Source organism: Scyliorhinus torazame, chromosome 2 (genome assembly GCF_047496885.1).
Source record: "Scyliorhinus torazame isolate Kashiwa2021f chromosome 2, sScyTor2.1, whole genome shotgun sequence".
NCBI lineage: Eukaryota > Metazoa > Chordata > Chondrichthyes > Carcharhiniformes > Scyliorhinidae > Scyliorhinus > Scyliorhinus torazame.
Window position 1 is genome coordinate 263,463,039 of NC_092708.1, and position 144,179 is coordinate 263,607,217.

The 144,179-nt window shown below is 48.2% G+C and overlaps 1 protein-coding gene across 3 annotated transcripts; it reads right to left on the bottom strand.

The window, feature by feature from the left end:
• Positions 1–40,715: 40,715 nt before the first annotated feature.
• Positions 40,716–88,225, bottom strand: LOC140407868 (EEF1A lysine methyltransferase 3-like). 3 transcript variants are annotated; one of them, XM_072495089.1, is made up of 4 exons: positions 88,035–88,225; positions 61,262–61,556; positions 58,118–58,229; positions 40,716–41,689 (listed from the first exon to the last, which is right to left on the bottom strand). In XM_072495089.1, exons 1-4 carry the CDS (start codon positions 88,037–88,039, stop codon positions 41,277–41,279), a joined length of 825 nt encoding a protein of 274 aa, XP_072351190.1. In that variant the 5' UTR covers positions 88,040–88,225; the 3' UTR covers positions 40,716–41,276. The 3 variants fall into 3 exon arrangements, with proteins under 3 accessions (XP_072351190.1, XP_072351191.1, XP_072351189.1); XM_072495090.1 differs by having other exon boundaries at positions 88,130–88,199; XM_072495088.1 differs by having other exon boundaries at positions 88,108–88,193.
• Between the last annotated feature and the right edge of the window lie 55,954 nt (positions 88,226–144,179).

Consider the following 144,179-nt stretch of genomic DNA (forward strand, 5'->3'; position numbering starts at 1 on the left):
GGGGTGAACAATGTCGGGGGTGCGGGGTGAGCATTGTCAGGGGGTGTGGCGAGTGAGCCCTGCCAGGGGTGGGGGGTGAGCTCTGTCAGGGGTGCGGGGGTGAGCACTGTCAGGGGTGCGGGGGTGAGCACTGTCAAGGATGCGGGGCTGAGCACTGTCAGGGGTGCGATTGTGAGCACTGTCAGGGGTGCGGAGGTGAGCACTGTCAGGGGTGTGTGGAGTGAGCCCTGCCAGGGGTGTGGGGGTGAGCATTGTCAGGGGTATGGGGGTGAGCACTGTCAGGGGGTATGGGGGTGAGCACTGTCAAGGATGCGGGGGTGAGCACTGTCAGGGGTGCGGAGGTGAGCACTGTCAGGGGTGTGTGGAGTGAGCCCTGCCAGGGGTGTGGGGGTGAGAATTGTCAGGGGTATGAGGGTGAGCACTGTCAGGGGGTATGGGGGTGAGCACTGTCAGGGGTGCGGGGGTCAGCATTGTCAGGGGTCTGGGGGTGCACACTGCCAGGGGGTGTGCGGGTGGGCACTGTCAGGAGTCTGGGGGTGAGCACTGTCAGGGGTCTCGGGTAGAACACTGTCAGGGGTGTGGGGGTGTGCACTGTCAGGGGTGTGGGGGTGATCACTGTCAGGGGTCTCGGGTTGAACACTGTCAGGGGTGTGGGGGTGTGCACTGTCAGGGGTGTGGGGGTGCGGGGGTCTGGGGGTGAACACTGTCAGGGGTGCAGGGGTCTGGGGGTGAGCACTGTCAGGGGTGTGGGGGTGAGCACTGTCAGGGGTGTGGGGGTCTGGGGGTGAGCACTGTCAGCGGTCTGGGGGTGAGCACTGTCGGGGGTGTGGGGGTGAGCACTGTCAGGGGTGTGGGGGACTGGGGGTGAGCACTGCCAGGGGTGTGGGGGTGAGCAATGTCAGGGGTGTGGGGGTCTGGGGGTGAGCACTGGCAGGGGTGCAGGTGTCTGGGGGTGAGCACTCTCAGGGGTGTGGGGGTGAGCACTGTCTGGGGTGTGGGGGTGAGCACTGTCAGGGGCGTGGGGGTGAGCACTGTCAGGGGTCTGGGGGTGAGCACTGTCAGGGGTGCGGGGTGATCACTGTTAGGGGTGAGCACAGTCAGAGGGGTGGAGGTGATCACTGTCAGGGGTGCGGGGTGAGCACTGTCAGGAGTCTGGGGGTGAGCACTGTCAGGGGTGTGGGGGTGAGCACTGTCAGGGTTGTGGGGGTGAGCACTGTCAGGGGTGTGGGGGTGAGCACTGTCGGGTGTCTGGGGGTGTGGGGATGAGCACTGTCAGGGGTCTGGGGGTGAGCACTGTCAGGGTTGTGGCGGTGAGCACTGTCGGGGGTCTGGAGGTGTGGGGCTGAGCACTGTCAGGGGTGTGGGGGTGAGCTCTGTCAGGGGTGTGGGGGTGAGCACTGTCGGGGGTCTGGGGGTGAGCACTGTCAGGGGTGCGGGTGTGAGCACTGTCAGGGGGGTGGGGGTGAGCACTGTCAAGGGTGTGGGGGTGAGCACTGTCAGGGGTGTGGGGGTGAGCACTGTCAGGGGTGTGGGAGTGAGCCCTGCCAGTGGTGAGGGGTGAGCTCTGTCAGGGGTGTGGGGGTGAGTATTGTCAGGGGTGCGGGTATGAGCACTGCCAGTGGCCTGGGGGTGAACAGTGTCAGGGGTGCGGGGGTGAGTATTGTCAGGGGTGTGGGGGTGAGCACTGTCAGGTGTGTGGGGGTGAGCACTGTCAGGGGTGTGGGGGTGAGCACTGTCAGGGGTCTGGGGGTGAGCACTGTCAGGGGTGTGGTGGTGAGCACTGTCTGGGGTGTGGGAGTGAGCCCTGCCAGGGGTGAGGGGTGAGCTCTGTCAGGGGTGTGGGGAGTGAGCCCTGCCAGGGGTGAGGGGTGAGCTCTGTCAGGGGTGTGGGGAGTGAGCCCTGCCAGGGGTGAGGGGTGAGCTCTGTCAGGGGTGCGGGGTGAGCACTGTCAGGGGTGTGGGGGTGAGCATTGTCAGGTGTGGGGGTGAGCACTGTCAGGGGTGTGGGGGTGAGCACTGTCAGGGGTGTGGGGTTGAGCACTGTCAGGGGTGTGGGGGTGAGCACTGTAAGGGGTGTGGGGGTGAGCACTGTAAGGGGTGTGGGGGTGAGCATTGTCAGGGGTGTGGGGAGTGAGCCCTGCCAGGGGTGAGGGGTGAGCTCTGTCAGGGGTGCGGGGGTGAGCACTGTCAGGGGTGTGGGGGTGAGCACTGTCAGGGGTGTGGGGAGTGAGCCCTGCCAGGGGTGTGGGGGTGAGCACTGTTAGGGGGTTCTGGGGGTGAGCACTGTCAGGGGTATGGGGGTGAGCACTGTCACAGGGTATGGGGTTGAGCACTGTCAGGGGTCTGGGGGTGAGCACTGTCGGGGATGCAGGGGTCTGGGGATGAGCTCTCTCAGGGGTGCGGGTGTCTGGGGGTGAGCACTGTCAGGGGTGTGGGGTGAGCACTGCCATGCGTCTGGGAGTGATAACTGTCAGGGGTGTGGGGGTGAGCACTGTCAGGGGTGTGGGGGTGAGCACTGTCAGGGGTCGGGGGTGAGCACTGTCAGGGGTGCGGGGTGATCACTGTCAGGGGTGCGGGGTGAGCACTGTCAGGGTTGTGGGGGTGAACAATGTCGGGGGTGCGGGGTGAGCATTGTCAGGGGGTGTGGCGAGTGAGCCCTGCCAGGGGTGGGGGGTGAGCTCTGTCAGGGGTGCGGGGGTGAGCACTGTCAGGGGTGCGGGGGTGAGTACTGTCAAGGATGCGGGGGTGAGCACTGTCAGGGGTGCGATTGTGAGCACTGTCAGGGGTGCGGAGGTGAGCACTGTCAGGGGTGTGTGGAGTGAGCCCTGCCAGGGGTGTGGGGGTGAGCATTGTCAGGGGTATGGGGGTGAGCACTGTCAGGGGGTATGGGGGTGAGCACTGTCAAGGATGCGGGGGTGAGCACTGTCAGGGGTGCGAAGGTGAGCACTGTCAGGGGTGTGTGGAGTGAGCCCTGCCAGGGGTGTGGGGGTGAGCATTGTCAGGGGTATGAGGGTGAGCACTGTCAGGGGGTATGGGGGTGAGCACTGTCAGGGGTGCGGGGGTCAGCATTGTCAGGGGTCTGGGGGTGCACACTGCCAGGGGGTGTGCGGGTGGGCACTGTCAGGAGTCTGGGGGTGAGCACTGTCAGGGGTCTCGGGTAGAACACTGTCAGGGGTGTGGGGGTGTGCACTGTCAGGGGTGTGGGGGTGATCACTGTCAGGGGTCTCGGGTTGAACACTGTCAGGGGTGTGGGGGTGTGCACTGTCAGGGGTGTGGGGGTGCGGGGGTCTGGGGGTGAACACTGTCAGGGGTGCAGGGGTCCGGGGGTGAGCACTGTCAGGGGTGTGGGGGTGAGCACTGTCAGGGGTGTGGGGGTCTGGGGGTGAGCACTGTCAGCGGTCTGGGGGTGAGCACTGTCGGGGGTGTGGGGGTGAGCACTGTCAGGGGTGTGGGGGACTGGGGGTGAGCACTGCCAGGGGTGTGGGGGTGAGCAATGTCAGGGGTGTGGGGGTCTGGGGGTGAGCACTGGCAGGGGTGCAGGTGACTGGGGGTGAGCACTCTCAGGGGTGTGGGGGTGAGCACTGTCTGGGGTGTGGGGGGTGAGCACTGTCAGGGGTGTGGGGGTGAGCACTGTCAGGGGTCTGGGGGTGAGCACTGTCAGGGTTGCGGGGTGATCACTGTTAGGGGTGAGCACAGTCAGAGGGGTGGAGGTGATCACTGTCAGGGGTGCGGGGTGAGCACTGTCAGGAGTCTGGGGGTGAGCACTGTCAGGAGTGTGGGGGTGAGCACTGTCAGGGTTGTGGGGGTGAGCACTGTCAGGGGTGTGGGGGGTGAGCACTGTCGGGTGTCTGGGGGTGTGGGGATGAGCACTGTCAGGGGTCTGGGGGTGAGCACTGTCAGGGTTGTGGCGGTGAGCACTGTCGGGGGTCTGGAGGTGTGGGGCTGAGCACTGTCAGGGGTGTGGGGGTGAGCTCTGTCAGGGGTGTGGGGGTGAGCACTGTCGGGGGTCTGGGGGTGAGCACTGTCAGGGGTGCGGGTGTGAGCACTGTCAGGGGGGTGGGGTTGAGCACTGTCAAGGGTGTGGGGGTGAGCACTGTCAGGGGTGTGGGGGTGAGCACTGTCAGGGGTGTGGGAGTGAGCCCTGCCAGTGGTGAGGGGTGAGCTCTGTCAGGGGTGTGGGGGTGAGTATTGTCAGGGGTGCGGGTATGAGCACTGCCAGTGGCCTGGGGGTGAACAGTGTCAGGGGTGCGGGGGTGAGTATTGTCAGGGGTGTGGGGGTGAGCACTGTCAGGTGTGTGGGGGTGAGCACTGTCAGGGGTGTGGGGGTGAGCACTGTCAGGGGTCTGGGGGTGAGCACTGTCAGGGGTGTGGTGGTGAGCACTGTCTGGGGTGTGGGAGTGAGCCCTGCCAGGGGTGAGGGGTGAGCTCTGTCAGGGGTGTGGGGAGTGAGCCCTGCCAGGGTTGAGGGGTGAGCTCTGTCAGGGGTGTGGGGAGTGAGCCCTGCCAGGGGTGAGGGGTGAGCTCTGTCAGGGGTGCGGGGTTGAGCACTGTCAGGGGTGTGGGGGTGAGCACTGTCAGGGGTGTGGGGGTGAGCACTGTCAGGGGGTTATGGGGGTGAGCACTGTCAGGGGGTTATGGGGGTGAGCATTGTCAGGGGTATGGGGTTGAGCACTGTCAGGGGTGTGGGCGTGAGCACTGTCAGGGGGTTATGGGGGTGAGCACTGTCAGGGGGTGTGGGGGTGGGCACTGTCATGAGTCTGGGGGTGAGCACTGTCAGGGGTCTCGGGTTGAACACTGTCAGGGGTGTGGGGGTGAGCACTGTCAGGGGTGCAAGGTCTGGGGGTGAGCACTGTCAATGTGTGGGGGTGAGCACTGTCAGGGGTGTGGGGGTGCGGGGGTCCGAGGGTGAACACCGTCAGGGGTTTGGGGGTCTGGGGTGAGCACTGTCAGGGGTCTGGGTGTGAGCACTGTCGGGGGTATGGGGGTTAGCACTGTCAGGGGTGCAGGGGTCTGGGGGTGAACATTGTCAGGGGTGCAGGGGTCTGGGGGTGAGCACTGTCAGGGGTCTGGTGGTGAGCACTGTCAGGGGCCTGGTGGTGAGCACTGTCGGGGGTTTGGGGGTCTTGGGGTGAGCACTGCCAGGGCTGCAGGGGTCTGGGGTGAGCACTGTCAGGGTGTGGGCGTGAGCACTGTCAGGGGTGCGAGGGTCTGGGGTTGAGCACTGCCAGGGGTGTGGGGGTCTGGGGGTGAGCACTGCCAGGGGTGTGGGGAGTGAGCCCTGCCAGGGGTGAGGGGTGAGCTCTGTCAGGGGTGTGGGGGTGAGTATTGTCAGGGGTGCGGGTGTGAGCACTGTCAGTGGTCTGGGGGTGAACAATGTCAGGGGTGCGGGGGTGAGTATTGTCAGGGGTGTGGGGGTGAGCACTCTCAGGGGTGTGGGGGTGAGCACTGTCAGGGGTGTGGGAGTGAGCACTGTTAGGGCTGAGGGGTGTGCTCTGTCAGGGGTGTGGGGAGTGAACCCTGCCAGGGGTGAAGGGTGAGCTCTGTCAGGGGTGCTGGGGTGAGCACTGTCAGGGGTGCGGGGTTGAGCACTGTCAGGGGTGTGGGGGTGAGCACTCTCAGGGGTGTGGGGGTGAGCACTGTCAGGGGTGTGGGAGTGAGCACTGTTAGGGCTGAGGGGTGTGCTCTGTCAGGGGTGTGGGGAGTGAGCCCTGCCAGGGGTGAAGGGTGAGCTCTGTCAGGGGTGTGGGGGTGAGCACTGTCAGGGGTGCGGGGTTGAGCACTGTCAGGGGTGTGGGGGTGAGCATTGTCAGGGGTGCAGGGGTGAGCACTGTCAGGGGTGTGGGGGTGAGCACTGTCAGGGGTGTGGGGGTGAGCACTGTCAGGGGTGCGGGGGTGAGCATTGTCAGGGGTGTGGGGAGTGAGCCCTGCCAGGGGTGAGGGGTGAGCTCTGTCAGGGGTGCGGGGGTGAGCACTGTCAGGGGTGTGGGGAGTGAGCCCTGCCAGGGGTGTGGGGGTGAGCACTGTCAGGGGGTTATGGGGGTGAGCACTGTCAGGGGGTGTGGGGGTGGGCACTGTCAAGAGTCTGGGGGTGAGCACTGTCAGGGGTCTCGGGTTGAACACTGTCAGGGGTGTGGGGGTGAGCACTGTCAGGGGTGTGGGGGTGAGCACTGTCAGGGATGCGGGGGTGAGCACTGTCAGGGATGCGGGTGTGTGGGTGTGAACACTGTCAGGGGTGTGGGGAGTGAGCCCTGCCAGGGGTGTGGGGGTGAGCACTGTCAGGGGGTGTGGGGGTGGGCACTGTCAAGAGTCTGGGGGTGAGCACTGTCAGGGGTCTCGGGTTGAACACTGTCAGGGGTGTGGGGGTGAGCACTGTCAGGGGTGTGGGGAGTGAGCCCTGCCAGGGGTGTGGGGGTGAGCACTGTCAGGGGGTGTGGGGGTGGGCACTGTCAAGAGTCTGGGGGTGAGCACTGTCAGGGGTCTCGGGTTGAACACTGTCAGGGGTGTGGGGGTGAGCACTGTCAGGGGTGTGGGGAGTGAGCCCTGCCAGGGGTGCGGGGGTGAGCACTGTCAGGGATGCGGGTGTGTGGGTGTGAACACTGTCAGGGGTGTGGGAAGTGAGCCCTGCCAGGGGTGTGGGGGTGAGCACTGTCAGGGGGTTATGGGGGTGAGCACTGTCAGGGGTATGGGGGTGCACACTGTCAGGGGGTATGGGGGTGAGCACTGTCAGGGGTGCGGGGGTGGGCACTGTCAGGGGTCTAGGGGTGGGCACTGTCAGGGGTCTAGGGGTGCACACTGTCAGGGGGTGTGAGCACTGTCAGGAGTCTAGGGGTGAGCACTGTCAGGAGTCTAGGGGTGAGCACTGTCAGGGTTCTGGGTGTTAGCACTGTCAGGGGTCTGGGGATGAGCACTGTTAGGGGTGTGGGGGTGCGGGGGTGAGCACTGACAGGGGTCTGGGGGTTAGCACTGTCAGGGGTCTGGGGATGAGCACTGTCAGAGGTGTGGGGGTGCGGGGGTGTGGGGGTGAGCACTGACAGGGGTCTGGGGGTGAGCACTGTCAGGGGTCTGGGGATGAGCACTGTCAGGGGTGTGGGGCTGCGGGGGTGTGGGGGTGGGCACTGACAGGGGTCTGGGGGTGAGCACTGTAAGGGGTCTCGGGTTGAACACTGTCAGGGGTGGGGGGGTGAGAACTGTCTGGGGTGTGGGGGTGCGGGGGCTTGGGGGTGAACACTGTCAGGGGTGCAGTGGCCTGGGGTGAGCACTGTCAGGGGTCTGGGGGTGAGCAATGTCGGGGGTGTGGGGTTAGCACTGTCAGGGGTGTGGGGGTCTGGGGGTGGGCACCGTCAGGGGTCTGAGGGTGATCACTGTCAGGGGTCTGGGGGTCTGGGGGTGAGCACTGTCAGGGGTCTGGAGGTGATCACTGTCAGGGGTGTGGGGGTGCGCACTGTCAGGGGTGTGGGGGTGAGCACTGTCAGGGGTGTGGGGGTGCGCACTGTCAGGGGTCTGGGGGTGAGCACTGTCAGGGGTGCGGGGTGATCACTGTCAGGGGTCTGGGGTGAGCACAGTCAGGGGTGTGGGGGTGATCACTGTCAGGGGTGCGGGGTGAGCACTGTCCGGGGTCTGGGGGTGAGCACTGTAGGGGTCTGGGGGTGAGCACTGTCAGGGGTGCAGGGGTGAGCACTGTCAGGGATGCGGGGGTGAGCATTATCAGGGGTGTGGGGTGATCACTGTCAGGGGTCTGGGGGTGAGCACTGTCAGGGGTGCGGGGTGATCACTGTCAGGGGTGTGGGTGTGAGCACTGTCGGGGGTGTGGGGGTGAGCACTGTCAGGGGTGTGGGTGTGGGCACTGTCGGGGGTGTGGGGGTGAGCACTGTCAGGGGTGCGGGGGTGTGGTGGTGAGCACTGTCAGGGGTGTGGGGGTGGGCACTGTCAGAGGTGTGGGGGGTGAGCACTGTCAATGGTCTGGGAGTGAGCACTGTCGGGGGTGTGGGGGTGAGCACTGTCGGTAGTGTGGGGGAGAGCACTGCCAGGGGTGTGGGGGTGAGTATTGTCAGGGGTGTGGGGGTGAGCACTGTCAGGGGTGTGGGGGTGTGTATTGTCAGGGGTGTGGGGGTGAGCACTGTCAGGGGTGCGGGGGTGAGCACTGTCAGGGGTGCGGGGGTGAGCACTGTCAGGGGTGCGGGGGTGAGCACTGTCAGGGGTGCGGGTGTGAGCACTGTCAGGGGTGTGGGGAGTGAGCCCTGCCAGGGGTATGGGGGTGAGCACTGTCAGGGGGTTATGGGGGTGAGCATTGTCAGGGGTATGGGGTTGAGCACTGTCAGGGGTGTGGGCGTAAGCACTGTCAGGGGATTATGGGGGTGAGCACTGTCAGGGGGTGTGGGGGTGGGCACTGTCATGAGTCTGGGGGTGAGCACTGTCAGGGGTCTCGGGTTGAACACTGTCAGGGGTGTGGGGGTGAGCACTGTCAGGGGTGTGGGGGTGCGGGGGTCTGAGAGTGAACACTGTCAGGGGTGCAAGGTCTGGGGGTGAGCACTGTCAGGGATGGGGGGGTGAGCATTATCAGGGGTGTGGGGTGAGCACTGTCAGGGGTGCAGAGGTGAGCACTGTCGGGGGTGCAGGGGTGAGCTCTGTCAGGGGTGCAGGGGTGAGCACTGTCAGGGGTGCAGGGGTGAGCACTGTAGGGGGTGCAGGGGTGAGCATTGTCGGGGTGTGGGGTGAGCACTGTCAGGGGTGCAGGGGTGAGCACTGTCAGGGGTGCAGGGGTGAGCACTGTCGGGGGTGCAGGGGTGAGCATTGTCAGGGGTGAGCACTGTCAGGGGTGTTGGGGAGAGGTGGAGTCCTGGGCTTTGTTTCGGGTGTGGGTCTGAGCTTTGTTGAGCGTGTGGGTCTGAGTACTGTCAGATTGCTGGTTCGGGTGAGCAGTATCGGAATGTGAGCAGCTGTTTTTTTCCGCTTTTCTGAATCACTGTTTACTAATGTCCTACACTAGTAACAGTGGGCTACACATGAGGTCAATATCTAAGTAGGTAAATGGAATAAAGCCCAAGTCTCCGATGCTAAGGTCAGTGTTTGAAACATCAGCCCAGGAGTTCTGATCTCTGTGGTGTTGTCTCTCAATTGCATGGAAAGTACCGTGCACTGGCACCCATCCAATACTCCAATATAAATCGCGGACTTTGATTGTTCTAGTTGCTTCACCAGAATGTTTACCCAGTGTTGCTAACTTGCGTGTGTAGTCTCTTAATTTGGCTCTGTTTAATTATGTTTGCTCAAGAGTCGCTAGGTATCTTTCGACACCGCCACAAGGTTCAGAACCGAATACTGATCAAAGACTCGATACACCAGTTAGTAAGTTCAAAAGCAATGTTCATTTGTTTACACACAGTCAAATCTACTCATGCATAAACTCTACAAACTAAACTATCACTATTACTAAAGCCTATACTTAGCTTCGGGTGCCCACTCAGTCAGAGGAACAATGGCCGTTGCTCGGTTCTGAGGCTGCTGGGTTGACCTGTTTACAGGATAGCAACTAGGAGCGTCTATCTCGTAGCGTGCGTTGGCTTGGAACTTACTTGGTCTGATGCAGCAACTCGGCAGGTCTCTCTTCGCTGAGAGCTAAGGCCAAAGAAGAAAGATTCTCTCTTTGGTGAATGCTTATGTACTCAAAAGGGCTTCGCGCGCTTTTGGGCGGGCCTTGAACTTGGCCTCAATTAATTGGGCCTTTCCCAATCATTCGTATCGATCTTCCTCCAATAGAGGGGTGGTTCCCTGATTGCTGGGCATGTCCTAGGTGGCCGTTGGTCTGCTTCATTTGAGTCTCCTCTGGCGCCGTGGTGTCTGCCTTAACATTGTGTATCTAAATGTTTCCCTTTTGTCCCCGGAGATGGCTTATTAGTATGTAGATGGCTTAGCAGTTTCTGTCCTGTCTGAGAGCTAAAGCTCTAATCAACAGACAGACCTTGCACCTGCTTGTTTCTCAGTATGGTCCAATTTTCCATCCTTTGCAAGTGTCCATTTTGTAATCGTGACGTGGCCATCCCAGATGGCTACACCAGGAAGATAGTTGGTGAACAGGTTTTTAGGGTGGGGCACGCAATTTGAGCGACGGAGCGGCTGCGTTTTGGTGAGCCCCCTATTTTATCTTCGTGCACATTTCAGAATTGTCATTTTTTGGAGATATATGTGTTGCATTGTGTCGCTGAATGATCCTGATTGGAGTTTTGCATTGAGGAGCCGAGTTGAATCGTAACGCATCCTCACTTGACTGTGGCGGTTGCAGTAGGCTGGTGTGGGGCCCTGCTTGCAGTGATGTTGGTGTTGGTGAGCGGGCCTTTGTCTTGGTGGTGCTGTGTGCATCGGGATGATGGCTGCTGTTGAGAATGCTCTTCTAGATGAGGATCCCCGCTCCATGGTGCAGGTCTCTAAAGCTCACTCAGAGAAATTGCGAGGCATCCTTGGGAGAACGGTGGAGTGCAGGAGAATATCATTCTATTCGTAGAGCATTTTCTCTGGTAAGGCCCCGCCTTCGCTTCTTTGAGGTCCTGCTGCATGGTGTGTCGCCCACCCTGATGGCTTTGGCAAGTAGGGGTGGGACATGGAGTGCCTGTGAGCCCGGTCCCTGTCGAGAAGTGGAAGGTGAGTTACCGTTTGAGCTTGAAAATTGGCTGCCCTGCTTTAGTAATCTTGATCTAGATGTTGGCTGTATCAGGTTTGACGGAGAAGTGTATCCCCCACCCCCCCCCCCCCCCCCCCACCCCCACCCCACGGCCAGGGCCTAGGCTGTGGATCGCTTGGACGTCGGAACAGTGGCATGGTGAAATTTAACTCTAATCGTTGTGGTAATGGGAAGGGAGTGCTTTTGGGACACCCATCTCATTTCTCATGAAGGAGAGTGGAGCCACGATGGGGTGATGGGTGGTTGGTTGGTGTGGAGATGGGTGGCAGGGTTAGTTAAGTCCCTGAGATTAAGGCTAGCCCCCCAGGTTGAGCTAACTGTGTCAGGTCTCTATTTTATTTTTTAGTTATATTGAATTTAAGAACCTTGTCTCCTTCGATAGTCTGGGCAGGTTATGTATCCTGGGAGGTGTCGTGTTATTCACCCTGGGGCAACACGGACTGCGACACGATGCAGTTAAATGATTAAGCATACACCAAACGTAGGCATTGGTTCAATAAGATTTATTGAACTTCAGTAACGAAGCACACAGCTGCCTATGGGTTGACTCCCTACTACTCTAAGTAAACTAGCATTAACTATCTAGACCAGGTAAACCTGATCCATGTGTAGAAGGTGTTGATTGATTTGTACACCCTGACTGTCACTACAGTTGTCACCCGTGGAAAGAGGCAGAGTGCTGATGCTTCGTGTGTTTTATAGTTGGAAGCCCCCCCTCTGGTGTTCTGTCTGGTGATCGGTCGTGTTCTGTTCTGTATGTTGATTGGCTCACCTGGGTGTCTGTCACTGCCTGTTTTTACCTCATGATGTGCATGGGTGCATATTATGACATCCCCCCTTTTAAAAAAAAATTGACGGCTGCTTAGAGCATATACAAAATATTTACAAAAGTAACTATATACCGCAATTGGTGAGTGAATGGATATGTACATGTAAGGTGTCTAGCGAGCAGAAACATAGCAATATATATACAAAGGAATTATTTATAAGTCCAGTCGTTGGGGCTGTCGTCGGATTCTTGTGGACCGCCTGAGAGGTGGAGACGGGGATGATAGTGCCTTGACAGGTTGGCATGCAGCCAGATTGGTGGCCTCGTGGAGCGAGCTGTCCGGATAAGGCAGAACGACATTTGGGAATGGGAGATCCGGTGGTGGGCAGGCAAGTTTGCGTAATGCCCTTCTGTTGCGCCGGCCAATAGATCCATCAGCCATGCGAACCACAAACGACCAGGGAGTAGCCTGTCGAACAACAACAGCTGGAGCTGACCAGCCTCCACCAGGCAACTTGACGCGAACAGCGTCCTTCGGAGAGAGCACGGGCAGATCAGTAGCATGAGCATCATATGTCAGCTTTTGCCGGGTTCTGATCTGCTGCATCTTTTGCAGCACTGGAAGGTGATCCGGGTCAGGTACATGAATGGCCGGAACAGTCGTCCGCAGGTTACGATTCATAAGGAGCTGTGCCGGAGACATACCGTTGGACAGAGGGGTTGCCCTGTACGCCAGAAGAGCAAGATTAAAGTCCGAAGCTGAGTCCGCAGCCTTACAGAGCATCTGCTTCACGATATGGACCCCTTTTTACACCTTCCCATTAGATTGCGGGTAATGCGCGCTCGAGTTGATGTGCTGGAAGTGGTATTGCTTTGCGAAGTTGGACCAGTCTTGACTATAGAAACAGGGACCATTATCGCTCATAACCGTGAGTGGGATTCCATGCCTGGCAAATAATTCTTTGCACGCCTTAATGACAGTCCTGGATGTTAGGTCAGACAGTTTCACTACCTCGGGGTAACTGGAGAAGCAATCAATTATCAGGACGTAGTCACGCCCGTTGGCATGAAAAAGGTCAACTCCGGCCTTAGACCCACGGAGAGGTCACGATCCCGTGCTGCTGGAGCGTTTCTTTGGGCTGAGCAGGCTGGAAGTGCTGGCAGGTTGCGCAATTGACGACCATGTTTGATATATCCTCATTGATGCCTGGCCAATAGACAGCCTGCCGGGCCCTGCGCCTGCACTTCTCAATACCGAGGTGTCCCTCGTGTATCTGCGTGCGCACCGAGCTCTGGAGGCTGCGCGGAATGATGATGCGATCCAATTTCAGGAGGATCTGCTCGACAACAGTTAGGTCATCCTTTACATTATAGTATTGGGGGCATTGCCCTTTCTGCCAGCCATTTGTGAGGTGATGTATGACCCACTGCAGAAGAGGGTCCTTGGCGGTCTCTTCTCGAATGATGAATAGTCGTTCGTCGGATGTCGGGAGGGTGCTGGCACACAGTTGCACCTGTGCCTTAATGTCGTGTATGAAGTCTACCTGCACACATGGCGAGGTGATGGCACGCGACAGGGCATCCGCGATGATTAGCTCCTTTCGAGGTGTATAAACCAGTTCAAAATCATACCTGCGGAGTCGAAGGAGAATGCGCTGGAGCCTGGGTGTCATGTCATTTAAGTCCTTGTGTATAATGTGCACTAGGGGTCTGTGGTCCGTCTCTACTGTAAAGGTCGGGAGACCATAGACATAATCGTGGAATTTCACGATGCCAGTGAGAAGGCCCAGGCATTCTTTCTCTATTTGAGCATATCGTTGCTCAGTGGGGGTCATGGCCCTTGACGCGCAGGCCACTGGAGCCCAGGACGAGGTGTCGTCCTTCTGGAGGAGCACCGCCCCAATGCCGTCCTGGCTGGCGTCTGTGGAGATTTTAGTCTCCCTCGCTGGGTCAAAAAAAGCTAGAAAGGAGCGGTGGTTAGCTTCACATTCAACTCAAGCCACTCTGCTTGATGTGCGGGTTGATGTGTTAAGTAAGTTGGTTCAACGTTGACTACAACTGGATGCAGTGAAACTAGAAACAAGCTTCTGACACAGGAGATGGTCCAACACTGTTTTATTGAACTTGCTGATTGCAGTACATAGTCTGCTGTGAGTTGACACTCTATCAATCTAACTGATAACCTCCTACTGGCTTGACCAGACTAACTCTCTACCTCATGGTGATAGTGCTCACTGGCTTGTGCACTCTTACTATCTCAGTAGCTGTGTCCTATAGAGAGAGGGAGAGTCTTAATGCCCTGTGTGCTTTATAGTGGTGGTGTCCTGTCTGGTGATTGGTTGTTATGTGTCGTATGTGTTCATTGGTTATCCTGTGTGTCAAACACTGCCTGTCTGCATCTCATTATATACATGAGTGGATATTATGACACGGGTAGCCACTGGAAAGTGGTGGACTTCTTCACCAGGTGCCTGAGGGCCGTGGTGTGTGACGCGAGGTTGGGAATGAACTTCCCCCAAAAATTTACCATCCCCAGGAAGCGGAGGACCGCCTTCTTGTCCTCTGGGGTCTTCATTGTGTTGATGGCCTTGACTTTGTCTGAGTCTGGTTGCACACCCTGCTGGGAGATCTGATCACCCAGAAACCTAATTGACGACACGCCAAAGGAGCATTTGGTTTTATTTAATTTCAGGCCGTTGGCATGTATGTGCCTGAAGATGTGTTGCAGACGAGAAATATGTTCCTCCGGGGTCGTGGACCATATGATGACGTCGTCAACATAAACCCACACACCGTCAATGCCCTCTAGCATTTGCTCCATTATTCGATGAAAGATTTCAGAGGCCGAAACAATACCAAACGGCATGCGGTTGTAGCAATATCTTCTGAAGGGTGTATTAAACGTGCAGAGCTTCCTGCTGAACTCGTCCAGTTGTATCTGCCAGAAGCCACGCGATGCATCCAGCTTTGTAAAGAATTTGTCATGTGCCATCTCACTCGTCAGCTCCTTCCGCTTCGGGATCGGGTAGTGTTCCCTCATAATGTTGTGGTTCAGATCCTTGGGATCGATATAAATGCGCAGTTCTCCAGAGGACTTCTTGACACAGACCATGGAGCTGACCCAGTCAGTTGGTTCCGTCACCTTGGATATTATTCCCTGATCTTGGAGCTCCTGCAGCTGCGCCTTTAGACGGTCTTTTAGGGGCGCCGGCACCCGGCGTGGCGCATGGATGACAGACGTCGCATCAGGCCTGAGCAGAATTTTATAGCGGTAGGGCAGCGTACCCATCCCACTGAACACATCCGGATATTGCAATAATAGCTCCTCAATGTCCGCCTGAAGAGTGCTGTTGGCAGAGGACATGGCATGTACACGCTGGACGAGATGGAGCAGCTTGCATGCATGGGCACCAAGCAGAGAAGCCTTGCCGGGCTTGACGATCTCAAACCGCAAAGTGGCCTTGATGGCCTTGTTGGATACATGCAGGTGACAGGACCCTAACGCAGTGATGGCATTCCCATTGTAGTCGAGCAAATGGCAGGCCGGTGGTAGAATTGTTGGCTGCCTTTGGATACGAGCAAGATCTGCTTTGGATAGTAGATTGGCCGAAGCACCGATGTCCAGCTTGAACCGGGTGCTACAATCATTGACTTGTACTATGGCACGCCACTCGTCCGCATAATCCACATTGAGGATGGGTGTGTGTGTTGCTGAATGCGAGGAGGCCTTGTCATGCATGGTGATGATGCCCACTCGATAAGGGGACTCCGGGCAGTCGTCCTCTGGATCCATGACGGGCTCAGGTTCCAAATCCATCAGCCCTTGCTGCACACTTCGAACACGCCTGCGTTGGACCTGGTACCGCTGGCCCCCTGTTGGAGGTGCAGACCTGCACAAAGCCGCATAATGGCCAAGCTTCTTGCAGTTGAGACATTGCCTGCCTCTTGCACGGCATTGCCGCTTTAAATGGGCGGTGCCGCAGTTGGGGCGCATCATCACGTCGACGTTGTGACGCTTGGTGCGTCGTCGCACATGCGCCGTTCAGTCAGCCGCCGCTCGCACCTGCGCAGTGTAGTTTTCGGCCGCTTCATTCTCATGACCGTGGTGCGCATGCATGGGACCCCTGGGAAAGCATGCAAAATGACCGCCTTCATCGATGTGCAGGCGCCGCATTCGGGCGATGGCCTGCACACTCTCAGCCTCGTGGGAGGCAAGTTGGTCCTGCTCTGCTGACTTAAGGCGGGAATAGCGACTTTTCGCCTGTTTGTGGACTTTGCACGTCTCAATGGCCAGCGGCAGGGTCATATTTTTTATTTTTAGAAGCTGCTCCCGGAAGGCGTTGGAGTGGACGCCAAACACGATCTGATCCCTGATGAGGGAGTCAGCAGTGTCACCGTAGTTGCAGGATTGCGTTAGAATGCGAAGATGAGTGAGAAAAGACTGGAAAGGCTCATCCTTACCCTGAAGGCGTTACTGGATGCCATAACGTTCGAAGCTTTTGTTCGTCTCGACCTCACAGTGACTGTCGAATATGGCTGAGACGGTCTGGAACTTGGTCTTGTCTTACCATCGGCAAAAATGAGCGAATTGAAGATTTGGATGGCCTGGTCCCCCGCAGTCGACAGCAGCGCGATGTTTCGGGCATCGGACGCACTTTCGAGGCCCGAGGCCTCAAGGTATAGACTGCATTTCTGCTTGAAGACCCGCCAGTTGGCGTCAAGGTTCCCGGAGATCCGGAGCTGTGGAGGTGCCTGGATCTTTTCCATGCCGCTGGAAGGCAGTTTCTGGTCGTCAGTGAATTTTCGAAGGGAAATTACTTAGAAGCAGTAGCCACTCCTGGTATCATGTCATGTTATTCACCCTGGGGTAACACGGACTGTGACACATTTCAGTTAAATGATCAAGCATACACCGAACGTAGGTGTTGGTTCAATAAGATTTATTGAACTTCAGTAACGAAGCACACAGCTGCCTGTGGGTTGACTCTCTACTACTCTAAGTAAACTAACATTAACTATCTAGACCAGGCTAGCTCTGATCCACATGTAGAAGGTGTTGAATGATTTGTACACCCTGACTGTCACTACAGTTGTCACCAGTGGAAAGAGGCAGAGTACTAATGCCTTGTGTGTTTTATAGTTGGAAGCCCCCCTTTGGTGTTCTGTCTGGTGATTGGTCGTGTTCTGTTCTGTACGTTGATTGGCTCCCCTGGGTGTCTGTCACTGCCTGCTTTTACCTCATGATGTGCATGGGTGCATATTATGACAGGAGGACAGGGATTTTTCTGACTTTTCCTTGCTGTTGAAGATAGCTTGTTTTGGGTGTTATTTTTAGAGCTCTTCAAATAGAAGCAATTGAGTGGTGTCTCACTCCAAGGTGGGTTTGGTCAATCCATGACTGATTTGTTGAAGAGAGAGACTGTTTGCTACGCCTCCACATTGTTGTAGCCCTTCCCTCGGGTGGAGGTAGGTTTGGTGGTAAGTTAGATGCCCTCCTCCAAGTGGCCTTATGTGGTGATTTCTTGAGTGTCCTCCTTGTTGTGGTTGGGTTTTCCATATGGAAGCAATGTTTGTGTTTATGTTTGAGGCAGTGCTGTTGTTTCCATTAATATATTTTATGTGATGGTGTGCAGTGCAGGGCAGTAGCTAATATTCCTTGGTCAGCTCGAGCATTAATCCCATAGGAGTTTCTTTCTTTTCTCTTCATCTGAGTGAACAGTGTGTTGTTATAAATCCTGGCCCGGTCCGGTGGCCTATAGGAAGTTCCCCTTATTGTACCGGGGGTAGGGATTCGGCACGCCCTCCCTGGGTGCCCAAAAGTTGGGTGCCTTGAAAATTCTTCTCTTCAGTGATGGGGTCTCCATGTCTGGGGCTGGCATCATCTTTTTCTTTAGTGTAAATGGGGGTGGTGCACTGCTCTGGATGTTGTTGATGTGGTGTAGAATTGGCTGGGGTCTACGTTTTGGACTTTTCTGGAGGTCCTGGGGGGTCAGAATGTGCTGGGCGAGGCCAGTTTGGGTGCTCTAGTTGTTATCCTGTTGCCCCCTGGTGTTTGGGATGTCCCTTCTTTAAGGTACTTATTAGGGACATCCTGAGAGGTTGGGATTTGCTTCTTTAATGCTCGGGGGTCTGGGGTTGAGCTAAGTCCTATGCCTTGGTCAATATCCTGTTGCCCCCGTTCTCACCGCACGCAACCCCCCCCCCCCCCTCCCAAATGGTTGGGACTCTTTCTTGTTTGAATGAGCAACTTGTTCTCTTCTTCATTAATGGATGATGGGTGTGTGTCGGGGGAATATGGACCAATGGCGGGATCTGATACTTTGTTCTCCTGTGAACCACTGCTGGTAATTCTAGTTCTCCTTCCTTTTTGTTTTTCTTGGGAGGTGTTGACGGCACTGATCATAATCTGAGCATGTTGCTGCTGGTCCTGTCTGTCTAAGTATGTGGAATGATGTTGGTTCTGTACTGGGCCTGAGACTGGGTTTTTGTTGCATGTTTCTTTTTTTTTAATGGGTGGTTAGAAAGAATCCGTGATTGGTTCCTTCAGTGGTGCAGATGGGTCTGATATCGGAGGAGAGGATGTTGCGGTGTGTCATTGGTGCCTCTGGCGCTGTTGCAGAGGACAGAGATTTATATTGGTGCTTGCCCGAACACAGTGCAAAAGATTTATCCTGAACTCTCGTAGCAATTGCAAGCAATCACTGTGTGGGAAGATGTGCACCAAAATACCATGTTTTCATGGTCTTATCGTATTTCTCCCTTGTTCTCTGGTTGAGCCCATGGCGGCATGAAGTTATGTCCAATGATTGTATCGAGCTAGCTATATTGTTGTTCTCCTGTTCCCCCTCTATATCCATGTTTGCTCAGCCTTATTTTTGCTTGCGGTGCTGTATCATTCTTGTGGCTTTGTTGCGTTGTTTGTTAAGATGTAAAATCTTAACAAACGTACGTTTTTAAAAAAAGAACAAGCTTTAGGGATTGAGGAGTTGAGTTACACACCGTGGGATTCCTGGCCTCAGACATAACAGCAGAAGTAGGCCATCTGGCTCCCTGAGCCTGCTCCGCCGTTCAATGAGATCCTGGCTGATCTGACAGTGGCCTTAATTCCTCTTTCCTGCCTGCCCTCCCATAACTCTTGACATCTTTGTCAATGAAAAATCTATCTAACTCAGCCTTGAATAAATTCAATGACCCAGCCTCCACTGATTTCTGGGGAAGAGGATTCCAGAGATTACCGACCCCCTGTGAGAATAATTATCTCCTCATTGCAGGCTTGAAAGAGAGACCCCTTATTTTTAAACTGTGCCCCCTAGTTCGAGATTCCCACACGAAAGGAAATGCTAATTTGTTAATTAATTTAGCCATGCCCTGAGCCTTGCCAGTTTTCTATTTTGTTGACATGAATGCCTGACGGCTGCAGACTGTGATTTTATCTCTCCTGAGCTGATGAACCCTTGACACTTTGTCGATCCTGTGCAGCATTGACCACTTTTCACTGTATGAGGAAATGGGAGTTACTTGCACAGTTAATGACCTCAATTGGCTTCCCACTGCCTCCGGTAAAAAGACACACAAGTCTGAACACATCAAGGAGGCAGCATGACGCTTCTCTTTCAGAAGTTTTCTGTTCCCCACCTCAAAGCCGTTTCTATGGGGCTGGGAAAATTTGGGCCACTGTATCTCTCTCCTTTATAAGTCAGTCCTTAAAACCTACCTCTTTGTCAAAGCTTTTCATCACCTGTCCTAATACCTTTTTACAATGCTTGGTGTCAAATTTTGTTTATTTATGTTCCTGCAAACTGCCTTGGGATATTTTCAGAAAGATTTAGATTCATATATAAATTTAGAAACCTCAGAACATGATAAAACTATTACCGTACACTTGTGAATAAAAGCAAACTACTCTGGTTGCTGGAAATCTGAAACTAAAAACAAAGTGCTGGGAAAGCTCAGCAGCTCTTGCAGCGATTATGCAGTGAGAAATATAGGTTGGAATTCACCGGCCATTCACGCTGGCGGGATCCTCGGGTCCCACTGGGGGTGCTGTGGGTTTCCTGGAAGCGTGGGGTGGATTCAATGGGAAATCCCATTGACAGTGACCAGAAGATCCTGCCGCTGGCGATCGACATGCCAAGAATCCCACACAGGGTTAATGTTTCAAATCAAATGACTTCTTTGGAATTGCGGGAAGGCAGGAATGTCATGGATCACATGCTGTTGATTGGGAGAGGTAGAACAAAAGGGAAGGTCAGGGATAAGTTAGAATGCAGGGGAGATTAAATAAAAATGTCATGGGACAAAAGGTAAAGGGAGTGATAATTGTCATAGTAAGTGGCTGCATGGTGGCTCAGTAGTTAGCACTGATGCCTCATGGCGCCGAGGACCCAGGTTCGATTGCGACCGCGGATCACTGTCCATGTGGAATTTACACATTCTCCTGTGTCTACATGGGTCTCACCCCCACAACTCAAAGATGCAGGTTAGGTGGATTGGCCATGCTAAATTGCCCCTTAATTGGAAAAAAAGAATTGGTACTCTAAACTTATAAAAAATAATAATTGTCGTCATAAAGAAACAGGCATTGGTCCAGGGTGTTAGCCGTTTTAGTTGCTGTGATATGAAGAGTCTAAAGTTCTTGTTCCTTTTCACCAAACACCATTTATTTCACTTCCACAGCCTCTGCACAAAACTCTTAACAACACACCACCTGACAGAGGCCACCTGAAGCCCCTTTACATATCAGTGTCAATTAATGGATACTTAATATAAATGAGACAACTAATTGCAATGTCTCTTAACCCATTACTTAACAGTCTCCCCTTCCTTGGAGAAAAAAAATAATTAGGTGAAAACAAAATTTCTAGAAACTCAAAAATACACACATGATTTCCCCCCCCCCTTTTTTTTTGTTTGGACGAGAAAGAAAAAAAACAGTCACAGAAACAAGCGCCCTTCATTAACATTATCCAAACGTTTCTGTGAACTCGCCCCTCTTTTTGTAAAACAGTCTAACAGTTGATAGCTCCTGTCGACCCATTTAATTTTTGTTATTTTCCCTCTGCCAACACCTGCTTCAAACTTGCGATGTCTATCCGTAACCTCTTTTCATTGACTCTTTTTGTAGAGTGCACATTTTCCCACAGGGATTTATTGTCAATGTGACAGTCAATAGGTATATTACCCAAATCCCCTAATCCCAAAATTTCTGTCAATATCATACTTATATAAAAGGCCATATCCACCGCCTCTACAAGGCTTAACGTCTCAGTAGCCAAAGTGCTTTTTACCACTCTCCTTATTTTCTTTGTTTCCCACACAAGCGGGCAACATTTACCATTGTTCCCCAAAAGGAAAATTATAAAACCTCCTGCGCTTGAAACCCCTTAACATAAACTTGTGTAGGACGCATCACTATAAACTATGATTTTCAAGTGCTTAAGGTCACCTAAAACCGGGAACTTCAAAACACACTCCTGCATTTTTAGTTTGTCCAACGCTTTATTTGCTCTTATTTCATAGAATTTACAGTGCAGAAGGAGACCATTTGGCCCATCGAGTCTGCACCGGCTCTTGGAAAGAGCACCCTACCCAAGCCCACACCTACACCCTATCCCCATAACCCAGTAACCCCACCTAACACTAAGCGCAATTTGGACACTATGGGCAATTTAGCATGGCCAATCCACCTAACCTGCACATCTTTGGACTGTGGGAGGAAACCGGAGCACCCGGAGGAAACCCACGCACACACGGGGAGGATGTGCAGACTCCGCACAGACAGTGACCCAAGCCGGGAATTGAACCTGGGACCCTGGAGCTCTGAAGCATTTGTGCTAACCACTATGCTACCGTGCTGCCCCTAATTATGTCTTCCACTTTGGGATCATTCATTTTTGTACTCAACTCTAAGACATCAAAACTCACGTCCGGTCTAGTCTGTCTACCTAACCAGTTCAGTTGCCCAATTAATCTTCGCAGTTCCTCTTTTTCTATCTTTGAAACCATTGCATCTTTTTGTGAAACCCGGCCACGACTAATTGCTATTGGGGTGATGCTTTCCAAATAAGATTGCTGACGTAAAGTTGCCCCTAACTTAGTCTGTCCGATTTCCAGTCCAATATATTTAAATGCACCGGAGGCCTGACTTCCAACCCTGAATTCTTTCCTCAAACCAGAGATTACAATAGCTTCAAAATCACTAGTCCCACCCCACAAAAAATCATCGACACGCATCATAAAAATGCCAGAAAGATTTCCTTTATAGTGCCAGTAAAACATTGCAGGATCTGCTTTCAACTGGCAACAGCCCAACTTTAACAAAACTGACCTTACCGAAAAATACCAGACTCTAGATGCATCATTTAATCCATATCCACATTTGTTCAACTTTCAGAGTACCCCTTCTGTGTTAGCTGCTTCTTTAGGAGGACAGAGAAAAATGTCTCTCTGGAGCTGATGCCCCTGCAAAAAGGCAGCTTTTATATCTATAGATTTGCATTCCCATGCCTTTGTGGCTAATAGAGCCAAGAAGATCTTTAAAATAATCTTTCCTGCTGTAGGTGAATCTACCTTTAAATCCTGATCTTCTAAGTTTTCTTCAAAGCCCCTTGCCACAAGCCTGGCCTTTGCCTTATAAGTTCCATCCGGAAGAACCTTTTCCGTGCAAATCCATCTGTGGGATAGGGTTAGGGTTAGTCCCCTATCCGGTACTTCCGTGTATACCCCAAATTCACTTCAACTATGCAATTCGTGCTGTTTAGCTTCTTTAATAACTTTTTCATCTAATTTATTTGAAGCCACCAAAATCTCACGTGCATGTGGGCTTCTACTCCTATTAGTATTCGTAGTCTTACTCATGTTCCGAGATCTTGATAAACTATGTCCCCTCTCCCGCCTGGTATCTCATTCTGTACTGCTACTGCTTGATCTTTCCCTTCTGCTGTGGGATGTCCTTTCAATAGTTCTCGACCTTTTCCTGCAGACCTGTTCACTATCCGATGTACTATCTGAACTGGCACTGCGTTTCTGTGCCCTCCATTTTTGAACTTCGTTTTCCCAATCCATTGTCTTGACTCCTTCCCCTGAATGCTGTACATTCAACCAATGTTTATACTTTCCAGTGGCCTTCCCTGCTCTACTAATAACAGTTGCATCCTTCCATTGACTAGACCCTTCAGGCAAGTATGTCACTTTTGTACCAACTTTTGGCAGTTGCCCTTTCAGAAACATGGCCTGTTCTAATTCACCAGAAGTGTTGTGTTCCTCCACAGAAACCCTGTCTATATCAGTTAATTGGTCCTCATAGTTCTGTAAAAAATGCTTACCAGATGACTCTGGCTCCTCATCATGTCTGTCTGCTCTGTCTAAATTTGAAAATTTGTAATCTGTACCCATTATCCTTGGTGAATGTACCCTAACAGTTTGATTACATTGTTGCAAAATAATTGTTTTGCCATCTATGCCTATGATCTTCCCTGGGCCTTTCCATTCATTAGAATTGTCTCTCTTATAGCATGCCTCCTTGCTGAAAAACAGCATCTGATGGCCGTACGTTATGTCTTAAAGCTCTGTGAATTCTTTCAGAGACTTCTGCTTCCAAAAAAGCTTTTCTACTGCTATGTAATGCATTTAAATGTTCAGCAAAACCAGAGCTAATTGCAGTCCCCTCCCAAGCTGGAGGCTGGTCATCCAAAATGGACGGAATTTTAGGATTTCTACCAAACACTAATTGATAAGGACTATAGCCCCCAACCATCTGCAATGAATTCTTTGCATGTACTGCCCATGGTAAAGCTGAATTTAGCCTGCAATTTGGTCGATCTGCCAACATTTTCCAAAGCATGTCATCGATGACAGCATGATTTCTTTCACAGACACCATTACTAAATGGGCTTTCTGCAGCCGTATTCATAACTCTGCTATTCATGTTTTCACACATATCCCTAAACTCATCATTAGCAAATTCTCCCCCATTGTCCGTAAGGCATTTTGCCTGTGGACCCATTCCTGTTCCTATCCATTGTTCCACGATTTGATCCAGAATTACTCTCTTTTCTTTACTTCGTACAATCGTTGATTGACTAAATCTGGTTGCTAAATCTACAAAATGCTAAATAAATATATTATTTGCTTTATCCCAGATCTTAAGGTCCATGGCCACAATGTTGTTAAAATCCCTGGCCAAAGGTAGGGTTACTATTGGTCGTGCTGGTGTCCTTCTGTACTTCCTACAAACTTCACAGCGGTCACTAACCTGTTCTATCAGTCTAGTATAGTTGTCATCCCTTACCCCTGCATCCTTTCATAAATTTTTCAGCCTCCGAGGAGACGGATGTCCAAATTGCCTATGCAGTTTTAATATCACAAGCTTTTTATCAGCTAAAGTCCCATTTTCAACTGCCATTAACACATCCTTAACCACTCTACTTGAAAAATTATTTGTCAGTAATGGAATACAATAGTGTCCCGACTGTGTAAATTGTAAGTCCACCGTCTTTCCAAAAACTGTTGCCTTATCCTGTTCCATATCCAGTTTCATGTGTGCTTTCTTCATCGACGGTCTGTTCAGAAGCAAAGGTATCTCACTTGATACAACATCTGTGCTAATGAAATGATTCACTCCGGCAATATTGCAAGGGATCACCACTCTTTTCAGCGACTTCAGAGTATTATCATCCCCAAACCTGAAACTTGTGGAACTTTCAAATTCCTTAATCTTGTTACGATTTTCAGCATTCAAAGAGTCCAGGTAACATTTTAACCAGTCAATTCCACAGACAGTAGATGTGCAGCCACTGTCCAATACAGCACAGTTGAAGGATTCTGCAACCAATACCCTCATTAGCGGCGTAAAACTGCTTGTCAATAGGACAATGCCTTCTTTCTGGTCACTATCTTTTTCCTCTTCTGACTCTTCCGTGTCATGTGTCGCTTCAAACACTCTATCATAACAAGTTGGACAGTTGAAAGCATAATGGTATTGAGAGTCACATCGAAAACATCGATTTATCATGTCCCGTGCATTTCTGGGGTTCATCTTCCTATTGTAGGTTCTAACTGGGTTTCTGTCTTCATAATTTCCTTGTCTCGGTCTCCGTCTATAGTCTTGAGCCCTGTTCGTAGCCATACGATTTTGCCATCCTGTTACTAGTGTATCTTCCATATTCTGCCTTATTGCAGGCTGACCTATTTGGGTCTTCAGAGCCATCGGAATCAAATGTTTCCCCAGAAACTTTTGTAAAGCTTTTGTCATCTGTTCGAATAAGGTATCCTTATCAGTAAACTGAAATTCTGTCAAAACCAGGAGCCTATCCATGTTGCTCACTCTAGCACAGTCAAGTAATTTAAAGGCCAACACAGACTGTGGAAATTCCAGATTGTGTTTCTGCAGCCTTTTATATAGTCTGCCAAATTCCATTATATAGTCTTCCATGGAGATATCCTCCATTTTCCGGAACTTATCAAAATCCGACCATGCTTCATACGCACTTAACAAGTCATCTTTCTTATAAATCTTATCCATATAATGTAATACAGTCTCCAGACCTTCTTCTGAGTCTAGCTCTTCCAATTCCAGCTCAGAAAGCACTTTGTTTCGGATTTTACTGCCATATGGTAGAGAAAGAGCCAATGCCATACCTTGTTTTCTCTTTCCCAAAGCAGTTACCTTAGTCCACATAACTACTGCACTTCTCCATTGGTCGTACGATTCCCTTTCAGAAAATAAGGGAGGATAGTCATATCCAGCCATCTTTATCCTCGGTTCAGCCATATATCCCTTTTTTTCTTTTCTCACTCACTCCTTGATTTGATCTGGAAAAGTTGTATCTTTCAACCCTTCACATTTACACAGCAACCATCCGCTGCTACCAATTGTTTTAGTTGTGATATGAAGAGTCTAAAGTTCTTGTTACTTTTCACCAAACACCATTTATTTCACTTCCACAGCCTCTGCACAAAACTCTTAACAACACACCACCTGACAGAGGCCACCTGAAGCCCCTTTACATATCAGTGTCAATTAATGGATACTTAACATAAATGAGACATCTAATTGCAATGTCTCTCAACCCATTACTTAACACAGGGTATGTATTTTTTGAAATAAATTTAGAGTACCTAATTCATTTTTTCCAATTAAGGGGCAATTTAGCATGGCCAATCCTCTTACCCTGCACATCTTTGGGTTGTGGGGCGAAACCCACGCAAACATGGGGAGAATGTGCAAACTCCACATGGACAGTGACCCAGAGCCGGGATCGAACCTGGGACCTCGGCGCTGTGAGACAGCAGTGCCAATCACTGCGCCACCGTGCTGCCCTAGGTGCAGGGTAGGTATTAATGGCAGAATAAAGATCAACTCTGAATGAAAGCAAACGCGTGAAGACAAGGTGCGTATTAGCAAAAAACATCGAAAAACATTTGATGATTGGTCACTCATATTAGGTAGGAAATGCAGCAGCCAATTTGCGCACAGCAAGGTTCCGCGAAGAGCAATTGGTAATGACACATGGTGTTGTTGATTGAGGGATAAATCTTCAAAATTGTGTGAAGGGATTTTTTTTACATATATCTGAAAATGTGGATGATCAAAGCCTCATCTGAAAGATGGCAGCCGGGATTCTCAGATCCCGCAGCAAGTCGGAGAATCGGCGGGGGGCGCAAGAAATGTGCCACGCCGCTCCGACGTCGGCCCGCCAATTCTCCGGCGACCCTAAAATCAGCGGCAATCGCGGCGCGAGCTGATCGGGAGCCATTGAAAGCGCCCCCCCCCCCCCCCCCGGCGATTCACCACTCCTCAATGGGCCGAGTGCCCACCGGCGTGGATTACGTATGGATTACCCGGTGGTACCTCGGGCCTTCCTGGTGGGGGGGCGGGGAGATCCAACTCCGGGGGGGGCCTCCGCGGTGGCCAGGCCTGCGATCGGGGCTACCGATTGACGGGCGGGCTAATTCCGGGGGGGGCCTATGTTCCTCCGCGCGGGGCCCCTGTATGGTGACGGCAACCCACGCGCATGTGCAGACTCACGTGGGCCATGGCGCACATGCGCCAACCCACAGCAACCGTGGCGCACCGGCTTTCAAGCACTGGAGCAGCAGACACCACTCCGATGCTGTACTAGCCCCTTAGGAAGGGGTGAAAGCCTGGGCCTGACAGCCCGTTGACGCCGGAGTCGCTCGCACCGGTTTTGACGCTGGCGTCAACGCTTGGCCGGGATGTCGGAGAATCTTTGAAAATGTAGTGCTTCCTTTGTGGTACATAAAAATGTCAGCCTTGATCTATTGTTTAAGTCTCTGGAAAGTAATCCAAATCCACAATCTGCTGGTTCAGAGCTAAGAAAGCTACTGACTGAGTCATGGGGTTCGGAGGTACTAGAATTTACCGATTACACCTCGGCCCTGCCAGAAGTGTTCAATGTCATTACACGACCTCTACAACAGCAACAACAACTTATATTTATGTAGTACTTTTAATGTAACAAAACATCTCCGACATTTCAAGGTGCTTCATAGGAGCATTGTAAAACTAAGTATGACACCACGCCATGCGCAGATATTAGGTCATGTGAACAAAAACTTGGGCAAAGAGGTGGTTTTGTGGACTGTCTTTTAAAAAAAAATTTTTTAGTGTACCCAATTCTTTTTTTTCCAATTAAGGGGCAATTTAGCGTGGTCAATCCACCTGCCCTGCACATCTTTTAGTTGTGGGGGTGAGACCCACGCAAACACAATTAGAACTCCACACAGACAGTGACCCGGGGCCGGGATCAAACCCGGGTCCTCGGCGCCATATTTTAAGGACTGTCTTAAAGGAGAACAGTGAAGGTACAATGGCAGAGAAATGTAGGGGATGGTATTCCAAAGGTTGGAGACGAGGCACCTGAAGGTGCAGCTCCAATGGCGGTGCAATTAAAATTGGGATGCACAAGAAGCCAGAATTTGAGGAGTGCAAATACCTCACAGGGTTGCGGTGCAAGAGGAGATTACAGAGATAAGGAGGGCAAGGCCATGGAGAGATTTGTAAGCAAGGATTCAAATGTCAAAATGAAGTAATTTGACCTGGAGCTTTTGTAGGTCAGCAAGCATAGGGATGATAGGAGAATGGGACTTTCTTGGGTAAATTCATCGGCAGCAAAATTTTGAATTACCTGAGGTTGAAGGAGGATATATTGCAGGAAATTAGCCAGATGTGAATTGGAATCATTGAATCTAGAGGTAAAGAAGCCACAAATGAGGGCCACGGCCTATGCAAGATTGTTTGGTACCCTAGGGCAAACATTTAGCCTTCTCACAATTCAATTGTAAAAAATGAATATTGTGCATGAGGGTGAATGAAAATCCTGCATTTTTAATGTCAGAATTATTTTACATGAAGGAGAATATTATGATATTGACCGTACATTCTCATCATTGTACACTTTTCAAAGTTTATGTACTGGAAGGAATGCACACTGTAATGTGTAATTTGGCTCACATGGTGTGGTACCATGTGTTTGTGTAACAGCTACAAAATTATTTTATGCTCACTTTATACAATCAGGAATATATGACATTTTGGAAAAGACTGCAAAGTAAATGGAAATCTATAAGTATGTCAGCATATGTGGATGTATATCTAGACCTTTCATGCCCAAAGCTGAATCCTGTTTGTTCACTTTGGCAGTTTCATGAATAGTTCATTCAGTTTACTGTGGCATTCTGTTTGTCACTCTAGTTGACCACCTAGTTTGCCTAATGGTTACACTGACCCCGAGGGTTTCAACAGCAGATAAGCTGAGACAGGAGTGAAGTCAGGGAATGTCAGAAAGACGGAAATGGGTGGTCTTGGCGATGACACAAATATGAGTAGTTTCGGAATTTCTAAATTGTTGTGACCCATTCTGTGCTACTCCAGAGTACTTGCTCCTGGTTCACAGGCATTAAATGAAAGGAATGAATATGATGAGAATTTGGAATAATTGCCGAGTTATAGAGTACTGTGGATGCCAGCAGATCCTGGTCTCATCATAGTGATCCAAGCAAGGGAAGATGCCTATGTTTCCCGAGCTGGAGTATGCAGCCTTAATGAAATCTGGCCTGGGTGTGAAATCAGATATTTGGAAGGGGGCCACATTAGTGCTTACCTCTTCAAACAAGGTCAGTTCAGGCAAAAGGAGTTAACAGTTACCAAACTGGTTTTTATCTATTGTCTAACACATGTTCTTTCAAACTTTTTTTACCCGCGGCCCACTTTTGCCAACAGGCCGACCTTCGCGACCCGGCCAATCTTCGTGATACATGCCACGTTCCCTTACCTTTAATGCGAAAGGGCAGTCGCTTGGTCCTCACAATCTAACTTGAATCAGGTTCAAAGAAGGAGCGAGCAATGCACATATCAGGTGCAGACTGCAGCCAGTTCCTTTGTGCTGTCTTCATATTTATGAAAATCGAAAATCCAACATCGCATGTGTCGGTTGTCGTGAAAGGCAATAGCAACAAAATGCTTGTTTTATTCAGCAATTTCAGTTTTGGCCCAGAAGACATGCTAGGCATTGGACACAATGTACCCCCCCCCCCCTCTCCCCCCCCCCCGCCCCCCACCCCACCCCAATGGCGTGTCTTCCAGCAGAGAAGGCTGCTTGCCATTGGACACTGACAGGATCTTCCGGTCCCAACCAGTGTCTCCGGCGCTTTGCATGGTTTGCCCGTCTTGCCCCGGGGGAGGGGGGGGGGGTCGTTTTCAGGCGGGAAGGGCCGGAAAATCCTACCCATGGTTTGGGTAGTGTAGGAGATATTGTTGATTGCAGGACACTGAATGTGCGAATTAATTTGGAATCATTTATCCACCTTTTGCCGCAGAAGGCTGTGGAGGCCAAGTCACTGAGTGTCTTTCAGACAGAGATAGATAGGTTCTTGATTAATAAGGGGATCAGCATTATGGGGAGAAGGCAGGAGAATGGGAATGAGAAACATGTCAGCCATGATCGAATGGCTAAGCAGACTCAATGGGCCAAATGGCCTAATTTTGCTCTTATGTCTTATGGTCTTATGGATACTCCTGGGAGATGATACTTCAGAATGATGACAATTATGGACTTTTGGCATGTTTTTGATGTGGTATCACAGGTCAACTACAGCAGTATAGTCTTTTAATTTGTAGTCAGCTGTAAATTAATAGCTAACTCTGGGGTCTCAACCACAAAAGGAATTTTTCACTCACCACTTCTCTTTCAAAATCTGAAACTTCTCTCATTTGCCAGTACTCCCAGCATATAACACACCAGGACTTTGCATCCTTATTTGAATTGGCACAGAGTTGCAGGATAGGGTGGGAGAGTGGGACTAAGGGTACTGCTTCGGAGGGTCGGTGCAGACTCGATGGGCCAAATGGCCTCCTTCTGCACTGCAGGGTCTCTATGATATCTCACCAGTACTGGAAGGATGATTCAACTTTCAAAATGAAAATCTGAAGTTTCACCTCTTCTCAAATTTATAAGACTTTTTACATCTCTTTTTCAGCTAGATTTATCTGATGGGTTTTTCCACACTTTTAAATGATTTTTCACATTTTTAAATGTTAACATTTAAACGACTATTTCACACACTCATCAGCGTTTTTAAACGTTTACCAGTATATCGCTTTTTATACGCCACATCTGCTTTTTAAACTGTTTCAGTGCATGATGTTTTAAATAATTCTGATTAAATTGACCCTCCTTAAACTTTTATTCCAATTACATTGTAACCTGAATCTGTGACGACAGGTACTGCAGCAGCTTACTGCTGACAAGTTGACTGGGCATGACTTTGCACTAGATGATGTGAACCATCCTTTACTCACGCTAGAGGATGCTGCAGTGTCGTGCTGAGACCCACGCTGTGAAGGATTCCTCCCTTCTGTCTTGTGAAATTCTCATCCTCACCACTCTGTTAGATAATTTCAGAACCATCGATTTGCCACTGACCATAAAATTAGGGGCCCTAATTTATAGGGCATGAAAGGAGCTATAGAATTTCACCTTGTTGTTTTGTTCAGGCAAACCTGAACAAGCACAGACACTTGAAACTGTCATTTGTATAAAATCACAATAATGGTAAAAGATTCCATACAAGCGGTATTCATAGAATCATAGCAAGTCTACAGTGCAGAAGGAGGCCATTCTGCCCATCGTGTCTCCACCGACCTTCTGAACAAGCATCCTGCCAAGGCCAACTCCCCCACCCTATCTCTGTAACCCCATAACCCTACCTAACCTTTTGGACACTACAGGCAATTTTGTGTGACCAATCCACATGCACATCTGTGGACTGTGTGAAGAAACCGGAACATCCGGAGGAAACACATGTAGACATGGGGAGAACATACAAACTCTACACAGACAGTCACCCGAGGCTGGAATTGAACCCGGGTCCCTGGCGCTAAGAGGCGGCAGTGCTAACCACTGTGCCACCCCCAGTAACTAGTGTTCATGATATAGGGCGCAATTCGGGCACACCGGGTGAAGGCAAAATCAAGATTCACGCCGGGCACGAACCATTTTGTGATTCACCTGGAGTGTTCCAGTCTCACCCAAAAATGATGAGAGTAGCATTAACCCTAATTTGCATTCATTTCAATCTCACTTACGAGATTGATGTCAAATGCAGCAGCCTCCCGGGAATTACACGACTCCCCAGCAGGGAGTCATGCAGGCATCGGTTAGTACTCCTTTTCAAAAACATGAAGCTGATGCATTGGCTACTTGGGGGAAGTGAGGAAGTAATTGGCCCTTTACATCTTCAGGCATGCAGCTCAATGGCACTGGAGGGGTGGGACGGGTTGGGTGTGTGTGGTGCTGGAGCGTTCCAGGTCGGGGTCACCTCTGGGCTGGGGGGAGGGGGGAAGCAGGGGTGAGGGATTTTGCATCTGTGAGGCCTTAAATACATGTTTAAAAATTGTGGACACCCATAACAGGGGCAATCGCAGCTGCAGCCTGTCTGTCCTACCAAACTCTTCCAGGACAGGACCCTGCTGCAGTTTCTCTCCTAGAAGTCAATTTCACCCCCTTTGAGCAGCCTCCAGTTTCACAGCTGAGGATAATTTCAAATGATGGATTGGCCTTGTTACTTGTGAGAGCACTTCGCAGCTGCAGGTTGTGTTTGCTGCTTGTAGCTGCAAATGCCTGGAGGCTGCTGTTGTGGTTTCCTTCCTTTTCTGGAGCCGGAAAGAAGGACACTTTAACTACGATAACCTGGGTCCTGGAATACCGGGCTCGGGCATGTATGAGTCCAGCAGGCAATCCGGTCTGAAGCTAGAATACGCTGCGGGGCCTGGTGCGTGACATTGATCCAAATGGACTACCTGATGACGTTGTTAAAGAAATGCTTTTGGAGATTGCTGATGCTTTTCTTGCTGGTGTGGTGAGTGCTGCATGTAACTGGCACATCACCGTGGGTTCAACACGCTGGAGGTCAAGGAGGGTTCAACTGCGCCTTGAGCGCCAGTGGAATATGTGGATGCCAGGATTTGGTTCCGGTGAGATTGCCCTGGGAGGGCCTGCACAAATGCAGCTCCTGGATGGAAAATGGCACTGTTACGTGGAACAAGTAACACATTGATGGATGGATCATTTCTATGAAACAGTTCTGGACACGTTCTCAGGCTTATCCTCTGATTCTGTTAAGGAACCTGTGAGGGTTGATACAGTGTGTTGCTTTTTATGTGAAAGTGAGCTGAGAGAGCTTTGTATTGGTACCAATGTGGAACAGTGATGTTTCCTTGTTGATTAATGACTAGTATGATATGTGGAATGTTACGTGGTTGACTTTCAAATCTTTGTCACTGTTCACCATTTAATGAACAAAATATTCTCAAGTGCCTCCTCGAAGGGCAGCAGGTTGGCGCAGTGAGTAGCACTGCTACCTCACGGCGCTGAGGTCCCAGGTTCGATCCCGGCTCTGGGTCACTGTCCGTGTTCCGTTTGCACATTCTCAGTGGGTTTCGCCCCCACAACCCAAAGATGTGCAGGGTAGGCGGATTGGCCACGCTAAATTGCCTCTTAATTGGAAAACATTAATTGGGTACGCTAAATTTATATTTTTTAAAAGTGCCTCCTCGAAGGCACAAGTGTCATATCTCAGAGGATGATTCTTAAACTACATGTCCAGCAACCTTTGCATGGAACAGCATGCTTGAACGCGAGGAGCATCAGCACCTTGGAGCCAGCTGCCAACAATCAAACACCAAAAGCAGGGCTTCACGAATGAGGATCCTCTTGCGGCCAAAGTGTAAGTGTCTGGATGAGCAAGGACAGCTGAGCACGGCTCCCCTAGTGTTCCCGGCAAAGGTCTGGGGTCTAGGAGCTCCTGATATGATCAAGGTGAGTGTGCAAAGCAAGGTTTCCAACATAACTGGCTTGCTGGATGGCACTCTGAGAGGAGGCAGATAAGTCATGGTAAGATGGGGGAGGCTCTGGGGATTTGAGGATCCCAGGATGGAAGCCCTCACTGATTGTGGGTCTCTCTCCTCCAATTCCTTCCTTTGCTGATGTGGATCCTTGTGGCAGCTAAGGCAGGCAGATACCAGAGATGGCAGCAAGGCCAACATAGGTTGGAGGTGGCACCACATGTGCAGGGGACCACCGCACACCTTGAAGACCCGCTGCCCATCAGGCTGAGGACAGGACCAGAAGGGGAGGCCAGTTTCAGCCCAAGGAGCACAGGCGTTGCTGGTCCTTCCATGAGCAGACAAACAGCATATGCTGCAGATGACTGCGTCTCAACAGGTAGACAGTGCGGGACCTGTGCCATGTCCTTGCAGACATGGCACCCGTGGAGGAGGAGGACACCTGCTCATGGTGGCCGTGAAGGTCACTGCACCCCTAAACTTTGACGCCACTGGGTCATTCCAGGGCTCAAATAGGGACCTGTGTGGCATATTGCAGTCTCCACCCCATTTATGTATCCAGGAGGTGACGGATGCTCTGGGCATCAGACTATACAACCTTCGAGCTGGACCAGGCGCACCAAGACGCCAGGGCTGCAGGATTTACCATCATCGCTGGGATGCCCCAGGTCCAGGCGGTGATCGATGGCATGCACGTCGCCCTGCGAACATGGAGCATCAGGGGGTGCCTTTATTAACAGGAAGGGGTCCACTCGCTGAATGTTCAGATCATGTGTGATCCATGCCTCAGAATCATGCACCTGTGTGCCCTCTAATAATAATCTTTTATTGTCACAAGTTTGAAGTTATTGTGAAAAGCCTCTAGTTGCCACATTACGGCTCCTGTTCGGGTAACCTGGGACGGATATTGAACCCGTGCTGATGGCCTTGTTCTGCATTACAAACCAGCTGTCTAGCCCACTGAGCTAAACCAGCCCATACTACCCTGGGAGCATGCATGACAGCTACATCCTGGGGCTCTCAGAGATCTCCGGTTTCTTCGAGGACCACCCCAGGGTGATGGGTTGGCTCGTGGAGGACAAGGGATACCCACTGAGGACATAGCTGATGACACCGGTGCAGAGGTCTGAGACCATGGTGGGGACCCGATACAATGAGGCCCACATTTCCACCTGTGATGTCATTGAGCAATGCATTGGCCTGCTCAAGATATGATTCTCGTACCTTGACTGTCCTGGCGAAGCCCTGCAGTACACCCCCAGAGATTTCCCTCTGTGTGGTAGTCTGCTAAGCCCTCCAACATCTGGCACAGCAGCAGGTCGACATCCTGGAGGAGGAGCAGGAGGTTGGATGAGGGGCTGCGGCTAAGGTATGACATGCCAAGAACACCAGGGAGGCCCTAGTTGTCCCCAGATTCTTCTAGGATGAGGCTGTGTCCATCTGTTCAACACCCCCCCACACAATTTCCTTTACAACTCCCCCTCCCCTTCCCCCATTTCCCCCTTCACCCCATTTCTCCCTTTCCTCCCCATTTCTCCCCGCCCCTCCCCCACATCACACTGCCCCCCCCCCCCCCCACCACCCCCACCCCCCTAGCCTGAACACCCTGGCCAGAATTGTCCAAAATCCCGGCTAAGTTTTGACGCCGGCATAAACACCGGAGTGTTTGACGCCGGCGTCAATGGACCTCTGATCGGTAACCCCCGATTGCGGGCCTGGTCATCGTGGAGGCCACCCCCCTTTGGAGTCTGATCCGCCCCCCACCAGGACAGCCAACGTGGTCGCGGGTCCGAGCTCCCGCCGGGGTGGTACCATATGTGAACCACGCCGGTGGAACTCGGCGGGAACTTGGCCAGTCGACCACGGAGAATCGGTGCGGGGGCCTCTTTCAACGGCCCCCGACCGGCGCCTTGTGGAACGCGCCCAACTGGCAACGATTCTCCGGTTACCGGAGTAGGAGCGGCATGGCGGGAATTTTCTACGTCAACGCCGATTCTCCAACCCGGCGCCTGTTCCCCTCTCCAATGGTCTGTGTAACATCCCTCCAGGATGATGGGCCTATATTGGCACTGTCAGTGGGTCACTATACTCGGCAGGAGAGTGATGGTCACTCACTGTGAGGAAAGTTGTGGTGCTTCTCCGGATCTGATAAAATCCGACCTCTGTCGTTCTGCTGACAGTGCACTCATACCCATCCTCATGATAGAGTCTGCTTTGGTGGCTTTTGATTTTGGACCAACGTGCTGGGTGGCAGGGGGACTGCAGCCTGGCCCGCTGTGAAGAATAGTGTGACAGAGGCTTCACATATATCAGGTGTGGCTTTTGATCCTGGACCACCGTGCTGGGGGTGGGGGGTGGAGGAGGTGTGGGGGGGGCGGGGGGGCGGGGGGGGCGGGGGCGGGGGGCGGGTAGGGGGGTGGGGGGGGTAGGCTGGCCTATTGTGAAGAATAATGTGACAGAGGCTTCACATGTATCAGGTGTGGCTTTTGATCCTGGACCATCGTGCTGGGGGTGGGTGGTGGGGGGGGTGGGGGGTGGAGGGGGGGGGGGGGGCGGTATATGGGGGGGGGGGGGGCGGTGTAGGCTGGCCTATTGTGAAGAATAATGTGACAGAGGCTTCACATGTATCAGGTGTGAAATGTTTTAATGTTGAACATTTTAATGTGACATATTTCCGTTCCCTCTAGTTTCAGATAGTGACCTCACCAGTGCCCACTCAGTGCTGCTCACTCTTGATCTTCCATGGTCTAGTGCTATGTCCCCCAGGGTGCACGTCAGAGGTGGGGGCAGCCTACTGCTTTCCACGCCCTGTGGCCTTTGATGCCTTTGGCAGATGTCCTCTGGAGGGCCCCGGCAGATTATCCGGTGTAACAGGCATCGCCGTGCCACCCTGCTCTGCTGCTGCCCTTGAGATGCGGCGGTGTCAGGAGGGGGGATTCGGAAGAACTAGAGACTGCCGTGGCCTCACTGGTGGCAGGCCCTGAGTTGGCCTCGAGCACTTCTTCCTCCCAGAGGGTGACCATAGAGCCCTGGGGTCTCCATGAGAGGGAGGGACAGCTGGAGTGAACTTGAAAAGCCTCTTGACGACCATGGTGTTAACAACCTCAGCGATGGCCCTCAGTGACTGGGCTATGCTCTGCAGTGCCTCGGCAATGTCAACCTTCATCTGGGACATGTCCCTCATCAACTGGGACATGTTGTCGAGGCCCTCAGCCATGGCCGTCACAGACTGAGCCGAGCCTTGGACACCACCACTCAAGGTATGGATGTCATGCTCCAGGTTTCCCACTGCGGTCGCCACCCTAGCACTGTTGGCCTCATTGCCACGCATTGCCGGCACCAACTTCTGCACCTGAAGGCTTTGGGACTCCTCCAATTGACCTTGCAGTCACTGAACCCCCTCCTGAATCTCACTGCTCGGGTCTGTCATCTATATCAGCTATGGGAGAACCTTGTCCAGAGACTAGACATCTGGTTGGGACCCATCTGTGTCCTGGGATCCAGCAGACCTCTGACTGCTGCCTCCCTTGGATGTTTCTGCTTCCACCTGATGTGCATCAGCAACTGTGTGGTGCTTGCCAGATAGTGCCCCAAAGCCTGTCTACTAATCTTGCCCATCGAGGCACGTTCTCTGTGCTGGTGGAAGTGTGGGTGACAACTATGATGCATTGCCGTTGTACTCCTCGGAGCTCTCCTCCGAGGTGCTCTCTTGTGCGGCTGGGAGGGGGGGGGGATGATTCTGATGGCCTGATCTTGTCAAATGTGATCCTGCAAGGCAATGGACATGTGGTCAGTGAAAGAGAAAGCTTCACTTTGGCTGACATCAGCAATTCCCTTGAGACAGGTAATCGGGGTGAGCGGCAGTGGATCCTCACCTCTCTGGTGCAGGCCAGCCTTGCTGTCAATCAATGCTCTCTCCTCTGGCAAGCCCATAATCTTCAGGACCAGTTCCTCATCCAGAGTGAGGACTCATATCTCTGGGACTCCACCCTTCCACCCCCTCCCACCCCTTCCCCCCCACACCCCACCCTCTCTTCGTCCTTTCCCTCGTATTATGGACCACTACCTTCTCCTGTGGGGACAAAGAGAGGGCATTGTGAGCCGCATGCTTAATGGTCCGGGGTGGGGGGGGTGGGGGGTCTATAGCAGGTGGCATGTGTGGGAACTGCATCTGGACATAGAGGGGTTCTGCTGGTGGGTACCAGGGGATTCTGAGAAACAAGGTTGAAGATCGGATGTGGGGAGGATGTGAGATGGCAATCAGTCAATTAAGGGGGGGAGGGAGGATGTTTTTTTTTAAATTAAGGAACTAAGTGGCCACTTAAGGACCTGGTAATGTGAATGGTTAAGTTTGCCGCCTGGGGCCCTACCCACTAAGCCTGAAATAGTGCCTGCGTTTGGGTGGTCAGGTTCCCAAGAGGAATCCCGTCCATTCAGTTTACCCTCTTGTTAGATTTTGCACGATTATTCTATGAGAGGGGGAAAAAAATTATAAAGGAAGTTGTCATGATCTGGAATGTTATCCCTGAAAGGGTAATGGAAGCAGATTCAATATTAACTTTCCAAAAGAAATTGGGTGATTACCTGAAAAGGGAATAAAAAACTTTTGGTAAATGGGGACAAAGTAAGGGTGTGGAGCTAATTGGTTGCCTCTTTAAAAGAGTTGGCACAGGCTTGGTGGGCTGAATGGTTATCTGTGTTGTTTGATTCTATGATTCTGGGCAATATTGAATTGGATTGGATTTGTTTATTGTCACGTGTACCGAGGTACAGTGAAAAGTATTTTATCTGCGAGCAGCTCAAACAGATCATTAACTACATGAAAATAAAAGAAAAGAAAAAGAAAATACATAATAGGGCAACATAAGATACACAATGTAACTACATAAACACTGGCATCAGGTGAAGCATACAGGGGTGTAGTATTAATCAGGTCAGTCCATAAGAGGGTCGTTTAGGTGTCTGGTAACAGCGGGGAAGAAGCTGTTTTTGAGTCTGTTCGAGCGTGTTCTCAGACTTTTGTATCTCCTGCCCGATGGAAGAAGTTGGAAGAGTGAGTAAGCCGGGTGGAAGGGGTCTTTGATTATGCCGCCCGCTTTCCCCAGGCAGTGGGAGGTGTAGATGGAGTCAATGGATGGGAGGCAGGTTTGCGTGATGGACTGGGCTGTGTTCACAACTCTCTGAAGTTTCTTGCGGTTTTGGGCAGAGCAGTTGCCATACCAAGCTGTGATGCAGCCAGGTAGGATGTTTTCTATAGTGCATTTGTAAAGTTGGTAAGAGATAATGTGGACATGCCGAATTTCCTTAGTTTCCTGAGGACTTATAGGCACTGTTGTGCTTTCTTGGTGGTTGCATCGACGTTGGTGGACCAGGACAGATTTTTGGTGATGTCTACCCCAGAAATTTGAAGCTGTTAACCGTCTCCACCTCATCCCCGTTGATGCGGACAGGGTTGTGTACAGTACTTTGCTTCCTGAAGTCAATGACCAGCTCTTTAGTTTTGCTGGCATTGAGGGGGAGATTGGTGTCGCTGCACCACTCCACTAGATTCTCTATCTCCCTCCTGTATTCTGACTCGTCGTTATCCGAGATCCAGCCCACTATGGTCGTGTCATCAGCAAACTTATAGATGGAGGTGGAACCAAATTTTGCCATGCAATCGTGTGTGTACAGGGAGTATGGTAGGGAGCTAAGAACGCAGCCTTGCGGGGCCCCGGTTTTGTGGACTATTGTGGAGGAGGTGTTGTTGTTTATTCAATAGGTCCAAAAGAAGAATTACAGAAGGACAAGAGACTATTTTGCATTTCTGCTGAAACTTCCCTGTATTCAGTTTGTTAGGAGGCACTAATAAAGTTTCTGGTATGTACTACAGGCAGCCTTGTGATGTCATATGAACATACAAATTAGGCCACTTGACCCTCCGAGCCTGCTCCGCCATTCAATAAGATCATGACTGACCTGATTGTAACCTCAACATCACGTTCCCATCTATCCTGCTAACTTCTCACCCCTTACTTATCAAGAATTTGTCTACCTTTGCCTTAAAATATTCAAGGACACTGCTTCGACTGCCTTTTGAGGAAGCGAGTTCGAAAGCTCATTGCACTCCGATTTGGCAAGGGGAGCGGAAAATATCACATGTACTGCAAAGTCATGTTTTCCGTCTATGTAGACTCTTGACACGATTGTTCCCTCCTTCATCGGTGACGGAGCACATTTCCCGATGCCCAACATTGGGAACATCATTTCAATACCGTATTATTATCAGGCCCCTACACCTGAATCATCCTCCTCATCCGTGAGAAAATCCATCTATGGTGACGTGACGGCAGAATGGTATGAATTGCGGCTGGTCTCCCAAGGCATGCACCTGGCAAACAGACCTCACAGGGGAGCTCAGGTGAATGCAGAGTTCAGGCGGAGATGGTCATGCCCAGGCAGTATCTGGCAGTGCCAGGGGGCAGTGGCGGGGGAGTTTTGGTGGGGAGTACCAACCAGAAGGGTTCCAGGGTGAACTGCTTTGCTCTAACTTCTCTGGAGCAGCCTGTCACCCTGGGGCGGGTGGGTCAGAGGCCGCCCCACCAGTGATATATCATGGAATTTGATCGTTGAAGGTTTTTTACTAATGTTCTGGACCATACAGCAGAGAAAGCCTCCATTGCTGGCGGCGCAGTTTTTCCTGGCCGCCAATGGCCTTTGCCAATTTACGGGAGAATCTCACACCCCGACATTTAACAACCAAGTGCAGATAATCCATCTGTACACACTTGGAGGCCAGGCTCCAGGCCATCATCTGCCTTCACTGAGTTTTATGAGAGCATGGACGTTATACTAAACATCCGTCAACCATCCCTCGCCACACAGCACTGAACATGTACAGTACTTGGGAGCCTATCTCAACAAAGACACACATCAAGAACGAGGTTTAACACCGCCTCCAGTGTGCCAGTTCAGCCTTTGGTTGCCTGTGGAGAGAATGTTCAATGACTAGAACCTCAGACCTGGTACGAAGATCATGGTCTAGAGAGCAGTAGTGATACCCACCTTTGCAGGGGCTGAACACCTTGAGTTTCATCGCTGAGAGTAAGCTGAAGCCAAGTGTCGACAATGAAAGGAACGCATGGCAACCGAGGCACCCACCCTCCAACCACCATCTGCCCCACTTGTCACAGAGACTATAGGTTGTGCATTGGAATACTTAGTCACCTGAGAATTCATTTCTAATGTGGAAGCAAGTTATCCTTAACTCCGAGGGATTGCCTAAGAAGCATACCCAGTTGGCTGAGATTTGTTGTGCTCAAGACTTGGAGTGGGATTTGAACCCCTGATCTTTTGACTCTGCGGTGAGAGTAATGTGCCCACAATTTCCTGATACATGTGTGAAAAGGTTTTCACAAGTGTCATGATACCCACATCAGCATATCATGGTGCAATCACACATACACTGATGGACAGGCAGTTGGACCAACCAGCACACACATAACATCGCAGCCAATCACCAGTGAGAGCACACGCACTATAAAACAGGGAACACCACAGTTCCCACTCATTCTACCAGGAGATAGCTCAGAGCACAGAGCTCACAGCGTGCCACTCAGACATAGACCATGTGCTGAGTGCCTCACTAAGATAGTGATAGGCCTGGGTCCACAGGTTAGCTGGTGAAGCACGTACCCAAGCCAGCAGTTAGTAGTTGTTGTTGTTAAGACAATAAAACAGCCGTGTTGGATCATTTGTGCATCGGAACACCCAACACGACAACAAGGACTTTTGCCCGTCATTATTTCTATAAACTTGCATAACAACCAGAGAGAAGCTGCCTCGCGATTCATCAAAATGTAGAACTGGTTATATTACAATTGCAATATTTGGAATACTAGCAAATAAACAGAAGACAGTTTGCACAATTGCATTGCTTAACAATTGTTTTATTTCATTCCAAGACACTCAAGTGTGATACATATTTTAATGTAACCATTAGACAAAAATAACATTTCACACCGAAATCACAATGGCACAGCATTAGCTGGATTCAATACAGTTTAAATCGAATACTAATTCAATATTGCGCTATTAATAGGAGCAGCTTAGCATTAAAATGTAGTTTCAGAAATTTGGTAAAAGAAAAGAAAGATTTGTTTTTATAGAGTGCCTTTCACAATCTAAGGGCATCCTTCAGGATCACAGTTGGAGGGAGAGCATTGCCCTTGATTAGCAGCTGTGGTTACAGTACCAACTTCCATGGGGGCAAAGGAGAACATTTTAAAAAAGCAAGTTAAAACAGCAGCATGTTAAATAGTTTTCAAATGAATTTTTGCACGGGTAGTGAACAAAGAAATGTTTTTTTCTGAACAAAGTCCACATTAAGCAAAGGTCCACCGTGCTTATTTTGGCGGAGGAGCAGCTAAGAGCTGGCACTTGCATGATGGGCCAAATGGCTTCCTCCTGTGCTGGGCAGTTCTATGATTCTACATCAGCAGGTCATCTCTTCTCTTTGAACCCAATTTGCTAACCTTGTACACGTTAATATTTTTGTCCTCGACTCTGTGAACAAGTTGGCAATTGAAATGCTGAGGTAAAAGCGTCTCGTGGAAAGTAGTGGACTGGTTCCCTGTTCGTAATTTTGAAGCGAGGTAAATGATGGTTGGTTCGTTGGACAGATGTAGCAGAGTCTCTAACAGCAAGGGGTAGGTGAGAGAAGTATACACAATATCTGAACCCAGGATGAAGTCATAGTCGGCAGGGAATTTTATGTGGTCTTTACCCCAGGAAAGGGCACAGACCTTCGAACGATGTCTGAAGGTAGAGGGGATGTTGGTGGAGACATTATGTTCTATTTGACTCAATACATTCTCTTTGTCTGTCATAGTAACATCGCCACCTGACAAAAAGAGTGAAAAGATATTATCGATGCCCATTTATGTTACAAGTCGATGACAAACCTGATCCTCAATTTTGGCCACACAGTCAAAAAGTATATAGTCTACTACATAGGAGGGTAGTATTGATTTTACTCAGACAAGGTCAGTTATACATAGGATTCTGAAGTGGAGACTTCCGGTTGCGGCTATGCGGAGTTAAGTCACACATTCGGCAGCTCCTGCAAAAAACGGACTTTTGGGCTCTTTTCAGGGCCCCCAACAGCATTTTTTCAAAGTTTCCCGCTGTGGGAAGGAGAGTACAATAGTTCCCCGACAGTATATGGCTTTTATCAGCAGCGGAGCGACTAAAAAAGTGATGGTGGACCCGAAGAAGGTGCGAGGGAAGAAGAACAAAATGGCGGCAGGCGGGGACCAGGCAGCGTGGAGGCAGTGGGCGGAGGAGCAACAGGAGGTTATCCAGCGCTGCTTCAGAGAGATTAAAGCGGACCTGCTTGAGCCGATGAAGGTTTCTATTGATAAGCTGCTGGAGACACAGACGGCCCAGGGGGTGGCGATCCGCGAGGCCCGACAAAAGATCTCTGACAACGAGGACGAGATCTTAGGCCTGGCAGTAAAGGTGGAGCAGCAAGAGGTGCTCCACAAGAAATGGCAGGAGCGGTTCAAAGAGATGGAGAATCGTTTGAGGTTGGAGTTGGCCCATAGAGTGCTGGGAGGAGGCCCAAGGCTAACGAGCCTCCGCGGGCGGTGCTGGTGTGGTTTCATCGGTTCGCAGATTGGGAGTGTGTGCTCACGTGGGCTAAGAAGGAGAGGAGCAGCAGGTGGGAGAACGCGGAGGTTCGAATATACCAGGACTGGAGTGCGGAGGTGGCGAAGAGGAGGGCCGGGTACAATCGAGCGAAGGCGGTGCTGCACAGGAAGGGGGTGAAGTTTGGCATGTTGCAGCCGGCGCGACTGTGGGTCACCTACAAGGACCGGCACCATTATTTTGAGTGTCCGGAGGAGGCGTGGGCCTTTGTTCAGGCCGCGAAGTTGGACACAAATTGAGGGTCCGGATGGGCGTTTGGGGATTGCGGTTGATATGTTACATTTTGAGGGGGGTCCTTTGCTCTTGTTTTTTTCTTTCTGGTTCGGTGAGGGTGGTTAGGGCGGGTTGGGCACGGTTTTGGTTGGGTTGGTCGGGAGGGCTCTTGGAGGGGGGGTAAGCAAATGGAACAGGGGTGGATGGCCGGCAGTGGGATGGGGCCCCGCGGGGGAGGGGGAGGCCCGAGTCGGGGGGGTGAGGGGACTGGGCCTGTAAAAGGAGCTGCGTCAGAGGTGGCGGGCCGGGTAGGCGGAAAGTGCTGGCTTTTTCCCGCGCTGAAGACTGGAGGTGGCGGGGCCGGGGCGGGAAGCGAGGGTTGTTTCCCGTGCTTGGGATGGAAGGGGGAGGTGGAGAGCCTGCGGATGGGGAATGGAAGAGGAGGGTGCGTCCCATAATGGGAGGAGTCGAAGGAGAGGCGGGATTGGCCGGGGTCAGCAGGAGTCAGCTGACTTGCGGAAATGCAATGGGGGGAGTAAAGCAGCTAGGAGGGGTCCTAGCCGGAGGTGAGTGGGGGGTGGGGGGGTGAAATCGAGTTGCTGCTGCTGTGGTAAAGGGGGAGCTGGAGCAAGTAGGGGGGGTCGAGACGGGGGTCTGTCGCAATGGGGAACGGGCCGAGCGTGGGGTGCGGGCACGTGGCAGGCCGAGGAGGGGTTATGACTAGTCGGCGGGGGAGAAGGACGGGTAGCCCCCTGATCCGGCTGATAACCTGGAATGTAAGGGGACTGAACGGGCCAGTTAAGCGGGCCCGCGTGTTCGCGCACCTGAAGGGGCTGAAAGCAGATGTGGTCATGCTCCAGGAGACACACCTGAAGGTGGCAGATCAGGTCAGATTGAGGAAAGGGTGGGTAGGTCAGGTGTTTCATTCGGGGCTGGATGCCAAAAATCGAGGGGTGGCGATCTTGGTGGGAAAGAAGGTGTCGTTCGAGGCGTCGAGCATTGTGGCAGACAATGGCGGTAGGTACGTAATGGTAAGTGGTAAGCTGCAGGGAGAGAGGATGGTCCTGGTCAATGTGTATGCCCCGAACTGGGACGATGCGGGTTTTATGCGGCGCATGTTGGGTCGGATCCCAGGGGCGTCATTCTCCGACCCCCTGCCGGGTCGGAGAATGGCCGTTGGCCGCCGTGAATCCCGCCCCCACCCCCGCCGAAGTCTCCGGTACCGGAGATTGGGCGGGGGCGGGAATCGGGCCGCGCCGGTTGGCGGGACCCCCCGCTGGATTCCCCGGCCTGGATGGGCCGAAGTCCCGCCCAGAAATTGCCTGTCCCGCCGGCGTAAATCAAACCTGGTATTTACCGGCGGGACCAGGCGGCGTGGGCGGGCTCCGGGGTCCTGGGGGGGGGGGGCGCGGGGCGATCTGACTCCGGGGAGGTGCCCCCACGGTGGCCTGGCCCACGATCGGGGCCCACCGATCCACGGGCAGGCCTGTGCCGTGGGGACACTCTTTCCCTTCCGCCTCCGCCACGGCCTCCACCATGGCGGAGGCGGAAGAGACTCTCCCCACTGCGCATGCGCGGGAAACTGACAGCGGCCGCTGACGCTCCCGCGCATGCGCCGGGAAACAGACAGCGGCCGCTGACGCTCCCGCGCATGCGCCGCATTTCCGCGCCAGCTGGCGGGGCAACACACGCCATTTCCGCCAGCTGGCGGGGCGGAAATCCCTCCGGCGTCGGCCTAGCCCCTCAATGTTGGGGCTAGGCCGCCAAAGATGCGGAGCATTCCGCACCTTTGGGCCGGCGCGATGCCCGTCTGATTGGCGCCGTGTTTGGCGCCAGTTGGCGGACATCGCGCCGTTGGGGGAGAATTTCGCCCCAGATTTGGAAGTGGGGGGCCTGATAATGGGGGGAGACTTTTGTTGGATCCGGCACTGGTCCGCTCCAGTCTGGGACGGTTAGGAAGCTGGCAGCAGCTAGAGTGTTGAGGGGATTTATGGACCAAATGGGAGGGGTGGACCCTTGGAGATTTGCAAGGCCAGGGGCTGGGGAATTTTCATTCTTCTCACATGTCCATAAGGCTTATTCCCGGATCGACTTTTTTATTTTGAGCAGGGCGTTGATCGCGAGAGTAGAGGATACCGAGCACTCGGCGATAACCATTTCGGATCTCGCCCCGCATTGGGTGGACTTAGAGCAGGGGGAGGAGAGGGACCAGCGCCCATTGTGGCGCTTGGAGGTGGGGCTGTTGGCGGACGAGGAGGTGAGTGAGCGGGTCCAAGGAAGCATAGAGAGGTACCTGGAGGCCAACGATAACAGGGAGGCCCGAGTGGGGATGGTATGGGAGGCGCTGAAGGCGGTGGTTAGGGGAGAGCTGATCTCCATTAGGGCCCACAAGGAGAGGAGGGAGCAGAGGGAGAGGGAGAGGCCTGTGGGGGAGATGGTGAGGATAGACAGGAGGTATGAGGAGCTGCCTGAGGAAGGATTGTTGAGGAAGAGGCGCAGCCTCCAGGCCGAATTTGACCTGGTGACCACCAGGAAGGCGGAGGTGCAGTGGAGGAAGGCCCAGGGGGCGAATTATGAGTACGGGGAAAAGGCAAGCCGGATGCTGGCGCATCAGCTGCGGAAGCGGGACGCAGGTAGGGAGATCGGGGGAGTTAAGGACAGGGGAGGGAGTGTGGTGCGGAGTGGGGTGGGCATTAATGGAGTCTTCAGGGACTTTTATGAGGAATTGTATCGGTCCGAGCCCCCACTGGAGGGGGGAGGGATGGGCCGCTTTCTGGACCAATTGAGGTTTCCGAAGGTGGAGGAGGGACTGGTGGCGGGATTGGGGGCCCCGATCGGGCTGGAGGAGCTGACCGAAGGGATAGGGAGCATGCAGGCGGGGAAGGCACCAGGGCCGGACAGTTTCCTGGTCGAATTCTGTAAAAAATACATGGACCTGTTGGGCCCGTTGCTAGTTAGGACCTTCAATGACACAAGGGGGGGGGCTTTGCCCCCGACGATGTCCCAGGCACTGATCTCCTTGATCCTGAAGCGGGACAAGGATCCCCTGCAGTGTGGGTCTTACAGACCGATTTCGCTGCTGAACGTAGATGCCAAGGTGCTGGCGAAGGTCTTAGTCACGAGGATTGAGGATTGTGCGCCGCTGGTCATCCACGAAGACCAGACGGGGTTCGTGAAGGGGAGGCAGTTGAACGCGAATGTGCGGAGGCTTCTGAACGTTATCATGATGCCGGCGAGGGAGGGGGAGGTGGAGATAGTGGAGGCGATGGACGCTGAGAAAGCCTTCGATAGGGTAGAGTGGGGGTACCTGTGGGAGGTGCTGAAGAGGTTTGGGTTTGGGGAGGGGTTTGTCAGGTGGATTAGGCTGTTGCATGAGGTCCCGATGGCGAGTGTGGCCACGAACAGGAGGAGGTCAGAGTACTTTCGGTTGCACCGAGGGATGAGGCAGGGGTGTCCCCTGTCCTCCCTGCTCTTCGCACTGGCGATTGAACCCCTGGCTATGGCACTGAGGGATTCGAGGAACTGGAGGGGGTTGGTGCAGTGTGGGGAGGAGCATAGGGTGTCGCTCTATGCGGACGACTTGCTGCTGTATGCGGCGGACCCGGTGGGGGGAATGCCGGAGGTAATGAGGATCCTCAGAAAATTCAGGGATTTCTCGGGGTACAAGCTCAACATGGGGAAGAGCGAGCTGTTCGTGGTTCACCCAGGGGACCAGGAGAGAGGGGGATTGGCGAGCTCCCACTAAAAAGGGCGGAGAGGAGATTCAGGTATTTGGGGGTCCAGGTGGCCAGGAGCTGGGGGGCCCTGCATAGGCTTAATTTCACAAGGCTGGTGGAGCAAATGGAGGAGGAGTTCAAGAGGTGGGACGCGTTGCCGCTGTCCTTGGCGGGTAGGATGCAGTCAGTCAAAATGACGGTGCTCCCAAGGTTTTTGTTCCTGTCCCAGTGCCTCCCCATGTTTATCCTGAAGGCCTTCTTTAGGCGGGTCAACAGGAGCATAATGGGGTTTGTGTGGGCGCGAGGGACTCCGAGGGTGAGAAGGGTGTTCCTGGAGCGGAGTAGAGATATGGGGGGGGCTGGCCGCCAATGCGACGATGGTGCGCACGTGGGTGATGGAGGGGGAGGGGGCTGCATGGAAGAGGCTGGAGACGGCGTCTTGTGTGGGTCCGAGTCTGGGGGCGCTGGGAACGGCACCGCTGCTGCTCCCTCCAGGGAGGTGTACCACGAGCCCGGTAGTGGCGGCTGCCCTCAAAATCTGGGGGCAGTGGAGACGGCACAGGGGGGAAGTTGGGGCCTCGGTATGGACCCCAATATGGGGGAACCACCGGTTCGTCCCAGAGAGAACAGATGGAGGGTTTTCGGGGTGGCACAGGGCAGGGATACGAAGGTTGGGAGACCTGTTTGTGGATGGGAAGTTCGCGAGCCTGGGTGAGCTGGAGGAGAAGTATGGGCTCCCCCCGGGGAACACCTTCAGGTACTTACAGGTAAGGGCGTTTGCCAGGCGGCAGGTGGTGAAATTCCCGCGGCTGCTGCCACACACAGTACAGGACAGGGTACTCTCGGGGGGGTGGGGGGGGGGGGGGGGCGGGGAAGATCTTGGAAACTTACCAGGTGATGCAGGAGGAAGAGGCCCCGGTGGTGGAGATGAAAGGTAAAGTGGGAGGAGGAGTTGGGAGAGGAAATCGAAGAGGGGACGTGGGTAGATGCCCTAGGGGGGGTGAACTCTTCCTCTTCATGCGAGAGGCTCAGCCTCATACAGTTTAAGGTGTTGCACAGGGCACACATGACCGGGACAAGGATGAGCCGGTTCTTTGGGGGTGAGGACAGGTGTGTTAGGTGCTTGGGGAGCCCAGCAAATCACACCCATATGTTCTGGGCATGCCCAGCGCTGGAGGAATTTTGGAGGGGTGTAGCGAGGACGGTGTCAAGGGTGGTAGGTTCCAGGGTCAAGCCGGGCTGGGGGCTCGCAATATTTGGGGTGGCAGAGGAGCAGGAGTGCAGGAGGCGAAAGAGGCCGGTATTCTAGCCTTTGCGTCCCTGGTTGCCCGGCGGTGGAATCTTCAGTGGAAGGATGTGAGGCCCCCAAGCGTGGAATCCTGGATCAACGATATGGCGGGGTTTATTAAGTTGGAGAGGGTGAAATTCGCCTTGTAGGTTCAGTACAAGGGTTCTTCAGGCGGTGGCAACCGTTCTTAGACTTCCTGGCAGAACGGTAGCCATTGGTCAATGACAGCAGCAACTCGGGGGGGGGGGGGGGCTGGTGTTTACTTTATTTTTATTTATTCACACTGGGGGATCTGAGGGGGTGTATATATTTGCTATGTTTGCTTTGTGTTAAGTCAGGGTGTTAATTTATTATTTATGTACGGAGGGAGGGGGTATGGAGTTTTGTGTTTTTTGACTGTTTTGTATTTAACCCTGTTGGGTTCCTTTTTCATTTTGTTATTGATATTCTGTATCATAAAATAATACAAATTATTTTAAAAAAGGATTCTGAAGCGGAGCGATTGTCCCAGTTAGGCACCCTGATCTGTCGGAATGACTAAAATGTGCTGAAATCAAGCCATCACATTTTCGCCATGAAGGCTGGCCATAACCCAGCTTTGCAACTGAACCAAATGGAATATTATTTATCCAAACAAAATCTATGTTAGTGTGATAAAAGTCAACCAGTCTGTAATACATAGCCGTGGATTGTCCCTCTCGTCATAGAAAATAAATATATACTTAACATCAGGACAATCTATGTTGTCAGAATTCTCCATACAATATTGGTTGTGTTGTTGAACAGAGGTAAAAAAAAAAATACAGAATCATTGGGAAAGAGCAGGCAAATTAGGTTGACTGGTTAGCCATTCAAAGAGCTGGCACAGCCATAATGAGCCAAATTACGTCCTCCTGTAAAGTACTTGCCAATTTTATAATTTTCTCCAGTCCTGAAAAGACCCTGGTCAGAGGATCAGGTCAGAACTAGCATATTGTATTCGTGGCTTTCTGCTATCAAAATAAATTTACAGAAATTATTTTCTGATGGCAGCATTCAGTTGTTGCTGCAATGCCTTTGGCTGAATGCAACATGGTACGTTGTCTGCAAGTGATAATGTGGCAAAAGCCCTTAAAACCACAGGATGTTTTTATTTTGGTGTATCTAATTACCCTATTCAAAAAGTGCAGAGTAAAATTAACCAGGACGGAATCTGTTCCTGTACTTGTCCTTGAAGTACTCAGGCACTCAAATGCATTCTTTAGAATTCAGCATTTTATTGTGTTATGGAGACAACAATTCAAATATTCGTACATTTAGTAACTTAATGCTTGTTCATTAGGATTCTTGAGATGAAATTCCATGAGCCTGGCGTTGCATTAAAAAGCATAAAGAATAATTTACTTATGTATTTTGTCCCCAGCTGTCCTTGTCACACTATATTTTTTAAATAGGTTGCAGTGTAGCATTACTGCAGGTGTTATTAATATCTACTGAGAGAACATTCCTGTAAAGCTGTGTTCAAGACAGAGCCAAAAGCATTTAAACTGTTCAAAGTGGTAAAGGGATTGCTCAAATAAATGTCGCTCATAAATAAAAGGCACTTATATTCCCATACTGGCATCCAGTGATTTACTTTGAACTGTATTTCATGTATGCATAAATGTGTATCTATGTATATGCATGCATATGTGTGCGTATATTAATGTCATGTATGTATGCTTATGCATGTGCGTATGCATCTTATTTATAAATGTGTAAACATATTTGTGTGTGTATTTTAACATGTGTGCATATGTATGTCTGCATGCGGTAACTATGTTTCTGGTCGTTTGGGACAGAATTCGCCAAAAGTATTTGCAAGTGTGATCTCTGGTGGTAAACAAGGTGTGATTTCGGCTGGGTGGATTGGTCTGATCTGGATTGAAATCTCCCCACATTTAGAAATTATTTTGGAACCAGGGAAGATTTGTGCCGTGCGACCCGAAGAAGCCGGCAAGGCAAGAGCCTCCGAAATCAGGCGCCTTTTGAAAGTCCCGCGTAATCTCAGAAGAACCCTACTACCTCTCCCATATCACTGGCAAGGCCCCCCCCCCCCAATCGCTGGCAAGGGCCCCCCCCCCCCCCCCCAACAAAAATTTCTGGCAGCATCTCCCGCAAGTGAACGGCACCCTGTTACGGGCTGTTTCAGGCCCACCCTCTTCCGGTCGCTCGCCCCAGGCCCCACTTCAGGTCCCTTCCCTTGGCAGTGCCAATCTGGCACTGCCAGGGGGCAGCACTCAGGCATAGCACCTGGTCTTTCTGGGAAGGACTTCAGAACAGAGGGAGCCCCAGCAGAAGCAAACACTCAGACAGACCACCTGGTCTTTTGAGGAAGGACTTCAGAAAAAGAAACAGCCTCTTACAAAAGTGCAGTTAGAAACAACACCTGCACGTTGGGTGGCTCCTACTCGAGGCTTGTTTTTAAGAGTTTTAATGCCCAGTCCCAGGGGCAATTTTTCAATGGTTGAGTGTAGGAAGGCAGATAATTTTGAAAAGTCAGAAGAAAGCAGCTGTGAAGAAGGGAGGGAGTGAGGGTTCACCGTTGAGTAAAAGGGCCAGCCTGGGGGCTGGCAAGATGGCGGAGGCTGGGTCGCTGGGTGGGGCTGCCCTGCTTACGGCAGAAAAGATGACCTAGGTGATGGTCCTGGAGTTGGAGAAGCACTTTGCGAAGCATATGGAGGTGCTGAGGAAGGAGATGACGGTGGTGTTGAAGGTGTTGGTGGAGGAGGCAATTACCCGCTGAGGATGGCAGTGTCAAAGGCATCGGTCGAGGTGCGGGAGCAGGGTGAGAAGATGAAGAGAGTGGAGAAGGCCATGTTGCAGCACAGCTATCAGCTCTCCTCGAAGGGGGATGAGCTGCGAAGAGTGGTGGAGGCCAACAAGGGGGCTGCGAATAAAGTTGGAGGACTTGCAAAACCGTTGCAGTCAGCAAAATTTGAGGATTGTGGGCCTACCCGAGGGGTTGGAGGGCCCGAGGCCAACGGAGCACTTTGCCAAGATGTTGGAGGAGTTGATGGGGCAGGGAGAGCCCTCGCGGTATGAACTGGACTAAGCTCATCGGTAGCTGATGCCTAAGCCAAAGGTGAACAAGCCGCCAAGGGCAGTGATTATCTGTTTTCACCAGTACCACATGAAGGAGGTGGTCCTGAATTGGGCAAGCAGAAGGGAGAGGTGCAGTAGGCTGCTGCTGATGTATGCATTTACCAGGACTTAATGGCGGAGTTGGCAAGGAGGCGAGCGGCTTTCGGCCGAATAAAGACGGCACTGAACAACAGTGGAGTGCGGTTTGGCATGGTGTATCCAGCGAAGTTGAGGGTGACCGACAACTCCACAACTTTTATTTTGAGGCGGTGGAGGCATTTGTGAAGGCGGAAGGCTTGGAGCAGAAGTGAGGAAAGGGGAGCTGAGAGATTGTATATATACAGTTTGGGTTTATATGTTTACTTCACGCAGTTATAGAGGTTAAATTTTCTTGTGGTGACGTTTTTTCTGAGATTTGTATGTTTGTATGCGATATGTTGGGTTATGTTGGGTTGAGGGGGGTATGTTTTTCTGGACGTTTTCCTGGCACTGGGTGGGGAGGAGGGGAGGGGGGGCCTGAGCAGGGGCCTCCGCACTAGTAAGCTTTAGTCAGCTAGTGAACGGAGGTGTGGTGGGGTAGAGGCTGTGGACATTGGAGCCTGGAGAGTAGATTTTGATGGGCATAGGCGGTGTGAAAAGGAAGGGGAGGGGATCGATACTGGGTGAGGCTTTTTCGAAAGTAAGTGAAGGGGGGGTATTCTGGGAGGAGGGGGGGTCAGGGTTTGGTGTTAACAGTGGATGGAGACAGGTCCGGCACAGAGGGCAGGGCCCGGAGTTATGATGATGGATAGGAAGAGATGGGGGAGGGAAGAGACCCCCGGTTAGGCTTGTTACGTTGTATGTGAGGGGGTTGGGAGGACCAGTGAAGAGGCCAAGGGTGCTTGCGCACCTGAAGAGTTTGATGGCTGATGTGGCGATGCTGCAGGAGACTCATTTGAGGGTGATGGATCAGGTGAGGCTTAGGAAGGGCTGGGTTAGCCAGATGTTTCACTTGGGGTTTGATGGCAGGGCATGGTGTGGGTAGCGGTCTTGGTTAGTAAAAGGGTGAGGTTCCAAATAGAGAAAGTGGTGGCGGATCAGGGAGATAGGTATGTGATAGTCACAGGGGCCTTGGAAGGGAGGTTGGTGGCACTGGCAAGCGTGTATGGTCCTAGGGTTCGTGAGGAAGGTATGTGAGGCCTTCCCCGACTTCGGTTCACATGAGTTGATAGTGGGGGTAGACTGAAATTTAGTGCAGGAACCAAGGCTGGACAGGTCGCGGCCGCGCTTGCTTGCCCAGTCCGGGAAGGGGGGGGGGTGCGTTGACTGGACTTATGGAGGAAATGGGAGGAGTGGACGCTCACCCAGGTGAGCGGGAGTATTCGTTTTTCTCTTCAGTCCATAAGGTCTATTCGAGGATAGATACTTTTGTGGTGGTGAAGGCGCTGTTGGCTGGGTTAAAGGAATGGAATATTCAGCAATAGCAATATCGGATCATGCGCCACATTGGGTGGACATGGTCTTGGACAAGGGGGCAGTGCAGAGGTCGAGGTGGAGATTGGATGTGGGTTGTTGGGGAACTAAGGGTTTTGCTTTAATATTGGGAAGATAATTGAGGAATATGTGTGGTTTAATTGTACAGGGGAGGTTTCACAGGCAGTGGTGTGGGAAGCTCTAAAGGCGGTGGGGAGCTGGGAGATTATATAGTTTACGGCAAAAGTGGACAAAGGAGAGGATGGAGAGGCAATGGTTAATAGACGAGATGTTTGAGTTGGACAGGAGTGTGCAGAGGACATGGATCCAGCGCTTTTGGAGAAGAGGAAGGAGCTGTAAGCGAGCTTTGATCAGTTGTCCACAAGGAAGGCGGTGCACCAATTGAGGCAGGCGAGGGGAGTAGTCTATGAGTATGATGAGAAGGCGGGACGCATGCTGGCGGGCCAACTTCAGAGTGAGACAACGGCGAAGGAAATTGTTCAGGTGTGGGATAGTACGAGGAAAGTGGTGGTGACCCTGGACCAGATTAATAGGGTGTTTGAGGAGTTTTATGAGACGTTGTATAGGTCGGAGCCACCAGGGGAGGAACGGGAGATGCAGGAATTCCTGGATGGTTTGGAATACCCGAGGTTGGGGGAGGAGGATAGGGCCACATTGGAGGGGGCAATAGGGAAGCAGGCGATAAAAGAAGTGATTCGGAAGATGCAGTCAGGGAAGGTAGCAGGGCCAGATGGGTTCCGGGGAGTACTATAAGAAATTTTGGGAAAGGTTGGTGCCGCTGATGGTGGGGATGGTTGAGGAGACAATAGGGGAGGGGGTGTAACCAGAGACTTTGGGGTAGGCCTCAATCTCCTTGTTGCTAATGGAGGATAAGGATCCAACAGAGTGTGGGTCATTCAGACTTATATCACTCTTGAATGTAATAATAATCGCTTATTGTCACAAGTAGGCTTCAATTAAGTTACTGTGAAAAGCCCCTAGTTGCCACATTCCGGCACCTGTTCGGGTAGGCTGGTACAGGAATTGAACCCGCGCTGCTGGTCTTGCTCTGCATTACAAGCCAGCTGTTTAGCCCACTGTGCTAAACCAGCCCCTGTGGATGCGAAGGTATTGGCAAAGGTGTTGGTGGTTAGGTTGGAGGAGTGCCGCCCAAAGGTGATAGGGGAGTATCCGACAGGGTTTGTGAAAGGGAGGCAGCTGTTTTTGAATATTAGGAGGGTACTAAATGTAGTTATGGCACCGGCAGAGGGGAGGGAGACAGGTGGTGGCTGCGCTGGATGCCGCAAAGGCATTTGATCGGGTAGAGTGGGGTATTTGATGGCAGAACATAGGGTATCTTTATACGTGGGTGATTTGTTATTGTACGTGTCGGAGCCAAGTGCGTTGATGGGAGGTATACTGGAACTGCTCTAAGTGTTTGGATCCTTTTGGGGTACAAGCTAAATTTGAACAAAAGCAAATTTTTTGTGGTGTCCTGACCGGGGATGGAGGTGGGGTCGGGGGCGGGGTTGGGGGGTGGGGGGGGGAGGTGGCTAAGATTAGGAAGGTGCTATTGCAGGGAGGACGGCAGTCTGGGGGGTTGGGTCTCCTGAATCTACTATATTAGTACTGGGCAGTGAATGCTGAAAAGGTGAGGAGCTGGGTTAGAGGGGGGACTCCCAGTGGGTTAGAATGGAGGGATGTCTGTGCAGGGGGTCGGGGCTGAGGGCATTGGCAACAGTGCCACTCCCGATGGCCTCAGGTAAATATTCGGGGAGTCCAGTGGTGGTGGCGACTTTAAAGATCTGGAGACAGTTGAGGTAGCGCTTTAAGTTGTGGGCAGGTCAAGGGAGATGCCGATTAGGGGGAACCATAGGTTTGAACCAGGGAGGTGGGAAGGAAATTTTTGGAGATGGGAGGAGAGGGCAGTTAGGGTATGAAAGGATTTATTTCTGGGGGGCCAATTTGCGAGGCTGGAGGAGTTGGGGGAGATAAATCGGCTGGGGCAGGGGGAGATGTTTAGATATCTGCAGGTCCGAGATTTCGCCAGGAAGGAGGTTCAGAGCTTCCCGATAGTGCCAGCCTCCACATTGTTGGAGGAGGTATTGACGGCAGGGGGAATGGAGAGGGGTGTGATGTCGGCGGGCGATTCTCGGGGTGGACAATGTATCATTGGAAGGGATTAAGGTGAAGTGGAAGGAAGAGTTGGGAGAGGGCATGCAGAATGGATTGTGGCGTGAGGTGCTCCGGATGGTGAATGCCTCAACCTCATGTGAGAGGTTGGGGCTGATACAGTTGAAGGTGGTGTATAGAGCGCACCTCACGAGGGCGAGGATGAGCCGGCTGTTTGAGGGGGTGGCGGTATCTCGAGGGTGGTGCACTTGATTTTCGAACCAGGGCCCCTAGAAGCCATATACGGGGTGTTGGACCAGCCGGGATTGGAAGCGGGTGCAGAGGTAGATGTCTTGGCCTTCACCTTGCTGATTGCCCGAAGGCTGATTCTGTTGGGGCGGAGGTTGACTTCTGCGTCCTGTGCCTTGGCGTGGTGGGAGGACCTGCTGGAGTTCTTAACACTCGAGAAAGTAAAGTTTGAGTTGAGGGGGAGGATGGAGGGTTTCTACAACTCATGGGCCTAGTTTATCATGCACTTTCAAGAATTGGATGATATCGAACATTAGGGGGGCGTTAGTTGGGGCGGGGGGGGGGGGGGCGGGGGGGAGGTTTGAGTATATGGATTATTGGTGATTATGTATGGGATGACCGTGGATTCTCTTTTTCTTTCTTGTTTTTTATTTGAGATGTTGGGGGGGGGAGGGGGGGATTTGCAGGATAAAGGGATTGTTGGCCAGGGGGTTGCTATTATATTTTTTATTGTTGGCTATCTGTTGTTGGGTGTATATTTGATGAAAATGTGAAAAACGAGGAGAATAAAAATATTTTTTTTAAAACACTTCTTTCTAGGAAGCCATTCATAACAAAAAAACAGCCTCTTGAAAAAAACTGTGGTGAGAAACAACACTTGCTCAAAAGCGGAAGCACTTCAGAGTTAATGGACCATGAAGAGCTATAAAAACAGAAGTAATCCCTCCATTGAAATAACCTCCACCTGGTAATCAAAAGGCTTGTAAAAGGTCATGGACGGTAAAATGGAATGTAAACAATGCAGTTCAAACGTTTAGGCTTCTCTGCAAACACAAAGGCTTGAAAAGGTTAAAAGGGAATGAAGTTGAACGTGAAAAAAGCACTTCATGATTTCCAACACGTCAAAGAGAGCACTTTTACCTTCATCTGACAGATCATTGATATTGACATGCTGGGAGAGACATCAAAGGTTTGAAGGCTGCTGAGGGAAAACTTTTACCTGCATCTGACAAACCCTTGCATTTGACATGCTGAAAGAGAGCTTAAAGGTTTTCAAAGCTATAGAGGGAAGACTTGTCGTATGACTCCTATTCCACTCCTCCGACCTGCGCCCCTCCAGCCCAGCACAAGTCCCCCCTCCTGTCCCACCTCCCCTGAAGGACCCCCCTCACTACACTGAAGGTAAGTGTAGGGAGGATACTTACCCCCTTTCTCCCCCACAATACCTGTGGCACCCGGTCCCCACTTTTAGGGACAAGTAGTGATTCGCACCTGCGTGACCTATCGCTGGTGGTGAACACCAGGGGCCACTACATTCAAAAATGAATGCAAATGAGTTGTGATCAGGTTCATGCCCTTTCTGGGTGAGACCCTGATCATGTCAGCTGGAGCGGGCCAGGAGAATGTGAAACTGATTTGCGCTTGGTGCAAGTCCAGTTTCGGGACTCTCCATCAATTCACCCAATATAGCGGGATTTGCGCGGGTGCAATGTGGCTGGAGAATCATCCCCTTTGTCTGAATGTGGACATTGTGAGAAACCTGGGTAACTCTTATTTGTTTTGCTAATTAATAAGAACTAACTTGCAGACTAATGATTGACTACACTTTTGTATTTTATGTGATTTTGCAATCCTCTGTCTTTTTAAATGACTTTCAAGACATTGCAAATTGGAGTTTTGACATGACAGTGTTTGTAATGAACTATACATTAACTCTGTTTGTAATATGACCTGTTGGATTTTTATTGACCCCACAGGTTTTAAGAGGCACCAAAAGGTCAAAAGCTAAAACGTCAACAGGAATTTAAGTGGAGTGTGAAAACAGGTGGCCTGCTGTGTGAGAACTATAAGGTAAACATCTTAGTGGATTTCCAGAGGACGTGTGAATATTCAGAGATCCTTTGGTTGGAGCCAGCATGTTGGACTGAGAATCTTTTTCTGACAGCTGGTTTTCATAAATTCATTGTTTAGATGGGATTTTAATGTTTTGCTTTTTTTGTGGACCTTCTACTCCCCCGTGTACTGTGGAGTGAAGCTGTGACATGGAATGTGATACTGTGTATAAGACCATAAAACGTAGCAGCAGAAGTAGGCCTTTTGGTCCAATGAGTCTGCTCCGGCATTCAATGAGATCACGGCTCATCTTATATAATTCTCAACTTTTCTGCCTATCCCCATAACCCTTGATTCTGTTACTGATTAAAAATCTGGCTATATCAGCCTTAAACATACTTAACGACCCAGCGTCAACAACTTTCTACGGTAAAGAGTTCCACAGATTCACCACCCTCTGAGAGAAGAAATTCCTCCACATCTGTGTCTTAAATGGGAGACCCATTACTCTGAGATTATACCCTCTGGTCCTAGACTCTCCCACAAGAGGCAACATTGTCTCAGCATCTACCCTGTCAAGCCTCCTGAGCATCCTATATATCTCAATAAGGTCGCCTCTCAGTCTTCAAACTCAAATGAACACAGGTCCAACCCACTTAAGCTCCCCTCATAAGAAAATCTGTCCATACCCAGGATCAACCTAGTGAACCTTCTCTGGACTTCCCCCAATGCCAGTATATCTTTCCTTAGATAAGGGGATCAAAACTGTTCACAGTATTCTAGGTGTGGTCTAACTTGTGCCTTGTATCGTTTCAGCAGGATTTCCCTATTTTTATAGTCCATTCCCTTTGAAATAAATGCCAGCATTCCAATTGCCTTCCCAATTACCTGCTGAACTTGCATGCTATTTGTGAAATATGCATGAGGACCCCCCAAATCCCTCTGTGCAGTTTTCTGCAGGCTTTCTCCATTTAAGTAATATTCAGTTCCTTTATTCTTCCTACTAAATTGCATAACTTCACATTTTCCTACATTATATTTCATCTACTAAGTTTTTGCCCACTCACCTAATCTGTATATTCTTTGGGAAGAATTCTCCATTCATTCACGACAGCGGGATTCTCTGTTCCCGCTGCAATGAATGGGAGATTTGGTTGAGCGCCAAATTCTCCGTCCTCGCCAGCAGGGGTAGTGGGGCGGACTCGCAATGGAGAATCCCGGCCCTTGTGTCATCCTCACTACTTGCTTTTCTACGTGTTTTTGCAAACTTGGCAATAGTGCATTCACTTCCCTCGTCCATGTCATTGACACTGAAGGTGACACGGAAAGTGATGCTGTGAATGATAGTGTGTGTGATGCTGACTATGATACTATCTGTGATCATTGAGTGCAGTATATTTGTCTTCTACTGACCTTACTTGAATGATGATGACTGCCCCTTTGTGGAAACACCATATATCCTTCTCTTTACATGGACAGCTGACATTCTTTCGGAACGGAGGAATGATTCTTTCGCATAAGTAGATGGAATGACTTACAAAAAACCTATATTGGTGTGTGTGTGTTAAATATATATTTCTATATATTACCTCCTTTGTCATTTCACATATAATTTTTCACATTAACAACATAAATTCACAGTCACCCTTTAACTCACCCAGCAAAACAGCAAGAATACCCACAATTCCAGTTCCAGATCCAAGTTCAATCACCTTCCTCCCAGAAAAACTGATCTTCTCCTGCTCAAAGTACTGGCAAAGGACAAGAGCCTGGAAAAAAAAAGTCCGACTCTCACGTTAGAATGAATTAGCTGAGAAACATGATGAAATGCATTGCAGTAATAGTTGTTGAGGCTGTCATAGACTCATAGAAGGTTTAGCACAGGAAGAGGCCACTCCGCCCATCATGTCTACACCAGCCAGAAATCAAGCACCCAGCCTAATCCCACATTCCTGCATTTGGTCTATAGCCCTGAAGATTACAGCACTGGAGGTGCATATCCAGACACCTTTTAAACGAGTTAAGGGTTTCTGCCTCTACTCTCCTTTCAGGCATTGAGTTCCAGAACCCCCACAAGCTTCTGGGTGAAAACATTTTTCCTCATCTCCCCTTTAATCTTTCTACCAATCAGTTTAAATTGATGTCCCCGAGTCACTGACCTCTGCTGAGGTAAATAGGCCCTTCTCATCTACTCTATCCGGGCCCCTCACAATTTTGTACATTCAATCAAATCTCCCCTCCGATTCCTCTGCTTAAAGGAGAACAACCCCAGCCTATCCAATCTTTCCCCATTTTTCCAGTCCTGACAACATCCTAGTAAATCTCTTTTGCACCCTCTGTTGTGCAATTACATCCTTTCTTTAATGAAGTGATCAGAACAGCACACAGTACCCAAGTTGTGACCTAACTAATGATTTACACAGTTCCAGCATAACCTCCCTGCTCTTATACTCTACACCTCAGCTAATAAAGGAAAGGAATCCATATGCCTTCTTAATCACCTTATTGACCTATCCTGCTACCTTCGGGGATCTGCAGACATTCACTCCAAGGTCCCTCACTTCCTCTACACCTCTCTATATTCTCACATTCATTGTGCAATTCTTTGCCTTCCCCAAATGGACCACCTCACACTTCTCGAAGTTGAATTCCATTTGCCACTTCTCTGCTCACCTGACCAGTCCAGTTATATCTCCTGTAGCCTATATCTATCCTCTTCGCTTTCAAGCATATGGCCAATTTTTGTGTTGTCTGTAAACTTCTTGATCCGTATTGTTAATGTATGCCAGAGAAAATAAGGACCTAGCACTGAGCACTGCGGAACCCGGCTGGAAACATCCTTCCAGGAGGCGGCACAGTGGCACAGGGACCACAGCGCCTGGGATCCAGGTTTGATTCTGGCTTTGGGTGACTGTCTGTGTGGAGTTGCACATTCTCCCAGTGTCTGCATGGGTTTCCTCCAGGTACTCCGGTTTCCTCCCACAGTCCAAAGATATGCAGGTTAGATGGATTGACCATCACCGATTTGTGGGGTTATGGGGATAGGATGGAGGAGTGGATGTAGGTATTGTGCTCTTTCAAAGGACTGGTGCAGACTCACTGGGCTAAATGACCTCCTTCTGGACTTCAGGGATTCTATGGATTCTAAGGTCGCAAAAACACCCGCCCACAATTACTCTTTGTTTTCTGTCACAGTGTCAATTTTGTATCCAGCTCACTGCATTCCTTTGCATCCATGGGCTTTTTTTTTAGCCAAGTGTAGGGGGAAGGAGGGTGGGATGATGGTAACATTGCAGAGTAAAGAAGCTTGGGATGGCAGTTGTTTTTATCCCGTCATACGCCCACCCTTCCTCGTTGATTGAGAGCGTCATATAGTCAAGCCAACTGAAGAAACCATTGACATTGCTGGACTGAAGAGAGGAGGAAGCAATGCACAGGAGGAGAGTGTCTGAAAGTCAGAGAAGTTCATAGGGCAGATTTAGAGTTAAAGTGGTTGTATTGGAGTGCTGCGATTATGGGATTTAAACACTAGAACCAGGACTCCGTGGCAATTGGTGGGGTAGATGTTGGGGTGAGAATGTGGTGGTTGCTGTCTGTCACCAATGTAGATGAGTGTAGATGGGAAGGATGGATGAATAAGTTATGACATGAGCAGCAGAGTTGGAGATTTCTGGAGGTTCAGAGGTGTGCAAGGAAAGGATTGAAGTAATTGAACCTGAAGGTGACTAAGGCACATGTGAGGATCAGGTGGGAGATGGGTGATGTTTTATGTGTGTGACTGAAAAACTTTGTGATTGAAAGGGTATGGGGGTTGGGAACTGGCTGGTTCAGCCTGGGCCAATGGCCTGATAACGAGCTGAAGTCAACAAGAGGGTGCAGAATCTATGATGGACCAACGATTTTCCCAATGTTTGGCTAGAGCAAGCTAAGACTGTTTTTTTTTCCAAGAATCGTAGAATGATAGAATGTCTTGATAGATAGAGAGTTGATGCTTGAAGAGGAGATCCATTTATATTGTCACAAAAGACCTGGAGGACTATAAATTCTGTTTTTGGTTTGTACCAAATGCATTATCTCAGGTGTGGTGGCACCAGAAGTGCTACGTTTCTCCTAAGCACCCCTCCTAAGCACCCCTTGGCTGGTGAAAGGAAAATTTGTCAGGTCTCCCATAGTTAAAGCAGCGACTGATTCAGCAATATAAACATAAGAGGGTTTAGTCATAAAATGAGGTCGGTCAGTTATGCATAAAGTCAGGAAACATTGTATGTGCCTAAAGTGTAGTATATATCTGTAATTCTTTCCCCAGAAGTGTGTAGATATTGGTTTAATTGAAATATCACAATACTGAATTCATAGATTCTCTTAGGATACCAAGAGATTTGTAGAAAAATTGGGTAAATGGAGTTAAGCTATTGGATCACCTACAATCTAATAGCATGGAAACAGGCTTGAGTGGCTGAATCACTTACTCCTGTTCATATGCCCCTTTAATGTAATCATGTGTGAAAATGAGTACATTAGCTGTAGTACATGTGCAATCCCCTACAGAAATTTGAATACAACAAGAACACAAGACAAGTTACAAACAAGAGCCTATCTGTCCCCTATATACTGTGTAAAATAATAACAGGCTCCTACTCTCTACCTCACAAGACAACAAATCCATTGCAATGGTAGAACGTAGAAACACAGAGAAAGATTGGTTATAAATAAAAGAAATGTTCTTATTAACATCGGAATCATGGCAGAATAACTTTTTCCTGCACAATCAATGGATTGGCATCGAGGCCAAGTGACTTACAGATTCCCAGATAGAAGCAGAGAATCCCAAATTGCCACCAAAATATCGAGCGATGTTTAGAGGGTGTCCGCAGAATTCGAACTGCTTTTCGCATACAAAAGGATGTGGTACAAGCCAGTCAATCGTGGTGGATGAGGTACTAGAATTCGCCTGATTCAGGGTGCTCTCCATCTTTGCTAGCTTTTCCTTGAAACCTCCGTGATTGCTGATGGTTATTTTCCGATCAGTGGAGAGATTTTGGCCTGTTGCCTGATTCTGGTCTGAATCAGTTGAAGTTCCACTTGTGCGAGCTTGCCTGATTGAAAAATCATGAACTGTTTACATGCAAAATTATTTGGCAGGAAAATACCAGCTTGTTCATCAATCCTGCTCCTAACTTCCACAAACCCCACCACCCATCCATGAAATGTGGAATATCACAGTCAATCACATCCCACCACAGTACCCCGGCCTGTCATAATCCCTTCTACCAGTAGTTTGTATTTCCTTGGAGAAGCAAAAAAGCAGAGAAATAATCTGGCCAAATGCCAGATGAATATGTTGGAAAGATTGCTCTGCGACATCCCCGTCCCCCCTGCCCAATGATCAAAATCAGTTGAGCAGATCACTTAGAGTAATATTATCTATAGGCAGCTTAAGTCAAATTCAATATGAAAAGATTCCTACCCCAGTTAACAATGAATCCACTTGCCTCCTAAAGCATGCAGGAAATAATCACCAAGTACATCAGCTTCAAATGCATTCCAGAGGCTTACTACCCAAGAGGGAAACGGAAAACACCGAACACTAGTGCATTCCCACTCTTACATAGTTCAAAACTGATTTCTCCCACCCATGAAACTGAAATAATTTATTAATAGGTATGCTACCCAGCTTGTAATAGTTTTGTAGGCCTGTTCCAGGACAGGCAGTTTTATCAAAGTCATTGGGCCTATCTGACCAGCTAAGTTTCTTTAATCATTCCTGTAGCTCTCCTCTCCTTTTCCCAAGCCACGATGTCACCAAATCTAACCAAAGTAATGAAAAAATGTTGGACGCGATTCTCCGAGCCCCGCGCCGGTACGGAGAATCGCCGCAACCACGCCATGCTGCCCCGACGCCGGCATGCGATTCTCCGAGGTGCGGAGAATCGGCGCCATTTGTGGCAGCGTGTTTGGCGCAGCGCCAGTCACGGGCCTCTGTCCGCTGCCGGGTCACCGATTCTCCGGCCCGGATGGCCGATCGGCCACGCGAAAATGGCAGAGTCCCGCCGGCGCCGTTCACCCCGATCGCTGCCGGCGGGAACTCTGCACGAAGGGTAGAGGTGTGGCCTGTGGGGCGGGGAAAAGCGCTCCTTCACCGGGGGGGGGGGGGGGGGGGGCCTCCGATGGGGCCTGGCCTGCGATCGGGGCTCACCGATCGGCCGGCCGGCCGGCCTCTCCCCCCGGGCCTACTTTGTTCCACTTCTGGCTCCAGAATCCCCGCGCCATGTTGCGTCGGGGCCGGAGCGTTCCGTGAGTGTACCGCGCATGCGTCAGTTGGCACTTCGCCACTGCGCATGCGCGGGTTGGCGGCGCCCCCCAGTCCGCGCCAGGATGTAAGGCTGGAGCGACGTGAACCGTTCCAGCGCCATGCTGGCCCCCTATGGGGGCCAGAATCGGTTATCCCCGTGCCCGTTTCGCGCTGTTGTGAAACGTGACGGCGTTCATGACGGTGCGAATACTTAGTCTCCATTTTGGAGAATCGCGCCCGTTGTTCTTTGATTTATACTGCAATGTTCCATTGATGTAACCAAATACTTAGCTATACAATTCCATAGATTCTCTACAGTACAGAAGGATGCCATTCAGCCCATTGAATCTGTATCAATCCTCTAAAAGAGCACCCTACCTAGACCCACTCCCCCAATCTATCCTTCTAACCCCTCCTAACCAGCACATTCGCGAACACTAACAGACAATTTTAGTATGGCCAATCCACCTAGCCTGCACATAGTTATACTGTGGGAGGAAACCAACGCAAACACAGGGAGAATTGCATACGCGACACAGACAGTCACCCGAGGCCCCAATTGAACCCAGGGCTCTGGCGCAGTGAAGCAGTAATGCTAACTGCTGTGCCACCGCACCACCCATTTTGATTGTAAGTTGTTTGTGTACACTAACACCAAGATCTTTTTTTCTCGCTTTCAGTAATATTCCCTCAAAATTATATCATGTATTCTGTATTGGCCCTATTAACTATCCAACAATATGTTTAATTAAATTATATGCCATTTGCCAATGTGTGGCTCACTCTCCAACAACGACTAAATCATTTTGCTTATGATTTTGTTCCTCTACCATCTTAACCCTTGCAGAGCTTCTATTTTACTTGTTTTATTTAAAGTCTGTACAATACCTAGATCAAGACTCACAACATAATGCACATTATGCTTAGTTAACATAATCGTAACTACAACTATTTATAAAAATAACGATTTATAAAGGGTACCTTGGGATTTGCTGGCAGCCTTTTAAAATAATGAAGAATAAGTGTTACTTAAATTCACAGTTTCTGCAGTTTTTCCAATTAGAGCTTAACAGTTAGTTGGAAATTATACATTTTGTGTGGATATAGTTTCAAATTTTAAATAGCCTATTTACGGCTAAATAAGATGAATTTTACAATAGGTAGCCAAAGGGTCTTATTTATGGTGCTCGCCTTCTGGCATTATCTGTAAGAAACCAGATTTTTTGGGTATACAATGAGAATAATGGTCAAGTACTGAGCTAAAGCTGCTGACTGGATAATGAAATATTTTTGGTTCTGAGCAGCCATTTTTGGTCTGCGTTCATAGAATTCCTACAGTGCAGAAGGAGGCCATTCAGCCTTCACCGACCCTCTGAAAGGGCACCCTACCTAGGGTCAGGCCCGCACCTTGGGCGAAATTCTCCTACCCGCCCCGCCACATTTCTGCGCCGACCGGCCGGTGGGAGTCTCCGTAACACCGGCCGGTCATTGGGGTTTCCCATTGTGGGGCAGCCCCACACCGTCGGGAAACCCCCGGGCGCCGGCAGAACGGAGACTCCCGCCGGCGGAGAATGACGCCCCTTATTCCCATAACCCATTAGCCCCACCGATCCATTTGTACACTAAGGGGTAGTTTAGCAAGGCCAATCCACCTAACTTGCACATCTTTGGACTGTGGGAGGAAACCAAAGCACCCGGAGGAAACCCACGCAGACACGGGCAGAAGTGCAAACGCCACACAGACAATGACCCAAGGCCAGAATTGAACCCGGATCCCTGGCACTGTGAGGCAGCAGTACTAGCCACCCGTGCCACCCCAATTTCATGGAGTAAATACCATAAGAAACTATGGGATTACCAGGTTGCTCAGAATCAACTGATGAAGTAATAAACTTCAATGTGAGAGAAAAAAAAGCCAGCAGAGGAACCAAAAGAAGAAATAAAGGCACAAAGAATGAGAATCGATAGGTCATAAAGGAGAATTAGAGGGTCCAACAGGAGTAAAGTAGCAACACAAGGGGAATCAGGGATTGCAAAAGATGAATTGAAAGGCTCAACAAGCAATCTGAGTTTTCAATCAGAGAATTAGAGGCCCAAAAAGGTAAAACAGAGGCTCATAAAGAAGAATCGGAGACCGCAAATGAGAATGAATGAGTCCAAGAGGAGAAACAGGGACTGAAAAAGAAGAATCACAAACAGCAAAAGAAACAAAAGCAAAAGTGCTAAACCTGACTAGAAGGATCCAAAAGGACATTCAAGAGGCAGAAAAACATTTAGAAGCAGCAAAAATAGAATCGGAGCGACCAAGTGGAGAATCAAAGGCAGGAAAACAAGAATTAGAAACATCAAAAGTATGTTCCAAAAGGACAATCAGGGGCAGCAGAAGGAGAGTTAGCAGTAGAAGGAGAAAAAGATGCATTAATAAGACAAACAGAAGGAGCAAAAGAAGAGGCAAAGGGTCACAATCTGAGATAGAAAAGCAAAAATCAGGAGCAGCAAATGGAGCAGCAGAGGTTCCAAAAACGGGACTCAAAGGGAGTAAAAGGGGAAGAAAAGGTTCCAAAAAGAGAACAAGAGGCATCAAAAGGTGAGTTTGAATCAGTAAAGGAAGAAAGAGAGGAAGCAAATCAAGAACCAAAGGTTCCAATGGGTGCAACACAGGCAGGAAAAGGACAATTAAGCGCTCGAAAATGAGTCAAAAGAAGAAACAGGTGGCGAGATTTTAATTTACTCAAACCCACTCACTCACAGAGTTAAAAGTAGACCCAGAGTGTCCAAAAGAAGGAGAATCAAATGGACAAGTGGCAACAGGTAAAGGAGAACAAGGGCCCAAAAATATACTGATGGAACAATGAAAAATGTCTGAGAGCAAGAATATTTGTTTAAAAAATTACAAGTAACTGAATTGTAGAATAGAGGCATATGGCAAAGAGTGGTAGAGGATTCGTTATTATCTGTTATGAAAAAGGTGCAGATACTGTTAAAAAAGTGCAAAAGAAAGCCATGGAATGATGGTTTGGTGCCTACGCACAAAATGACTGCTAAAATGATAATTGTCCACCATACCACATTGCCTTTTATTTGTGTTTGTTTCAAAGGCATCTGTAATAACAAATTGGTTATTGGAATACTGCTGGGGTTCAGAGTACATTGAAATCAGTTTTAATCTCTTCAAAGGACCCTGTTGAACCTGACACCCAGAGTTGAACTTCCAGTTATCTGTGAGACCTCATATGATCTATTACAGAAACGTTTGAAACATTTTTGAAATAGTTAGACTGTTTGTCTGACATCTAGTAATTGATGAGCAGAAATGTTCTGTAACTAAATATTGAGAACAATGAAACCATTGCCTTCAGCTCTCAAAACAATCTCCCAATTATTATGAAATCTGCTTCATCCGTCAACCCTGTTCTCACTGTTTTTCTTGACTCCCAATTAAGTGAATTAAATATTTATCGTTGCTTTCAAATTCCTCCATGTAATCACCACTCCTTGGGCGCGATTCTCCGCTCCCGCGCCAGTTGGGAGAATCTCCTGGGTCGCCAAATTTTCCCGCGACGCCGGTCCGACGTCCTCCCGCGATTCACGGAAGCGGCCAGATCGGCACAATCGCGTTTTGCGCGGCGCGGGCGCAGTACAGTGAATCGCCCGAGACAGCCAAAATGGCGATTCACCGGTATCCCTGCGATTCTCCGACCCAGATGGGCTGAGCCGCCTGCCCAAAACGACGGGTTCCCCCGGCGCGGTCCACGCCTGGTCGCTGCTGGTGGGAACAACGCGGGATCGCTGGGGGGGGCGGCCTGCGGGGGGGCAAGGAGGGATCCTGCACCGGGGGGGGCCTCAAATGGAGTCTGGCCCGCGATCGGTGCCCACCGATCGTCGGGCCGGCCTCTCTGAAGGAGGACCTCCTTTCTTCCGCAGACCCGCAAGATCCGTCAGACATCTTCTTGCAGGGCGGACTCAGAGAGGACGGCAACCACGCATGCTTGGGTGACGCCAGTTATACGGCGCCGGCTGCGTCATGTATGCGGCGCCGCCTTTACGCAGCGCCTGGCCCATTATCGGGCCCTGAATCGGTCGGGATAGGGGCCATTTCGCGCCATCGTGAACCTCGATGGCGTTCACGACGGCGTGAACGCTCTGCCTCCATTTCGGAGAATCCCGCCCCTTATCTCTGTATTCTCCTGGGGCAGCACGGTGGCCTCACGGCGCTGAGCTCCTAGGTTCGATCCCGGCTCTGGGTCACTGTCCGTGTGGAGTTTGCACATTCTCCCCCGTGTTTGTATGGGCTTTGTCCTCACAATCCAAAGATGTGAAGGGCAGGTTGATTGGCCACTCTAAATTGCCACTTAATTGGAAAAATGAATTGGGTGCTCTAAATTAATTTAAAGAAAAAAAAATCCAAAAAAAATAATCTCTGTAATCTCCTTCAGCAGCACAGTCTCAGATCTCCAAATTCCTCTAATTCTGTCCGCTTCTGCACCTCCAATTTTAACGCCTCCACCATTGGTGTCTATGTGTTTAACCACCTGTGCCTCTCTAAATCTCTTTCCTCTTTACCTTGCTTTCCTCATTTAAGACACCCCTTATAACCTACCTCTGACAGAATAGTTAACCATCTACCCATATATCTCCATATGTCACTTGATTTCATTTGTTAAAATTAAAAATTGAAGTGCAAGGATCATTTTATTATGTTAAAGGTGATACATAATGAGCAGCACGGTGCGCAGTGGTTAGCAATGCTGCCTTACGACGCCGAGATCCCAGGTTCGATCGCAGCTCTGGGTCACTGTCCGTGTGGAGTTTGCACATTCTCCCCGTGTTTACATGGGTTTCACCCCCACAGCCCAAAGATGTGCAGGGTAGGTGGATTGGACACGCCAAATTGTCCCTTAATTTGAAAACATGAATTTGGTACACTAAATTAAAAAATTGTTTTTTGCCACAGAGCAGAAAAATGAATATTTGTCTACAATGCTGATGTAAGGAAATGACCTGACTGAATAATGCACCAGTGACCATTTCACATGATAGCATGTATTCTTCCTGCATTATTACACCCAATAACTGTCATGGATCAATCTGTTTACCATTGGAGGTGAAATTCATAAGCTAGCATTACATTCATCATCTCTATTTAAGCCAGAAGTTTATTATTGTTAAGTCAGTTAATAGTTTAATAAATAGAGACACACACTCAGTCCCATAAAGTGCGCATCCTGTTGAATGGGGGAACCTAAAGCCAATACTTGTATCCTAGCAACCACATGTGCAGGAAGTGTTATTAGCTGGCTGGAGCTATCATTACTAAATGAGTACTTAGTATCTGTCTCAACCAAGAAAGAAGATGTTGCCCAAATCGTGGTGAAAGAGGATGTGGTTGAGGCACTGAATGGGCTACACAATTGATGGCAAGGAGGTGTTAGAAAGGCTGGCTGTACTTAAAGGTTGTTATGTCAAGAGGGCCACAGCAGATACATGTGAGGATATTGAGTGAAGTAGCGATAGAAGTTGCAGGGACACTGGTCAGAATCTTGTTTGATACAGTGTGCTGCCAGAGGACTAGACGTGTGTTGATGTTATACCACTTTTTTTTTAAGGGTTGAAGGATAAGCCCACCATGTGTAGCCAGGTGATTTAACTTCAGTAGTGGACAGTTTTTTAGAAATGATAATGGAACACAAAATGAAAGTCACTTGAACAAATGTGGATTAAGTAAAGATATTTCATTTTCATTTCATTTTTCATTTAAAGACAGTATGTATTTGTTAAAGGCAAATCATGTTGAACTAACTTGATGCATTTGTGATGGGGTAAGAGAGTTTTGATTAGGGTAATGCAGTTGATGTAATATATATGAACTCCAAAAGACATTTTATAAAGCGCCACATGAAAGGCGAGTCACTGATGTTAAAGTCCATGGAATAAAAGAGTCAGTGGCAGATGAAGTTGGCTGATTGACAGAAAACAGAGTAGTGTTGAACAGTTTTCTTTTTGATGAGGCGGTATACCAAGGTCATAATTAGGACCACTACTTTTCTCGATCCATATGAATGACCTAGACTTGTACATGGAGGTTGGTTATCTCAGTTGGCTGGACAGCTGGTTAATGATGTGGAGCGACGCCAAAAGCACGGGTTCAATTTCCATACCAGCTAACATTATCCATGAAGTCCCTGCCTTCTCAACCTTGCCCTTGCCCCAGGTGTGGTGATCCTCAGGTTAAATCACCACCAGTCAGCTCTCTCTCAAAAGGGTAGGAGCGGCCTATGGTCCTCCAGGACTATGGTGACTTAAAAACAAGGAGGTCAGTTTCAAAATTTCCATATGCGAGAAAAAACTTTGAAGAGTTGTACACCGTGACAAGATTCTGATATACTTCAAGATATGACATTGACAGCTTTGTGGAATGGGTGGGCAATCAGCAAATGAAATGTAATGCATGAAGTGCAAAATGATTTTTGGTATGAAAAAGAAAGAGAGACAACATAAAAACAAAGTATGAAATTCCAAAGGAGGTCTGGAGCAGAGATACAAGGGGTATACATTTTTTTAAATTTAATTTAGAGTACCCAATTAATTTTTTCCAATTGAAGGGCAATTTAGCGTGTTCAATCCACCTACCTTGCACATCTTTGGGTTGTGGGGGCGAAACCCACGCAAACACAGGGAGAATGTGCAAACTCCACACGGACAGTGACCCAGAGCCGGGATTGAACCTGGGACCTCGGCGCCGTGAGACTGCAGTGCTACCACTGCGCCACCATGCTGCTCTACCAGGGGTATACATGCACATATCATTGAAGGCAGCAGGGAAGGTAAAGAAATCAGTTAACAAGAGAGAGAGAGGATCCTGGGTTTTCTAAATGGAAGTATAGAGTACCAAAAACAAGGCACTTAAAAAAAAAACTGGAGGCACAATGCTTGGGAAAGGATATCAATGCTGAGGGATGGTGCAGAAATGATTTACCAGAATTGATTCAGGGATAAATAACTTCAGTCTTATGGTTAGATTAGAGAAGCGTGGGTTGTACTTTGAGTAGAGAAAGCTGAGAGGAGGTTTGATAGAATTGGTCAAAATCTGGACAAAGAACATATGAAGATACTACTGTTCCCTTGATAGAACATCCAGAACCAGATTTACAGTGACTGACAAAAAAAACCAAAGGGGACATGAGCAAGATCTTTTTTACACAGTGAGCAGCGTGGGTTGGAAGTGCCTTAGAGTGGGATGGTGTTGTAGGAGCGGTTTCAAACCTGTGTATTGAGTCAGCTTCCATGCGGGGTTATTCCCTGTGGCTCAGCTCAGTACAGAGAGGAACAAACACCATAACCTGGAAAAGATGGCTTATTTAATCAAGCTTGTTCCGTGTACACGGAGAACAGACTGGATATCGGCCAAGACCTGTTCTGCCAAACAAAAACCAGAACACAGTACTTATACAACTTTCAAAAATCAATATCCCATTCCAGTTGGACGCGATCCAATCCCTCAAGCTGCTACTTTTAAACTTATAAAATAGAATCGCAAGCAGTGTTTAAACTTCACCCAATAGAATCGCAAACAGCGCATGATTGATCCTCATCCTGACAGCTATGTATAATCCTAGCAGTTTTCTGACTGTTTGTGAGAAACATAACAACAGAACCAGCACCCTGAATTGTTTCACAAAGACGTGGGGCGAAATTCTCCCCCAACGGCGGGATGCCCGCTGACTGGCGCCAAAGCCGGCGCAAATCAGACGGGCATCGCGCCGGCAAAAAGGTGCGGAAGTCTCCGCATCTTTGGCGGCCTAGCCCCAACATTGAGGGGCTAGGCCGACGCCGGAGGGATTTCCGCCCCGCCAGCTGGCGGAAATGGCGTTTGTTGCCCCGCCAGCTGGCGCGGAAATGCGGCGCATGCGCGGGAGCGTCAGCGGCCGCTGTCAGTTTCCCCGCGCATGCGCGGGAGCGTCAGCGGCCGCTGAAAGTTTCCCGCGCATGCGCAGTGGGGAGAGTCTCTTCCGCCTCCGCCATGGTGGAGGCCGTAGCGGAGGCGGAAGGGAAAGAGTGCCCCCACGGCACAGGCCCGCCCGCGGATCGGTGGGCCCCGATCGCGGGCCAGGCCACCGTGGGGGCACCCCCCGGGGTCAGATCGCCCCGCGCCCCCCCCCAGGACCCCGGAGCCCGCCCACGCTGCCTGGTCCCGCCGGTAAATACCAGGTTTGATTTACGTCGGCGGGACAGGCAATTCCTGGGCGGGACTTCGGCCCATCCGGGCCGGAGAATCCAGCGGGGGGTCCCGCCAACCGGCGCGGCTGGATTCCCGCCCCCGCCCAATCTCCGGGAGCGGAGACTTCGGCGGGGGCGGGGGCGGGATTCACGGCGGCCAACGGCCATTCTCCGACCCGGCGGGGGGTCGGAGAATGACGCCCAAGATGTCAGAAGTAATGTCCTTTTGGTCAAGTTAGCTATCCTAAATCCCATTTGATTACTTATTATTGCTATGTCCTAAAAATACATGTTTAATGGTTAATAATGATTACTCAGTCCTATAATTCATCTCAATCCTTAATAAAATAACTTATGTAAAACTACTCCAGTGGCATGCTAACGATTCAGTTTTAAGAGGTATCATTGCTGACGCCCCCCCCCCCCCCCCCACTTCAGATGGATGCAGGTTTAATTGGGGCTTTGAAATGATAAATTGATGTTTATCTGAAGATGAAAATGCAGCATTCTGGAAAACAGGTAGTTAAGTGAGATTGGTTGAGTTGTTCTTGTGGAGCTTGCAGGGTCATGACAGGGCAAATGGCCTCTTTCTGTGCTGTATCCATTCTTTGATTCTGTGATTGAATTAAGCGGAGTGTTATGATGGCCACAAAGGACATGGGAGATTGTCAATTGATCTCCCAGTGAGCTTCATGGAATGTAAATTCTTCTATTAACTGGGCGGTATCTTACCCAAAAAGAAATATATGGCAGGAGCTTAAACCCCCTGTTCCAACTCGGACCAACATCTCCATAGGTTTCTGGGTTTGAATGCATGTGTTATAAGCCATGGCAACGTCTTTCTTTGTTACAGCAATAAAGTGGTTTGTTATTGGAAGACTGATCTTGCCGAAGTTATTATACGGACAAAATCCATTTGCCTTGGTGAAGTTGCGTTTTCCACACAGTTGAGGAGCTGGTGGAAGTGTAGTCTTGAACTTCTGCTCCATAGCAGACAAAGGGATCGACTCATCATCACATTCGGAAAGAAAAAGCAATACAAAGCTTGTCCTATAGAAACTGAGAAACTGTAAATTTCTTTCAGAGGGTGTGGCTACTGCTGCCTAGGGCAGCATTTATTGTCCATCTCTAATTGTCCTTGTTAAGGTGGTACTGAGCCATCTTCTTGAGCTGCTGCAGTCTGTGTGTTGTAGGTACACCCACTGTGTTGCTATGGAGTGAGTTCCAGCATTTTGACCCAGCAAAAGTGAAGGAATGGCAATATAGTTCCAAGTCAGGATGTTGTGTGGCTTGGAGGGGAACTTGTAGGTGGTGGTGTTCCCATGCATCTGCTGCCCTTTTCCTTTTGGGGGGTAGAGGTTGCAGATTTGGAAGGAGCTTTGGTGAGTTGCTGCCATACATCTTGGGAATGTTGCACACTGATGTCATTGTGCATCGGTGGTGGAGGGAATGGATGTTGGAAGTGGTTAATGGGGTGTCGATCAAGCAAGCTGCTTTGTCTTGAATGTTGTTGGAATTGCACTCGTCCAGTCAAGTGGAGTATTCCGTCACACTCTTGACTTGTGCCTTGTAGATGGTGGAGAGGCTTTGGGGAGTCAGGACGTGAGTTACTATGCACAAAAATACAAAACCTGTTCTTGTATTTATAGGATTGTAGCAAATTGAAAGAAACACTGTACAAATTTGCAAATATTAGAGGTAGATAAGAAGATTGATCAAATTTTCAGAAACGAATGACAAAAAATAAAGAAGGAGAAAGAGTAGTATGTGAGAAAGCTACCCAGTAATATTAAAACAGATTGGAAGAGTTAATGCAAGCATTTAAATAGGAAAAGAGTAACTAAAGCCTCTAGAAAGTGAGTCTGGGTAATTGATAATCATCATAGAATTTACAGTGCAGAAGGAGGCCATTCAGCCCATGGAGTCTGCATCGGCCCTTGGAAAGAGCACCCTACTTTAAGCCCACATCTCCACCCTATCCTCGAAACCCAGCAACCCCACCTAATCTCTTTTGGACACTAAGGACAATTTAGCATGACCAATCCACCTAACCTGCACATCTTTGGACTGTGGGAGGAAACCAGACCACCCAGAGGAAATCCAACCAGACACAGTGAGAATGTGCAGACTCCGCACAGACTGTGACCCAAGTCGGGAATCGAACCTGGGACCCTGGAGCTGAGAAGCAACAATGTTAACCACTGTGCTACCATGTCGCCAATAGAAAACAAGGAAATGGCAGAGGCACTGGAAAGGTATCTTGTGCTTTTTTTTATGCAGATGATTTAGAAAAATTCCCAAAGATGTTTGAAAATCAAGAGATGAACAAGACAGAAGAGTTTAAAACAATGACCATCACGAGGGAAAAGGTGCTGGGAAAGCTATTGTACCTAAAGACTTGATGGTCTGCATCCTCGGGTAAAAGGGAAGTGGCTGCAGCGGTAATAGAAGTATTGTTCATAACTTCCAAACTCCTTCGATTCTGGAAGGATTCCAATGTTTTGGAAAACAGTGAATGTCACACCTTTATTCAAGAAATTGGGGGGGGGGGGCAGAAAGCAGGACACTACAGGTCAGTTAGCATAACATCTGTTCTGTGAAATTGCTAGAATCCATCATCAAAGAGGATATAGAAGCATTCTTGGAAAATCATGGGCTTGAGAAAGAATGTTTAGCTAATTTATTAGGGATCTTTGAAGAAATAACACACAATGCGGATAAAAAAGAACCTGAAAATGTGGAGTCATTGGTTTCCAAAATGTATTTGATAAAGTTCCACATCAAAGATCACTATGGAAAATTAAAGGTCACGGAGAGCTCATGGTTAGGATGTATCATATTAGCATGTTTAGAGAATTGGTTAGCTAACAGGAAGCCGGCAGTGGGGAAAAATGTGGCGTTTTTGGGTTGGTAAGTTGTAAATAGTGGAATGTCATGGATTTATGCTCAATGACATACAGCCTATATCAATGACTTGGATGAACGGACCAAATGCATAGTTGCTACTGGCACTAAAATGAGTAGGTAAGTAACTTGTCAAGAGGACATAAGGGGTGCGATTCTCCGAGCCCCGCGCCAGGCTGGAGAATCGCCGCAACCGCGCCACACCACCCCGACGCTGACGCGCGATTCTCTGAGGTGCGGAGAATCGGCGCCATTTGCGCCGGTGCGTTTGGCGCGGCACCGGTCGTGGGCCGCTTTCCGCGGCGGGGCCGCCGATTCTCCGACCCGGATGGGCCGAGCTGCCACGCGGAAAAAGCAGAGTCCCACCGGCGCCGGCCACACCTGGTCACTGCTGACGGGAACTCTGCGCGAAGGGTTGGGGAGTGGCCTGTGGGTGGGGGGGGGGGTTCCATCCCCCGGGAGGGGCCTCCAAAGGGCTCTGGCCCGCAATCGGGGCCCACCAATCGGCGGGCCGCCTCTCCCCCCCGGGCCTACTTTGCTGCGCAGCTGGCCCCTGAACCCCCACGCCATGTTGCGTAGGGGCCGGCGTGCTGAATACGCAGGTTGGCACGGCGCCCATTTGGCGGCAGGAAGGGCGACTGGAGTGGCGTGAACCGCTCCAGCTCCATGCTGGCCCCCTGTGGGGGCCGGAATCAGTAGTCCCCACGCCCGGTTCGCGCCGTCTCCAAACACGTAGTTTCCACTTTGGAGAATCGCGCCCAAGGGCTCTGCAAAGGGAAACAAGTAGGTTAGCTAAGTGCACAAATATTTGGCAGATTGAACCTATTGTGGGAAAATGTGAAATTCTTCACTTCAGCAGGAAAAACAGAAAAACACTATTATTTAAATGAAGAGAGATCGCAGAATACTGCGGCACAGAGGACTTTGGATGTTTCAGTGTATGAACTCAAGAAGTTGGCAGACAAGTACAGCAAGTGTTTAGGGAGGCAAATGGATGTTGTAATTTATTGTAAGAGAAATTGAGTATAAGGGAACTTGAGTAGAAAAGTAGAGAAATGTTGCTACAAATGTACAGGCCATTGTTGAGGCAATGTCTGGAGTACCACCTTTAGTTTTGTTCTCCTTATTTAAGAAAGGACATAATAGAAATAGTTCAGAGGAGGTTCATTCAGCTGATTCCTGGGAAGAAGGCATTATCTTATGAGGAAAGGTCAGATAGGTTAGGTTTGTATCCATTGTAGTTTTGAAGAATAAGTGGTCTACCATTAAGATGAGGACAATGAATTTTCTCTCAAAGGGTTGGCTTTTTGGAATTCTCTCTTTCAGAAAGCAGTGGAGGCTGGATCATTGAATGTATTCAAGGCAGAGATAGATTTTTATTCGACAAAGAGAGTCGGGGGTTATGAAGGCCAGATGGCAAAATAGCAGGTTTGAAGGACCTATTCCTGTTCCCAAATTCTACTTTCCTCTGTAACTCGATTATGGTTCATTTTTTCTGTCTTCAAGACTATTCAAATTTATGAAGAGGTGGATCCCATTTAATGGATAAGACAAACAAAAGAATGGTGGGGAATGTACCAGTTGTGTTTTTTCCGGTGTCAACGAAGTTTTAACTTGAGCCAGCTATTGATTCAATAGTTACTTCGCTTGGAAATATGAACTCTTAAGATTCGGATACTCGGCTTAAAGACGCCCCATTCTCTCCATTGTTGCGCACCTCTCTGCCTTCTCCAAATCCTCAACCTCTTTAGGTTCCCTAATTGGGGCGTGTTTTAACACTCCCAATTTTTCCAGAGTAAAAACTCAGAACATCATCTTCGGCCAGCATCGCACTTTCATCCGCTGTTCCCCACCATTGCCGTATGTAACTGTTAATCCCAAAACAGTTTCTGCTTGAGTTTCTTCTTCGAAAATGTTTTGTTGAGATCTTGTCAGCTTTTGGTGGGTGGGTATTGTGGTGATGTGCATCAATGTAAATGCATGTAGGCTAGCTAGACACTAGAGGGAGCACCAGTGACATCACACACACACTCAACCAATAGTTCAGTTAGATAGGACACGACCAATGGACATTCACGATACACACGGAGGTGACACGACCACAGGGGGGCATTACACCAACGCATATGTAAAGGACACCACACATATGATCTGCCTCTTTCCAGTGGAGACAGTCAGTGAGTACAGACACAGGGTTGATTCAATATTACACCCACCACGTGGATTGCAGCAACTGGTTTGTCAGCCTGGGATTAGCAATAGTGTCGAACCCGAGTAATAGAAGTGTAAATAGTTTAATAAACGTGTTGAAGTTATCTCCACGTCTGAATCTTCCTTTGTCAAGTGCACCACAAGGAAGCCGCTTATGTTACACCTAAAATATAACAAATCAGGGATAGGGAAGACAGACCCTTAACTGAAGATCTCACTCTAATTTGGTTTCTTTACGCACATTCTCAGCATTGCGTCGAATGTTGTCCGACCCATCAATATTGTTCCTACAATGTAAACACTTGAAGGGTGCCCCTCGCCGGAGTTTCCTCTATGGAATATGGACGCAGATATCTCCTATGATCAGTGTTTACAATGAAATACTAAACAGATTCATAATACAGGCATGATGATTCAACAGTGTTTACTAACTGGGTGTACATTTGCCTACCTTCTTGGCGGAATTCAAGTCATCGATGGTTTTGAAGTTTCGATCTTACTACCTTTTTTAAGGGTCTGATGTTAATTTGTCAGATTTTTCTGGGTGGGGCCCTGCTTTGATAATTTTGTCTCTTCTATGATTGACTAAAGCTACACGAATAGCAGAGGTGCTGAGATCTTTAGCATTCCCGACTTCTTCCTAAATTCTTGACCTTGACTGTGAATGGATCATTGACACATGAAACCTTACCTGCCAGAATCCCTCTGGTTTGCAGTGTCCACTGGGTGGGGAGGTGCAACAAGTGGGTGGGGATTCAATAGAACGAGATTCCAGGGGATTATATAATGGGCCTTCTAACGAGTTTGAAAGTGGTGACCTAGACTTGGACGAGTGGCTGCTTCCTGCGTCTAAAAAGGTAAATATTAAGAAAGGAGTAACCCTCAATACACACCTTGCTTCTCGCATCCAAAATTAGGAAAATGCCTGGCCATTCTTCATATTTGGAGATTTCCTTCAGTCCATCGTGCGCAAGAGAGAGAGCAAATTATTTCAGCCCAAGGAAAGTTGGCAGTTTTTGTTCTCGTGTCAAAACGAAAATCCTCTCTGGCTATTTAATTCTGCTTCCGCAGACAACAACAACAATCTGGATTTACCTTTAAAGTAGAAAACATTCCACATTCTTTCACAGAAGCGAAATTTAATTCAAGTAGAAAGATGGATATAAGGAAGTATTGGGAAAGCTAACCATCGGCTTGGTTGAAGTGATGGATATTACAGCAGCAGCGCAGATGTAGAGAAGGAACGCTTTTAAAGAACCAGTGACAACTTGCAGTTGAACGGTGCCTTCCAGGGGCAAGAGGCATACCAAAGCGTTTCAGAGCCTATGAAGTGCAGTTAAAATGTAGTTCCTGTTGTAATGTAGGAGGCTGTGATAAGCCACTGTAGTGTATGTGTATTGTGGTAAATGGCCACTGTATTATATGTAATGTGGTAAACCACTGCCCGATGGCTCCGCCTCCCCTCGGGCTCGGTATAAAGGTGGCTGGTCTCCGCCTCTGACCCAGTTCAGGATCAAAGGCCAGGAAGCTTTCTGTTTAGTTTATTAAAGCCTCAGTTACGTTCACCCCTCGTTGTGTGTTCATTGATGGCATATCAATTTAATAAACTAAACAGAAAGCCTCTTGGCCTCTGATCCCGAACTGGATCAGAGTCGGAGACCAGCCACCTTTATGCTGAGCCCGAGGGGAGGCGGAGCCATCGGGCAGTGGTTTACCACATTACATATAATACAGTGGCCATTTACCACAATGCAAATATTATACACTACAGGGTTTACCACATTCTCCCCCTGTTAAAACGAGTCCAGCAGGGGTGAAGTGGACTTAAAGATCAAGTCTGTCAAGGGCCTTGACCTTCCGCCGTGATCGCCTCAGTCTCGGCTGTGGTGTGGGCACCGGTGTCGAGACCTGTGCGTCCGGGAGCGTGTTGTCCTCTTCTTCACCCAGTTGCTGAGTCGGTGGAGGGGGGGGGGGGGGCAGGTGCCAGTTCTTGAGGTAGGTGGGTAGAGGTGAGGGGAGATGGTGTAGGGTCGGGGGTGGTGGTGATGGTCGCTGGGGAACCTGCAGGTGCCAAATCCTGAAAGGAGACTGTGTCCTGTCGCCCGTCATGATGTGCCGCGTAGGGATATTGTGGATTGGCATGGAGGAGGAGCAGGACGTTCTCGACGAGGGGATCAGATTTATGACTCCTCGCATGCTTCCGGAGGAGGACGGGCCCTGGGGCTGTCCACCAGGATGGGAGAAAGACCCCGGAGGTGGACTTCCTAGGGAAGGCAAACATACGTTCGTGAAGGGTCTCATTGGTGGCAGTGCACAGGAGCGACCGGATGGAGCGGAGCGCATCGGAGAGGACCTCCTGCCAGCGGGAGACTGGGAGACTTCTAGACTGTAGGGCCAGGAGGACGGCCTTCCAGACCGTCCCGTTCGCCCTCTCCACCTTCCGTTGCCCCGGGGGTTGTAGCTGGTCGTCCTGCTGGAGGCGATGCCGTTGCTGAGCAGGAACTGGCGCAACTCGTCGCTCATGAAGGAGGAACCCCGATCACTATGGATGTAGGTGGGGAACCCGAACAAGGTGAAAAGACTGTGCAGGGCCTTGATGACGGTGGCAGAGGTCATGTCAGGGCATGGGATGGCAAAGGGGAATCTTGAGTATTCGTCAACAATGTTGAGGAAGTACACGTTACGGTCAGTGGAGGGGAGGGGCCCTTTGAAGTCGATGCTGAGGCGCTCAAAGTGGCGAGAGGCCTTTACCAGGTGCGCCCTGTCTGGCCGATAGAAGTGCGGTTTGCACTCCGCGCAGACCTGGCAGTCCCTGGTCACGGTCCTGACCTCCTGGATGGAGTAAGGCAGGTTGCAAGCCGTGATAAAAAGAACGGGTGACCCCCGGGTGACAGAGGTCGTTGTGCAGGACCCGGAGTCGGTCTACCTGTGCGCTGGCACATGTACCGCGGGATAGGGCATCTGGGGGCTCATTGAGCTTCCTGAGTCGATACAAGTTATCGTAGTTGTAGGTGGAGAGCTCGATCCTCCACCTCAGAATCTTGTCGTTCTTGATCTTGCCCCACCGGTGTGGGCACCGGTGTTGAGACATGAAGGCAACCGACCGCTGATCAGTGAGGAGAGTGTATCTCCTGCCAGCCAGATAATGCCTCCAATGTAGCACAGCTTCTACAATGGCTTGGGCTTCCTTTTCGACGGAGGAGTGTCGAATTTTGGAGGCATGGAGGGTACAGGAGAAGAAAGTCACGGGCCTTCCCACCTGGTTGATGTAGCGGCCAGAGCAAAGTCCAACGCATCGCTCTCCACCTGGAACGGAATGGACACGTCCACAGCGTGCATTGCGGCTTTGGCAACATCTGCCTTGATGTGGTTGAAGGCCACAATCAATACAATCCGCATAATTGGGGACCCACTGGGCATAATAAGAGAAGAACCCCAGGCATCTCTTTAGGGCTTTGGGGCAGTGGGGGAGGGAGAGTTTCAGGAGGGGGCGCATGAGGTCGGGGTCGGGCCCTAGGACTCCGTTTTCCACAACGTAGCCAAGGATGGCTCGGCGGGTTGTGCGGAAAACGCATTTTTCCTTATTGTAGGTGAGGTTCAGGAGTTTAGCGGTGTGGAGGAAGTGCTGGAGGTTTTCATCATGGTTCTGCTGGTCATGGCCACAGATGGTGACGTTATCTAAGTACGGGAATGTGGCCTGCAGCCCGTATTGGTCAACCATTCGGTCCATTTCTCGTTGGAAGACTGAGACGCCATTGGTGCCGCCGAAGGGGACCCTGAGGAAGTGGTAGAGGCAGCCATCTGCCTTGAAGGCAGTGTATTGGTGGTCCTCCGGGCGGATAGGGAGCTGGTAGTACGCAGACTTCAAGTCAACTGTGGAGAAGACTCAATACTGCGACCTTGTCAGATATGCGGGGGAGGGGGTACGCATCGAGCTGCGTGTACTGGTTGGTTGATGGTCTGACTGTAGTCGATGACCATCCAGTGCTGCTCCCTAGTCTTGACGACCACCATTTGGGCTCTCCAGGGGCTGGTACTAGCCTCAATGATACCCTCTCGTAGGAGTAGCTGGACCTCCGACCTGATAAAGGCCCTGTCCCGGGCACTGTAGGGGTCCGCCGAACTTTAAAGTAAGGCTTTGGAGGTGGCACTGGAAGTCGAGCCCCAGTAATAGGGCAGCGCAGAGATGGGGAAGGACATAGAGTTTGAAGTTAGTGTACTCTACACCTTGTACAGTAAGGGTCGCGACACAATACCCCTGGATTTCTACTGCATGGGATCCGGAAGCCAGGGAGATTTTCTGGGTTGCGGGTAAAATTGGGAGGGAGCAGCGCCTTACCGTATCTGGGTGTATTAAGCTGTCTGTGCTCCCAGAGTCGAAAAGTCAGGCAGTCTCGTGCCCGTTGATCCGGACGGTCTTCGTAGATTTTGTGAGGTGATGAGGCCGAGACTCGTTGAGCGTGATGGAGGCGAGCTTCGGAAGGTGATGGGTATGCAGGTCGGAGGTAGCGGCGGCCAGCGTACGACCGGGTGAGCAGGGCTCCTCGGAGGCTGCGGAGTGGTCCCAAGATGGCGGCCCCCATGGGTCGCGCGTGGCAGGTGGCATCGGAGATGGCAAAGATGGCGGCCCCCCATGGGTCGCGCGTGGCGGGTGGAGTACAAGATGGCATTAAAGATGGTGGCCCCAATGGTTCGCACGTGGCTGCCGAAGGCGAAGATGGCGGCGCCCACGGGTCGCACATGGCAGGTGGCGCGGCAGCTGGGGGCGGCCCCGACAGGCAGCAGGCAGCGCTGCTGGGCCTTGAAGCTTTAGGGAGAGATCGGGCCTGGCAGGCTTTCGCAAAGTGGCCCTTCCTCCCGCACCCGTTGCAAGTCACGTTCCGTGCAGGGCAGCATTGTCTGGGATGGTTACCCTGGCCGCAAAAGTAGCCCTTCAGGCTTCCGGCGTTGGCGGGCTGCTGCACGGCACAGGCTTGCACCGCACTGGAGTCGGGTGATGGCAGCGCCCACGAGGGTGCCGTGTGGTCGGAGGTGTAGGCCTCCATGTTCTGGAAGGCCACCTCCAGCGAGTTTGAGAGCTGCACTGTCTCTGGGAGGCCGAGTGTACCCCCTTCTAGCAATCGTTGGTGGATGTAGTTTGATTTAATGCCTGCGACATCCCTGCTCAACAGCTCCGTGTGTTGGGTAGCCGATACCGCCTGGCAATCACAGCTCCGGCAGAGTACCCGCAAGGCACGCAGGAATTCTGCTAGCGATTCCCCAGGGTGTTGTCGTCTCGTGGCGAGAAGGTGCCTAGCAAACACCTCGTTTACATACTATACATATTGTTCCTTCAGCAGCATTATCGCCTCCGTATACGAGGGGGCGTCCCTGATGAGAAGAAAAACTTGCGGCTCACCCGTGCGTGGAGGATCTGTTTCTTTTGGAGGTCGGTGAAGTGTTCGGTGAAGGGTCCGAGGTACACTTCAAAGCAGCTTAGCCAGTGCTCGAATGTTGCAGTGACTTCGGCTGCCTGTGGGTCCAGCTCCAGGCGATCAGGCTTGAGTGATGAATTCATCTTAGAGATTTAGTTTAATAAATTAGTGGGCAACAAGGTCACCCCCCCCAAAAAAAAAACATCTGCGTGATAACTTGTGTAGGGACAGTTTAAAGTCTCACCTGAATGACAGCACCTCGGACAGTTCAGATTTCCTTGAGGACTGTATTTGTTGGGAGCTTTTTCATGTCTTTGTGATAGGCCTTGCCTTGTACCTTTTGTCTTATTGGTGAGAATGCCACCCACTCATTCCAGAGCTTTGTTGACTGAACTAAGCCCATCAATTGTGCCGGAAAGACAAGGGGGTACAAAACAGACAAGACACGGAAGAGTGGAGAGTCGGGGCGAGTGAATTAGAGTCATAGAGGTTTACAGCATGAAAACAGGCACTTTGGCCCAACTTGTCCATGCCGCCCAGTTTTTAACCACAAAACTAGTCCCAATTGCCCGCATTTGGCCCATAACCCTCAGATAATTAGAGAATGCACGCCTCTGTTAGTGTTTTGGCCTGTTTAAGGTTACCTCCATTCACTTTAGATGGTTAGACAATAGTTTGATCCGGCTTGAAGGTGGAATTCCATGACTGTGGCAGCTAATGTGTTTTATCTGCTATATTTTAGTTGTACCAAATATAATAACCTTCATGAAAGCCTAATGGATCCATAAGCAAATATGTGATTCTGCTAAGCCTACCCACAAGGAATAAAGTCCGAAAGAATGAGCTAAAGATAAACTGACTCTAACTTTTATGACCAGGCGGAGCAGGTGCGAGGCATATTCATAGACTCAAATGGATTCCATTTTGTGCAGTGTTCGAATAACAACTGCGACCTACATTTATATAGCACACTTAATACTGTAAAACATTCCACTGTGTTTAACAATAGCCATTCAGTATTCATACTTGACACTGAATCATAATGGTAGAAATCAGGAAAGATTACTAAATGCTTGCTCAAAGAAATTTATTCTTAGGACCGTCTTAGAAGAAGAAAGTGAGGTTAAGAGGTGGAAAGGTTGACGGAAGGAATTCAAAACATGGGACAAAAGCACGGTGGTGAAAAATGTGGAAGCAATTAAATTTGCGGTGCACAACACATCAGAACTTGGAGGAATGCAGAGAGCGGGAAGGTTCATAAGGCCTTTGTCTTATAAAAGGAAGCATTTATCAAGACTAGGAGGCTGGGAACACACAAAGCAAGGGTGGAATACAAGGAAAGTAGGAAGGAACTTAAGCAAGGAGTCAAGAGGGCTAAATGGGGTCACATAAGTCATTAGCCAGCAGGATTAAGGAAAATCACAAGGCTTTCTATGCATATATAGAGAACAAGAGGGTAGCCAGAGAGAGGGTTCGCCCACTCAAGGACTAGGGAGGGAATCTATGCGTGGAAATGGGCAAGGTATTAAATGAGTACTATGCGTTAGTATTCATCAAAGAGAAGGACTTGGTGGATGATGAGTCTGGGGAAGGGTGTGTAGATGGTGAGATCAAAAAGGAGGAGGTATTAGGGGGCCTTGAAAAACATTAATAAGGTAGACAAGTCCCCAGGGCCTAATGGGATATACCCCGGAATGCTGGGAGAGGCAAGGGAGGAAATTGCTGGGGCTTTGAGAGAAATCTTTGTATCCTCACTGGCTACATGGGAGGTCCCAGAGGATTGGAGAATAGCCAATGTTGTTCCTTTGTTTAAGAAAGGTAGCAAAGATAATCCAGGTAATTACAGGCCGATGAGCCTTACGTCGGTGGTGGGGAAATTATTGGAGAGGGTTCTTTGAGAATTTACTCCCACTTGGAAATAAGTGGACATATTAGCGAGAGGCAACATGATTTTGTGAAGGGGAGGTCGTGTCCCACTAACTTGATCGAGTTTTTTGAGGAAGTGAAGGAGATGATTTATAAAGGTAGGGCAGTGGATGTTGTCGACATGGACTTCAGTAAGGCCTTTGACAAGGTCCCTCCTGACAGACTGGTACAGAAGGTGAAGTCGCACGGGACCAGAGGTGAGCTGGAAAGATGGATACAGAATTGGCTCAGTCACAGAGGGTAGCATTTCTGAATAGGCGGCTGTGACTAGTTGCATTCCTCAGGGATCAGTGCAGGGACCCTTGCTGTTTATAATATATATATAAATGATCTGGGGGAAAATGTAACTGGTTTGATTAGTAAGTTTGTGGACGACACAAAGGTTGGTGGAATTGCGGATCGATGAGGACCGTCAGAGGATACAGCAGGCTATAGATCGGTTGGAGACTTGGGCGGAGAGATGGCAGATGGAATTTAATCTGGACAAATGTGAGGTAATGCATTTTGGTAGGTCTAATACAGATGGGAAATATACAGTAAATGGCAGAATCCTTAAGAGTATTGATAGGCAGAGGGATCTGGGTGCATAGGTCAATGAAAGTGGCAACACAGGTGGAGAATGTAGTCAAGAAGGCATACGGCATGCTTGCCTTCATCAGCCGGGGCATTGAGTACAAAAATTGGCAAGTCATGCTGCAGCTGTGTAGAACCTTAGTTAGACCACATTTGGAATATAATGTTCAATTCTGGTCACCACACTACCAGGAAGATGTGGAGGCTTTGGAGAGAGTGCAGATGAGGTTTACCAGAGTGTTGCCTGGTATGGAGGGCATTAGCTGTGAGGAGAGGTTGAAGATACTCAGTTTATTCTCGCTTGAATGACGGAGGCTGAGGGGCGACCTGATAGAAGTCTACAAGATTGAGTGGCATGGACAGAATGGATAGTCAGAAGCTCTTTCCAAGGGTGGAAGAGTCAATTACTAGGGGGCATAGGTTTAAGGTGTGAGGGGCAAGGTTTAAAGAAGATATACGTGGCAAGTTTTTACACAGAGGGTGGTGAGAGCCTGGAACTCACTGCAGGGAGAGTTAGTGGAAGCAATACAATAGTGACTTTTAAGGGGCGTCTTGACAAATGCATGAATTGGATGGGAATAGAGGGATATGGTCCCCGGAAGGGTCCGGCATTTTAGTTCAGACAGGCAGCATGGTCAGTGCAGGCTTGGAGGGCTGAAGGGCCTGTTCCTGTGCTGTAATTTTCTTTGTTCTTTGCAGGCAATTTTAACATTATGGATAGATGGTTAGGGCAGTTGCATCTGACTGGACAATGGGGCAGGGCATTGGAGGGGGATAGTGTTGTAAGGTGGACAGGTTAAGCTTGATGAGAAGAGGTGGTTCCCCATAATCACAGGCATGGACAATGTTATTTATCATTTAACAAAGGCCCTTTCATTATTGTAGCTAGGTGGGAAATCTGATTGGAAGGAATGAAACAGATAATAGTGGAAAAGAATGACACAATTTTGAGAAGCACAAATTTGAAGGACTTTGGAAAGAAAAAGTCATATTTGAGGACTGGGGCGATGAGGGGAAACGGAAGAGCTCATGAGGAAAAATGTTGTGCTAGCAATATCAGTTCAACTGGGACCAGAACGTTTGTGGTCAACAGTTTGGTTGGCAAAAGATCCCCTCTTGGGCAAGGTCGAAGATAGCATTGCAGTAGATGGGGTGGAATCTAAAGAAAGATGCCAGTTTAAGAGTAGAGCCGCAGGGAGTTTTGTGGAAAGTTTGTCCCGACAGGCTGGAAGGTGAGGGTCAGTGGGCTCCATATGTGTGATTATCAGATTACCAATGACACAGGGAAACCTTGATAGTTTATTTAACTGAACCTTCATTTATATTTCAAATGCAGCAAAATGTTTGTTGGTCTCTTGGAACTCCGTGCCTCATGCCAACGCACGGATTTGTTCACACGGTATTTATTACAAGTTAAAATAGCAAATAATATTACCACAATTATCAATATTTAAGATACAGAACTTTGTGCTCCAGGCGTTTATTCAGAATTTCCACAGTTGTTGATATCTGTCTTATCTGCACGTGTCATTAATTCCATTATTCAGAATCTACAGCCGTTCGTGACTTATTTCCAATTAAATGTTTGCTGATTTTTCCATGTTTAGCTCAGTGGGCTAGACAGCTGGTTAGTGATGCAGAGCAAGGCCAGCAGCACGGGTTCAATTCCCATGCCAGCTGAGAATTCTGAATTCTCCCTCTGTGTACCCGAATAAGCGCCGGAATATGGCGACTAGGGGCTTTTCACAGTAACTTCATTGCAGTGTTAATGTAAGCCTACTTGTGACAATGAAAGGATCTTTCTCTTTTATGTAGTTATGGTTATCACGGAGTAAGAATTGCGTAATGGCAGCTCTGACTCAGAGGGTGAGAGAGTGACAGATAAAAGGAAAATATTGAGGGAGTGCACTTGTGCGGAGCTATGAGGTAGGATAGTTTGTGTTAACGCTAGGCCTGCCAAATGGGAAACTTCAAGTTTTGCATATCCAGTCATTGCCAAAGCAATAATAGTATGAAGTACTTTTCAAGGTAAAGATTGAGTTACACTGGTTGATTCAGTCGGTTAGGACACTTGTGTTCTGTCCCCTATGTCAAGGGTTGGATCCCAGTTGGGACTGTCCAGACATTGTCACCATAAAGAAACATTTACCAACGTGTGTATACTTCAAGCATCCTGGGCCACTGTTTGACTGGTTAGTTCAGCTTTCCTGCCAATTGCTTCTGGTGTACACGTGTGTACACGGAGACAATTCACAGTGGTACATTGGTTTTTTTTTTAGGCACCCACGACAACGAGATGTAGTTTTACGTGGACAGGTGTTTACAAAGATTTCAGGTTGTGGATGTTCTATAACAACCCGGGATACAACCCACCGGCTGCGACACAACGTATAATAACGTCTCATTAATAGTCACACAATTAATGTCATTGAATATGTTATTTGCTGATGGCTCCATATAATAAAGCCATATATATCCGCACCCCACCCCCCCAACCCCATTCCCACCCCTCCCCATTCCCACCCCCCTAGTGCTCGGAAACCCATAAATGAAAGGCCCCTGATTTCATTGTGCTTTTTGTTAATGCTGGATCGCCTGGAGTGGCAACAATATATTTTAAATATAGTCAGAAGTCTTACGACACCAGGTTAAAGTCCAACAGGTTTATTTGGTCACTCACTTGATGAAGGAGCTATGTTCCGAAAGCTAATGATTCCAAATAAACCTGTTGGACTTTAACCTGATGTTGTAAGACTTCTTACTGTGCCCACCCCAGTCCAACACCGCATCTCCACATCATGGCTACTTTAAATATAGGCTCGATTGCGCCGTCTCCCTTAGGTCGAATTCCATTGAAATGAAATGAAAATCGCTTATTGTCACAAGTAGGCTTCAAATGAAGTTACGGTGAAAAGCCCCTAGTCACCACATTCCGCCGCCTGTTCGGGGAGGCTTGTACGGGAATTGGACCCGCGCTGCTGGCCTGCCATGGTCTGCTTTAAAAGCCAGCTATTTAGCCCTGTGCTCAACATATAGAATGAAGGAAGACCGAGCACTTAGGAAAGAGGGAAGGATTATAGAATCCTTGCTCACTGGAGAACTGAATCTCAGAATAAGGCGCGAGTGGGAAGGGAATTGGTATTAATGATCTGACACAACACACACGTGTAAACACATCCTTAGTTTGTCAGGCCCTTATCTCTAACAACATTCCCGTTCTGATATTTATATGTAGACTAGCTCCCAGTGGAGAAACCACAAAATCTTTGCTCCAGCATGCCTACTGAAAAATTCTGATAATTTCCAGATATATTTTCATACATTTTTCTTACATTGCCCTTGCTTTTGATATTCGCGGATAAAATCGCTATACTTAACACGTATCGCCACGTGAACCAGCTTCCCAGTCAAGTTAATGAGAATCCACAATAATAAAGGTTTGATTTGTGGCATGTGGGGCATACATTTTATCTCCGAAGGAATACGCATATGTGAATAAGCCCAAGGATTTAAGTGCATGCCCTGATGTTCCAAGGCCCAAGGACTGCAGTGTGGACATGGATAAGAGTTTGGCAGTATAACAGAAGTCTCGCTGCTTCCTCCAGGCTGGTCTCAAAATGCACTGGGCTGCAAAAATTACCTCAAGCCGAGTGGGAAGAATCCCGGCCCTCAGTGATAGATCTGCTATTCCCAATGCAAATAAGGAGGGGGAATCTTCGGATCCATTATTAGCAAGACGCTGGAAAACCGTGGCGTGAACTGACTCAGGTGTTGGAGTACAGTCCTCTGCGTTAGATGGACACCGTGCCGGGCGGACTAGTGAGACATCACGACCTCGAAGAGACTTCACTTATTTCCCTCAGTCATTTATTTATTTTAAGTGACTTTAAGCGGTACAAGAGCCCACAACGGAATGCTACACATGCCACGCGTTCAATCGCCCAAGTTTTACACAGTTCATGAAAGCGCAGCCCAGCTCACTGGGTGAATGGGAGGGAAAGTGCAACGCACTCCTCTCCTCGCTATTCCTCATTTACCTCATCCTGCTACACGCGAATTTAAATCAGCTGCAGTATCCTTAAAATTATCCAGAATCACAGTGATGCTGACTTTTGCTTCTCCATATATTCACGTTTTCTGAAGAGTCTACAGATAAATGATGCAGCACAGCTTCCCCTCAGAGTCCCACTGCTCGCCTGCCGGACACAGCTTTGCAGCATGCTGCCATTAATGGAGTTTAAGTCCCTCTCTGCTATTTTTAGAGAAAGGGGTTAATGCCTTCGAGCTAAATTCCAACCATGGCTATTTCAATTCGGTCATTAATCTGTTTATTTTAACTGGGTTAATGAGTGCATGCAAACGGGGTTGGCAGCAGGTTAAACTAATACTTATGCCAGCTGCACCATAAATAGCGCGCGCAAGGAGTCCTCCAGATTCAAACTTCAGTGAGTGGCGCAGTCAACCCAAGAGTTATTATTAATGATCCAGGAACAACTCATTAGCGGCCGACACTTTACCACCATCTCTCCTAACATGACAATGTCACGCAGTATGCCCAGGCTAATGCCCAGGGGGACATAGGTTCAAATCCCCCCCACGACAGCTGGTGGAATTTAAGTGATAAAATTAAGTCTGAGTAATGGTAACCAGGTAAAACCAATCTGCTTCACTAATGACCTTTAGGGAAGGAAATCTACGGTCCTTACCTGATCTGGCCCGTCGCTCGAGGCCCTGGGCGATGTGGTTGACTCTGAGCTGCCCTCTGAACTGGTGAGTGACTCAGTTCAAGGACAATTTGCGATGGGCAGCGACGCCCAAAAAACTGGCCATCTAGAACCCCACCAAAACTGCCCTTGTCTCCACCCAATGCAATGTGTTATTAAACCAGGGGTCCCTGCAGATTTTACCCTGGTGCAATTTAATTAAACCTCTGCTTGGGTTGGGGATAGGGGATGGTAAATCAGAGGGCAGACCCCCCTCTAGTTTGTTCTCACGCGATTTCAGTTGACTGTTCTGATTTGGGATCAGACCTTCGAACTTGTTCATATTCTCATCAACTGTCACAGGGGCTTAGAAATTCGCCCACTCGTCTGTCTGATATGTTTAGGGTTTCGCACTCACCAATCTGCATTTGATTTCATGTGTGGGCCACTTTTGTGAATCGCATTGGAAGTTGCCAGTTGTAAGTCTTATTTAGATTGCTAAACGCTGGTTAGAAGCCAGAGAAGTGTTCATCCAGGCATTTTTTTCTTAATTCTCCAGTTTAGGATCAACCTCTTGTAATTTACCCGCGTTATCACTTCGGGGAGAGATCAGCTGGCTAAGCCGGGTTATCCAACAAGCATTCAAAGTCGAAAATGATCCCTCATGATACGTCACTGCCTTTTCTTAGGTTCCGGCCAAATATTGATTGCCAACTAAGTGTGTTATTTAGTTGTTATTTTGACAGCACCGAGGTCTCGCCTATACTTTGAGGTTGCTTAATAGTACAGTGTTTTACAGATAAGAAATCCAAGGCAGCACCAGTCATTTGGGCGAATGGAAATTCGACAAGCAGACTCTCCACTGCACGTATACATTTTACAGCTTGTTAAGGACATGAATTCGTTGGTTGCCGTTCAGATTTCTGATGATATATCCGTCACGTGTTCGAATGCTGAATCCATGAGATATACACTATGCAGTGAGGTATATCAGAACATAACCATGAGATATACACTATGCAATGAGGTATATCAGAACATAACCATGAGATATACACTATGCAGTGAGGCATATCAGAACATAACCATGAGATATACACTATGCAATGAGGTATATCAGAACATAACCATGAGATATACACTATGCAGTGAGGTATATCAGAACATAACCATGAGATATACACTATGCAGTGAGGTATATCAGAACATAACCATGAGATATACACTATGCAATGAGGTATATCGGAACATAACCATGAGATATACACTATGCAGTGAGGTATATCAGAACAAGATTAGAATTTTGAGCCGGAATAGACCATTATACCTGTTCAATCATTCAACATGATCAGGACTGAACTTTCTTTTAATAAACATTTTATTGAGGTATTTTTGGTATTGTAACAACAACAAAATAAACAATGTACATGAAACTAGAAACATAGTGCAAAAGCCGTCTCCCTTCCTTACAGGTCCCACCTTAATTAACCCCATACTCTAAGCTAAACTAACCACCACCACCCCCCCCCCCGCCCCCCCCCCCCCCCCCCGCTTCTGCTGACAATTAATTTTCCGCGAAGAAGTCGACGAACGGTTGCCACCTCCAGGCGAACCCTAACAGTGACCCTCTCAAGGCTAACTTGATTTTCTCCAAACAGAGAAAGTTAGCCATGTCCGATAGCCAGGTCTCCGACTTCGGGGGCTTTGAGTCCCTCCAAGCGAATAGTATCCGTCTCCGGGCTACCAGGGAAGCAAAGGCTAGAACGTCTGCCTCTTTCTCCTCCTGGATTCCCGGGTCTTCCGACACCCCGAAAATCACCACCTCTGGACTCAGTGCCACCCTTGTTTTTAACACCATGGACATGACATCTGCAAACCCCAGTCAAAATCCCCTAAGCTTCGGACATGTCCAGAACATGTGGACATGGTTCGCTGGTCCTCCCACACATCTTGCACACATGTCTTCCACCCCAAAGAATCTGCTCATCCGGGCCACTGTCATGTGAGCTCGATGAACGACCTTGAATTGTATCAGCCTGAGCTTGGCACATGTTGCGGACGCGTTGACTCTACTCAACACGTCCGCCCATAGACCATCCTCTATCTCACCTCCCAGCTCCTCCTCCCACTTACACTTCAGCTCCTCAGTCTGCGTCTCCTCTGACCCCATAAGTTCCTTGTAAATGTCAGAGATGCTCCATTCTCCTACCCACCCTCTCAAAACGACCCTGTCCTGAATCCCCCTTAGCGGTAGGAGCGGGAAGGATGACACCTGTTTACGTAGGAAGTCCCACACCTGCAGATACCTGAATTTGTTTCCACTTGCCAACCCAAACTTCTCCTCCAGCCCCCTCATACTTGGAAAGCTCCCCTCTATAAACATATCCACCATCCTCTCAATCCCTACTCTCTGCCATACCGGGAACCCCTCATCCGTACTTCCTGGGGCAAACCAGTGATTATTACAGATTGGGAACCAGACCGATGCTCCCTCTGCTCCCACATGTCTCCTCCATTGCCCCCAGACTCTCAGGGCTGCCACCACCACGGGGCTGGTATACCGTGCTGGCAGGAATGGCAGAGGCGCAGTTACCAATACCCACAGACTGGTGCCCTTGCATGAAGCCACCTCCATATGCTCCCATGCCGACCCCTCCCCCACCACCCACTTCCTGATCATGGCTATCTTTGCCGCCCAGTAATAGTTACTAAAATTTGGCAGCGCCATCCCGCCCTCTCCCCGACTCCACTCAAGCATTACCTTCCTTACTCGCAAGGTCTTGCCCACCCAGACGAAGCCAATGATCACTTTGATGACCCGTTTAAAAAAGGACCGCGGAATAAAGATGGGGAGACACTGAAATACAAACAAGAACCTCGGGAGGACCGTCAACTTCACCGTCTGCACCCTCCCAGCCAGTGACAACGGAAACGCGTCCCATCTCCGAAAAGCGTCCTTCATTTGGTCCACTAGTCGGGCCAGATTTAATTTATGCAGCCGGTCCCATTCCCGCGCCACTTGAATGCCTAGGTACCTAAAGCTTCCCCCTACTAATCCAAACGGGAGCTCCCCCAATCGCCTCTCCTGTCCCCTCGCCTGGACCGCAAACATCTCACATTTCCCCATATTTAGCTTCTACCCCGAAAACCGGCCAAATTCCTCGAGAATCCTCATGATTTTTTCCATCCCCTCTATTGGGTCCGATACATACAGAAGCAGGTCGGCTGCATAGAGCGAGACTCTGTGCTCCACCAGCCCCCCCCCTCCCGGACCAGCCTCGAGGCTCTCAGAGCAATTGCTAACGGCTCTATAGCTAGCGCGAACAACAGTGGGGAGAGGGGGCATCCCTGTCTCGGCCCCCGGTGCAGTCTAAAATAGTCCGATATTGTCCTATTCGTCCGTACGCTTACCACAGGAGCCTGATATAGCAACCTGACCCAGTCAATAAAGCCCCGCCCAAATCCAAACCGACCCAGTACCTCCCACAGATAATCCCATTCTACCCGATCAAAAGCCTTTTCTGCATCCATTGCGATCACTACCTCCACCTCCCTCCCTACCATCATGATCACGTTTAACAACCTTCTTACATTGGCCACCAACTGCCTATCCTTAACAAACCCCGTCTGGTCCTCCCCAATAACGCCCGGAACACAATCCTCAATCCTGGAGGACAAAATTCTGGCTAGCAATTTAGCATCCACATTCAACAGGGATATCGGCCTGTAGGACACATACAGCTCCGGGTTCTTGTCCCACTTCAGAATCAGTGAAATCGTGGCTTGTGACATCGTCAGGGGCAGCATCCCTCTTTCCCTTGCCTCATTGAACATCCTCATCAATACCTGCCCCAATATCCCAGGGAACATTTTATAAAACTCCACTGGGTATCTGTCCGGCCCCGGGGCTTTACCCGACTGCATGGCCTTCAGACCCTCCACTGTCTCTTCCAACCCGATCGGGACCCCCAGCCCTTCTACCAGCTCCCCGTCCACCTTTGGAAAATTCAGCCCCTCCAAGAATTGCCTCACCCCTCCGGCCCCGTAGGGGGTTCCAACCTGTACAGCCTTCTGTAGAAATCCCTAAACACATTATTCACCCCTGCTGAATCTCCAACCAGGTTCCCATCTCCGTCATTTACTTTCCCTGTCTCCCTGGCTGCCTCCCTCTTTCTAAGCTGCTGTGCAAGCATTCTGCTGGCCTTCTCTCCATGCTCATAAATCACCCCCCTCGCCTTTCTCAGCTACTCCACCGCCCTCCCTATGGTTAACAGGCTGAACTCCGCCTGTAGCCTCCGCCGTTCCCTTATAAGCCCTGCCTCTGGGGTCTCCGCATACCTCCTATCGATCTATAGTATCTCCTTTACCAGTCGGTCCGTCTCTGCCCTGTCCATCTTCTCCCTATGGGCCCGTATCGAGATCAGCTCCCCTCTGACCACCGCCTTCAGTGCTTCCCAGACCATCGCTGCTGAAATTTCCCCCGTGTCGTTGACCTGCAGGTAGTTCTGAATACATTTCCACAGCCGCTCGCACACCCCTTCGTCAGCCAAAAGTCCCACATCTAACCTCCAGTGCGTGCGCTGGTTCCTGTCTTTACTAACCTGCAGGTCAACCCAGTGTGGAGCATGGTCTGAGATTATGATCGCTGAGTAGCCCGTGTCCACCACCCCTGCCAGTAAGGTTGTGCTCAAAATAAAGAAATCAATCCGGGAGTACACTTTATGCATGTGTGAGTAGAAGGAGAACTCCTCCACCCTCGGCTGCCCAAATTTCCATGGATCCACCCCCCCCCCCAATCTGCTCCATGAACCCTTTTAGTTCCTTTGCCATTGCTGGCACCCTACCCGTTTTCGAGCTTGACCGGTCCAAGCCAGGGTCAATAACTGTGTTGAAGTCCCCTCCCATGACCAACCTGTGCGAGTCCAGGTCCGGTATCTTCACCAGCATCCTCTTCATAAACTCCACATCATCCCAAATTGGCGCATACACATTTACTAATACCACCTGCACCCCATCCAGTTTTCCACTGACCATAATGTACTGACCTCCCACATCTGAGACTATTCTACCCGCCTCAAACACCACCCGCTTATTAATCAGGATCGCGACCCCTCTAGTCTTTGAGTCTAGTCCCGAGTGAAAGACCTGACTGACCCAGCTTTCCTCAATCTAATCTGGTCAGTTACTCAAAGGTGCGTCTCCTGCAACATTACCACGTCTGCCTTCAGTCCCCTAAGATGCGCGAACACATGTGCCCTCTTGACCGGCCCATTTAACCCTCGAACATTACAGGTGATCAGCCTAGTTGGGGGCTCATTGCCCCCCCCCCCCCTTTTCAGGACTGAACTTCTACCTCAACTTCACCATTCCAGGACATGAATTCCGCGGGCTGCCGTTCAGATTTCTGATGATATATTCATCACGTGTTCGAATGCTGAATCCATGAGATATACACTATGCAGTGAGGTATATCAGAACATAACCATGAGATATACACGATGCAGCGAGGTATATCAGAACAAGATTAGAGGTTTGAGCCAGAGTAGGCCATTTGACCCGTCCAGCCTGTTCAACCATTCAACATGATCAGGACTGAACTTCTATCTCAACTTCACCATTCTGGGGTATCCCCATATCCCACAATTGCCTTAGTTCGCAAAGATCTATCAAACACTGTCTCCAAAATACTGAATGACTGAGCAGCGCAGTGCAAAGATTCACAATTCTTTGACTAAGAAATGACTTATCAGCCCGAAATGGCTTAGTCTAAGTCTGTGGCCTATCTTGCAGATCCCCCAGCCAAGGGGGGAATAATCAACAACTATCTTGTCAAATCTCTTAAGAATTTAATATGATCATCTCTTGATCATCTAAACCGAAGAGAATATGGGCCTAGCTTATTCAATCAATCCTTGAAGGTCAACCCTCTCATCCCAGCATCCAGTTTCGTGAACATGAATAGTACCTCCTGTGGAGCAAACTCCATGGGTATGGAGACCATAAATGCACACAGTATTCCAAGTGTGGTCCCACCAATCCATGCATAATTGTAGTGAGGCTTCCTAACTCTTATGTTCCAATCCCTTTGTATCAATAGTTAGCATGCCATTTACTTTCCCAAATGCAATTTGCATCTGCTCATTTATCTGATTCATGTACAAGAAGAATCAAGTCCCTCCCATTTCCCAGTCTCTCATCATTCAGAAACTATTTGATTTTTAATTTTTTCCCACTTAAGTGAATAACTTCACATTTCACTGCATTGTATTTGGGGGAGAAAATAGTGTAGTGGCAGTTTTATTGGACTAGTAATCCAGAGTCTTAAACTAATGCTCTGGGGACATGGGTTCAAATCCCACCATAGCAGCTAGTGGAATTTGATTCAATTGCTAAATCTGGTTGCGAAAGCCAGTCTCAGTCATGATGACCATGGAACTCTCATTGATTGTTGTTAAAAGCCCATTTGCTTCAATATACTGCCTGCTCTACTTGTAACTCCAGACTGTCAACTTGTCCCAGCTCAAGTCAATTTTCTTCCCTAAATTTGAAGCACCCAATACATTTTTTTTCCAATTAAGGGACAATTTAGCATCGGCAATCCACCTTCGCTGCACATCTTTGTGTTATGAGGGTGAGACCCACGCAAGTGCTAACCACTGTGCCACCGTGCTGCTCTCAGCTCAAGTCAATTAAGGATGGGTAACAAATGCTGGCCTTGCCAGCAATGCCCATACCCCAAGAGCGAATATAAAAAAAAATGGCTACTCAGCCAAACTGACAGAATTCCTCAGCAGTCTCTTTGCAGCCACTTAGGCGCTTAAGTGCCCAACCTTCTATCAACAGCAACTTGGATATCTTACACTCCGCCCCCTCATCAAAGTAATTTATATAATTACAAATAACTAAGGTTCAAGCATTGAGACATTCAGACTTGTGGTAGCCTCCTAGTTACAGCCTACTAACTTGTTCATTGCCTCTGTTTTTTATACATTAACCAATCCTCAATCCATGCTAATATACATTATCCCAATCATCTGATTTTTAATGCAGTATGATCCAAATAATAGATTCTAGTATTTTGTCCATACTGATGTTATGCTAACTGACCTTGTTTTACCTCTTCTTTCTTTCTTAACGGGGCTATACTCGTTTTTGAATCTAAGGAATTCTGTAAGACATGTTGTCAAAAACATTTGTCTTGCGCTTGGCAGGATAACTGCAAGAACGGCAAATTTCAAACAATCACAGCAATTTATACTGCAAGACAAAAGGTGCTGATTGATTGACAGGTCAACTTTGATTGGCTGAGGCATCACCATGGAGGAAGCTCCTTTCTAATTCAAAGGAAGTGTAAGGCTTAAACATATCCCTTTTGTTTACTTTTGGTCCCTGCATATGAATGCATGTCACTGCTCGTGAGCATAAGTGAGCCACATTATGAAGTTGACTGATGATCTTAAACTGATAGTGCAGCTATTGGCACACTCAGGATTGTTCAGCAAGTGCTGCTCAATCATGGAATCACATCTAACAATGAACTTCTATTTTGGTTTTGCAAGCATGGTCTTGTTGATTATGGTCCATACTTTGCCTATTAGTATGGGTGGCACAGCCGCACAGTGGGTGGCACTGTTGCTTCACAGCTCCAGGTTCCCAAGTTCGATTACCGGCTTGGGTCACTGTGTCATTCAGGGAGTCTGCACATTCTCCCTGTGTCTGCGTGGGTTTTCTCCTGGTGCTCCGGTTTCCTCCCCCAAGTCCCAAAAGACGTGCTGATAGGTGAATTGGACATTCTGAATTCTCCCTCTGTGTACCCGAACAGATGCCGGAATGTGGCGACTAGAGGCTTTTCACAGTAACTTCATTGCGGTGTTAATGTAAGCGTACTTGTGAAAATAAAGATTATTATACTATGAACAACAGAAAGAACATACTGCTTCATTTAAACAGTCAATCCTTGGAATGTACAGCTGACATACCTGGCATTCCACCTGCACTGAAATTGATTTTAAAAAGTGTCACTCAATTGTGTGGTAGGCAGCAAGTATTTTGGGAATTAATGCAGCATCCTCTTCATGGGAAATACTACGCATGTAACCACTACATAGTAGCAGCATGAAACGTCTTCCGTAACCTGTTGTCCAACGTTTTAAGAAACTTCACCTTTCCGGGGTAATTTGAGATAAGCCAGGCACACTTTTCATTTCCAAAGGTGGTGGCCTTTAGCTGACTTATGAGTCTGTTTTGATTGTTTGAAATTTGGCATTCTGATGTTTGTCCTGATGAGTGCAAGAAAAAAAAGCTTCAGCAACATTTCTCCCTTTTTAGCAATATTCATTTTCTGTACTCCCAAATAACTGGATTCTGAAAGATTCAAACTAGTCTGTGCACTATTTCTAAGCTAACTCTTCAAAAACATTGCTAGGATACAGGTGTTAGACCATAAGCCCATAAGATACAGGAGCAGAATTAAGCCACTCGGCCCATTGAGTCTGCTCCACCATTCAATCATGGCTGATATGTTTCTCATTCTCATTCTCCTGCCTTCTCTCCAAACCTCTTCTTAATCGAGATTCAATCAAAGGGTTTTGTTGCCACTTAATTCTATTAATTTCTCCAATGCTATTTCTCTGCTAATACTGAATTATTTAATTATTACTCAATCTGTCTAGACCCTTAGTTCCTATGATTTAAAGAATGTAGTAATGCCAGGAAATCTAGGAGCTATTGTGGAGCAGAGATTTCGAGTCCATGAAAACATCACTTCGAACAATTAGACAAGTATCAATCAAAATTAAAAATGGCCAATGGAATTTCAATGGATCTGTTATCCAAAGGAGTGGATGTGATGGAACAGTTGTGTACAATTCTGGTTGGATCACATCTGAAGAACTGGCACCCACAAGCTAGGAGAAAACTGTTGGTCTCAGAGGGAATCCATTGCAAATTCATCTAAAGACCTGGGCTGAAAATATTTAAATTACGGGGAAAGGTTTCATCGGTGTTGCTTCCTCTCTTTCACCCCTTTAAGTCACATGCTGAAACATACTTCTCTGACCATACTTTAGTCACCTGTCCAGCCATGACTTCATGTGACTCCATTTCGTTTCTTTTTAAGATCATTCTCTTCTGAAATGTTTTGGACCTTTTTTCGGCGCCAATGGCACAAGAGAAATGCACACTGCTGATGTTATGGCAACTCGATGTGGAAGACACACTGTTTACATCTCCAAGCACAAGCTTCTCAAAAAAGATATATTTTTAAAATAGTTTGCCTCCCAAACCCACAGGTTGAAGCAAAAGAAAGTTAAAATGGTGACATTTTATTCGATCTCATGAAAGGATCCTCTAGGCAAGAATGATCATAATATGACAGAATTTCATTCACAGTGAAACTCGTGTCTTAAATTTAATTACAGGCTATCATAAAGTTATACAGATAGAGTTGGTTAAAGTGGACCGGGAAAATCTGTGCATAGATAATATAATGGAGAAGCGAGCTTTAAATGGAATATTTCAATACTCTCAAATATAAATTCCGTTGAGCAAGAATGTCTCTACAAGAATAATGCACCAACGGAACTTGAGGATAATATTGAATTTTTTTTTAAAAGCACACATTGATGTAAAGATTGTAGGCCAAAGAGTGGGGTGGGAGGGGGAATTGAAATTCGCAAAGGGTGACAAAAATACAGAAGGAGAAATTAGAACATAAGTGTGAAATATTTAAACCAGTCAGTAATGGGTTTTACAAATATATAAAATGGAAAAACAATGCTTGGGTAAACATTCATTCCTTAGAAGAAGGGATGAAGAATTAATAATGTTATGAAAGGAAATGGAAGAGACTTTTGTTGGGAATTTGTACTGAGTATTGTATAAGCTAAGTAACTTATCCTAGATATTATATAACCTAAATATGGCATGTAGAATCATAGGTTTTAGTGAAATAATAAAGTAGAGTTAGGTGAGCAATGACATGAATGTGTGACCTATGTAACCTGATGTAATTTAGAATAACCCTGTGTGAAGTAACATAATCAAACACAGCATAGACAACCTAATGTAATCAAGTATAGTTGATATAATCAAAGCAGAAGACCCAGAAAAGTAGCTTAGCAATTACTAATTAATAAAAGCAACTACTAATCACTTGGGAATACAGTGAATACTGCTTCGTGACTTACTTTAATAATAAACCATAATAAAAAAGAATAAAGAAAGCAGATGTTTCCTATACATTCGGCCTAAGCCAGCTAAACCACGATTGTTGCACAAGTAGAAAAGTATAGATAAGAGCAGGAGTTATAACCACCATGGTTTAAGAGACAGAGAGAGGAAAAAGGAAGCGACCAATCGTGACTAAAACAGATAAAAGGCATCTAAAAATAATAGTGGCCAAAAGCGAGGTCCGGCTGTAAAGTAAGATAAGGAAGATGAGAACCTTGAGATATGGAACTGAAATGTACATAAAAAGCCTGTAAGCCTGAGGGCTCTTCGGATTGTTCCGGACATCCCGATTTTATTCTCTTGTACTAGCTGAATAAAATCCACTGCTTGGAAGATCGCTGTTCAGACTCTCTGATTTAATCGATAAACACGAATTGTCGTCCTGGGGAACCACGACAGAATTGGCGCAGCGAGCAGGGTTGGAGCGAGATCGCCCAGAAAAGCATCTGGAAGGAGTGGCGGAGACGGAGGTCCGACCGGGGCTGGACATCCCAAAGCCGGCATTCTGACAGCAAGGTGAGCAAATTTGTATTGCATGTAAATCCTTGTTGTCGGAAAAGGGATCTCGAGGCCCGGCGCACCCGGCTCTTTGCTGGTCCTGGATCTCCCCAAACCCAAAAGATATCCTGCAAAGGTGAAGCTAAATTGTGTAAAGTACTTTGAGAGACTGAGCCTGATCTGAAGAGTGGAGCATTGCATGCAAAAGCGCGCTGAGAATACTGTATTGTCTGTGATTGGGTAAAAAGTGAGACGGGAAAAAGACCGAACGCTAAATTGATGCAATTAGGTTAAGTCAAGCGGTTTGGAGCGGGTTTTTCAGGTCACGACTTGCCCGGAAGAGAGTAAGTGTGGAAGAATCTGCCAGTCCAAACCTACCCAGGACCTCGGGTAACGGACGTCAACCGAGAGGGAGAGAGATCAGTGAGAGATCGCTCTCTGACCTAATACGGTAATTAAAAGCACATTACACTGACACGACCACCTAGTGGTGAGATTGATATAACAGGCTGAGAAGAAAAGTCAGGGTATTAAAAATTAACAAAAAACAGAAGCAACCCTGGAGTGGGAAAAGATTACATATGTAGCTAATTTAGAAGAGATAAAAAATGAGTGGCCGTATGTGAACTGGGAAGGAATAACCGACAGGAATTGGATAGACGAGATAGAATTAGAAACTCTAGAGAAATTAATAAAGGAATCTGACCGATACAGGGTTTCTGTACAAATAGACAAACAAGTGAGAACATACTACCCCATAGCCCGGGAGAGGAAGATAGTACCGGGACAGGGGACTACTGGGAAGTGGATATCGGAACCCCGGTTAGAGTTACAGATATTGACAAAGGAAACCCAAGAGAAAGGTAAACAGGGGACTGAACACGGGAAAATAATACAGCAAGTGATCATCACTGTGATACCTAACTCTGACGAATTGAGTGATAAAGATTGTGACAATAACCCAAAAAGACGAATAATGGAACACAAGTTTAGAACACCAGTGGAGAAATTAGGGGAGAAGTTCCCAGCCCTTAGGGGAGATATAGAACACGTTTCTAAAAAATGGGCCAAAAGGACAAGTAAGACCAATACACAGTGGCCGGAGGAAGGCACATGGGATGTAGAGAGGTGTGAGGACCAGAAAGGAATGATAAAGAATTATAAAATTAAGGATAAATCGAGCAAAAGAAGGGAGAAGCGAGAAAAGGAGTTAGAGATACTAGCGCTATTTGAACAAGAGGGGAAAGAGAAAAGAAGGGCATGGAGGGGTGACAGGAGACAGATGCCAGTACAATTTAGGGAAAAAGCAGAATTGGAAGATCCAAACGAAGCCCCGCCCCCATATTTAGGGGAACAGAGTTCCAAGGGACTGTACCCAGTTATATCAGGTACAATGAATTTTGAGGGAGAATATAACATGGAACCAATGACAAGGGATGAATGGAAAGAAAGAGAGAGAGAAAAGAGACAAGATATAGAAGAAGCGGCAAGGAAAGTAGAAGAGGATTTGGATGAGCTGAGTCAAAAAAGAAAGGAATTGACAGAAGAAGTAGCTATGGTAGAACTTTTGGAATGGGCAAAGAAGACAATGAAAGTGGATAAGGAACGAGAAAGGAAAGGGAAGAATGTTAGAGACGGATGCAAGGGGAGGACAGAAGAAGATCTCTCCAAGTACGGGAGTGAGGCGGCACAGGGAAAAATAGAAGGAAAAAGAGTAGGATGGAACAGAGAGGAAAAAGAAAGAGAAGAGATAGGCTGGGAAGCACCCGAAGGGACAAATAGACAAAGATTGGAAAAGCCATGGACATGGAAACACCCAGAGAGGTACCCGGAGAAAAATAGAACAAAGGGAAAGATGGAAGAAGAGACAGAAGCAAGTAGTGAAGATGAAGGAGGACAATCAGTGTTAGGGGGACGAAGAAAGTCAATGCGGAAAAAACATAAACCTGTGAAGTTTCCAGCTGAGGATAGGAGAGAAAAGAGCGTGTTCCCGGTGATTCTGAAGGGTGGCAGACTGCAGTACATCCCTTGGTCAGGACAGGATCTGCCTAGTTTAATTAATGAATTACCCAATATTTTGGATGGAGCTGGAAGGTGGATTGGACAGTTGGAGGCGGGAATGATGGGGAAAAGGATGGCACTGGGTGACATCAAAGCTCTCTTGACAAAGGTGCTAGGAATGGACCAAATGGCAGAAATAATGAGACGTGCAGGTATCCCGATGGCAGCTTATGACCCAGACGTAGATGGGACACCCATGGACCCGTATCGCCAAGACATATGGCAGGCATTGCGGGATACATACCCCAACCGAATGGATGTAAAAACCCTAAAGGGGGAGCCATTGGGTGAGGAGGAGAATGCGGCTGTGTATGTGGAAAAACAATTAAGAAGATGGAGAAGGGACACGGAAAGGGACATTCTAATAGACCCACTGACCAATGCCATGTTTCGGGCTACAGTACTGGAGGGCTTGCCAGTCCCAGCTAAAACAAGACTGGAGGAGGTAGTGGGCTTGGACTCAAAAAGTTACCGAGAGTTTGTTGATTATGTTGCCCATGCAGTGGAGAGACATCGCAAAGATGAAAAGAATGCGGATAAACAGTTGAAGGAGATACAACGTAAACTCCTTCAGGCACAGTTGGAGGAGATCAAAAACAAGGATAAGATAAAGACAAAAGAGGATCTCGTACCCAGAAAGATAGCACCGGTGGTGGTGGAACAAAAATTGGAGGAACAACCAGCACCAATAATATTAGGGGGGAGCGGAGATGGAGGCCAACCCATCGTAACCTATAACATTTCTGCCTTCCCACTGTCCATGAACCCAGAAGCTTGTGGCCTAAATTATCAAAACCCATACGCCCTGCAAGGTCAAAATGACTGGAATAGAAATGGGAAAGGACAAGGAGGTGGTAGGCCACCCTATCAGAATCAAAGAGGACAGGGACAGGTTAGTAATCAGGCTCCGAGACAGGGACCATTGCCTGGCCCTCCAGGTGTGTGTTGGGGTTGCGGGGAGGCAGGGCACATAAAAAGGAATTGCCCGCGAAATTCCTACAGGCAGGGAGAGAACCAGCGGCAGACAAGCCAGCAAATGATCCAAGTGTCACCAAACAGCATCCCGACGTTTCAAGGGCCGGTAAATCATCAAATTTCCCCATAGGGAGGCCCAGAGAACCCCAAAATGGTAGGACAGTACGTACAAATAACAGAAACCGCAGAGCAAGAACCTATAGTTAACGTTAGAGTAGGAGGGATCGAGGTCCCCATGATGATAGACACCGGCGCCACATGTACGTGCATACAAACGAAATATGCGGATCACTTACCATTGTCAAACCAGTTTATAAAAACTGTGGGGTTCTCGGGAAAAGTAACATTAGCTCGAATGACGACGCCGGTGCCTGTTACCATTGGAAACAAGACTACCCATGTACCTGTTTTAATATATGATAAAACTCCTTTAAATCTATTAGGAAGGGATGCAATCCTAGGTTTGGGACTAAAATTAGAATGTACAGAACAAGGAATTGATTTGATGGGAATATATCCACTTGAGATACCAGGAGAGGAGAGGGTTAATGTATATTGGTTGGGAGATGTAGAAGAACAAATTAAAAAAGAAATATGGGAAATTTGGGGAAAACTTATAGATACCAGGATACCACAAGCCAAATGGCCAAGAACAGAATTACACAGTACAATGATATTTGATGAGAAGCAGGAACCTGAGATCCAGGAGAAATGGGAAAGAGAGGCGGGACAAGAACAGGAAATAGAGACAGGAAGTATTTTAATTGGACTAGAGGGAGCAGCCCTCACAATCGTTAGGAATAAATGGGTTGATAAATGGTTCTCTGTACCTGGAGCAGGGCCACATGTCACCTTGAAAGTGAATCCGCAATATAGATCAAAAGACCTAGGACCAATGGTGCTGAAAGCACAAGACTTGGAATTTGTTCAGACAGACAATGTAGATATTTGGATGTCCAGGGACGGACAAATGACGAAGATAATTTTGGATGTTAGGTTGCTTGGGAGGCCAAAACAAGTAACAATAGGAGTGCAAATTGAAAAACAGGAACTGGAATGGAGAGAGAGTTTAGAGAAGGATTTGAACTCCCTCCCGCAGGAGTTGTGGTCCAGACAGGACACGGATGTGGGAAGGGTCAAAACCGCTAATCCAGTTGAAGTTAGATTAAAGACAGGACGCCAGGGGCCTTATAGGCCCCAATATCCAATCAAGACAGAAGCAATTGAGGGAATTAGAGGAACAATTAAGGGATTGATAGAAGCAGGGGTATTAAAAGAGACCCGGAGCAGGTGTAATACACCGCTGCTACCGGTGAAGAAAGCGGACGGAGAAAAATGGAGATTGGTGCATGACCTCAGAGCAATTAATGAGGTAGTGGAAGATATGCCGGTAGAAGTTCCAAACCCTTACACCTTGTTGACAAATATACCACCTGAAAGTAAATGGTTTACTGTGATAGACCTATGTTCGGCATTTTTTAGTGTGCCGTTAGCTCAAGAAAGTCAGTATCTCTTTGCATTTACGTTCGAAGGGAAACAATACACATACAACAGGATGCCCCAAGGATTTAAACACTCTCCACATGTATTCAATCAGGTGTTGAAAGAAGATTTAACAGGAGTGCAGTTGGAAGGAACACTGATACAATATGTGGATGATTTGTTGTTATGCACAGAAACACAAGAACAATGCAGGAAGGATAGTTTAAAACTGTTAGAAAGACTAGCAGAAGGGGGCCACAAGGTGTCCAGGAAAAAGCTGCAGATGTGCCAGGAGAAAGTAGAATACCTGGGAAGAGACGTATCAGCAGGACAAAAAGGGATAGCTTCTCAACAGATCGAAGCTGTATTAAAGATTCCGAAACCGCAGACGGTGGGCCAAATGATGACATTTTTGGGAATGACAGGATTCAGTTCAGAATGGGTGGAAAATTATGCAGAAAAGACACATGCACTACGAAAGGTAATGAAGGAGGCAGGGTGCGAAGAATTGAAAGCCAAATTGAGATGGGATAAAGATGCTTCAGACGCATTTGAGAATATAAAGACAGAAATGGCACAAGCTCCAGCATTGGCTTTACCGACATATGACAGACCCTTTGACTTATTTGTGAGCAACAGGGAAGCTGGATTTGCTACAGCAGTGTTAACACAAGAGAATTGTAAGGGTAGACGAAGGCAGGCTGTAGCTTATTACAGTACCAGGTTAGATGACGTAGCAATGGGATATCCTCCGTGCTACCAAGGCCTGGCAGCAGCTTGGTGGGCGTATGAAAAGGCATCTACAGTCACAATGGGATATCCGATAAACATACATGTGTACCATAAGGTAGCTGAATTGATTGAAAAAGGGAAGTTTGTTCTGACACCAGCTAGAATTCATCATTTCCAAATGTTGACCACATTTCCGGACATTACGATAGTGAAGTGTAATAGGGCCAACCCAGCTGACTATATGCCACTACCACATGAGGGAGAGGAGCATGAGTGCGTAAGAGAGACAAGAGCGTTTATGAAATTAAGGAACGACTTGAGGGCAGATAGCTTAAGCACAGAAGGGAAGAGGACGTTGTACGTGGATGGTTCGTGTTGTAGGGATCATAAGGGAAATCATGCTGGCTATGCAGTTGTCGAACAGAAAGGGAAATCATTTGAGGTAATAGAGGCAAAAGAATGTGAACAGCCATGTTCAGCCCAGTTAGCGGAGCTTGAAGCATTGACCAGAGCATGTGAGTTAGCACACGGAGAAGCAGTGGAAATTTATACTGATTCGGCCTATGCCCATGGGGTCTGCCACCTGTTTGGTGCAATATGGAAGCAAAGGGGATTTATGAAAAGTGGAGGAGGACCAATACACCACGAGGGTCAAATTAGAGCTTTAATAAAGGCCATGATGGGCCCAAGAGAATTAGCCATAATTAAGTGTCAGGCACACAAAAAGGGGACGGATAGCATCACACAGGGAAACATCAAAGCAGACCAGGCAGCTAAAGAAGCATCAGGATACATTGAGGCTACAATAGCCCCAGTAGAGATAGCAAGGCCACACCCAGGGCCAGGAGTGGGGAATATTGAACCTCAAATCACTTTAGAAGATGTGGCACAGCTACAGGAGGAAGCCCCTGTAGCTGAAAAGACAATGTGGAAAGATAGAGGAGCGATTCAAGGGCAACATGATCAAGTGTGGAGAAATGGGGAGGGATTGGTCATAGCACCCACAACATTACTGACCGTACTAATCAGCGAAGCACATGGAGTGGACCACTGTGCCAGAGGAGAGGTGGCTAGGAAGATCAAGAAAGAAGGATTCTGGTCACCATACCTGCAAAACTCAATTGATTACATATTGAGTCAGTGTGAGGTGTGTGCTCAGAATAATATCAGGAAGGGCATTACTGCCCCAATAGGGCACATACCCATTCCCGAGGGACCATTTCAACATTTATGCATGGACTATGTAGATATGGGAAAAGTGGTGAGGGGGAAAAGATACATGCTAGTGATTATTGATCGATTCAGCAGATGGATAGAAGCAACACCATCCAAAGATCAAGGATCTGGAACTGTCATTAACTTCCTGTCAAAAGAACTTATCCCGAGATTTGGCATACCCATGCAATTAAGTTCCGATAATGGGTCTGCTTTTATAGGAAGGGCACTAAGGGAAACGCTCTCAGCACTCCGAATAAAGCAGAGGTTTGGATGTGTGTATCATCCTCAATCCCAAGGGATGGTGGAGAGAGCAAACGGAACCCTTAAGGCTAAAATCAGCAAAATTTGCAGTGACACAGGAAAAAATTGGATGGATGCTCTGCCATTAGCTTTAATGCAATACAGGTGTCAGGAGAACAGAATCACACATCTGAGCCCACATGAGATGATGACAGGAAGAGTAATGCCGGTACCAAAGATCAGGGGAGCAGGTGGCCCTGCGCTGGAATGTTTAGATCAGGACGCAAGAGAGTATGTGCGACAATTAACTATTATACATAGAACTATATTTGAACAGGAAAAAGCCAAAGAGGAAGAGAGCCCTGCAGCAGAACACCAGATCAGACCTGGAGATCGAGTATACATCAGGAAGTTCCGGAGACGTTGGAACGAGCCGAGAAGGGAAGGACCATTTAAAGTCACTAAAGTGTCTCCCACGGCGTTGCAAGTTGAAGGCAGCACACTGTGGTATCACTTGAACCATTGTACCAGAACGGTAACAGGGGTAGAAAAGAGAGGGGAGGTTGAGGACGGTGCCGGTGCGGATACAAGTAGCAGCGAGGAAGAGATAGAGCAAGACGAGGAGACTCGTGGAGAGGTAGAACAGAGTCAAAGTAGACCGGAAGGGGTAGATGATGATGAAAGTAGTCCTGTGCATGGGCTGGCTGATGATACAAATGCCCAGCCTGAGCCTGTTAGTCAAGGTGCCGAGGAAGGTGAGAACAGGGAGGGGCCCTCATTCCCTACCTGGGACTTGGAAACTATTTCCTTTGAGGACTTCCTTGAACCATGACAATGGGAAGTGGGGTACAGAGACCATAAGGGTACAGATTCAGGGAAGTGGAGTATTAAAACAAGCCAGACGTAAACGGTCAACAAGCACAGATACTGTATGGGAGAAAGCACAGACAAACGCCTGGTGGAAATGGGCTGCATATACTGGTAAGAAAAATAATGATGGGAAAGACTGTGTGATATGTGCGGCGGACAGACCACGCACCCAGGTAGCTGATATACCATGGGGATCAGCAGACTGTTGGACCATGATATTAAAATGGAAAAAAGAAATGTGTCGTCCATATAGCACAATCCCACGTATCTATGTACACAAGAATCGAACTTACAAGTATAATACAATAAACTGTTCAGGAAACGCATGTGATAACCTTTGTAAGGGGCAAATGCCTAGATGTCAATTTGAATGTATCCTCCGTGCTGGGGCAAAACATCTCTCCTCCCATGTGGCCCGCGAGTGTCCAATATGGCCAAAGTCGGCTGTGGATGCGGCCCCAGAGGAATGGCAGGTAAAACCCAACTTACGCGTCCAAGATTGCTATTGGCGGGAAGACAAGGCGGGAAGTGATTTGGGGAACTACACGGGACAGTGTGAACGGATTTGGGACATCTCCGACATCCGTGGCCTTCTCAACCCTGCTAATGCCAGACTGACAGGGGGAATGCCACCCCCTCCCTATGTATTGGAATATCAATCAAATCAACTGGCCGATCTCTGGTGGCTTTGTGGCCCGGAAAAAGGGCTGCTGGCTACGTTACCACCAGATTGGCATGGCCTGTGTGCTCGAGTAATGCTGGCCCAGAGCACTGTGATACTACCGGTGGAAAGCGGTATTACATCACATAGAGCTAAGAGAGCATATACTCTTGACCCTAACGTAAAACTGGATGCAATTGGCCAACCCCGAGGCATCCCAAATGAGTTTAAAGCTAGGAATGAAATAGCCGCTGGGTTTGAATCCATCTTTTTCTGGATATCACCCAATAAGAATACCGAGTGGATCAATTACATTTATTATAATCAGCAGAGGTTTATTAATTATTCGAACGATGCCCTGGCTGCTTTGGGAGAGCAGTTGGATGCAACCAGCAAAATGGCATGGCAAAATCGACAGGCATTAGATTGGCTTCTAGCTGAAAAAGGAGGTGTGTGTGTTATGTTTGGGGATCAGTGCTGCACATTTATCCCTAATAACACTAGTCCGGAGGGGTCATTCACACAGGCCATGAATAAGTTAAAGAATCTTGCGACAGAAATGAAAGATAATGCTGGGTTTGGACAGGGGGTATGGAGTTGGCTGGATAGAATGTTCGGAAAATGGGGGGCATGGTTTGCCAAGGCCGGAGCTATAGCAGTCACAACAATAGTTATTTTGGGATTAATATTTTGTTGCTTCCTACCCGTCCTGAGATCCTTCCTTTCCAGGATAGCGGCACGGCAGATGGTAACTCGGGTGCTCAGCAGCTCACGGCCAGGACGAACAACAGAGGAATGGGGAGACTTTAAGTCGCCCCCACGAAGTGAATTTACCATGACCTTGGTTGAAGTTGAATCTCGTCACTCTGTGAACTAACTGCGGTTCTGGACGATCGCCTGGTGACATGGATACGCACCTTGCTGAAAGTCGCGGCTGCCCAAAAGAACTTAGTCTGTAAACAGGAATCAGTCTTTTTCCCTTTCCTTGACAAATGTGGGGAGGTTTTTGGCTGATGACTGTTAGGAGCAGGCAACCTGGGGGAGCAGCCTGAGAATCTGGATCTAGCTAGCCGCATTATGATAAAAGTGTAACAGGGCCATTGGTCCCTGGCCAAAATATTCGGCTCCTCCACATTGCCTGCGCAGTGTGATTAAATTTCAACTGCGTTTTGGGAAAAGCAAGGGGTTATTTGAGCTTGGTAATTGTGATGAGGCTAGGAGATAGCCTCAAAGGGGGGACATGTTGGGAATTTGTACTGAGTATTGTATAAGCTAAGTAACTTATCCTAGATATTATATAACCTAAATATGGCATGTAGAATCATAGGTTTTAGTGAAATAATAAAGTAGAGTTAGGTGAGCAATGACATGAATGTGTGACCTATGTAACCTGATGTAATTTAGAATAACCCTGTGTGAAGTAACATAATCAAACACAGCATAGACAACCTAATGTAATCAAGTATAGTTGATATAATCAAAGCAGAAGACCCAGAAAAGTAGCTTAGCAATTACTAATTAATAAAAGCAACTACTAATCACTTGGGAATACAGTGAATACTGCTTCGTGACTTACTTTAATAATAAACCATAATAAAAAAGAATAAAGAAAGCAGATGTTTCCTATACATTCGGCCTAAGCCAGCTAAACCACGATTGTTGCACAAGTAGAAAAGTATAGATAAGAGCAGGAGTTATAACCACCATGGTTTAAGAGACAGAGAGAGGAAAAAGGAAGCGACCAATCGTGACTAAAACAGATAAAAGGCATCTAAAAATAATAGTGGCCAAAAGCGAGGTCCGGCTGTAAAGTAAGATAAGGAAGATGAGAACCTTGAGATATGGAACTGAAATGTACATAAAAAGCCTGTAAGCCTGAGGGCTCTTCGGATTGTTCCGGACATCCCGATTTTATTCTCTTGTACTAGCTGAATAAAATCCACTGCTTGGAAGATCGCTGTTCAGACTCTCTGATTTAATCGATAAACACGAATTGTCGTCCTGGGGAACCACGACACTTTGAACAAGTCTTTTATATCTGTCTTGACGGTAGAGGACACAAAACGCATCCCATGAATATTAGAGAACCAAGGGGCAAAAGGGAGGGAACAACATTGGAGAAAACATACCGGGATAACTAATGATGCTGATGGCTGACAAGTCCCTTTATATGGCTTTCATCTACTGATCTTATAAATGTGGCTGCAGAGATAGTGGATGCATTGGTTGTAATCTCCCCAAATTTTCTAAATTCTGGCAACAAGCCACAAATCTGAAAACCACAAATATAACTATTCTATTCAAGAAACGAGGGAGACATAAGGAAGAAAATTATGAGTCAGTTAGCCTACATCTAACATTAGGAAAATACTTGAATCCATTAATAAGCAAGTAGCATCAGGATATTTAGGCAATCAAAATACAATCAAGTAGAGTCAACATTGTTTTAAGAAAGGAAAATCATGTGCACAAATGATTAAAGTTCTTTGAGGATGTAACAAAAATCATGGATAAAGGGGAACCAGTAGCTTTAGTGTATTTGGATTTCTAAAAGGCATTTAATACGGTGCACACCCACTAAAAGCCAGCAGGGCCAGTTGGTTGAGAGAGTGATACAGAAATATGAAAACTTGTTGTTCATAAATGAGCAATATTCAAAATCTGGTTACAGGATGCAAACTCCACAGAAAATAAACTTGCCCAGCAGACAGCCAAAGCTGAAGTTCAAAGGAAAATGCCACGTTTTGAAGAACAAATGGTAGACAGAGATGTTTGAGGAAATCCAACTCCTTGTAGACATGCCAGGGACATGTATCTTTTCAAGGCAACCAAAGAGATCTATGAAGTATCAACAGATGGAATAACGCAAGTAAAATCCAATTATGGAAAAATAAATTCTCCTCAAAGATGCAAACTGTATCAACACCCACTAGAAAGAACACTTTGGAGAATCACTCGATCGGAGCTTCGTGGTGGGCATACACTTACTGAGCAACCTCCCACAAAATAAAATGTTCGATGACGTGATAGCTGTTGGCAACCAGCTGAAAAATAAGAAAGCTGCTGGTCCTGACATCCTGCAGATGTATTGAAACACAGAGGAGGCAATATTGGTCTCTTAGACATTACCATATGTGTGAAGTTCCAGCAAAATGAACAAAATTCCGTGACCTTAGAGCCAACATAGTGATCATGATGTAGTTCATAATGGCTCCAGTACAAACCCTTTTCCTGTCAACACAGTTGTCAACAGCCGTGTATCATTGTTTTAAACTCTATTATCAATCCTCTTGCAGCAACATTGCCACTTCCTACTGATAAACTCCCTCCAGGTGTGGTAATATCTCATCACACTGTTGACAAACTCTTCAACCTGAACCGCCTGAATGCCAAAACCAAAACAACAACCACTAATGTAATAGAACTACCGTATGCGGATGATGCATTTGTAAGTGCTCCCTCTGAAGAAGAGTTGCAACAGATAGTTGACATATTCACTGATGCTTACGAGAGCAGAAGACTTGCCCTGAACACAGGGTGACCTGGCAAAGTCCTCCAATAACCCATACCAAATGTATCAAATTCATGTCTTTAATTGAGATTTGTAGTGCGTTGTCTGAAAATATCCCTCCCCTCCCATATCTTGGAGGTTATCTACTCTATAAAGCTGGCATTCATGAAAGATATGCAATATGTCAGCTCGACCTATAGAATATTGTGTACTCAAATATTCAAAAAATATATCAAACCAGACAGTAAACTCAAATTCTATCGAGCAGTGGCTATTTCATGTTTGCATTATCTATTGGGGCACTCTTCAAACATCTATCTTCTATTCTATAAATTTGGCATGTACAGCTATGGATGGTTTCCATAAGTAAGTTGGTGATATCCAGTTGTGCATTTCTGCACATGACCCCATCACTGCTTCTGTTTCTGTGATTCCATCCTCTTGCCAACCTGGGATCAACTAGCCCGTTATAATGTAAGGCTGCAGTGCACTTCGACCACATAAAACCATAGAATTCCTACAGTGCAGAAGGAGGCCATTCAGCCCATCGAGTCTGAATTGACTCTCTTGAAGAGCATCCTACCTAGCCCCACTCCTGCGCCCTACACCCATAACCCCATAACCCCACCGAACCTGCATGTCTTTGGACATAAGGGGTAATTTAGCAAAGCCAATCCACCTTTTTGGACACGCAGGGCAATTTCTCATGGTCAATCCACCTAACCTGCACATCTTTGGACTGTGGGAGGAAACCGGAGCACCCGGAGAAAACCCACGCACACACAGGGAGAATGGGCAAATTCCACACAGTGATTCAAGGCTGGAATTGAACCTGGGGCCCTGGTGCTGTGAGGCAGCAGTGCTAATCACGGTGCTACCCATATCTTATTCAATGCAAAAACAACCTATTTCAACCAGCAGCATCGCGCCTTCAATTGAGTTCACCCAATCATAAAGGCATAAAGTCATAAAGGTTTGCTGCACAGAGAAGGCCCTTCAGCCCATCGTGTCTGCGCCGATCAAAAACATCCACCTAACTATTCTAATCCCATTTTTCAGCACTTGTATGCCATGGCATTGCAAGTGCACATCTAAATATTTCTTAAATGGTATGAGCGTCTCTGCCTTCACCACCCTTTTAGGCAGTGAGTTCCAAAGTCCCACCACCTTCTCGGCTTTTCCTCAGATCCCCTCTAAATCTTCTGCCCGTTACCTTAAATCCAAGCCCCTTGGTCATTGATCCCTCCACCAAGGGGAATAGCACCTTCCTCTCTGCTCTATCTATGCCCCTCATAATTTCATACATCTTTATCATAACCCCCCTCAGTGTCCACTGCTCTAAGGAAAACAAGCCCAGTCTATCCAATCTTTCTTCATGGCTAAAATTCTTCAGCCCAGGCAATATCCTGGTAAATCTCCTCTGCATCATTTCAAGTGCTATCACATCCCTCCCATAACGGCAGCACAGTAGCTCAGTGGGTAGCACTGTTGCTTCACAGCTCCAGGTACCAGGTTCGATTCGTGGCTTGGGTCACTCTGTGTGAAGCCTGCATGTTCTCTCTGTGTCTGCATGGATTTCCTCCTGGTGCTCCGGTTTCCTCCCACAAGTCCCGAAAGATGGGCTGTTAGGTAATTTGGACATCCTGAATTCTCCCACTGTGTACCTGAACAGGCGCCAGAATGTGGCGACTAGCAGCTTTTCATCGTAACTTAATTGCAGTGTTAATGTAAGCAAACTTGTGACAAAGATTATTATACTGTGGATTCCAGAACTGCACACAATACTCTAGTTGTGACCCAGTCAATGTTTTACACAGTTCCAGCACCACCTCCGTACTCTCAAACTCTATGCCTTGGCTAATAAAAGCAAGTATCTCAATCATTGTATCCACCTGCTCTGCTACCTTAAGGGACTGGTGTACATGCACACCAAGATCCCTCTGATCCTCGGTGCTTCCCAGGGTCCTGCCAGTTATTATATATTCCCTTGCCTGTTTGTCCTGCCCAAGTACATCACCTCACACTTACCTGCATTGAATTCGATTTGCCACTGATCAGTCCATCTGACCAGCCGACTATATCTCCCTGTAATCTAAGGCTATCTTCCTCACTATTTACCAGTCCAACAATTTTTGTATCATCCAGGGCAGCACGGTGGTGCAGTGGGTTAGCCCTGCTGCCTCACAGCGCCGAGGTCCCAGGTTCAATCCCGGCTCTGGGTCACTGTCTGTGTGGAGTTTGCAAATTCTCCCCATGTTTGCGTGGGTTTCGCCCCCACAACCCAAAGATGTGCAGGCTAGGTGGATTGGCCACGCTAAATTGCCCCTTAATTGGAAAAAATAAATTGGGCACTCTAAATGTTAAAACAAAAAACATTTTTTTTGTATCATCTGCAAACTTACTGATCCACCTGCCTGCATTCATGTCTTAATCATCTAAACAAACCACAAACAGCACGGGTCCCAACATTGATCCCTGTGCTTCCAATCAAAGAAACATCCCTCAACCATCACCCTCTGCTTCCTGCCACTCAGCCAATTTTGGATCCAATTTGCAACATTTCCTTCGATCCAGTGGGCTCTTACCTTCGCTATGAGTCTCGCATGTGGGATCTTATCAAAATCCTTGCTGAAGTCCAGGTAGACTACGTCAAATGCATTTCCCTCATCTACACACCTGGTCACCTCTTCCAAAAATTCAATAAAATTGGTCAGACATGACGTGCCCTTAACAAAACCATGTTGATTGTCTTAATTAATCTCTACCTCTCCAAATGCAGATTAATTTTGTCTCTCAATTATATTGTACGATATGATATTTATTTCTGCATTGTTTGATGTTAGTGCTGTGTTTACAATAAATTAAAATATCGGTGAGATTCTCCATTGGCTGACGCCAAAATCGGGAAATGCGATTGGGCGGAGAATCGGTTCTGATGCCGAAATCGTGATAGACGCCGGTTTCACGCCAAATCGTAATTCTCCAGTGCCTTAACAGCAGCGTCAACGTGTTCCACTCTTAACGTCCAGTAAATGCCATTGGCATAGCATTATATGACCTGGTATTCTCTGGGACCTCCGAGATTCTCTGCTTCCACTGGGGGGGAATTCTCGATGGCAAGGTTCACTTGTGCTTTTAAAAATCGGGAAACAGGCACCGTGGCTGATGAGGCAGAGGAGGTAGGACACGGAGAGGCGTGACCCTGGGCTGCTGATCCTGACTGGGGAGGGGGACTCTGCCATGGCACGAGGGGTGGGGGTGTGTGACAGGGGCGATGGGAGAGACCCATCACAGGACTGGGACGGTGTCCAGACATCCAGACACGGACCGCCATTTCTGCAGCCCGCAAGGCAGCCATCTTGCTGTGCACCCCACTGACCACCCACCTTGGCCCCTGGTTCTGCAGAGTGACATCTGCTGTACAGATGCCCCCACCCCTCCAGCCCCTCACCCCAGCCACCACCCTCCACCTGACCCTCTACAATGACAACCCCCTCAACCGGCTGACACTGGCTGCCAGGGCAGCACGTGGCCCGCCCAAGGGCATAGTAGCCCCTACAGGGGGTCAACGGAAGGCAGGTCCGGAGCATACTGCTGGCATGGGCAGTGCCAGCTGATGATACCCCTGGAATCAGAGATGGGCACCAGGGCCAGAGTCTCCCACGGTGCTGGGCACCGACAGGGCCAAGCTTGCACGGATTGGAGGGGGAGGGGGATTGGAGTGGGGGACATGAGGAATCAGAGATGGCAGTGCCATCCGGGGCCATCATGTGACCTGTTTGGGCACGGGATTATGCTCCATGCTAACGTGTCGGCTTTTCAATCCCTGCAGCAATGCATATTGCAATTCATGCAGCAATGGTGGTCTTCCTCCTAGTCGCCGTAGCTCTGGGTTGCGCTGTGGCTGTACGAGCTGGAGCTGCTCCAGAAGGAGGACAATGCAGCAGTGGAGCGTGGCCCAGAGGAACAGGAAAGAGCCGCTCAGGATGGAGAGCTGGATGCCCAACAGGCCGAGGAGGAGGAGGGTCAAAGGAGGCGCCGTATGAGGTCTCGTGTGTTCCAGCTGCGCCTGTCATTCGAGGACCTTCTGGACCGGGAATGCCGTCGACGACTCCGGCTGAGCAGGGGGACAGTGCGACCTATCTGCCAGATCACGGCACCCCTAGTGCTGCAGGGGAATGGGAGAGGACATCCGCACCCGTTGGCCATCTTTGATGGTTGCTCTGAACTTTACCCCATGGGCTGCTTCGAGGCAGCGAGTGGGGACCTCTCCGTAATCTCACGGAGCTCGGTGCACAGGTGCATCCACGCCATCATGGAGGCCCTATATGCCCAGTCGGCACAATCAACTTCAATGTGGACCGAGCCCACCAAGGTGCTCGGGCAGTGGGGTTCACCACCATCGGTGGGATGCCCTGGGTCCGGGGGGTGATTGTCGGGATACATGTCACCCTGTGAGCACCTGCAGATAACAGGCCACTTGACACAAATCAAAAGGGTTACACTCGATGCACGTGCAGCTGGTGTGTGACCATCAGATGCACATCATGCATGTTTGCACCCGATGCCCGGGCAGTGCACCATGTCTTCATCCTGGCACACCTGACAGTTTCCGGCCTCTTCGAAGTGCACCCCCGGCTGAGGGGTTGGCTCCTGGGCGACAGGGGTTATCTGCTTCGTTTGTACCTGATGACACGTATCCGGAGGCCACAGACCGATGCAGAGGCCTGCTACAACGACGCCCAAGCAGCAACCAGGAGCATGATCGAGCGGTACTTCAGCATCCTGGAGATGTGGTCAGGTGTCTGCACTGCTCTGGAGGGGCCCTCCAGAAAGGCGCTGGGAGTGTCGCTCACATTGTGACGGCCTGCTGCATCCTCTGCAACATCGTGCAGCAGTGGGGCCATGTGCTGGAGGAGGAGGCTGAACGCCAGATCTAATCCAACAAGGAGGATATGGGGGAGGCCGAGAATGGGCTGGATATTGGGCCCAGGTAGGCACAGAAGGCCACACAATGTATGCGCCAGGGCCAACGCACACGAGATGCTCTGATCGCCTCCAGGTTCACCGACTGGGGGGAGAACGACTGGCCAGGGCAACAGACACCACAACCCCACCAACACCCATTTCCCCCCACCTCTCTGGCCAATGCCACCCTGCCTGCAACCCCCTCCATGATACATATCTGCCATAAGGTGATATGTATCCTGACAATCACCTCCCGGACCCAGGGCATCCCACCGATGGTTGCGAACCCCACTGCCCGAGCACCTTGGTGGGCTCGGTCCACATTGAAGTGTGGGCCCTGGGTTGATGGTAACAGCAGGTCAGGGCCAAGGGATGGAGGATGGTGAGAACCCGCTCTGCGATGAGCTCTGGTGCTCTGCATCCTTTGACAATGTCTGACTCCTGCTCATGGTAGCACTTTCCACCATCCATCAGATCTCTGCATGGGAGTTGGCCATTCCATCACACGGTCTTATCTGTTCCCTGTTGTGCCAGAGGTGGGGACGGTCAGGGGTGGTGGGACGTGGGTGGGACACCAGCAGTCCCTGAACCAAGCCCACCCCCATTGTCCACCCATTCCACCCCTCTCCTGTGCATCCTCTGCGGCCAGCATACAGCAGCCCACCCCTCACGCCCATTTGACGGAGCACCGAGTCAGGTTATAACATTGTGCACAGGTGTTTAATGTGAAAACATATATACAGATACATGCCCTAGCCCTGCCAACTTAACTGGTGTCTATTTTCCTGGCCTTACGGGTCCTAACGTTAAGCCTAGGTGGATCACCAGATGGTACATCAGGAGTGGATGTGGCCTGCTGTGATTCCCACCCTGCGACCTGGGTCCCTTTTGGTGGGCATCTTTTGGGGCAACTGGGTTTGGAAGGTCTCAGCTGATGCTCAGGTGTCCCAGGTGTCCCTGCTGCCCACCAGATGCGCCAGGGACAGGAGGGGGGGAATTCAAAGTGCTGTGGTGTTCAGGCATCCTCCTGCAGGAGTCAATGGCACCGACCCATCACCACCACCTCCCTCGAAGTGCCCGATAGCCCCCAGGTTACTCCATGGAACAGAGGTGGGAGCTGAACCATCCCCTGAGGCACTGCCTATCCTGGAGGATCACTGTAGCCTCTACCAGGGTCTGCCTGCCTGCTGCCATGGAGCATAGGGAGTGGACCACCTCCATATGGAACAATGCCACATCATGCTGAGACTGTGCCGCCACATTCTGGGTCAGTGCCACATCAGCCAGTGACTGCGCCATCTCCCTCTGGGACTGTGCCACTTCCCTCTGTGTCTGCGCCAGATCAGCCAGTGCCCAGGCAATGCCGTCGACACTCTAATGCATTGCCCGCTGTGCCTGGAGTGCCGCTGCAATGTCCATGTGGCCCTGGCACATAGTGCCTGTGAGAGGGAGGCTCTGCCCTGGATATCGGCCACCACCTGCACAGATTGCCCCAGACCTTGGACATGCTCCATTCACAGTGGAAATCTTCGCCCACATGCAGTTTTGGCCTGGTTGGGAGGCATGGCCGGCACTGTGATATGGTACGAATTAAGTAATGGCATGATGGGAAAACTGGTCAATGGGAAGACTGGTCAAAAGGTTTGATACAATATAAGAAAGGCTGAAACTACTCATTCCAGCTCACCAGGCCCATGTAAAGAATATTGCCCTAACCATTTTCAGACTGATAAGGCCAACTCTGCATAACTTTAAGTCTGAAAAGATCAGCGAAGGTCGAGCCATTCCAAAACACCGGACCACGGCAACTCCTGATAAAACTAACTCGTCATAACCCAGGGCCGTAGGAATTTAAAACAAGATAAGTTCAGGAAGAAACAAGTCTATTCCGACCTTTCAATGTTCCCTCCAAGGACTAAATAATGGTATGAGTGATATGACCAAACATGGTCTGGTCTATGCTTCCGTTTGTTTTTCCGATCAAACTCCTGACTATACTGTTGTCACATAATCTTGATAATGATAATGTATAAATATTGAGCTAATTCTCCGTGAAAACGCAGAACTCGTGAAAGACGCAGCAGTTTTGTTGACTGCTCTCTGACTTCAAGTTCCAACCATTACTGCATGCAGTTGCTTTCGAAAATAAAGCTTGTTATTCTGTCTTAACGAATGTGTTGAATCTTTCTACTACAGAAGCGGGAAAATATTTGACTTTGACATTTTGGCGCAAGCGAGCACTTACCAATATCCTGAGCGAATTCCGTGGGGGACTGAAGAAGTGATCGAACCAGACCCGGAGGAAAGAGACGGACGCCGGCACAAGATAAGATTAACCTTGGTCTCTCTCTCTCTCGGATTGGTGGTTCGACCCCTCATCCCTGACGGAAGTAACTAAACAGGTGACGGTGCTCAAATCTAAATTGTACTGTTAGTAAAGTACTTAGGGTCAGGGACCCCAATTGTGGTTAGCCTTAGGTCAGGGACCTCTTATACAGGCTTAAGTTCGGGTCAGGGACCCTGCAATTTGATTTGGTACCAGGGATTTTTTGGGTTGCCAGGGGCACATTTTATTGACATTATGGGACAGAGTTTGAACAAAACCGGGGGCAATTCCCCTCTATTTTTTATGTGCTCTGAAAACCCGTCTCAAGAACATAATTTATGGAGCTTATCTGCAGCGCTGACCAATAAATTGGGTAACGATATTTGGCCACTAGGGGGCACTTGGAACTATGATAATTGCATTTCTGCTGAGAAAATCATTTGGCAAAGAAACGCCGGTTTTAAATGGAAATCGTTAATCTCAGAGTGGAAGAAGCAATCCACTAAGCGCCAGGAACAATCACTATTAATGAGTTGGAGAGATATCGCCCGTAGAAAAGGGATTGATGATTGTGTGGATGGTAAAGCAAAAAATTGGGAGACTTTAAAATTGGAATGTGAACTTTGGGATAGAAAGCATAAACAACAAGGCAAAAATAAAAAATCTCCAACCAATAGGCAGAGAGGGCTAGCCCATCAAATTAAACGAAAGGAGGATCCTCCCAGTTGCTCTGGCATGCCGATGTTTCCCTATTCAGGCGATACGGAAGAGGAGGAGGATTTAACCCCTGCACCCCACCCTCATCCTGCACACCTCGATCCTACAATTCCACCGTCCCAAGTCGAGACTCCCCCTTATGGTCCCACTGCCAATGAAACTCCTGCTAACGCATCCCCTGCAGCAACACGCACTCAGTCACATACGCAAGCCGTTAATATGGAACAACCCTTCACCTCTGTTAATCAGGCTTTTCTTGATTTATCACTCCAACCTGAGGAGGAGGAAACTTTTCCGCCACCTCTGCAAATTATCCCATTAGGAGTGTTATTAACCCCCACGCTGGTGATAATGACGACCCATTCATTGAGGTGTGGCAGGCTTTTAAACCCCATGAGCTATGTTTGATCATGGCCCAATGTCCCTCCTGCAAAGAGGACCCAGAGAGGTTCACAGAGTTTTTGAGGAGAACTGCGACCATGTATGGTGCTACCGCACGTGATCAATATTCACTGATTTATTCATCCCTTCCCCCAGAATTAGGGGAAAGATGGAAAAATGAATTAGGACTTCATGGGGACACGTGGATGGCCTTCAGCGCCGCACACAAAACGGAGGACGATCAGCGTACTTTAATGTTCCCTGCACTAAAACAGGCTCTCCGTAAACCCGTTGACATCGCCAAACTCCTTGAATGTACCCCCACTTCTGAGGAAGATGGTCCAGAATTTTTTGACTGCTTTTGTGGCGTGTACACTCTTTACTCCGGGGACATTGCTTTCAATGCAGGCACATAGTCTCCCCAATTTAATGCACTATTAATGCAGGTTTTGCCTGACCACGTAGCATCCAGTATTAAAACTAATAACATGGACTGGTCTGACAATTCTAAACCTCAAATGGAACGTGCTGTGTCTTATTATTGGAGCAATGGCCGCAACCTTGAGACCTGTTACAAAGACACTTCGCCCAAAATTAAATCCGAATTCATCCAACGTCCCTCTCAAAGAAGAGCTCCTAAAGGTCAGAACTCTCAGACAGATTCACGCTACTATCGCCCAGATTGCACGGACCCTCCTGAATTTGGTTACCGCTCACAGGCTCCACACCTTCACTCCACACATGGAGGATTTCGACTGCGCTTCTCTGCGTCGTCCTCCTGCCAAATATAATGTCACTTGCTTCGACTGTCAGCGTACAGGCCACTACGCTAGGGATTGTCCAGCACCCCGATGACAAGGTAGATTTCAACCCCGTCGGCAGACACCCTTCACTACCTCTAACCTCTACTGACTAGCCAGATCGAACTTTCGGGTCCTTTCAACAGACCACTCTGACGAGCCCACCGCTACAATTTACATAGAGGGCGTGCCTATCCCCTTCCTGATTGACACCGGCGCGACTCATTCTACGCTAGACTGGACATTAATTCAGAAACATTGCTTTCCCCTTTCTGATAAGCATGTGGAACTTGCTGGTTTCATAGGGCATGGTGCTCTTTATCCGCTTAAGAAGCCGCTCTCTGTTCAATTTGAGGGCCGGGAATGTTGCATCCCTTTCACAGTTACCCACGTCCTCGGTGTCAACCTGGCCGGACGTGACTTGCTGTGTCCCTTGCAGGTGGAAATTGTTTGCCTTGATAACGGCATTACTATGTCAGCTATCCCACAGGCCCAGCTTCGAAATTTTCCGCTTTTCACTACTCCACAGTGGTGGTCAGTTGATTTTGATCCCTCACACTTTTCACCTCCCTTAGATAGTTCCGATCCACATGTCACTCTTTGCTACGATCATACAGGATGCTCGCCTGATTTAGAGAGCATTTACCAAGACGCGCTCGGTTCTCTCCAATCCGTTTCCGTTGTTGGCCTCGCTAAGGGAAAAGAAGGGTCTGCCTTTCTTGTCAATTTACCCCATGGCCTCTGGCATCAGTTGGGACTTGTGTCACCCCATGTGACCATTTCTGTGAACGAAGGCTACAGTGCCAAGTCCTTGGGATTTCTGGCAGCTGCACTACGAGGACAAGCTGATCCTTTCTTTAATGGAAGTCAAATCCTACCCGCAGGCACTTTAGAATATTTTCAACGCCCATTTGTCCTCATTGGCACACTGCACCACCATCGTTCAGTCCAATCAACGACTTCTGAACTACCCACAGATTTATGGGCAGCCTCCAAACACGAAGTTGGTCTCACTAATGTCCCTCCCGTTGTTATTAAAGTTAAACCTGACATGCCCTTGCCCTCGATTTCACAGTACCCTTTGTGCCCCGAGGCTGAAGAAGGAGTCTCGGTCATGATTCAATCATTCCTTCAACAGGGAATTGTGGTACCATGCCAATCGCCCTGTAACACCCCGATTCTTCCAGTTCCTAAGATAGGAAGACCATCCGAATGGCATTTGGTCCAAGACCTCTGACGTATTAATCAGATAGTGGAACCCTTACATCCTATTGCCCCAAACCCAGCGACAATCCTTAGTAATGTCCCACCGGAAGCGACTGTTTTCACCCTTGTTGATTTACAACATGCCTTTTTTGCGATACCCCTTGCCCCTGAATCACAGTATTTGTTTGCCTTTACATTTAAGGGCAACCAATACACTTGGACTAGGCTCCCACAGGGCTTCATTCATTCTCCAACCCTTTTCCCACAAGCATTGCACTCCCAGTTAGCGACATTATCAACTCCTGGTGGCTCCACCATCATCCAATATGTTGATGACTTACTCCTTGTCAGCCCTGACTTTAACGCTAACCAGCGTGACACCATTTACCTGCTCATCCGTCTCTATTCATGGGGAGATGTGATCCCGCCCGCTAAAGTTCATAAAGGCCAACTGCAGGTCAAATTTTTGGGTGTCCTAATAAGTGCTACGGATCGCTCCCTTACTCAGGAACACATTACTCCTATACTGCGGACCCCATTTCCTACATCGCCCAAGCAGGTGCGAGCCTTTTTAGGATTGGTGAACTTTTGCAGACAAAGGATTCCGAATGTTACTGTCCATACTAAAGATTTAACTCCGTACTCTTCTCAAAATGCTCCTCTTAAGTTTGAACTTCCTGATTCAACAAAACAATCTTTTGTTACTCTCAAAAAAGCCCTGGCTACCGTCCCAGCGCTAGGAGAACCTATGTATGACAGACCCTTTCAGTTGTATGTTAATGTTCTTGATGAATGTGCCACTGGTGTTCTAACACAAGAGCACGGTGACCGGCGTCGCCCGGTCGCCTACTATTCTAAGAAATTGGATCCTGTAACTTGCGATCTACCTCCCTGCACCCAAATTCTTACAGCTGTCCATTTGTTAGCGTAGGCAGCCTCTAATCTGACCCTTCACCAGCCAGTTCAAGTGCATACCTCACACTCTATTGTGGCTCTCCTAACGTCTCAGCAAACCGAGCATCTGACTCAAGCGCGCTTGAGCCGCTATGAGGTTTCACTATTGCAAAACCCCTACCTCTCTTTTCATTGCTGTTCTACCTTAAACCCTGCTGTGTTCCTCGAACAGCCCCCCGATAACCTTGCGGACCCGCCACACGATTGTTTGCTTCGGAATAATTTCCTTAACGTGCCTCGCCCGGATTTAACGGACCGGCCTATTGATAATCCAGATCTAATTTTTTATGTTGATGGCAGTTCCTCCATTTCTCTCATTGGCATCCCACATTCGGGATATGCCATGGTAACCGACACTGACGTGCAGGAAGCAGCAGCCTTCGAGACCCCTGTCTCCGCACAAAAAGCCAAGCTATTTGCCCTTACTCGAGCATGTATTTTGGCCACAGATAAAAGTATTAATGTTTACACTGATTCTAGGTATGTCTTTGGTGTGACCCACGATTTTGGTCGCCTCTGGCAACAGCGAGGCTTTCTCACCTCTGCGGGAGCTCCCATTCAAAATGCTCTTTGGGTTAAAAATCTCCTCGATGCTATTCAGCTTCCCCATCAATTGGCAATTATTAAATGTGCTGCACACACAAAGGGGGACACTCCTGTTCAATTAGGAAATGCCCGTGCTGATTCAGCTGCTAAGGCTGCGGCTATATCAGCCTCTCTGATTGTTCCCAGTGGGGCTAATCAGGCTCTAAACCAGGTACCTGCATTAGGAATGAAGGGCATGCCAGACATAACTGAAGTTCAAAATTTAATGAGGGACGCCTCTGATTCCGAGCGCACACTATGGAAGTCAATGGGGTGTTCGCATTCCTTGACATGGGACCTCTGGCTTACTCCCGTTGGTCAAGTTTGTATTCCAAATTCTTTATTGCCGGTACTTATTGATTATTTGCATTCTTGTACCCACCTTGGCAAGGAGGGAATGGTACAGCTACTCCTGAAAATTTGGTGGCACCCAGATTTGAATACAGCAGCGCAAACGCGGCTGGATCGATCCGTTATTTGCATGAAACATAATAAGGGTAAAGGCATTAAATGCCCTCCAGGAACCACTCCCTTGCCAGATGGCCCTTTTGCCTGTACACAGCTTGATTTTATCAAATTGCCAAAAGCACAGTGCTATAAATATTGTTTCGTAATAATCGATGTGTTTAGTAAATGGATTGAAGCCTTCCCCACCACTAATTGTACGGCACATACAGTGGTGAAGTTGTTGTTAACGGAAGTCATTCCTCGTTTTGGGGTACCCAAAATGGTGAGCTCAAACAATGGACCACATTTTGTAGCTCGGATCAATACTGAATTGTGCGAAGCACTCGTAATTAAACAGCAACTGCACTGCGCGTATCACCCACAGGCAGCAGGAATTGTGGAAAGAGCCAACGGGACTTTAAAAGAAAAATTATCTAAATTAACTGAAGAAACTGGGTTAAATTGGCTAAAAGTATTACCCTTGGCACTGTTTCACATGCGGGTGACTCCCCATTCGCGGACCGGCCTGTCAGCTGCAGAGATAGTCTATGGTCGGCCAATGAGGACTCCCTGGGATGCCCATGAAAAACCCCTGGAGGGAGTAGACCTCCATGTGATGGGGGAACAAATGCAGAACTATTTGAGCAATTAACACTTTCTCTGAAGTTTCTCCACTCACAGGTAAAACAGACACATCTCCCAGTAATGGCAGGGACAGCTGTCCCTCAATATCCAGTGATCAAACCCGGAGACCACGTGTTGGTGAAAAACTGGGACAGAAAGAAACTAGGACAACGTTGGAGCGGACCCTTCCTTGTACTGCTGACTTCACCAACTTCTGTCAAACTTGAAGGACGTTCAAGTTGGATACATCTATCCGATTGCAAGATGATAGTCTCCAACCCAGACGAGAACACAGGATGAAGATCTTCATTATAATTTTTGGACTCTCTGGACTATTTAGCCTTAATGGCCACTCGGTAGTAAAAAAACAACCTAAACGAGACCTGCCTTCGAATACCTATTTATATATGTCATATCTTTATGCCGGAAAATTGAACGTAAGCAAGTGTTGGGTTTGTACCCACATCCCCATCCATTCGAGGGAAGGAATACCTCTCCAATCCCTCCCCTTTCATATCACAGAGACGGTTGAATGGATTTTACGACAAAATCAAACAGGGAGCAGGGGAGATAGCGGGGATATGGAAATATAGAGATCTGCTGGCTATGACATGACTACATTTTCAGCTTCGTATCAACCTACCTATAATCATGCCTTGACTCCACCCTCCCTCACTGTCCACTCGTATAATGTTCAAGGTTCCATGTGTTTTAATAAATCAGGGAAAGGAAAGTTAATAGGGCAAAGTAGGTGCAACCTTACAGTTGACTGGCAAGGACCGGTACCAGGCATATCCAACAAGGGCATGTTTAACTGTGATTGGTCGAGGGTATGGAATATAACCTCTAACATTTCATGGGGACAGACATCCCCAATCCCCTGGATGACATCAGCTGATGATTTTACGGCCTATAATGGAACCTATTTCATATGCGGCACTAAAGCATATCCATGGCTCCCCATTGATTGGACAGGATCCTGCTTTTTGGCATATGTTGTACCTCAAATGTGTCACCTACCATCCTTAAGCACTCCCCCACGCGAGCAAAAAGGACTATTTCTAAAATGGAACAGTTCTTTATGATGGCCTTTCTTTTGTACGGAACGGGCAAGGCATCCGACGAACTGATCCACATGGCCACAGCATTGGAACAACTGGCGAACGTAACGGCAGCAGAAGCCAGGGAAACTGGACAGGCACTGGTTGAGGTCACAGCTGAGCTAGTAGCTGTCCGGACCGTGGCATTACAAAATCGACTGGCTTTGGATTATCTGTTAGCCTCGCAGGTAGGAATGTGCACTATCATAGGTCAGGAGTGCTGTACTTATATTCCAGATGGATCTGAAAATATCACTAACCTGGCCGACCATATTAAGAGACAGGCTGCTCAAATTCAAGAGATTGGCAGTGAATTTCATGACTATAACCTGCCGGGTTGGCTAGGATGGTTGGGTCACGGATTATTTGATTGGATCTTTAAGGCCTTCATTCTACTACTCCTTATTCTACTAGGGATAGGATTGCTTGTGCAAATGCATTTTCAGACGAGTCATGGATATACCTGTTTAACAAGTTGTCATGATATGACAAAAGGAGGGAATGTGATATGGTACGAATTAAGTAATGGCATGATGGGAAAACTGGTCAATTGGAAGACTGGTCAAAAGGTTTGATACAATATAAGAAAGGCTGAAACTACTCATTCCAGCTCACCAGACCCATGTAAAGAATGCTGCCCTAACCATTTTCAGACTGTAAGACAGATAAGGCCAACTCTGCATAACTTGAAGTCTGAAAAGATCAGCGAAGGTCGAGCCATTCCAAAACACCGGACCACGGCAACTCCTGATAAAACTAACTCGTCATAACCCAGGGCCGTAGGAATTTAAAACAAGATAAGTTCAGGAAGAAACAAGTCTATTCTGACCTTTCAATGTTCCCTCCAAGGACTAAATAAATGGTATGAGTGATATGACCAAACATGGTCTGGTCTATGCTTCCGTTTGTTTTTCCGATCAAACTCCTGACTATACTGTTGTCACATAATCTTGATAATGATAATGTATAAATATTGAGCTAATTCTCCGCGAAAATGCGGAACTTGTGAAAGACTCAGCAGTTTTGTTGACTGCTCTCTGACTTCAGGTTTCAGCCATTACTGCATGCAGTTGTTTTCGAAAATAAAGCTTGTTATTCTGTCTTAACGAGTGTATTGAATCTTTTTACTGCAGAAGCGTGAAAATATTGACTTTGACAGGCACCAACTCCTGCTCCTGCATGCATTTGATCTCCTCCACCTGCGACTGCAGGTGCTGGGTGCTCCCCAACAACCCCTCATGCCGTCCCTGGCTCTGTAACTGCCTCTCCAAGATCGATGGGACTGTCTGTTCCAAAAGCCCGAAACCCATCGGCAGCTAGTCCCTGCGGTCGACCTGCCCTCTGACCATCCGCCCCCTCGGGTGTTCCTAACTCCACCTGCTGTACCAGAGCACCCGCGTGGTGCGCGCCAGATAGTGTCCCAGGAGACTCTTCATTAAAGTGTCCAACTGAGGTGATTGTCTCTGGGATGGTGGAGGTGTTGGAGACAGCTGTGACAGGAAATCACTGTCATTCTCCGACCTGAGCTCCGGGGTGTCCTGGGTCTCGGGCCTATGGCTCACGTCCGTGTCGGTGTCTTCTTCCCTGCTCGGCACCTGGATTCTGGCTGTGGCTGTGTCTGGGTGTGGGGGCAGGGGACACGAGAAGGACCTATCCCATCACCAGCAGGTCCTGCAAGACACAAGACAAGATGCATGATTGGACCACTGGCTGGGGTGGAGTGGGGGTGTTGGGGGGGTGTGGAGCTGGGTGAGGAGGTGGTGTGAACATGGGGGCGCTGTGAGGGTGGTGTGAGGGTGGTGTTGGGGAAGTTGACTCACATGTCAAAGGGAACCACAAGTCAGAGGGGTCTTACTTCCTTGCCCAACATCGATCTCCACCCCAGCGACTGCCCTTTCCGCTGGCCCATTGACCTCTACAGTGCCCTCTGCTCTGCTGGGGTGGGGGCCCGCAGATCCAGCGATCCCCCTGCAGTCTTTTCCCACTCCCAGCAGTTATGGGCTGCCTTCTCCTGGGGTCGGAGAGGGGGATGCAGAAACATAAAACACAGTGTTACACAGTAAGACGAATAAAGCCCATGGGGTGGGTAGCTGGTGGCTTCAGAGGCCAAGACACCCTTCCATGGTGGGTGCCGGCATGTTTGACCACCCTACTGGCGGGGGGGGGGGGGTATACATTACGGGTGTGTGGGACGGGGATTGGAGGCAGCAACACAGTACTGCCTACTCACCCTTGCCGCCCTGAGGAGGTTTTGCAATTTCTTCCAGCATGCTGCCCGGTCCAGGCTTTGTTGCTCATGGCACTTGCAGCCTCTGCTATCTGCGCCCAAGCATGACAAATGGTGGTGGCTGTCAGCCTCTTTCCTGGGCTGGGGTACAGGGTCGATCGCTTCTCTTCCATGGCATCCAGCAGGGTCTCAGGCTTGCTGTCCGTAAAACAGGGTGCCGCTCTCCTCGCTGCTATCTTGTTGACTGGGATTGTGTGTGTGGGGACTGAAGTGTGTATATGCGGCTGCAGCTTGTCAACCACCTGAGGGTCAATTGTGAATCCGGCGAATCCTGCACCATATCTCATTGGAATTGATTGTGTTCCACATGGCGCCAGTGCTAGCCCCTTAACTGTAGCGGAATCGGTCTAGGTGTGACACTAGTTTTGCTGTTGTAGAACTCCACGAATCCTGCCCCAGCGTAAACACTTCAGGCTGGATTCTCCGTTTCAGCGGCTAAGTGCCGACTTAAACGGAGGATTCGCGGGCGTTTTATGACACCAAAATCGGCGCTGAACCCTCACCGAATCCGAGACTGGTGAGGTGCTAGCAGCGGTGCCGGGAGAAACTCCCGGCTCCCACACGAAAAACGGCCGGAGAATGGCCATGTCCCTGGCCGCGCATGTGCACGGTGATGACCTGCAGCGGCCACGCCGCACAACATGGCGCCAGCCGTGCGCAGACCCAACCCACCAAATATGACCCCACAAGCCACCCCCGGGCCACCCTCTGGCCACCCCCACCAGTCCCCCCAGCCTTCGCGGAAGACCCCCTGGCCAGCAGCACGGATCCTGGCCGGGTGTGGCGGTGCTGGACACAGCCTGCAGCTGCCATTCTCGGTTCCCGATCGTTCAGACCACACATCAACCGCACGGTCGGAAACTCGGCCCATCGGGGTGGAGCATCGCGGGAGGGCCTTCCGATTATGCGCCAATGCCGTTTCAATGGCGTGTGGCGCGCAAAGCGATTACGCCGTTTCAGAGGGCGCGGAGACTCAGAAACCAATGTCAAACCGGCGCCGCCCCCGATTTGGGCGTCGGAAGGGATTCTCTGCCCAATCGGCAATTACGATATCGGCGTGGGGCAATAGAGAATCCCGCCCTTAGTCTCAGGAACGGAGAATTTAAGGAGTTGACAAGTTGCAGCCGCATATACACACTTCAGTCCCCACACACAGAATGTCTCTCAGAATTGCTTCCCCTGGTTTCCCTGCCATTGAGATGAGATTAGGCCTGTCATTTCCTGGTTTGTCCCTTCCTCCCTTCTTGAATAATGGTACTACATTGGCTATCCTCCAGTCCTCCGGCACCTCTCCTGTGGCCAGGGAAGAATTGAAAATTACTACCAGCGCCCTTCCTATTTCCTCCCATGGCTCACTTAGCAGCCTGGGAAATATTTCCTGTGGCCCTGGAGATTTGCCTACTTTTAAGCCTGCCAGACCACTCAGAACCTCCTCTCTGCCTTTGTTAATCTCTTTAATTTTTTTAATTAAAAAAAATATATATTTATTAAAGTTTTTTAACACAATTTTTCTCCCTTACAAACAATAACCCCCCCCCCCCCCCCCCCACCCCGTAACAAAAAAAAATGAGAAATCGCGCAGAGCAAGATATATACATGGCAAAATAATACATTTGCACAGCTTTGTACACTGGCCCTCTCCCGTACGTGCCAGTTTCCCCGACTCTTCATGTTATCTCTTGCTCATCCACCCTCCCCGGCAGTCCCCCCTCTCCTCCCCCCCTCCCAGGGCGTCCCTCCCCCCCCCTCCCGTCCCCCCCCCCCCCCAAGGTTGCTGCTGCTGACCGACCTTCCTCTAACACTCCGCGAGATAGTCTAGGAACGGTTGCCACCGCCTGTAAAACCCCTGCGCAGACCCTCTCAAGGCGAACTTAATCCTCTCCAACTTTATGAACCCAGCCATATCATTTATCCAGGCTTCCAGGCTGGGGGGCTTCACCTCCTTCCACATTAGCAAGATCCTTCGCCGGGCTACTAGGGACGCAAAGGTCAGAATGCCGGCCTTTTTCGCCTCCTGCACTCCCGGTTCGTCCACTACTCCAAATATTGCTAGCCCCCAGCTTGGCTTGACCCGGACTTTCAGCACCTGAGATATTGCTCCCGCCACTCCTCTCCAGAACCCCTCCAGTGCCGGGCATGACCAAAACATATGGACTTGGTTCGCCGGGCTCCCTGAGCACCTTCCACATCTGTCCTCTACCCCAAAGAACCTACTCAACCTCGCCCCCGTCAAGTGCGCTCTGTGGACCACCTTAAATTGTATCAGGCTGAGCCTGGCACACGAGGAGGAGGAATTAACCCTACCTAGGGCATCAGCCCACAGACCTTCCTCGATCTTCTCCCCCAGGTCCTCCTCCCATTTACCCTTCAACTCTTCTACCAGCACTTCCCCCTCTTCTTTCAACTCCTGGTGTATTTCCGACACCTTGCCCTCCCCGACCCATACACCCGAGATCACCCTATCTTGAACTTCTTGTGCCGGGAGCAACGGGAATTCCCTCACCTGTAATCTCTTTAATTTTAATCACAGCCCTTGTCCCTGATTTCGAAAACTACACTGCCTCTTTCATGACTGAGCACTGACCAAAAGTATTCATTTAGAACACTACCTACATCCCCCAGCTCCACACACACATTACCACTATTGTCCTGATAGGGCCCTACTCTTTCCGTAGTTATCCTTTTACTCCTAATGTACTTAAGAAACAATTTAGGATTTTCCTTTCCTTTATGTTGCCGCCAGTATCCTTTCATGACCACTGTTTGCTCCACTAATTTCCTTTTTAAGTTCCCTCTTGCATATTCTATATGCCTCAAGGGCTTCTGCTGTTTTGAGCCTTCAATATCTGCCCTCAGCCTCCTTTTTTTCCTTATCCAATGCTGTATATCCCTCAATATCTAGTGTCTACTGTTTTTTTTTTTACCCACCTTTTTTCTTCATTGGGACATGTTGGCCCTGTATTCTCCCTATTTTCTTCTTGAATGTATCCTACTGTCGATCACAAATTTACCTCGAAGTATCTGCTCCCAGTCTATTCTGGTCAAATCGTATCTAACCTTACTAAACTCGGCATTCCCCCAGTTTAGAACTTTGATCTCAGGCCCATCCTTTTCCTTTTCCATAACAATCTTGAACCTAACATAGTTATGATCACTGTCTGCAAAATACTCCCCACTGATTCTTCAAATATTTGCCCAGCTTCGTTACCTAAAATTAAGTCGAGGACCATACCTTCTCTTGTAGAACCTAATACATACTGGCTTAAAAGGTTCTCCTTTTTGCATTTTAAGAATTCCGTTCCTTCTAAACCTTTGACACTATGACTACCCCAGTTAATATTGGGAAAGTTAAAAAAAAACACTATCACTACCCTATTACTTTTACACTGCTCTGAAATTTGCCTGCATATCTGTTCTTATATTCCTCTCGGACTATGTGGGGATTTACAGAACACTCCCAGCAATTTGATTGCTCCTTTTTGGTTTTTAAGTTCTACTCATCTGGCTTAGATTGAAGAGCCTTTTAAAGTACATAAATAAATCCTTCCTTACTTCTGTAATTGATTCCCTGAACAAAACTGAGTCACCCCCTCCTCTTTTACCTACTTACCTATCATGCCTATTCAAGTGGCGGCTGGATAAAGCACTTGGGGAGAAGGGGATCAAAGGCTTTGGGGAGAAAGCAGGATTAGGCTATTGAGTTGGATGATCAGCATTGAGCGTGATGAATGGCGGAGCAGGCTCGAAGGGCAAAAAGACCTCCTGCTCCTATCTTCTATGTATCTATGTATGCCTGAAGATCCTGGGTGGGATTCTCTAGTCATCAAAATCGTGTTCGCCGATTGGTTGGCGAATCCCCGTTCACGACCAAATCGGGGTGGCGCTGCTTTCGTGATGCTCTGCCCCCTCAAAGGCGGCGCACTTAGAGAGTATGTCGCGTGCCGTACTGACGGCCTCAGAACATTGCCTGAGACCCACTCCTGATGCTCCGCCAGCGATCGGTCGAGTTCCCGATGGCGTCAGTCGAGCGTGGTCTCATCCGTCGGGAACTCGGCGTGGCGGCTGCGGACTCAGTCCAATGCCGGCATAGTCAGGGGTTGGCCTATCCGTGGGCAGGGGGGACTTCATCAGGGGCTGGGGGCACTAGTGGGGGTTGGTCCGGGGCTCGTGAGGGGGGTACTATTTTGCAGGCCGAGTCCACAAGCGGCTGGCGCCATGTTGCTGGCGCGGCCGCTGCAGGCCGCCGCCATGCATATGCGCGGCCACAGACCCGCAATTCTCTGGGCTGTATCGGCAGCTAGAACCAGGTGCTCTACGCTGCCGGCATGCTAGCCCCCAGCTACACGGAGGATCGGTGGACATTTTGCACCAAATTTTCAGGCGTAAACCCCCACCACTCCCAGGCTGGCGTGAGGTCATACCCTCACAATCGGAAAGTCCAGCCCCCTGTCTCCTGGAATATTAAGCTGGGCAATCCTGCCCCTCTCTTAACCATGGCTCAGAGACAGTAATTACATCATGCCCCCATGTTTTAATTTGTGTCCTCAATTCATCTGCCTTGTTCATCAGACTGCTTGTATGAAAATAAATACCATCCAATATTGCCAAACTCCTTTGTGACACAACTGGTCTAGACATTCTCTGCCTACCTGGCTCACTTGATATCTCTTCTAATTTTGGCTTTACACCTATCCCTGCTGAACTGTCTCTCAGTATCCTAGCCCCCTGCCAAATTAGTTTAAACCCTCCCCAAAATCACTTGCAAGGACACTGGTCACATTTTTGTTCATGTGCAAACTGTCCGCCTTGTACAGGTCACACCATCCCCCAGCATTCATACATTTCAGCTCAGCCCGAATTCTAATGCCGTAGTTCTATCTCTAGTTTGTTCACCACACCCGTCCTCTCTGGCCTTCATGAGTTCTCAATCTTAAGGCCACTCAAATTTAAAATGTGAATTCTTGCATTTTTTAATTCCATTAATTGCCGTCTCTGTTCCAGTTTCTATAATGTCTTCCAGTGCTGCTTTTTGCCAGGAACTGGCCTTTCCTCTGACTCAGGCTTCTTGAGCATTTCCTCTTTTGAATGCCTCAGCAATGGCTGCATAGTTTGTTATCCTTGATTCGCCTCTTTTTCAACACCATCCGCATCATACAATTCCTTCACAATCACCCCCACTTGAAAGCAGTGTTGAAAAGTCATTTCTTTGAATGTTCATTTATATTTGGATTTGGTCTCTGTGAACTGCTTGACATTTTCCATCGATAAATGCAATACATATCATTGTTCTTAATTTGGTAATGTCGACAAATTTTGCCATTTGCTTCGAGGTCATCCAATACCAGGAATTAACCCTCGTTCTCCCTGTAGTGATATCATGGTTGTGTTGTAATTCACCGACTGATCACTAGGGGCCTCACTAGTATATAAGTGAATGTTAAAGTCAGCTGACCACTCAGACTGGCTGGAGGAAGTTGAAGACAGAGATTGCTTTGCATGATTTTACTGTTTTTCATTTGTTGACTTGTACATAGTTTACCCACAGTTACAGTTAATAAATCATTTCTAACTTTAATTACAAGTGTTCTTGTAATAAATCAGGCCTACTGACGAGAACATTACATGGTACCAGGGTTGGATGGTATCAAATAGAGGAAAGAACTATCAGCATGTCACAGAGATTTGAAGATTTTGCAGTCTGCAAGAATTTAACAACATGGAGTCATTGAAGCCACCAAAGTGTCTCAGCTTTCATGGTAATGGGAACAGCAACTGGACTGTGTTTAAACAACAAATTAATCTGTTTCTCATTGAAGCAAATTTAGAAGATTAATCAGATTCACGTAAGGTAGCGATGCTCCAAACAGCAGCAGGGCCAAAAGCAATTGCTGTATTTAATATGTTTAAATTTGCAAAAGGTGAAGATAGTAAAGATTTTAAGAAGTAATTTGGAGTTTTGATGCCCATTGCAGCCCCAGAAAGAATAACATTTGTGAACCCTGTGTATTTAGTTCACATTTACAGAAGACAGGAGAGTCCATAGATCAAATCATCACTGATTTAAAGTTAAAAGCTAAAACCTGTAATTTTTCTGCGGTGGAATCTTCCATGATTCGGGACCAGATTGTGTTCGGTGTGACTGGAAATAAGCTGAGGGAATGGTTGCTGAGGGAACTGGAGCAGTCTTTGGATAAAACAGTTAAGATTTGTCAGGTTCACGAACTAACAGCACAGAATTCTGAAATGTTTCTCAGTAATGGTGATGTCTTCTTGGAGGAGAGAACTGCAGTTGCCGCCCTTTTTCAAAAAAAGTGGGAAACATCCAAAAAATGGCGGAAAGGTTCCTGCAGCTCCTCACACACCAACAAACAGTTAAAGATCAGGACCAAGTGTTTCTGTGTAAAAGATGTGGTGAAAGACATAAATTAAGGCAGTTTCCAGTGGTTGGCATGTTTTGTTCCAGATGCAAAGGAAAAAAAATCACGTTGCTCAGAATTGTTACTCTAAGCTCAACCCCAGACCAGTCAGCACAGTGGAAGACACAGTCTCCAGTGATGAAACATCATTGTTTGTTGGAGTAATAACACAGAAGAATAATTTTTTGGAGACAGCAAAACATTTTCCAGTGCTTAAAAAATGCAAACTGATATTCCATTTAAAATAAATGCGGTTGATGAGGACAAATAGCTGCTACCACTTGAAGTGAACAGTACAGTGGTACAATTGAAGTTAGACACTGGTGCCAAAGTCAATTTAATCAGCATGACTGATGTAAAAAATCTAAAAATTCAGCCGATTAGAAAAAATCACAAAATATCACTGAGAGATTATAATGTTTCAAGCATTAAATGTTATGGTGGTTGTGACCGGAGTGTGGTGGAGAAGGACGTGGTTTATTCTATCCCATTCTGTATTGTATCCAAGGGCTTGGATTCATTATGAGGTGATCAGTCGTGTGAAGAATTAGATCTCATGCAGTTGATATATAGCATCCACAATGGAGTGGATCAACACTACAACAATTCTGAGAACATTATCAACAAATTCAGTGATGTGTTCACAGGTTTTGATACACTACATTAACCTACAGGATACAACTCAAAGGAGATGCAAAATCTGTGATACAGGCACCCAGATAAGTATCTGCACCTCTTTGGGATCACCTCAAAAAGGAGCTAGACAGAATGACAAAAATAAAAGTAATCAGAAAAACAGGAAAAAATACCGACTGGGTAAACTCTGTGATTTTTGTAAAGAAAAAAATGGTGATATTCACAGATTCATGGATCCTAAAGATCTTAACAAGAATATCAAAAGAGTACCTTACCAAATACCAAAGTGTGAGGTAATCACATTTGAGACGGCTGGTGCACAGTTCTTTAGAAAACTTGGTGCATTTCAGGGTTTCTGGCAACTGAAGCTAGAGAAACAATGTACAAAATACTGCACTTTTAATCTGCCATTTGGATGGTACTGCTGTCTGAAAATGCCATTTGGCATAATTTTGGCATCAGAAATTTTTCTCCGTGTCAGGGATCACACAATCAAAGGCATTGAAGGTGTATGTATGTGGATGATATCATCATTTGAGGCTCAACCAGAGAAGAGCACAATACGAGGTTGCTTAAAGTTCTAACAAGTCTCTGGAGAAATGGGCTGGAGCTCAAGAAGCAAAAGTGACAATTTGGAGTAACTGAAGTCACATTCCTAGGGACAAGCTCTCATTGTGTGGCATTGAACTTGACAAGGACAAAATCCAAGCAATTCTCAACAAGCAAAAACCACACAACAAGAATGCCATCTTAAGAGTGATGGGTATGATCAATTTTATAGGGAAATTCATTCCAAACCTATCAGCAAAAACAACACAGCTACGTGATCTCCTGCACAAGACAACAGATTTCACTTGGGCTGAGCAACATGAGCAAGAGTGGAAGAAGCTCAAGACTTCACTAACCACCATGCCAGTTATCACATTTTTTGAGAACTGAGCAGATTAAAGTGTCAACGGACATGTCGAAAGATGGTCTAGAAGCAGTTCTTGTGCAACTCGAGTATGACGATTGGAAACCAGTCGCATATGCGTCACGATCCTTGATGACAACAGAGAAGAGGCATGCTCAAAACAAAAATGAATGCCTGGGTTTAGTTGTAGGCTTGGGGAAATTCCACGACTATGTCTATGGGTTTTCAACTTTCACAGTTGAAACAGGTCATCGTCCTTTGGTAAACATCATCAAAATAAATCTCAACCAGATGTCTCAGCACATTCAGAGGTTGATGATGAAGTTACAACGCTATGGCTTCAATCTCATCTACACACCAGGCAAATATTTGTTCTCAGCAGGTGCATTATCGAGAGCACCGATGCAAAGTATTGGTGGTGAGATTACTGAGGACGTAGATCTGCATGTCAATCTTATTTCCACCTTATTACCAGTATCAGATGCGAAACTACGTGAGATCCAAGAAGAGACCAGGAAGGATCAAACTCTTCAAGAGGTTATGAGGAACATCAACTCACACTGGCCCAGAGGTTAATGCATGGAGTTCTACAAAATTAGATCTGAACTCAGTATCATTAATGGTGGTGTGGTACTTTGTTTGAACACTATAGTCATACCTCAATCGCTTCGCAAGGATGTATAAAGACTATACATGAAGGACATTTTGGGATTGAAAAATGTAAACGGAGAGCTCATGGCTCTGTTTACCGGCCAGGTATAAACCAGGATATTGAAAGGATGGTCAGTTGTTGTGACACATGCCAGGTGCAGCATTGCAAGCGAACAAAAGTACCTATGCAATTATCTGATTTGCCTCCGGCACCATGGCAGAATGTAGCTATTGACCTCTTTCACCTACGAGGGAAAGATTATTTAATGGTCATAGACTATTGTTCAAACTATCCCGAAATGGCTGTACTCTGAAGCATAACGGCAAGCAGTATAATGCTATATACCAAGTCAATTTATGCCAGAGACGGATTTCCGCAAGTCGTCGTGAGTGATATGGTCCTTGTTTTAGCTGTAAAGAGTGGCAACATGTATGAGTTCAATCACGTCACATTGAGTCCTTTGTACCCCCAAGCCAATGGAAAAGCCACAAAAGGTGTAGATTTTGTTGAGCAATTCTTGAAGAAACCAACGGACAGCCAATCTGATCCGTATCTCGCACTAATGAGTTACAGAGTTTCACCACTGTCACATGATAGATCGCCAGCAGAGTTACTCATGAATAGGAGGTTGCGTACCACACTTCCATACTTGGCAAAGAAGGAGGAGGAGAATGCAGTGATACTGCATGAAATGCAAAACATTAAAGAGAAACAAAAACAGTTATATGATCGATTGTCTAGAACTTTACCATCTCTGAGTAGTGGTGACAATGTAAGAGTAGACGATTCAGGCAATTGGGCAGAAAAAAACATTGCACTTGAAGAAGTAGCCCTTCATTCCTACAATGTACAGCTTCTCAGCACCAGGGACCCAGGTTCGATTCCTGGCTTTGGTCACTGTCTGTGCGGTGTCTGCACGTTGTCCATATCTGCATGGGGTTTCTCTGTGCGCTCTGGTATCCTGCCAGAAGTCCCGAAAGACATGCTTGTTAGGTGAATTGGACATTCTGAATTCTCCCTCAGTGTACCCGAACAGGCGACTAGGGGACTTTCACAGTAAATTCGTTGTAATGTTAATGTAAGCCTACTTGTGACAGCAGCAAAGATTATTATTATTTTAAGAAGAAATCGTTGCGCACTCTTGAAAACCAGAGAAGACTTTCACAACAATGTGAAGGATGACGAATCTACATCAGAACCAATGCATGCTGATGTTCAGCAGTTCTTGAGCACGAGAATATCATGGAGAACATTGAATCTACAATTCTGAGCAGCAAGATCAAACTTTAAGAAGATCAACCAGAGTCAGAGGAAAACCTGATTGACTCAATTTGTAGATTTGGACTACTTGTACATATTATGCTGAAATAAATTTATACTGTTAGACTCATAGGCTCTGACATCACATGTAAATATACTGATGATAATATATTAATTTATTCTTTCAAAGGAAGGGGGATATAGTGATATAATGGTTGTGTTGTAATTCACCGACTGACCACTAGGTGTCTCATTACTACATAAGTGAATGCTAAAGTCAGCTGACCCCTCAGACTGGCTGAAGTTGAAGAAAGAGGTTGCTTCACATGATTTCACTGTTTTTCATCTGTTGTCTTGTACATAGACAGTTAAAGTTAATAAATCGTTTCTCATTTTAATTACAAGTGTTCTTGTAATAAATCAGACCATCCGGCGAGAACACATGTAGTTAAAATTATATACGATTTATATTCCCAGCATTTGATTGGTTCAAATATAAAGTTTGTTCCTCACAATTCCAAATGTCACCAAAGTACTTGAAGGAACAAGCAATGTTCTGCTGAAGGCTGCAGCAGGAGATGATCTGTGGAAATCCTCAAAACAAAATTTTTTGTTGAACTCACAACCATGTGCCTAGAATCAGGTTGCCTGACACCTTACAAGAGCAACAATAGTGAGGGGTGTAATTTGAGATCACACTCTAGAGCGTGAATGTATAGAAAACATAGTTTCACGAAGCTTGTACAAGGAAGCAAGGAGAGTACCCTTCAGAGGAAGATGAGCCTTACTTCTGTTTGCTCCTGAAATCAGCTCAATAAACCCAGATCATTCATGAGGAGCGAAAAAGGAAGATGCGAGGGAGCATCTCTCAAATGTTTCACTTCATCATCTCCTTCCAGAGAACAACAACATAAATCAGCAGGTAAAACCACAGTAACTTTTAACATTGTATCTCAAAGTATTTTCAAACATGATTATTTTACCTGACAGTGCCCCCGAACATGATTAGTGTATCTCAGTGTCTCCGAACAGGATTATTGTATCTCAGTGTCTCCGAACAGGATTATTGTATCTCAGTGTCTCCAAACAGGATTAGTGTATCTCAATGTGTCTCTGAACAGGATTATTGTATCTTAGAGTGTCCTGAACAGGATTATTGTATCGCAGAGTCTCCGAACAGGATAATTGTATCTCAGTGTCTCCGAACAGGATTATTGTATCTCAGAGTGTCTCCGAACAGGATTATTGTATCTCGGAGTGTCCTGAACAGGATTATTGTATCTCAGAGTCTCCGAACAGAATAATTGTATCACAGAGTGACTCTGAACAGGATTATTGTATCTCAGAGTCTCTGAAAAGGATTATTGTATTTTAGAATGTCTCCGAACAGGATTATTGTATCTCAGTGTCTCCGAACAGGATTATTGTATCTCAGAGTGTCCTGAACAGGATTATTATATCTCAGAGTCTCCGAACAGGATTATTGTATCTCAGAGTCTCTGAAAAGGATTATTGTATTTTAGAATGTCTCCGAAAAGGATTATTGTATCTCAGTGTCTCCGAACAGGATTATTGTATTCTAGAATGTCTCCGAAAAGGATTATTGTATCTCAGTGTCTCCGAACAGGATTATTGTGTCTCAGAGTCTCCGAAAAGGATTATTGTATTTTAGAATGTCTCCGAACAGGATTATTGTATCTCAGTGTCTCCAAACAGGATTATTGTATTCTAGAATGTCTCCGAACAGGATTATTGTATCTCAGAGACTCCGAAAAGGATTATTGTATTTTAGAATGTCTTCGAACAGGATAATTGTATCTCAGAGTGTCTCCGAAAAGGATTATTGTATCTCAGTGTCTCCGAACAGGATTATTGTATCTCAGTGTCTCCGAACAGGATTATTGTAACTCAGTGTCTCCGAACAGGATTATTGTATCTCAGTGACTCCGAACAGGATTATTGTATCTCAGTGTCTCCGAACAGGATTATTGTATCTCAGAGTCTCCGAAAAGGATTATTGTATCTCTGTGTCTCCGAACAGGATTATTGTATCTCAGAGCCTCCGAAAAGGATTATTGTATTCTAGAATGTCTCTGAACAGGATTATTGTATCTCAGAGTCTCCGAACAGGATTATTGTATCTCAGTGTCTCCGAACAGGATTACTGTATCTCAGAGTGTCTCCGAACAGGATTATTGTATTTTAGAATGTCTCCGAACAGGATTATTGTATCTCAGAGTGTCTCCATAAAGGATTATTGTATCTCAGTGTCTCCGAACAGGATTATTGTATCTCAGTGTCTCCGAAAAGGATTATTGTATCTCAGTGTCTCCGAACAGGATTATTGTATCTCAGAGTCTCCGAACAGGATAATTGTACCTCAGAGTGACTCCGAACAGGATTATTGTATCTCAGAGTGTCCTGAACAGGATTATTATATCTCAGAGTCTCCGAACAGGATTATTGTATCTCAGAGTGTCCTGAACAGGATTATTATATCTCAGAGTCTCCGAACAGGATTATTGTATCTCAGTGTCTCCGAACAGGATTATTGTATCTCAGAGTGTCCTGAACAGGATTATTATATCTCAGAGTCTCCGAACAGGATTATTGTATCTCAGAGTGACTCCGAACAGGATTATTGTATCTCAGAGTCTCCGAAAAGGATAATTGTATCTCAGAGTCTCTGAAAAGGATTATTGTATTTTAGAATGTTTCCAAAAAGGATTATTGTATCTCAGAGTCTCCGAACAGGATTATTGTATTTTAGAATGTCTCCGAACAGGATTATTGTATCTCAGAGTGACTCCGAACAGGATTATTGTATCTCACTGTCTCCGAACAGGATTATTGTATCTCAGAGTCTCCGAACAGGATAATTGTATCTCAGAGTCTCTGAAAAGGATTATTGTATTTTAGAATGTTTCCAAAAAGGATTATTGTATCTCAGAGTCTCCGAACAGGATTATTGTATTTTAGAATGTCTCCGAACAGGATTATTGTATCTCAGAGTGACTCCGAACAGGATTATTGTATCTCAGAGTCTCCGAACAGGATTATTGTATCTCAGAGTCTCCGAACAGGATTATTGTATCTCAGAGTCTCCGAACAGGATTATTGTATCTCAGTGTCCCCGAACAGGATTATTGTATCTCAGAGTCTCCATAAAGGATTATTGTATCTCAGTGTCTCCGCACAGGATTATTGTATCTCAGAGTGTCTCCATAAAGGATTATCGTATCTCAGAGTCTCCGAACAGGATTATTGTAACTCAGTGTCTCCGAACAGGATTATTGTATCTCAGAGTGTCTCCGAACAGGATTATTTTATCTCAGTGTCTCCAAACAGGATTATTGTATCTCAGTGTCTCCGAACAGGATTATCGTATCTCAGAGTGTCTCCAAAAAGGATTATTGTATCTCAGTGTCTCTGAACAGGATTATTGTATCTCATTGTCTCCGAACAGGATTATTGTATCTCAGAGCCTCCGAAAAGGATTATTGTATTCTAGAATGTCTCTGAACAGGATTATTGTATCTCAGAGTCTCCGAACAGGATTATTGTATTTTAGAATGTCTCCGAACAGGATTATTGTATCTCAGAGTGTCTCCATAAAGGATTATTGTATCTCAGTGTCTCCGAACAGGATTATTGTATCTCAGTGTCTCCGAAAAGGATTATTGTACCTCAGAGTGACTCCGAACAGGATTATTGTATCTCAGAGTCTCCGAAAAGGATTATTGTATCTCACTGTCTCCGAACAGGATTATTGTATCTCAGAGTCTCCGAACAGGATAATTGTATCTCAGAGTCTCTGAAAAGGATTATTGTATTTTAGAATGTTTCCAAAAAGGATTATTGTATCTCAGAGTCCCCGAACAGGATTATTGTATTTTAGAATGTCTCCGAACAGGATTATTGTATCTCAGAGTCTCCGAAAAGGATTATTGTATTTTAGAATGTCTCCGAACAGGATTATTGTATCTCAGAGTGACTCCGAACAGGATTATTGTATCTCAGAGTCTCCGAACAGGATTATTGTATCTCAGAGTCTCCGAACAGGATTATTGTATCTCAGACTGTCTCCATAAAGGATTATTGTATCTCAGAGTCTCCGAAAAGGATTATTGTATCTCAGAGTCTCCGAAAAGGATTATTGTATCTCAGTGTCTCCCAAAAGGATTATTGTATCTCAGAGTGTCTCCATAAAGGATTATTGTATCTCAGAGTCTCCGAACAGGATTATCGTATCTCAGAGTCTCCGAACAGGATTATTGTATCTCAGAGTGTCTCCGAACAGGATTATTTTATCTCAGTGTCTCCAAACAGGATTATTGTATCTCAGTGTCTCCGAACAGGATTATCGTATCTCAGAGTGTCTCCAAAAAGGATTATTGTATCTCAGTGTCTCTGAACAGGATTATTGTATCTCATTGTCTCCGAACAGGATTATTGTATCTCAGAGCCTCCGAAAAGGATTATTGTATTCTAGAATGTCTCTGAACAGGATTATTGTATCTCAGAGTCTCCGAACAGGATTATTGTATTTTAGAATGTCTCCGAACAGGATTATTGTATCTCAGAGTGTCTCCATAAAGGATTATTGTATCTCAGTGTCTCCGAACAGGATTATTGTATCTCAGTGTCTCCGAAAAGGATTATTGTATCTCAGAGTGACTCCGAACAGGATTATTGTATCTCAGAGTGTCCTGAACAGGATTATTATATCTCAGAGTCTCCGAACAGGATAATTGTACCTCAGAGTGACTCCGAACAGGATTATTGTATCCCAGAGTCTCCGAAAAGGATTATTGTATCTCACTGTCTCCGAACAGGATTATTGTATCTCAGAGTCTCCGAACAGGATAATTGTATCTCAGAGTCTCTGAAAAGGATTATTGTATTTTAGAATGTTTCCAAAAAGGATTATTGTATCTCAGAGTCCCCGAACAGGATTATTGTATTTTAGAATGTCTCCGAACAGGATTATTGTATCTCAGAGTCTCCGAAAAGGATTATTGTATTTTAGAATGTCTCCGAACAGGATTATTGTATCTCAGAGTGACTCCGAACAGGATTATTGTATCTCAGAGTCTCCGAACAGGATTATTGTATCTCAGAGTCTCCGAACAGGATTATTGTATCTCAGACTGTCTCCATAAAGGATTATTGTATCTCAGAGTCTCCGAAAAGGATTATTGTATCTCAGAGTCTCCGAAAAGGATTATTGTATCTCAGTGTCTCCCAAAAGGATTATTGTATCTCAGAGTGTCTCCATAAAGGATTATTGTATCTCAGAGTCTCCGAACAGGATTATCGTATCTCAGAGTCTCCGAACAGGATTATTGTATCTCAGAGTGTCTCCGAACAGGATTATTTTATCTCAGTGTCTCCGAACAGGATTATTGTATCTCAGTGTCTCTGAACAGGATTATCGTATCTCAGAGTGTCTCCGAACAGGATTATTGTATCTCAGTGTCTCCGAACAGGATTATCGTATCTCAGAGTGTCTCCGAACAGGATTATTGTATCTCATTGTCTCCGAACAGGATTATTGTATCTCAGAGTGTCCTGAACAGGATTATTGTATCTCAGTGTCTCCGAACAGGATTAATGTATCTCAGAGTCTCTGAAAAGGATTTTGTATTTTAGAATGTCTCCGAAAAGGATTATTGTATCTCATTGTCTCCGAACAGGATTATTGTATTTTAGAATGTCTCCGAACAGGATTATTGTATCTCAGAGTGTCCTGAACAGGATTATTGTATCTCAGAGTGTCCTGAACAGGATTATTGTATCTCAGAGACTCCGAACAGGATTATTGTATCTCAGAGTCTCTGAACAGGATTATTGTATCTCAGTGTCTCCGAACAGGATTATTGTATCTCAGAGTCTCTGAAAAGGATTATTGTATCTCAGAGTCGCCGAACAGGATTATTGTATCTCAGAGTCTCCGAACAGGATTATTGTATCTCAGAGTCTCTGAAAAGGATTATTGTATTCTAGAATGTCTCCGAACAGGGTTATTGTATCTCAGTGTCTCCGAACAGGATTATTGTATCTCAGAGTGTCCTGAACAGGATTATTGTATCTCAGAGTCTCCGAACAGGATTATTGTATCTCAGTGTCTCCGAACAGGATTATTGTATTCTAGAATGTCTCCGAACAGGATTATTGTATCTCAGAGTCTCCAAAAAGGATTATTGTATTTTAGAATGTCTCCGAACAGGATTATTGTATCTCAGAGTCTCCGAACAGGATTATTGTATCTCAGAGTCTCTGAAAAGGATTATTGTATCTCAGAGTCGCCGAACAGGATTATTGTATCTCAGAGTCTCCGAACAGGATTATTGTATCTCAGAGACTCTGAAAAGGATTATTGTATCTCAGAGTCTCCGAAAAGGATTATTGTATCTCAGAGTCTCCGAACAGGATTATTGTATCTCAGAGTCTCTGAAAAGGATAATTGTATTCTAGAATGTCTCCGAACAGGGTTATTGTATCTCAGTGTCTCCGAACAGGATTATTGTATCTCAGAGTGTCCTGAACAGGATTATTGTATCTCAGAGTCTCCGAACAGGATTATTGTATCTCAGTGTCTCCGAACAGGATTATTGTATTCTAGAATGTCTCCGAACAGGATTATTGTATCTCAGAGTCTCCAAAAAGGATTATTGTATTTTAGAATGTCTCCGAACAGGATTATTGTATCTCAGAGTCTCCGAACAG

Coding starts and splice junctions, on each gene's coding strand:
- LOC140407868 (XM_072495088.1), bottom strand. Junction 58,230..61,261: donor CTGCTTCTATCTGGGAATCT/GTAAGTCACTTG, acceptor TTTTTTTTCCAG/GCTCTTGTCCTTTGCCAGTA. Junction 41,690..58,117: donor TATTCTTGCTGTTTTGCTGG/GTGAGTTAAAGG, acceptor TCTTTTTGTCAG/GTGGCGATGTTACTATGACA.